This window comes from Hyperolius riggenbachi, chromosome 6 (genome assembly GCF_040937935.1).
Source record: "Hyperolius riggenbachi isolate aHypRig1 chromosome 6, aHypRig1.pri, whole genome shotgun sequence".
NCBI lineage: Eukaryota > Metazoa > Chordata > Amphibia > Anura > Hyperoliidae > Hyperolius > Hyperolius riggenbachi.
The window spans coordinates 270,132,368-270,246,640 of NC_090651.1; the positions used below are offsets into that span (position 1 = coordinate 270,132,368).

The 114,273-nt window shown below is 45.8% G+C and overlaps 1 protein-coding gene across 1 annotated transcript; it reads right to left on the reverse strand.

The window, feature by feature from the left end:
• Nucleotides 1-10,057: 10,057 nt before the first annotated feature.
• On the reverse strand, nucleotides 10,058-75,069 carry IL18 (interleukin 18). The gene is made up of 6 exons (XM_068240809.1): nucleotides 74,937-75,069; nucleotides 55,163-55,216; nucleotides 44,534-44,686; nucleotides 34,550-34,683; nucleotides 20,051-20,259; nucleotides 10,058-11,697 (listed from the first exon to the last, which is right to left on the reverse strand). The coding sequence occupies exons 1-6, from the start codon at nucleotides 74,962-74,964 to the stop codon at nucleotides 11,664-11,666; spliced, it is 612 nt and encodes a 203-aa protein (XP_068096910.1). The 5' UTR covers nucleotides 74,965-75,069; the 3' UTR covers nucleotides 10,058-11,663.
• Nucleotides 75,070-114,273: the final 39,204 nt, after the last annotated feature.

Below are 114,273 nucleotides of genomic sequence, written 5' to 3' on the forward strand. Positions count from 1 at the left end.
CCTAAAGACCAGGCCTTTTTCTCTTAAAAAGGGCCACTGTAGCTTTAAGGCCTTGCTGCAGGGCTGCACAACACAGCACACAAGTGATTTCCCACCAACAGAGATTTCTGTTGGTGGGGTCTGATCGCCTATGACAGCCAATCACTATACTGCCTCCCAGGGGGGCAGCCGTGTCACACGGCTGTCCCCAGTACAGCGCTGCCGTGGATCGCATTGCTGTACAAGCTAATTAGACGGAGATGCGCGCGCAATCTCCTGCAAAACAGGTCCCAAGGACCTTACGCCGGTGGGCGTTAGGCGGTCCTGGGGCTGCCGCGGCGGCCATGCTCATTGGTGTGATGCGGTCGGCTAGTGATTAAAAGGAAATACTGTAAATTTGGCAGTCTCCATATACCTCTCACTTCAGTTGTCCTTTAAGTAAAAAAAAAAAAAAAAAAATTGGGTCTAATTCATACATTACCTGCAGTGTTCCTTAAAGGGAACCTAAACCAATCTAAAGAAAATGAGTTTCACTTACCTGGGGCTTCTACCAGCCCCCTGCAGCTGTCCTGTGCCCTCGCAGTCACTCATGGATCCTCCAGTCCCCTGACACCAGTTAGTTTTGTTTTTGCTGACTCTGAGTTGGCGGGCTGCCACGCGTATCCTTGCAAGTGTTCCCGTCTGCAATAGTGTCCTGCGCAGGCGCGGATGGTACGCATGCTTGTTCAGGGTCTATGGCTAAAAGAAGTAGAGACAGAGGATCAGCAGGATAGCCATGTAACTGGTATTACTTAAAAGGAAATAAATATGGCTGCTTTCATATACCTCTAACTACAGGTGTCCTTTAAAGTGGGCCTATACTCATTCTAGTTGCTTGCCTCTTTTGGCAAGTAAGCAGGGCGTTTATATGCTAAACATATCCAGCCACGGAAAAAAACTCATACCTAGTAAGTGATTTTCCTCTATTGCTTCCCCCCCCCTGGATCTCCATGCTGTGAGTTAAAATGCTGCAAGAATCCATCAAAGCTGAACTGTTAAGGCTGGGAACCACGAGAAATCTCAAATCTCTCAAAAACGGTAACGTTTTTGAGAGCGATTTTGCCACTAAAAACTGCTATTTCAGGGAATGCGATTTTGGGCCCTGCATTCTCTGAATCTCCACACAACTGTGTTTTCTGCAAATTGCAGTCACGGTACTGGAATCACTAGCCTGCTTTTGTGAATCAATGAAAATTGTGTCCAAAAATGTTCCAGTGGGCCCGGGCTTTATGTTGTACAAGTGCTCTCACTGTGAGATGCGGAGAGACCTGTATATGTGTGAATGGAGGTCACTGGATATGTGTGAATGAAGGGAGGCAGCAGGGTGTGACAATAACTAGATGTGTGAATGGGGACAGGATCACATCTTATTATTTTCCTTAGTTTTTAATCACAGTTAATATGTGCAGCTATTGGGCTCAGTTTATAACAGTCAAGCTGAGCACACAGTAGCCGTGTATAAAGTGTGTCGCATACAACAGCAACACAAAAATAAGTTGTAGGCAAAGCTGTGGCTTATGACCCCATGGGTTATATATTGGACAAGCCAGCTGTATATACCTGTTCAGCATTTTAGATTTTCTTCCCTTGTTTTGTATGTTGTAATCTTTGTAAAAAAAAACTTTCTGTATATCATATGAATGACAGGATGTGGCTTTTTCGACCTGCATAGGGGTTGTGACGCAATTATGTTTTGTGAAATCAGCTGTGTTCAGAAATACCGCAGTCTTCCAAAGAACTGTTTTCCCTTTTCAGTCTTTATGAGTACATTTTGCTGCTTTTTGATGCTGCCGTTCATGTGTACATTCTTGCGTGGGTGAGCCACAAGACTAATATCACGAGTGGTGGGATTTTCCAGACAGAACGGTTTTGTAGTTGTTAGCACTCTCTTCTTGTAATGCTGGGTCCACAGTTCAAATGTCAGCCAGGGCACTATCTGCATGGAGTTAGTTTGTTCTCCCCATGTCTGTGTGGGTTTCCTCCTGGCAATCCAGTTTCCTCCTAAATCCCAAAAACATACAGATAAGTTAATTGGCTACCCCTAAATTGGCCCTACGATACATACATAGACATATGACTATAGTAGGGATTCTATTGTGAGCCCCTCTGAGGGACAGTTAAGTGACTAGACAGTAAAGCTGGCCATACACTAGGCCGATTACCTGCCGATGGACAGCAGATTCGATCACTGGGATCGAATCTGCTGTCACATCGTTCACGCTAAACGCTAAATTTCGATCTATTTCGTCCCGAAATAGATCGGTCCCGTCGATCGCTCCGTGCGGGAAATTACCGTCGATCGCCCGCGGGTAGGGAGCGCATCGCTAGCGGCGTATGATCGACGCAGATATACATACATTAAGCTGGCTCCCGGCATCTTCTCCGCATCACCTTCCGCATCCGGCATCCATGTATAACTTCCTGTTATGCTGCAGTGACAGCGGAAGTACAAATAGAGGGCGCTCTATTTGAACTTCCGCTGTCACTGGAGTGACAGAAAGTTATACATGGATGCCGTGATGCGGAGCAGATGCCCTGGACCAGGCTTTAGGTAATGTATGCGGGGGAGGGGGGGGCGGCAGGCAGCTCAGCAGATGGTGAATCGGTTTCAGGCTGAAATCGATTCACAATCTGTTTGCTGTAAAGACAGCCATACGATCCCTCTCTGATCAGATTCGATCAGAGAGGGATCTATCTGTTGGTCGAATCTGATGGCAAATCGACCAGTGTATGGCTACCTTAATACTCTTTGTACAGCGCTGCAGAAGATGTCAGCGCTATATAAATACTAAAAGTAATAATAATAAAACATTCACTGGAAAGAACACACAGCACAATCCGAAGACAAGTGCCTAGTTGCACACTTCATAGTACTTGCGCCTAGCATCAAAGCAAGTGGACCTGTACTGGCAATGCTTGCCAAAGATGAGCTTGTTATAATAAAAAAGAAAAAATTTAAATTACTTGATTGTCATAGAAAATTTCCACCTCTAATACATTGAGCCATTGACCCAGAATAGTTATGCGATATAAAGCTGGTGAAAGAAAGAAGATGCAAAGTACTACTTTCTTAGCACTAATCCCTTCTGTCCATCTCACACAATATAGAAGCCAGTGTCCTCAAACTATTGTAAGTTAATGTAGAGATTTCCCTGGCGTTCCAGGGCTTCACCTCCAATATAGATTCCTTGGAGGTCTAGAGTGGGGCAAACATTATGCAAAGTTGGGAACCCACTTGAGGACCAAATTTAATGGCTTCGAGGGACAGATTTGGCCTGCAGGCCGATGTTTGACATGTATGGGCTGGCTGAATAGGACAAGGGAAGCCTCATTAGAACCCAGAGGCTTCCCCTCCCAAGGTAAATACCCCCTGTAAGGCATTTTTTTCCCTACAGGGTTACTTTAAGTTAAGTTTGTACTTATTTGTTTTTAATTACTATATTTCATTTTTAATAGAGAGTTTTTGGTGTGGGTATAACAAAAGGTATAGCACAGTTTTAGGCCTATTTTTAATAGTAACTCTCAAGCAACCAGAAACTACATTAGCCAATCCCCTTTGGTGTCGGAAAACAGAGTTTGCGCTACGTGTAATTCTTAATTTATAAATAGTAGTTTTAAATGCAAAAAAACGTTACTCAAAATCTATAGTAAAACCCATTATATCCATATACAGTATAAAGGTAGCTCAATTCAAGAGCTGTAAATGTAAAAACTAAATCATACTGCACCTTTCATTCTTTAAAGGGGAACTGAAGTGAGAAGAACATGGAGGTTGCCATATTTATTTCCTTTTAAACAATACCGGTTGCCTGGCAGCCCTGCTGGTCTATTTGGCTGCAGTATGTCTGAGTAACACCAGTAACAATCTTGTCAGGTCTGACATTAATGTCAGAAACAACTCCTATGCTGCATGCTTGTTCAGGGGCTATGACTGAAGGTATTAGAGGCAGAGAATCTACAGGACAGCCAGGTAACTGGTATTTCTTTAAAGGAAACAAATATGGAGGCCTCCATATCCTTCTCACTTCAGTTGTCCTTTAAAGGAAACCTGAGATGAAAAAAAGGTATTGATACATACCTGGGGCTTCATAGTTAAATAATTATTTGGTTTGAAAAAAGACATATGTCCATCGAGTTCCTCCAGCCCCCTTCAGGCCGTTGGCTCCCTCGCTGGGCCGCCCCATTGTGGCAGCAATTAATACTCCATTCGAGGGTTTAAGCAAATTTATATATAAAAATCTGCCGAAGTACATGCAAGATCTATCCTTGTTCGTGAAAGACATCAGGACTGTGTTGAAGGTGCTTACAGACTTCCATGTCTCCCCCACTGATTTGTTCGTGGGGATGGATGTGGGCTCACTCTGTACATCTATTCCACATGTGACAGGACTGGCAGCAGTTGATTTCTTCGTGCCCCGTGATCACGGAGTAAGCTCTGAAAGAAGACAGTTCAGGGATCAGGGATGGCCTGGAATTGGTGCTCACGGAGATCTGCTTTATGTTTGAGTAGGGTTCTACCTCCTGACCTGGGACACTTTGATAGGGGCAACGTGTGCTCCGACCTATGCCTGCCTCCATTTAGGGTGCCTGGAGCACCAGGAGGTTTATAAGCAGACAGGCTGACTAAAGTACACAATAAGGGAATAATTGAAGCTTTGACTGATAAGCCACTTATACATGGAAGAAAATGACCATATATTATTTTTTATTGGATTTATATAGCACCAACATATTATAAGGTTACAGACATTGGCAATAGGGGTGACAGGCAACACAATACAGACAATAAGCAATAAGGTGCACAATGCCAAGTATCAAGTAGGATACACAAGGAGGGAGGTGCCCTGCCAAAGGCTTACAATCTAAACGGAGAAAGAAAATAAAGCAGAGGGACACCAAGAGCCCCAATAGTGTAATTCGTCTTGGGGACAACAAAATAAATGAGAAGTTAAAATTATACTTACAAACCAGGGTTACCAATAGGCAACCACTGTAGAGGCAGGTGGGGAGAACAATCCTGACCCCACTCAGGAATAAAAAGTCGCTCTCTGGAAAATAGGGTAACAACCCTCCACCCAGGGTGGACTCAATGTAGTGTACAAGATACAGAGGCGCCAAAAGAATAAAAGGTAATTAAGTGAACTTAAAAAACCAACTGGTTAAACAGAGGAGGCAGCGGTGGTCTTACCCCCTCCAAACAGACACAGGCAAGGACTGCGATTCAGACAGTCAACAATTTATTCGGAACTCCAAAAAACAAAGCAACGCGTTTCACGGGCCATACATCCCGCTTCCTCAGGCAAAATACAGTAGGAGTCACAGCATCTGTATTATATCAGCAAGCTCGGCGCCTCTGTTGACTGTCTGAATCGCAGTCCTTGCCTGTGTCTGTTTGGAGGGGGTAAGACCACCGCTGCCTCCTCTGTTTAACCAGTTGGTTTTTTAACCACTTGCCGACCGCCCCCAGCCGATGGGTGGCGGCAAAGACTGGGACCAAACGACCGCAATACGCCCATCGGCGGGGGCGGCTGCGGGAGTGGCTATGCGGCGATCGCGTCATTCGTGACGCGATCAGCCGCCGGGGACTGGCTCCGCCCACCGCTCGTAGTAACCCGCCGGCCGTTCGGAAGCGCCGGCGGGTTACTAGCACCCGGATCGCCGCATGTACATAGTATAATAGGCTTTGTAATGTATACAAAGCCTATTATACTGGCTGCCTCCTGCCCTGGTGGTCCCAGTGTCCGAGAGACCACCAGGGCAGGCTGCAGCCACCCTAGTCTGCACCAAAGCACACTGATTTCCCCGCCCCCTGCCCCCTGATCGCCCACAGCACCCCTCAGGCCCCCCCCTGCCCACCCCCCAGACCACTGTTTGCACCCAGTCACCCCCCCTAATCACCCATCAATCACTCCCTGTCACTATCTGTCAACGCTATTTTTTTTTTATCCCCCCCCTGCCCACTGCCCCCTCCTGATCACCCCCCCCCCCCTCAGATTCTCCTCAGACCCCCCCCCCCAGACCCCCCCTCCCCATGTACTGTATGCATCTATCCCCCTGATCACCTGTCAATCACCCATCAATTACCCCCTGTCACTGCCACCCATCAATCAGCCCCTAACCTGCCCCTTGCGGGCAATCTGATCACCCACCCACACCAATAGATCGCCCACAGATCCGACATCAGATCACCTCCCAAATCCATCGTTTACATCTATTCTCTCCTCTAAACACCCACTAATTACCCATCAATCACCCCCTATCACCACCTGTCACTGTTACCCATCAGATTAGACCCTAATCTGCCCCTTGCGGGCACCCAATAACCCGCCCACACGCTCAGATTGCCCTCAGACCCCCCTTTATCAATTCGCCAGTGCAATATTTACATCTGTTATTCCCTGTAATAACCCACTGATCACCTGTCAATCACCTATCAATCACCCCCTGTCACTGCCACCCATCAATCACCCCCTGTCACTGCCACCCATCAATCAGCCCCTAACCTGCCCCTTGCGGGCAATCTGATCACCCACCCACACCAATAGATCGCCCGCAGATCCGACATCAGATCACCTCCCAAGTGCAGTGTTTACATCTCTTCTCTCCTCTAAACACCCACTAATTACCCATCAATCACCCCCTATCACCACCTGTCACGGTTACCCATCAGATTAGACCCTAATCTGCCCCTTGCGGGCACCCAATCACCCGCCCACACCTCAGAACGTCCTCAGACCCCAGCCCTGATCACCTCGCTAGTGCATTGCTTGCATCTATTTCCCCCCTCTAATCACACCTTGAGACACCCATCAATCACCTCCTGTCACCCCCTAGCACACCTACCCATCAGATCAGGCCCTAATTTGCCCCGTGTGGGCTCCTGATCACTCGGCCAAACCCTCAGATCCCCCTCAGACCCCCTTCCGATCACCTCTCCAGTGCATTGATTGCATCTATTTTCCCCTCTAACCGCCCCCTGAGACACCCATCAATCACCTCCTGTCATCCCCCCTAGCACTCCTATCCATCAGATCAGGCCCAAAACATCCTGTCATCTAAGAGGCCACCCTGCTTATGACCGGTTCCACAAAATTTGCCCCCTCATAGACCACCTGTCATCAAAATTTGCAGATGCTTATACCCCTGATCAGTCATTTTGAGAAATTTGGTTTCCAGACTACTCACAGTTTTGGGCCCGTAAAATGCCAGGGCAGTATAGGAACCCCACAAGTGACCCCATTTTAGAAAGAAGACACCCCAAGGTATTCTGTTAGGTGTATGATGAGTTCATAGAAGATTTTATTTTTTGTCAAAAGTTAGCGGAAATTGGATTTTTATTGTTTTTTTCACAAAGTGTCATTTTTCACTAACTTGTGACAAAAAATAAAATCTTCTATGAACTCACCATCCTCCTAACGGAATACCTTGGGGTGTCTTCTTTCTAAAATGGGGTAATTTGTGGGGTTCCTATACTGTCCTGGCATTTTAGGGGCCCTAAAGCGTGAGGAGTAGTCTTGAAACGAAATTTCTCAAAATGACCTGTGAAATCCTAAAGGTACTCATTGAACTTTGGGCCCCTTAGCGCAGTTAGGGTGCAAAAAAGTGCCACACATGTGGTATCGCCGTACTCAGGAGAAGTAGTATAATGTGTTTTGGGGTGTATTTTTCCACATACCCATGCTGAGTGGGAGAAATATCTCTATTAATAGACAATTGTGTGTAAAAAAAATAAAACAATTGTCATTTACGGAGATATTTCTCCCACCCAGCATGGGTATGTGTAAAAATGCACCCCAAAACACATTATACTACTTCTCCTGAGTACGGCAATACCACATGTGTGGCACTTTTTTGCAGCCTAACTGCGCTAAGGGGCCAAAAGTCCAATGAGCATCTTTAGGCTTTACAGGGGTGCTTACAATTAGGCACCCTCCAAAATGCCAGGACAGTGAACACACCCCACAAATGACCCCATTTTGGAAAGTAGACACTTCAAGGTATTCAGAGAGGAGCATAGTGAGTCCGTGGCAGATTTCATTTTTTTTTGTCGCAAGTTAGAAGAAATGGAAACTTTTTTTTTTCTTTTTTTTGTCAGAAAGTGTCATTTTCCGCTAACTTGTGACAAAAAATAAAATCTTCTATGAACTCACCATGCCTCTCACTGAATACTTTGGGATGTCTTATTTCCAAAATGGGGTCATTTGGGGGGTATTTGTACTATCCTGGAATTTTAGCCCCTCATGAAACCTGACAGGTGCGCAGAAAAGTCAGAGATGCTTGAAAATGGGAAAATTCACTTTTGGCACCATAGTTTGTAAACGCTATAACTTTTACCCAATCCAATAAATATACACTGAATGGTTTTTTTTTTTATCAAAGACATGTAGCAGAATAACTTTCGCGCTCAAATGTATAGGAAATTTTACTTTATTTGAAAAATGTCAGCACAGCAAGTTAAAAAAGTCATTTTTTTTGCCAAAATTCATGTCTTTTTTGATGAATATAATAAAAACTAAAACTCGCAGCAGCAATCAAATAGCAGCAAAAGAAAGCTGTATTAGTGACAAGAAAAGGAGGTAAAATTCATTTAGGTGGTAGGTTGTATGACCGAGCAATAAACCGTGAAAGCTGCAGTGGTCTGAATGGAGAAAAAGGCTCTGGTCCTTAAAGAGAATCTGTATTGTTAAAATCGCACAAAAGTAAACATACCAGTGCGTTAGGGGACATCTCCTATTACCCTCTGTCACAATTTCGCCGCTCCTCGCCGGATTAAAAGTGGTTAAAAACAGTTTTTAAAAGTTTGTTTATAAACAAACAAAATGGCCACCAAAACAGGAAGTAGGTTGATGTACAGTATGTCTACACATAGAAAATACATTCATACACAAGCAGGCTGTATACATCCTTCCTTTTGAATCTCAAGAGATCATTTGTGAGTTCCTTCCCCCCTGCAGCTATCTTCCACTGAAGTGTCAGGCTGTTTCTTCCTGCAGAGTGCAGACAGCTCTGCCTGTATGTAATTCCTCAGTATGTGAAAGCCCAGCCAGCTCAGAGGAGGATTTATCCAGCTTGTAAAAGATAAGAGAGAAGAGAGAAGCTGCCCTACTCTAAATAATACACAGGCAGTGTGCAGAGAGGGCCTGGAGGGGGTAGATGCATCACAGAACCACAACACTGAAGAACTTGGCAGCCTTCCAGACACAGGCTGACAAGTCTGACAAGAGAAAGATACATTGATTTATTACAGAGATGGTGATAGTAGAACGTGCTGCAGTAAGCCAGAACACATTAGAATAGCTTTTGGAAGTTGTAGGATGATAAAAAACAGGATGCAATTTTTGTTACGGAGTCTCTTTAAGGGGCGAAAAGACTGTGGTCCTCAAGTGGTTAAGTTCATTTAATTACCTTTTATTCTTTTGGCGCCTCTGTATCTTGTACACTAATCTAAACGGAGAGACTGGTGACACAATAGGAGGGGGCTGAGAGGAAGTTACCTTGGCTTGATGTATAATTGTGGCACATTTCTAGTGCATTCTGGTAAATTTGATTGCTTGACCTTTAAACCGCTACCCTTTAAAGTGAATGGGAACTGCATTTAAAAAAAATGAGACAGATACTTACCCAAGGAGAGGGAAGCCTCTGGGTCCTATAGAGCCCTCCGGCTCCTCTCCTGGTCCCCTCCATCCAGTACTGGCTCGCCCGGTAGCAGTATTTGACTAAATTAGTCAAATACTGCTTTATCCGGCCGAAGGAGGCTTTAGAAGTCTTCAGGGAGCCCGAGTGCTCCTGAAGAAGGGCGGCTCTGTACTGCGCCTGCGCAAGCACGCTCTTTTGCACGCTCACGCCTGTGCAGTATGGAGCCGCACGTCTTCGGAAGGACACGGCTCCCGAAGACTTCCAAATACCCTTTCGGCGGGGGATTGAAACGGGGGGAGCCAGCACCGGATAGAGAGCACCGAGAGAGGAGACGGAAGGCTCTATTTGACCCAGAGCCTTCCCTCTCCTTAGGTAAGTATTTGCTTCATTTTTTTAAAAAATGTGGTTCCAATTCACTTTAAAGAGAACCAGAGATGTTGGGGGAAAAGCTTTTATACATACCTGGGGCTTCCTCCAGCCCCATAAGCCTGGATCTGGGTCCCGTACTTTCGGCCAGTCAACGTAAGCACGCAGCCAATTTTCCGCATCACAGGGGCTCCCTCCATATCCTTATGCGTGCGGCTCCATACTACGCAGGCGCATGCGTAAGGATATGGCGAGAGCTCCTGTACAAAATTGGTCACGTGCGCCGGAAGTGACGGGACCCGGTACCGGCGATAGAGGAAGCGGAGGATGGCGGCGTGGGAGCGATCCAGTCTTATGAGGCTGGAGGAAGCCCTAGGTATGTATAAAACCTTTTCCTATTTTTTATTTTCCTTCCTCTCTGGTTCCCTTTAAACACAACAGTCAGCCAAACTGACTAAAGGCCTTGCTTATATACAGAACCGAGCAAATGACAAGTAGAGGGGGGTCTGTGCAAGCCTCATGCATATCAATCAGGTTGTAAGGCTTATGCTAGGTACACGCAATTCAATTTCCAGTCCGTTTGACGGGAATTCGGACAATTATAAAGGGAATTATTTTGTAAAGCTATCATTGGAAAACTGATCCTTTTATCGATCAGGAGCATTTTGGACATGTGCACATGATACACCATCCCGTCAGATTACCTGTCGACCGGATGGGAAACTGAACCGTGTGTACCAAGACAGACTCTGTTAGAAGTTACAGATATTAATAATAATATTTTTATAGCACTTTTCTCCCTGGGGACTCAAAGCACTGTGACCCAGCGTTGTGCAGTCTCAAAGGCTCAGGAGAAGAGGCGTGTGACGCCGGGCGACGCCCAGTCGGCCAAAACGCAATTGCGGTCGGTTTGTGACACAAATCGTTAAACCGAGATGTGATGTGTAACCTCCCTCTGACTAGGAACAGCTGGGAGGTTTGGTCTTAACTGAGAGAATCCCTGTAGAAGGCCTGGGGGGAGGTGTTAATTAGCGTGGACAATGCTTGTGTCCAAGAAGAATGTTTACTTTTAATTACCTCAGGGAGATGTCCATAGTCACCATTTGGTGAGTCAGCAAAGGACACTTCCCTCACAGCAGGAGGTCTATTCAAAACCTGCTTTCCCACAGACTCCATGGCACCGATGGAGGGCAGATCTGAATGCATGTGTTGGATGATTTCTTGTCGGTATATGGAGACCGTGTATCGCACAGCTATGAAAATCATATAGTCTTATTCGTTAAAGTCTGCCCAACATGCTGATATAACATTCATGGCAATATCTCGTCCAGTTATTGCGGTATGAATCTTCTAAGGAACCTGACCCGCGGCCCTAGTCATGTCTGATATCATATTAATCTGTATTTTCCGACAAGTATGAATCTGCTATAAACCTAAATATGACATGTTACGGCATTTTATAAGTTTAAGCCTAAATCTCTCCCCAAGGACTTGAACTGTGGTTGGTTGGTAATTCAGAGGGGGCAGGCACGGCCACACCCCCGAGCCAGCTTCATCAAAAGCACATTACCAGCAGGTGGACCTCAGTCCCCCAAATTCCATCTGTATGAGAGCCTGTCTGCTGCTAGCCAGAGGACACGTGGTTAGCGGCCATCTTGTTTGGACTTTGCTCTGGAACTGAAACAAAAGAACTTTGTTACTAACTGAACTGAATTGAAACCAGGTACTTTATGATTTTCCCAGAAAGGACATCTGTAACGATCGGTGTCAGCACACAGAGAGAATCTGATTATTGGTGATCTGCAGTATCACCAAGAATACAGATATATACCTGATTATTGATGATCTGCAGAATCACGATAATACAGATATATTGCTAACCTCTGGACACCTGAAGCGTGTAAGTGTTTGGTGTAACGGTAGAAACTGGACCACCGAGGTAGCAGGTGGTCCAATAAGTAGAGAGAGACTCTACTGTGGTCAAGGACTCCAGGAGGGGGAGTCCCTGACTGTTTTGCAGCAGCGCCCCCTCTGAGGAGCAGGGGACCCCTGCAGGAGGACTGAGCACCCCAGGAGAGGGTGACAGCCAGACAGGTCGGGCAGGCCGGGTGGGCCACACACAAGCAGATAAAGTACAGAGAAAAGAGACTGATTTGGTAACCAGGGACAGGCAGGGTATATTCATAAACAGATAACCAATAATGCCTGTTCTAGGGTGTGAGATCTGAGGTCCCACACCCAGGAACTGGTCTAAGGAGTAACACAGATGATATACAGTATTCCTAGTCTGGGGTGTGAGGTCCGTGGTCTCTACACCCTGGAACTATGCTAAGGAATAACACAGATGATATACAGTATTCCTAGTCTGGGGTGTGAGGTCCGTGGTCTCTACACCCTGGAACTATGCTAGAGAATAACACAGATGATACACAGTATTCCTAGCCTGAGGTGTGAGGTCCGTGGTCTCTACACCCTGGAAATACGCTAGAGAATAACACAGGTGATCCAGGTATTCCTACCCTGAGGTGTGAGGTCCGTGGTCTCTACACCCTGGAAGTATGCTAGAGAATAACACAGATGATACACAGTATTCCTAGCCTGAGGTGTGAGGTCCGTGGTCTCTACACCCTGGAACTATGCTAGAGAATAACACAGATGATACACAGTAAACTGGCTAAGTGTGGATTCCCAGGTCCACCTGGTTCCATCACACTAAAGGATCTGACTAAGGTCTGAGTGCTAACACATAGGTATTCGCAACGCCAGACAACCAGCAACTGAACAGCAAGAGTTATATCTAGTAAAGCGCTCCACAGCACCGCCCAGCTCCCATCAACCAATCACCTGCTGAGCTGGGATCAGCTGACGGCCTCGATCAGCTGACCCTTCTCCTATTGGCATAAAGAGCCTGTCTTGCGGCGCGCGCGTAGCTCTCCATCTGTGTGCACTACTAGGTCCAGACGAGTCAGACGCATGTTGCTGCGGGGAAACCACCGCTCTGTGCGTGGATACTGCCGCCTCACTGTCAGAGCGCGCGGCGGCTTCTCCACAATCCATTACAGTAACCCCCCCGAGGAGTGGACTCCGGACACTCTCCACCAGGCTTCCCAGGATGTAAGTCATGGAACTCTTTAATTCTTCCGCATGCATGCGACAATCTGGCACCCAAGATCTCTGCTCTATGCCATATCCCTTCCAGTGGACCAGATACTGCACAGAATTCTGCACCAGGCGAGAATCCAGAATATTTTCAATCTCATACTCTGGTTGGTCATCCACCAACACGGGGAGGGGGGGGAGAGGAGTCCACCTGCACAGCTGGTTTTAACAGGGACACATGGAATGATCTCACACCTTTCATACTGGCTGGGAGATAAATAGCATACGTGACATTATTGATTTTCTTGGCCACTGGAAAAGGTTCTATAAACTTAGGACCTAGCTTGGGTGACAATTGCTTTAAGGCCAAGTGACGAGTGGACACCCACACCAAATCTCCTGGAGAGAATCTCCACTCTATGGACCGATGTTTATCTGCCTGCTTCTTCTGGGTTTGGAAAGCTTTCTGTAACGATGGGTGTCAACACGCAGAGAGAATCTGATTATTAGTGATCTGCAGAATCACCAGTAATGCAGATATACACCAGATTATGGATGATCTGCAGAATCACCAATAATCCAGGTATGTCTAACCTCTGGACACCTGAGATATGAGAGTGTAGAATAACTAAACACTTTGAGCGAGACCCACCAGAGGAACTGGAGGTCGGAAGATAAAGGGAGTTCACCCCAGACTGTGGGTGAATCCCTATAAGCCAAAGGCTCCCTAGGAGAGGGGCCTGGGCTAGGTTGCAGGAAGCCCTGCTGCTAATTGAACAAACTGGCCCTACTGGATGAGAGATCCTGGCTCTCTACACCCTAGTGGCGGGCTAAAGTAATACAAGTACACAGTGCTAGTCTTGGGTGTGAGGTAGGTAGTTACAACACCCCAGAACTAGCATAACATAACACTGACACAGTTCCCTAGTCTTGGGTGTGAGGTCCGTAGTCACAACACCCTGGAACTAGTCTAGAACATAACATAGGATGGAGACAGTTCCCTAGTCTTGGGTGTGAGGTCCGTAGTCACAACACCCTGGAACTAGTCTATAACAAAACATAGAATTGAGACAGTTCCCTAGTCTTGGGTGTGAGGTCCATAGTCACAACACCCTGGAACTAGTCTATAACATAACATAGAATTGAGACAGTTCCCTAGTCTTGGGTGTGAGGTCCGTAGTCACAACACCCTGGAACTAGTCTATAACAAAACATAGAATTGAGACAGTTCCCTAGTCTTGGGTGTGAGGTCCGTAGTCACAACACCCTGGAACTAATCTATAACATAACATAGAATTGAGACAGTTCCCTAGTCTTGGGTGTGAGGTCCGTAGTCACAACACCCTGGAACTAGTCTAAAGCATAACATAACAATACATGCGAGAATAATCTAGCTCAGTGTGAATTCCCAGGTCCATCCTGGTTCTAACACACTGTAGGATCTGACTGAGGTCTGTGTGCGAACACATTAAGCATTTGCAATGGCAGACAACCAGCAACTGACAAGCAACCTCAATATATAGCTGCTGGAGTCTGCCGCCCCGCCCAAGCCACTCAGCCAATCATGAGTCCAGCAGGAATCAGCTGATCCTCCTGATCAGCTGACACTTCCCCTGCTGGTATAAAGGTCCTGACATCTGGGCCGCGCGCGCGTAGCTCTCCATCCTCCTATGTGAACTAACAGACCCAGCCACACCAACCGCACGCCGCCGCGTACAAACCGCCGCGTTGGACGCGGAAACCGCCGCCTTGCTATCAATACCTGCGGCGGCTTTTCCGCGTTCTCTCGTGGTGCCAGGCGCACGTCTCCGCATGCCAGCTGCCGTGCCGGATGCGGCGGCGGCTAACACACGCGGCGGCTTTTCCGTGTTTCCTTACACTTTCCCTAGGTTCCTCTTAACCATTCCCCAAATCTCTTTCAGGGCCCTTTGCCAATCCTCCAGAGCTGGAAAAGGAGTAGATGCGACCGGCAAAGGAGCAAACTTAGGTGATCTCCCTGACACCACCTGGAATGGGGAGAACCCAGAAGAAGAGCTCTTCAGATTGTTGTGCACAAACTCCGCAAACGGCAAAAACTTTACCCAATCGGTTTGCGCATCAGCAACATACCACCTGAGAAATTGTTCCAGAGATTGATCAACTCTCTCGGTCTGACCGTTGGTCTGTGGGTGGTAGTCTGATGAGAATGCGAGCTCCATGTCTAATTGATGGCAAAAGGCCCTCCAAAACTTTGAAACAAATTGGACTCCCCGATCTGACACTATATTTTCCGGAATGCCATGCAGCCGGAAGATGTGCTGGATGAACAGATCAGCCAATTCCTGGGCCGAGGGGAGTCCTTTCAGAGGGACAAAGTGTGCCATCTTACTGAAACGATCCACTACCACCCAAATGACCGACTTGCCTTCAGACCGAGGAAGTTCACCCACAAAATCCATGGAAATATGAGTCCAGGGTTCAATGGGGACTGGCAAGGACTGCAAAGTGCCAACGGGAGCCTGACGAGAGGGCTTACTCCTCGCACATACCGCACACTCTCTTACAAATTCTTTACAATCTGTCGCCAAAGTAGGCCACCAGACACATCTAGCTAATAGATCCTGAGTTCTGGTGGCTCCAGGATGACCAGCATTCTTGTGAGAATGAAAGAATTGCAGGATTTGTAAGCGGAAAGGCAGTGGCACAAACATGTCCCAGTTGGACGGGACTCAAAGTGACTGTCCAATCTCTCCATGTCTCAGTGGCTGCCAAAACTTTGGGGGTAGGATGGTCTCAGGGGCTGCAGGCTGCACTGACTCGGGCTCAAAACACCTGGAAAGAGCATCGGCCTTGATATTCTTACTTCCGGGAGTATACGTGATTACAAATCTAAATCTTGCAAAAAACAGGGACCACCGGGCCTGGCGAGGGCTAAGTCTCTTAGCCCCCTCAATATACTCCAAATTCTTGTGATCTGTATAAACTGTGATAATGTGTTCTGCACCCTCTAACCAGTGTCGCCATTCCTCAAAAGCTAATTTGATGGCCAAGAGCTCTCGGTTGCCGATGTCATAGTTTTTCTCGGCGGGTGAAAATCTGCGAGAAAAGTAGGCACATGGGTGCAGCTTGCCCTGCAAGCCTGACCTCTGAGACAACACAGCTCCCACCCCCACCTCTGAGGCATCAACCTCCACGATGAAGGGAAAGGCGACGTCAACATGCCTCAGTATCGGGGCAGAACAAAACAGTTTCTTTAGGGTTGAAAAGGCCGCATGAGCCTCTGGTGACCAGTGATGAGTGTCAGCCCCTTTCCTAGTGAGACTGGTGAGAGGAGCGATGATGGTAGAGTACCCCTTAATGAACCTTCTGTAGTAATTGGCAAACCCCAGGAATCTCTGAAGTGCCTTCAGCCCCACAGGCTGAGGCCACTCCAGGACAGCAGAAACTTTCCCTGGGTCCATCGAGAGGCCAGAAGTGGAGATGATGTACCCCAAGAAGGCTACTGACTCTACCTCAAAGAGGCATTTCTCCAGTTTGGCATAAAGTTGATTCTGTCTTAACCTCTTTAACACCCATTTGACATGCTGGCGATGTTCAGAGAGACTGGACAAAAAGATTAGTATATCGTCCAAGTACACCAGAACAAATTTCCCCAACACTTCCCTGAACACCTCATTAATTAACTCCTGGAAGACGGCCGGTGCGTTACACAATCCGAAGGGCATCACCAGGTACTCGTAATGCCCGTCGGGCGTGTTGAAGGCCGTCTTCCATTCGTCACCATCCCTGATATGGACTAAGTTGTATGCACCCCTGAGATCTAGCTTGGAAAAAATCTTGGCGTTGGTCACCTGCGTGAACAAATCGTCAATCAATGGCAAAGGTTTTTCACTGTGATCTTATTCAGGCCTTGATAATCAATACAAGGACGGAGGGCTCCGTCTTTTTTCTTTACAAAAAAGAAACCTGCCCCTGCTGGTGAACGAGAGGGATGGATGAACCCTTTTGACAAGTTCTCCCTAATGTATTCTTGCATAGCTAGTTTCTCTGGCCCAGACAGGTTATAAAGATGACCCCTGGGTGGCATACAACCAGATCTCAGATCGATAGGACAATCGAAGGCCCGGTGGGGGGGAAGTTTGTCTGCGGATTTGGGACAGAAGACATCAGCAAATTCTGCGTATTGTTCCGGTACACCTTCAACCTGAATGTTGGTATTACCCATGGTTACTTTCGCTAAACAATGATGATAACAATGGGATGACCAGCTCGTTAGCTGACCTGAAACCCAGTCTATCTGAGGCAAGTGAATTTGTAACCAGGGCTTGCCAAGGATGATGGTAGAGGTTTCCATATGCAAAACCAGAAATTGCAGATTCTCCCCATGTAATACCCCCACCCTGAGTTGCAAACTGGGAGTATGGGATAAGGGGTGTCTACTCTGCAGAGGAGAGTCATCTACAGCCGTGACCAGGATCGGTTGATCCAAGGGGAACATGGGTATTCCCAATTTTTTAGCAAACTCGTAATCTATAAAATTAGCCGCTGAACCGGAATCAACGAAAGCTTCAGTGGAAACAGTCTGTCCTTCCCACGTGACAGAACAGGGAAGTAGCAGACGATTGTTATGTAGAGGTAAAGACTGCGCGCCTAGGGTATTACCTCTGACTACTCCTAGGCGGCAGCGTTTCCCGTCTTCCTGGGGCAATTCTGCACTCTATGACCCTCCTCTGCACAGTATAAACAGGGCTGTTCTGTCTTCCTGCGATTCCTCTCTGACCGCGTCAATTTGGACTGACCAATTTGCATTGGCTCAGGTGGCGGTGAGGCAGGAGTAGGGGTGGCATAGGAGACATATCTGATTCCGTCTTTACCACGGGTTTGTTTCTGATATCGTAACCGACGATCAACCCGTACTGCCAAAGAGATTGCTTCTTCAATGGTTTTCGGTTCAGGGTACCCCAACATCAATCCAGAGACTGCATCTGACAACCCTGATAGAAAACAATCTAGCAACGCAAAAGCCCCCACCTAGCCGAGACCGACCACTTCCTGAACTCAGCTGCATAAACCTCCACTGAATCCTTGCCTTGGCGCAAGGTCTTCAACTTCCGTTTAGCGGTAGAGGCAATGTCTGGATCATCATAAATTATGGCCATGGATTTAAAAAACTCCTCAACTGACCTGAGTGCTTCATGCCCTGATGCTAAATTATACGCCCAGGTCTGAGCATCCCCTGAGAGTAAGGTTTTAATAAAGACAATTCTCTGAGCCTCTGTTCCTGACAGGTTAGGCCTCAGTTCAAAATATGACATTACACGATTCTTAAAATTCTGAAAGTCAGATCTATGGCCAGAAAACTTTTCAGGTACAGACGTTCTTAAGTCTGTGACTGGAGGGGATCGCACTGAATTTACAGTCGTCTGAAGGACTTGTAGTGACCCAGATAAGGCAGAGATCTGGGCCTGCTGACCATCCATCACTCTGATGAGATTTTCCACCGAGGTGGTGAGTGTGTCAAGACGACTGTTAAGTGCGTCCATATTGTTTTGGTCTGGCGTTCTGTAACGATCGGTGTCAGCACGCAGAGAGAATCTGATTATTGGTGATCTGCAGTATCACCAAGAATACAGATATATAACTGATTATTGATGATCTGCAGAATCACCGATAATACAGATATATTGCTAACCTCTGGACACCTGAAGCGTGTAAGTGTTTGGTGTAACGGTAGAAACTGGACCACCGAGGTAGCAGGTGGTCCAATAAGTAGAGAGAGACTCTACTGTGGTCAAGGACTCCAGGAGGGGGAGTCCCTGACTGTTTTGCAGCAGCGCCCCCTCTGAGGAGCAGGGGACCCCTGCAGGAGGACTGAGCACCCCAGGAGAGGGTGACAGCCAGACAGGTCGGGCAGGCCGGGTGGGCCACACACAAGCAGATAAAGTACAGAGAAAAGAGACTGATTTGGTAACCAGGGACAGGCAGGGTATATTCATAAACAGATAACCAATAATGCCTGGTCTAGGGTGTGAGATCCGAGGTCCCACACCCAGGAACTGGTCTAAGGAGTAACACAGATGATATACAGTATTCCTAGTCTGGGGTGTGAGGTCCGTGGTCTCTACACCCTGGAACTATGCTAAGGAATAACACAGATGATATACAGTATTCCTAGTCTGGGGTGTGGGGTCCGTGGTCTCTACATCCTGGAACTATGCTAAGGAATAACACAGATGATATACAGTATTCCTAGTCTGGGGTGTGAGGTCCGTGGTCTCTACATCCTGGAACTATGCTAAGGAATAACACAGATGATATACAGTATTCCTAGTCTGGGGTGTGGGGTCCGTGGTCTCTACACCCTGGAACTATGCTAGAGAATAACACAGATGATACACAGTATTGACAAGGCGGATTTTTAGCCTTTTCCTAAAGCTGTCCAGAGAAGGAGCCTCTCGCACAGATTGTGGAAGTGAGTTCTGTAGAATAGGGCTGCATAGGAAAAGACCAGAGCACCAAATGTTTTTAAGTGAATCCTGGACCAAATGTATCTTGTTGGCAGAGCAGAGGGTGCGTGGGAGAGACATATACTGTAGTTCCAATAGATCCGCTATAGGTCCCATGTGGTGTAGAGCCTTGAATGTCAGATACGCTACTAGTAACAAGTGTGAAGCAAGTGAATATAAAAATTACAAATAGCAGTTAGTGTAAAACTCTATGCAACTGAGCAAATGATAAATATGGTTAGGGATGTTCATGTCAGATGGAAGGGGACATACACAGGCAATACATGACACATCAATCCATATCCTGCTGCAATTAAGCAATGATCTGTGATGCACAGGATTGCCGAGGAAAACTTGTGGAATTGTTCCTGTGTGTGGCATTGTAGAAGGGGAACACCATTTGTAACTTTCAGGCAAACTAATGTCAAAATTCAAAAAATGATTACTTCATATTAAACTTTGTCATTTCATCCACTTCATCAATAGGCTTCTTAAGGTACAATGTTCGTTTATTATTTTCTTCTTTGATAGCCAAAAAATAGTCCTTGAAGAGTGATGACTCAAACTTGTAAGCAGCATGTCCTGGACTGAATCTTTGTGTGAAAAAGACGATCTCACTCTTGCTTCCCGAAATTGACTCTGGACTACTTTCTTTCTAAAATGAAAGAGAAAATAAAGTATTGATCACCTGCCAAGCAAAAGTATTCTTTAGTAAGTACAGAAAGGTTCATTGTCAAGTAAAATATGATTTGCACTACTCGGGGCATACTAACGAGAGATCAAATAAGAAAACAACAACCTATATTCAGTTGAAAAATGCCAAAGAGCTGAAGTGGAGTACAAATCTCCAACCAATTTTTAGTAGGAGGGCTTTTGGCCCCAGATACTCTCCTAGTGGTTCTGGGTCACCATGAGCTATCTGGGTGAGCGCTTTGAGTCTGACAGGAGAAAAGCACTATACAAATGTTCGGATTATTATATTATTATTATTCTGTAGTACTGGTCTAAGCCCTATCCTATAGGACCATATCAATCCCTGCCATGCACTGTTGAGGGCCAACAGTCTGAAACAGGCTGTCTGCATGTCCGATTGGCGTGGCTCTGTAAAATGTATAAGCTATAGGCTCACCATACACCAGTAGTTCTGCATGTGTAGACAAAAAAGTGTTCCTTGCGCTTTCAACTCCAGGAAGCCTTGACCAATCACATCCAATAAGTCTCTAGTCCACACCAGGCAAACACAGTTTATGCTGCTCCAAGTTAGGGAGTGTGCAAAAAGTATCTAAAAAAGAAGGAGCGCTCTAAGTGCGTTACCCAGGATGAGACTTTTATTGCGCTTAAAAGTGGTTACTTACAGAAATGGAGATTAAAAACGCTTATCAGCGGTGGTGCGTGTGACGTCATGACGCGTTTCGGCGCGCTGCGCCTTCATCGGATCTGATGAAGGCGCAGCGCGCCGAAACGCGTCATGACGTCACACGCACCACGATTCTAGGCCCCGCCCACCGCCTCGCAAGACGAGCTTCCTGGTACATCGGACACGCTGCTGCTGGCCACAGCGCGTGCAGCCTTGCCGCTGAGGGGTGTAGCGGGCAGCCCACCCGCTGATAAGCGTTTTTAATCTCCATTTCTGTAAGTAACCACTTTTAAGCGCAATAAAAGTCTCATCCTGGGTAACGCACTTAGAGCGCTCCTTCTTTTTTAGATTCAGATTTAGATTTAGACAAGTTCTGCATGTGTGTCTGGCTTTTAGGGAGAGAGGATTTGCATATTCAGGAGGGTTCATGGGAGGCCACACTTGCTCACTTAAAAATATATATAACAGTGCTGGACTGATTAAAATGTTTGTACATAAAGAGATTATGAAGGCAGCGAGGAGAGGGCCAGCGCATACCACAAAGGCTGCATCTGAAATGACAACCAGCTCATGTGTGCAGCACCTCTAATAGGCTTTCTGCACACTTCGCATTCAATTCAGACGCAAATCATATGCAAAACTGCTACTACTTATCACCACTCACCGTGGCGCAAGTGTCTAGTACAGTATACTTTGCATGCAAACCATATTGGAAGCTAAAGTTCCTCCTAGTGTATTAAATGTTAGCACTTGTTTTGGATGCAGGGCATGCATTTTTCAGTCTAATAGAGGCAGTGTATGCCTATGCGATTAACCATTCAATTGCAGCATGTGTTTAGGGATGTGCAGCCTTCCCCCCACTTTTTCTTAACTCTGCAAGATTATGAAAGCAGCCATTGACAAACTAATTTTAGACACATAGTAAAGATCTGGCTGTTCTAGTACCGTATTTTTGGACTATAAGACTCACTATTTCTCCCCCAAAAGTGTGGAGAAAAAGTCAGTGGATCTTATAGTCCAACTAATACTCAGACTGGCACCTATGTGTGTTCTCCATCCCCCATCTTGCCCCATGTGCCCTCCCCCATGTACTCCAGTGTCCCCATCCTCTTTTCGCCTTCCTATGTCCTGGTACATACCGCTACTTGCTGCAGCAATGCATTCCGATGTCCTGGTACATACCGCTACTTGCTGCAGCCATGCATTCCGATGAATAGGAAGTGCCAGGGTCCATCTACCAATCACTGTAGATGCCTGGAGAGCGCGTATAACAGGTCAAACCAACCTGTAACTGAAACCGGTGCCTTGTCCCAGCCGGATTGCTCCCACGGCTTTAGGTAATACCCAGACAAACACAAGAGACGGCACACCACTGGCTGCAAACAATTTTGCTGTATTGGATCAAGTACACTACATGTTACGGATCTTTACACCTGAGGAAGGATGTAAAGATCCGTAACATGTAGTGTACTTGATCCAATACAGCAAAATTGTTTGCAGCCAGTGGTGTGCCGTCTCTTGTATCCATCTACCAATCATCTGCCGGGTCCTCCTACGCTGTCATCTTCCTTCCTTAACCAGAGCATGTGTCCTCTCCGGCGTACTCCAGTGTTCCCGTCGGTGTCCCTGTCCTCCTGCCGCCTTCCTATGTCCTGGTACATACCGATACTTGCTGCAGCCATGTGCTCTGATCAATATGAAGTGACAGGAGCCATCTACCAATGAGGCTGGGGGGCGCTGCCAATCACGGCTGCTTACTGGTAGCTGCTGCTTTTCTAATAGGAAGCGCTAGTCTTGAGGGCGGGACCAAGGTTCCCTCGTTGGGACCAATCACTGCACTCCGTGTACAGACCAACCACAGACTATTAGAAAGGCACCACCGGGGGGGGGGGGGGATATTCTCTGGTTAAGGAAGGAAAATGATGGCATAGGAGGACCTGGCAGCCTCCCCCCCCCCCCCCCCCGCCTGATTGGTAGATGGACCCTGGCACTTCCTATTCATCATAAAGCATGGCTGCAGCAAGTAGCGGTATGTACCAGGACATAAGAAGGCAGAAAAAGGACGGGGACACCGGAGTACATGGGCGAGGGCACATGGGCTCTAATTAAGCAGGGAAGTATGGAGAATGGAATACACTGAAGCTTTGGTCACCAAAGGGGAGGTGCTGCATGTTGTTAAAGCAAAAGGTTTTATCTACAGATCTGCACTATTGACTACTTCTCATAGTTCAGCGCTGCGTAATATGTTGGCGCTTTATAAATACAATAAATAAATAATAAATAAATAGTTGCTGTCTATTTCTGCCATCCTGCTCTTCCTCTTTTTACACTAGCTGCACTTGATGTTACACGCTGACAGCAGTTGTGGGTAGATGTTTCCTGATCATTCCTGAGTAGCTTTCTTTGGTAGATTGCAAGCGGTGTATAAGGCACACAGTGCTTCTGCTGCTACTTCCGATCAGCATACACAGCTACCAGCCACAGGTTACCAGTGAAGCTGGCTCTTACCTGGCTTTGGGAAGTGCTGAATATGCATAAATGGTTTGTGCATGATGCACTGCTCAGCCTGTCTAACTACAAGAGATTAAGACACGGGGACACCAGGAGGACAGAGGACGACACAAGAGACACAATAGGTACATAATAATTGTAAAGGGGGGGGGGGGGGGGTGGGACAAAAGATGCCCCCTGCACTATAGACACACCGGGTTTAGTATATATTTTTTTTCCCCTGGTTTTTGCCCTCTAAACCTAGGTGCGTCTTATAGTCTGGAGCTTCTTATAGTCTGAAAAATATGGTAATCTGCATGCCCCCATGAAGGCATCATGGCACCCAGCATAGCACCACAGCACCTAACATGACTCCATAAAGGCACCCAGCATACCCCCCATTGTTGCATCACAGCTCCCAGCATGCCCCCATATAGCTCCGGCCTGGGGGACATCTGGGACACCCCAGAACAGATCCGTGGCAAGTGCCACTGATATTTAGGGCTAGCAACGCCCCTGCAGGTAGTCTAATGTCTCCAGAATTGTACATCAATATGTACCATTGCCAGAAGGTTTCTTTGTCCCCTAGTTTAGTTTCAAGGGTATGGAGGAGATTCCAGTAGACCGGTAGTTACTCTACGAGAGCTGGAAAGTGCCAAAGGCAGGATAGATATCTGCCCTTTTGGGTAAGAAAGAACAAAATATCAGAGCCCTACAAAATTACCTCTAGAAGGCTGACGGTTTAAATTTACTGACCAACCAGAAACTGATTTCATGAGGGTGGTCTGAGGGCCCGACATCCTCTAGTGAGGCCTGTGCTCACTGCCTGGCACCATGGAGATTAATAGGCATTTGCCATAGAACACCAAAATTGGCAGGTCAACCACTGGCATCTTGTGCTTTTCACAAGGGGGTTCATCCTGAGCCTATATACAGGGCATCCAGAAAGTATTCACTGTGCATCACTTCTTTCCGTATTTTGTTATGTTACAGCCGTATTCCAAAATGGATTAAATTAATTTTTTCTTCAGAATTCTACACAAAACACACTATAATGACAACGTAAAAAAATTTACTTGAGATTTTTGCAAATTTATTAAAAATAAAAAAATTGAGAAAGCATGTGTACATTAGTATTCACAGCCTTTGCTATGAAGCACAAAATTGAGCTTGGGTGCATCCTATTTACCTTGATCATCCTTGAGATGTTCAAGCAGATTAATTGGAGTTCACCTGTGGTAAATTCAGTTGATTGGACATGATTTGAAAAGGCACACACTATATGTCTATATAAGATCCCACAGTTGACAGTTCATGTCAGAGCACAAACCATGCATGAAGTCAAAAGGAATTTTCTGTAGACCTCCGAGACAGGATTGTCTTGAGGCACAAATCTGGGGAAGGTTACAGAAAAAAATATTCTGGTTTAAAGGTTCCAATGAGCAGAGTGGAAGAAGTTTAAAACCACCAGGACTCTTCCTAAAGCTGGCACGTACTGTGCTCGTCCTGCATGCCACATGACTTCACAACCGAGCCGATCCGCTGCCCCTCTGCCTCCCAGCATAGCAACAGAATGTGTTGCATCCCTATTGTTTTAGCTCAGCGATGTCACTCGAGGAATTGGGTCAGTCTGTGTGTACAGGCCTTAAGTTATACATCATACTGCTACTGCGATATCTTACAGAATAGGAGGGAGTGGCTTGCCTTTACAAACATAATGCACATTAGTAGAAGGTGTGGTACCAATGGAGTCCAAGGACCTTTCAAAGGAGACAAAAAAAAAAAACAAGACAAGGACAGCAGGAGCCCCGTTGGTGTAGTATGTTGAGGGTATGTAACACTCAACAATGGTAAGTGCAGAATACTGACAAAGGTAGGTTGCAAGACCAGCTACCACAGTATAACAGCTGGTGAGGAAACCCCATCCTCACCCGGGTTCTTTGGTTATCAGCAATGTGGAAATGTTGCAAAAAAAAAAAAAAAACACAAACAAACAATGTGGGTCACACTTCAGGAAAAGTAAAAGGGTGTAAGGGTTCCAAGGAACCAACATACATGGTGGGCACCCTGTGCTGAGGGGGCTGGTATCTGGTATTACTGGGAGGGAGGAGGCGCCCCAAGATCTAATGTGTGTGTGTAAGTGGAAATGTTGACTAAGTAAAACAACAAAAAATGGCTTACCTCTAATAAGAAGGGGTTAGCCCAAACAAAATTATAAATTTAATAGAAACTAGACACTTGAATGAACATTTAAGTGTCCTGCACCTCCATGTTCCTGTCACTTACCACCTCCCTTGACCTCATACTTTGGCCCACCACTGCAATCCACGGTGGTGGCCACACATTCGACCTAATCTTCACCAGGCATGCTCAAATACTGAGTTCGGATGAAATCCGAATAGGTGTTATTCGGATTTCATCAACTTAATTAAAACACCTGTGCGAGTGGGCGAAGGGGGGGTTAATTTTACCCATGAGACGTCTTCTTTGTTCCGTCCCTCGACGCCTCCCACAATGCGTTCCAATCCGACATCACGTGACTATACACTTCCTCCTTCCACCCGGAACTGAAGGAGGAAGTGTTTGTAATCACGTGACGCCAGATTGGAACGCATCGTGGGAGGTGCCGAGGGACGGAACAAAGAAGACGTCTCATGGGTAAGATTAACCACCCCTGGCCCACGCGCACAGGTGTTTTAAAGTGAACCTCCAGACTAAAAATCTACTCAGCAGCACTGAAAAGGCTTGGTGTTTCTTTAACAGTTTCACAGCATCAGAACTTTGGTTTTCTTATCCAAAACTCATTTTTAGCTGCACAGAAGAAAACTGCCCAGGCATTTTTACCCTGATGCTGTGCATGCAAAGCATGATGGGATTTCTGATATTGTTGTTCTCGTTCTGCTGTTTTGGTGCAAATTTTTTTTTTTTTTTTAATTTGAGATTTGAAGCCTAGCGTGTGCAGCTGGGAGGGGTGATCAGGACACAGGACAGTTGGAACTGTGTCTCATGCTCCCTGTCACCTCCTTTCAACCAAAAAGATGGCTGCCCCCATGAACAAGATGGCTGCCCCCATGAAATCACAAACATTTGCCTGTTCTTTTAAAACCAGGTGGGTAAGAGATTATATTACCTATCTATTTTAATTAATGTAGCTAATGTAACTTAATGACAGTATGCTTGTTTAGGCTGAAGTTCCCCTTTAATTACCTGGATGAAATACGATTAACACCTATTTGGATTTCATCCGAACTCGGTATTTGAGCATCCCTAATCTTCACTAGATGCTGTTCCCTATCCAGCCTCATCAACTCTTCCCTCCCACTGTTGGATCATAACTTACTCAAATTCAACATCCTTCCATCCAGCCGTTGCACACCCCCATGACACACTTCTGTACACAAGTTCCGCAACATTCGCAATCTCAACCTTCAAACACTATCAACCTCTCTGCATCCTCTACTTACCCTATCCTTTTTTACTGACCCTGAGCTAGCAGCTTCTCATTATAACATCACCTTAACTTCAGTAGAGTAAGTACTGTGGCGCCCCACTTCAGCCCGAAGAATAAGATTGCAGCTGTGTTAGGATAAATCCTTATATCCAGGTAGTCAATATTCAAGTAGCAATTCACAGCGCAAGTATATTCTTCCTTAGATGTATAGCTTTCCACTCCACCACCTGTATGCACTCAGAGTGCAAACAAAGCAAACGGGCATGCTTTCAGTGGATAATATCAATCTTGTTTATTTCTGGATGAAATAGGGCTGTACAGGTAATACGAGGTAAACACTTAGTGACGCACAGCCTCCAGTGGAAGCCGGAAGTCCGGCGAAACCGGTCAAGGACGCATGTGCTGCGTCCCGGCCTCCACCCTCCTTCCACATACGGACTCAGCGCTAGTCTTTGGACTCTCTGGACAAACCAGTACTCCAGCCATCAGCCTCTTTCGGGACACGTAAGCCATTCCCTTCGGGACATGAACTGTGCTCAGCATGCCTGCCTGATGTTATCCTCTTATCTGCATCCCAGCTACACGGAGTGGGCCGCTTTGATACAGGTTGTATCCTGTGATACATGTGCTTTATCTTTTGGCTGGACTAACATCTCTGCATGATTAGCGGCTCTGGCCAAGCAACCCCGCTATATTTTGGCCTTGGCTTTGCATGGAACTGCGCTGCTGGTTGAATCGGGCTGGTGTCGGACAGATTGACTATATCATTACATGTTTGCCTGACCCGCTTGTTGTAAGCCTGTGTAGGGCTGGATGGATCACGCTTGCTCAACTGCTGATGCTATGTTTTTTCCACACTAACTCCACCTCACATGGAACTATAGGTGCATGGCTGCCAGTTAACCTGGTTCATTACCTTACAGACTGATTACACCGGATGTGCTGTTGATGTGCTTTTATAGTGTTTGCAAAGCAGCAGATTTGATCTGTCAGAGGATTGACATCCAGCGTTCCTTTACAACAATGGTTCTAGTCCTGTTTAAGGACCAATCTGAGTATTTAAAATGATGGGCATGTTATCTTGTTTCCTATTAAGTGGGATTGTGGGTGTTGAAACACTACCATATTGATCAGATTCTATGTTAGTATACACTAGTGAGCAGGGTCAGGTTAGCTAGCTGATCATCCAGGTGGGGAGGTTGTTGGGGGTGCGGGGCGGGCACATTTTTAAATGTTATGGTCTTTTTTATGATATCTATATATTTGTATGAATAAAGTTTTTCTGATATAGCATTTATTATCTGTGATTTGTGCTCAACCGGGTCATACCCACTTGCCCCCTCTATCTCACTGTTTTTTGAGGTAAACACTTACTTCTAGAGGGCCCTAATCCACTTAGGACCCTCACCAGGCATGTAGCGCTTCCCACCCAATGTGGTACTAAGAACCTCTGTAATCGACCCTGCTCCGTGCTGCCCGCTCTTGTCCTGACTAGTTTCGGCTATCTGCTGTCATCAGGGGATAAACCGTTTATCCCCTGATAATGGCAGATAGCCGAAACTAGTCGTCCAGCCCCCTCCTCCCACTCCCTGCATCGCAGCTAAGGACTTTGTCTTCTTCTTTAGTGATAAAATCTCCAACATCCAAAAAAGCTTTACCCATTAGCCTCCTCTTTCCTTACATACCCCAAACCTTACATCCTCCTTAACAACCTTCTCACCACTATCTGAACTCACTGTCTCCTCTCTCATATCTAAATTACGTCCCACTACATGCCCCCTTGACCCCATGCCCTCTCACCTCATTACTTACTTATCCCCTACCTTCTCAAATGCCTTAACCTCCCTCTTCAACCTTTCTCTCACCAAAGGCATCATTCCATCCTCCCTCAAACAAGCCCTTATAACACCTATACTCAAAAAACCTTCTCTTGACCCCTCTTCCCTACCCAACTACCAGGGGCGTAGCAATAGGGGTTGCAGAGGTAGCGACCGCATCGGGGCCCTTGGGCCAGAGGGGCCCCGAAGGGCCCTCCATCAACTACAGTATTAGCTCTCTATTGGTCCTGTGCTCATAATAATCACTTCTATAGATACTTTGAATAGTGGTAATTATTAAGAAACTATTCCCCATCCCCTTCTTGCACCTCAGACACTGTAGTTGCCATTGGCAGGTTTTGGTGCGCCGTATCAATTGCTATGTATGAAGTGCCTGGGGGGCCCCATTGTAAAACTTGCATCGGGGCCCACAACTCCTTAGCTACGCCACTGCCAACTACTGACCCATTTCTCTCCTCCCCTTCTCTTCTAAACTACTTGAGCGCCATGTCTATACTGACTTAGCCCGTTACCTCACTGCTAATTATCTGTTTGATAACCTCCAATCTGGATTCCACCCCAGCCACTCAATCGGAACTGCCCTACTTAAAGTAACCAATGACCTGGCAACTGCTAAATCGAAAGGCCTCTACTCTGTTCTTAACCTCCTAGACCTCTCTTCCGCTTTTGACACAGTGGACCACCCTCTACTTCTCCAAATCCTCTCATCCATGGGCATTCAGGGTCTTGCTCTCTCCTGTCTTGCTCTCAGATAGGACCTTCAGAGTCGCCCACTCCAGCACCACCACCTCTCTCCACATCCCCTCACTGTTGGTGTTCCCTGAGGCTCACTCCTCAGACCTCTCCTTTTCTCTATCTACACATATGGTCTTGGTCAGCTTATCAGCTTCCAATATCCAATATCACCTATACGCTGACAATACCCAGATCTACATTTCAGCACCTGACTTGGAAACCAGAGACTGGGAAAAAAAAAAGTTTTATACATACCTGGGACTTCGTTTAGCCTCATGTGCACAGATCGCTCTAACGCCGCCGTCCTCCGCTGCCTGCAGCTCCGGTACCGGATCCCGTAACTTCCTCCAGTCGCGGCTAGTCTACGCAAGAGGAAGACGGCAGCGTGGGAGCGATCCGTGTGCATGGGGCTGGAGGAAGCCCCAGGTATATATAAAACTTTTTTTTACCCCATCTCTGGTACATTTTAACAGCTCGTGTCCCTGACTATCTCAATGCAATTGCCTCCTTCATGTCCTCCCGTTTTCTAAAACTCAACATGGACAAGACTGAAATGGTAATTGTGACGAACATTACGGAAAGTCGTGCGCGTAAACGCCAACGATTTTCGCATGGTCGTGCACAGTTACTGTCAGCCCTGGGTAGAATAACAAATACCTTTCTTTTGCTCTCCTTCTGAGAGCATTGCAGAGAGTACAGTGACCTTCCCCCCACATCCTGTTCAGGTCAGGAAGGAATTTAACACGTGGCTAACTCCCCTGGGGAGCAGCCATTTGGTCGCTCATCTCCACCAAACCAGCTCAAACTGGTTGAGATTCAAAATTTCCCTCCAAGCTCATAGCTTCACACAATGGGAACATTTACTTTATTAATAATTCAAAATAGGTTTGGCACAGCAAGACCAAAATTACATTTCCTGATACCTAGGAAACAGGTCTATAATTCACATGAATTATCATTCTCTAGCTATCAGGAATCAATTGAGAAACCACTTTATCCGGCATGCGTAGAGCGAATTCGTTAGACTAGGCATGGATAGCCTCATTTAATACAGAGTCGCATGCTGCTTATGAATATGGGCTCGGATTTGCGATACACTAATCTTGGGCCGAGTCACACAAATTATTAATAAATTGGTACATTTCTTGCTCTAAGTCTGAGGGTGGCAACCTGGCTTCCAGGAGGGAACCCTGCCTTAAACACACCTACTTTCCAGGTAGTGACCGCCCCAAAACTGAGGTCAGTAAAAAGTGTTTGCGAGGAACTCCGCCTCAGTTCTTCATTTTCCATCTATCAGGGAAGGCAGACATGTGCTTAAGGAGAACCGGGCGCATGTTGTGTACAAAGGACTTTTAACCTGAATGCCTACTTTAAACTGGACTTCTTCAAATGGACTGCTCAGCTAACTAAGTAAGAACTTTCTGATTGTATTCCTTTTTATTTTTTAAGCTCTGTGTTTTATATGTTAATAGGTGTATATAACTGTATGTAATGCATTTGTGTTATTAAACGTTTAAAAATCGTTTAGCGGTTATGACCTGTTGCTGAACATACACAATCGTACCTATTCTCCTGAACTCGCTACCCTGTGTTTAATAGAAGTATACATTTATAACCCGTATGCGTGAATCCGGCTCAGATAGTCAGATCTGACCCAGGTTCCTGCATACTGCTAAGGGTTAATAGAGCGTTCTCCAAATCCTAGTATAATTACAGTAGCGGGCTGTGTAACTCGCTTGGTGGCAGATCTTTGAATTGTATATGTGTGTGGTGAATCCGCTAGTGGCAGAACGCTCCCTCCATTAGTCAGTTCATCAAATTGCGAACGCGGGTTACCCTTCGTGATGAACAAATGACAGTGTGAGAGGATTTCTGACGCCGATCGATTTACCCCATCCACAGACCGGCCTTGCGGTCTGTGACAGTAATTCCCCCACCTCACAATTCAGTGCCCCTGCCTGACATCACTATTTCTGTTGATGGCACTTATATAACACCTGTTCCCAGAAGCTCGCTGCCTAGGTGTAATATTAGACTCAAGTCTCGCATTCAAACCACACATTGACAAACTATCCTCCTCCTGTCGCCTCCACCTAAAAAACATCTCCAGCATCCGCCCTTATCTCACACAGGACACTACTAAACTTCTGGTGCATGCCCTGATTATTTCACGACTAGACTATTGCAATTCTCTACTCTGCGGCCTCCCTGCCAAACATTTAGCCCCGTTACAGTCCATCATGAACTCTGCTGCAGGACTCAGCCACCTCTACTCCCGCTTCTCCAGCCCAATCTCCCTCTGTCAGTCCTTTCACTGGCAGGCAGTTACACAAAGGATACATTTTAAAATCCTTACTCTCGCCTACAAAGCTCTCCACAACCATCTCCTTCCTATCTAAATCAACTTATTTCCAGATACCATTCTACACGCAATCTCAGCTCTACTAGCAATATCCTTCTGTCTTCCCTGGTCACCTCTTCTCACTCCCATTTACAAGACTTTTTACTATCCTCTCCACTCATCTGAAACTCTCCCTCAACACATCGACGTTCACCCACACTTACTCTTTTTAGGCTCAATCTGAAAATTCACCTCTTCAGACAAGCATACTCTCCTACCTAGGACACTTTGCCCACCAACCACCATTTCTACCACCCCATACACCGTTTCCCTTTACCTACTTTCCTATACCTTAAACCTTTAGATGGTAAGGCCTTTTGGCCAGGGTTCTCTTCCCCTCTTGTCTAACAATGCTGTGTAATGGGTGAACATACATCCCACCCCTTTGTAAAAATATGTAGTTAACGCGGTTCCGAGATGAAAAACTAACTATAACAAGTAACTTGTCTATATATCTTATCTAAAGTTTAGATAGTTCACACAGCAAATCTAGCTGCAAAGAGCTTCAACAGTTTAAGATTATTTATTCCTGTGATACAATGAGAGCGGCCATGTTCTGTTTGTCACATTACACACAGGTAAGCTGATCTGTATCTCCAGCCCTCAGCGTGTTAAAAACCTCCTCCCTCCTCCCCTCTGCCTCTGAAATCTCTGGCTAGTAACCGCCTCCTCCTCCTGCCCAGACTGAGCTCCTAAAAGCCCTTGCTACTAAGGCTTAAAGTGGCTCTCTGGAGAAGCTGTGGGCGAGGCTTGTTTAGTTTATAGGGAATTAGAGTATTACAACAAAACAAAAAAAGTATTTGGCTCGAGGAATGCCCTATAAATTATATGAAAGGAACACAATTATGCAATGAGTAAAAGTTTATCTTGGATCCACTTTAACCATTTCTGCCGCCCGGACGTTAGGCTGCTCTGCTGCGGTGCCGCGCTTCAGTGCACTCCCGCACGCGGCCCCGTTCCCCCGTGCTGTCCCCAGTAGCCCGGCCCCTGGGATCAGTGAACGGGAACATGGTTCCCGATCACCGATCCGTGTCCCCAGCAGAAAAACCGAAGTGCTCTTACAAGAGGCTTCAGTCTTTCTGCACGTAACATTTCCCGCTTCCTCCTTGTGCTTCCGGTTAGCGAGAAGCACAAGGAGAAAAAAATAAACTCAAGGTGGCCATCTTGTGGCCAAATAGTAAAACTACACCTACATATTTTTTTTGCATTACAATTTACACATATAATAACATTAAAAATTAACTGTTTATTTCCCACACCAAAATATTACCGAAATAAAATTTGTAATGGAAAAAAAAATTACAATTATATAAAAAAAAAAAAAGACATGAATAGTTACCTCAGGGTCTGAACTTTTTAAATATGCATTTGAAGGGGGTATACTACGAACATTTTTTAAATTATAAGCTTATAAATAGTGATGGACGCAAAACTGAAAAAATGCACCTTTATTTCTAAATAAAATATTGGCGCCATACATTGTGATAGGGACAAAATTTAAATGGTGTCATAACCGAGACAAACGGACAAATAAAATATATAGGTTTTAATTATGGTAGCATGGACTATTTTAAAGCTATAATGGACGAAAACTGAGAAATAATGATTTTTTTTCCATTTTTTCCTTATTAATCCTGTTAAAATGCATTTATAAAAAAAATAATTCTTAGCAAAATGTACCACCCAAAGAAAGCCTAACTAGTGGCGGAAAAAACAAGATATAGATCAATAAATTGTGTTAAGTAGTGATAAAGTTATTAGCCAATGAATGGGAGGTGAAAATTGCTCTGATGCATAAGGTGAAAAATCCCAGCGGGCTGAAATGGTTAATTTGTTCAATGCATCAGCGGTTATCCACTCGTCTTGTATTAACTTTTGTATTGTTTATTTTGTATTGTTATGCTGGCGCTATATAAATCAATAATAATAAAAATAATAATTCAAGTGTCAGTCGCCACACTGAGGGACTCTGAGGAGGAGTTATACTGAAAGGACCGCCAAAGTCGGTATAACACCAAGTGCATTTAAGACTTTATAGTCTCTTTAAAGGATACCAGATGTCAAATGATTAATGGAAACGGGGGGAGCAGGCATATACTCTTACCTGTCCTGATGCCTGTTGCTTCCCCCCGTTCTCCTCTCTGCCTCCGCATTATAGCTAAAAGCCCCCCAGGGCCCTCTTCCGGGTCACAAGAGTCGGGCTTTACTGCACAGGCACTGGCCAGGCTGCGCACGTCCTACAGCGCAAATTCATGCCCAGAAGCTCTCTGCGCATGCGTATGCACGGATCTGTGCTGTAGGACGAGCTCAGCCCAGCTAGTGCTTGCGCAGTAAAGCCTGACTCCACGACCTGGAAAAAGGATCCCGGGGGGCTTTTAGGCATAATGCTGGGGGCAAAGAGGCAAATGGGGGAAGCGACAGGCATCAGGAAAGGTAAGAGTATATGCCTGCCCCGCCCAACCACCAATCCACCCCCACCCCCCACCCCCATCCCGTTTCTGTTAATCATTTGACATCTGGTATACTTTAAAGAGAATTGTGAAAATATCACCAAGGAGAAAACCTAGGACTAGGAGAAGAAGTTAATTGAATAATGGCTCATGTGAGCTGTGAAACTGCAGCTTTATGTTAGGTTATGAACATGTTTAAATGATGATTATGGTTTAGTCTCACCTTAAAGGAAATCTCCATTTTCGAGGTTGCACACATACAGTACACGTCTTTGTTGAAAGAAATGGTGAATACCACAGAAAGCCCTTGCATTGGATCCGTACTTTTGTATTTTTCAAGTGCAAATCTTCTTTGAGCTGATAATAACATAAATTACATACATCAATTCATTCATTTAAAAAACATCCCTTTTCAGTTGTGATTATTTTTTGATAGAAGGACAAAAGTCTCCCCCTAAAAAGGTGATAATGGTTTTGTCAGTGACTTGCAATTGATGACAGATGAGAAAGCCCCTTGTCAGGCTTTTTTTTTTTCCTTTCTCCTAAAAAAAATCTCCCTCTTTTACCCTCCCAATAGTTATTTCAGATAAGAATATTTTTTTTATAAAGGACATAAAACAATAAGGGAGCCGCAGCTTGGCCAAGCCTCTCCTCCTAAAATCAGATGAACTGCCCTACAAGCCCACAAGAAACATGTTGTGTATCTCGTTATGTTGATATATAAGCCCCCCCAATGCCCTTTTCTGTTTCATGCGGCTGCTACAACTCTTTTCAGCTGAAATCCTACTCTGTAACAAAAACTAAATAAGATGGGGTTTATAACATTTGATTTAAGACACCCTCCACTGCCACAGACTCACCTGCCAGGCTACAGCACCACCAGGGCCGGGCCGAGGCATAGGCTGGAGAGGCTCCAGCCTCAGGGCGCAGTGTAGGAGGGGGCGCAGAATTCATTCAGCTGTCATTCTTAATTGTGTTTGAAGCAGAAAGAAATAAGAAAAGGGGATACATGGCAGTGACTGCAAGCCGTATAACTAGATATTAAGGTGTTGGGGAGGTTGTGGGCCCTGTGGCCCTCTCAGTCTAATAGCAATCAGTGTGTGACGGCTGGGGTGGGAGAGATGGATGAGCGCACTTTGGTGTCTCAGCCTTGGGTGCTGGAGGACCTTGTCCCGGCTCTGAGCACCACCAGTCTGTAACTATTTGGAACACATGTCCTAAACAGTATAGATACCCAGAACCCATACACCATCTAGACATCCACAGGAGTTCACTAGTTCAAGCCAAGTCACATGGTTTTCTTCCACATAATAACCTGCCCTTTAACCTCCCTGACAGTTTGAGTCCAGATTTTAGGGTCTAAAAGTGGAGCAATTTTTTAACATGCAATCGGCATTAGGCGGTCAGACGCTAAAATCAGGGGAAAAAAAAAATCACACCACAATGATATCTGCGGCAGCTCAGCATTTACTCACCTCCCTGGGATCCAGCACTGCGGTTCTCCCTCTGTCCTCCGGGTGGTGCTGTAACCCTGTTGTGAGATTACCATCTGTCATCCTGATGACAGACGGCGATCTCACCAGGGGGACGCAGAGCCTTTGAAGAAAGGAATGAGAATAGTTGCCGATCTGGATCCCGGGGAGGCGAGTTAAAATATGCACTGCACTCTGCATAGAGCTCCCGGTGGCTACAATGAGTCAGGCTCGGGGTTACCGCTCCTGGTTGCTTTTTTCCACCCCAAGCCTTACTTGGGATAACCACCAGGGAGGTTAAAGCTTTTTTTATTTTAAAACTTTATCTTTCTGCTTTAAAACAATGGAGTCCATTTATAAAAAAAAATTACAATTATCCTTCAGTAAACCAATTTATGTGTTTGGGAAAATTTATTTCCCACATGTAGAATTGTGGGTGCTCAAAACAGGAACTGAAAACAAGCTTTTTGCTAGCCTCCAGTCAAAGCTGCTATAGGCCTTTAGAGGCTGAAACCCCATGATCAACTATTGCGGCTTCTGGAAAGTTGAAAGGGAAAAATCCAGTCTATTTTTATGTATACATCAGAGGCCAGTTCCAGTTTATGCACCCACAATTAACATACTGTACATGGGTCCATATGCAATTATCTTTTCACCTGAGTTTTGTCCTAGAAGGTAATGTTTCATCTTCTATTTGGAAAAACTTTTCAGCACTTTGCAGTTAAAAATGTATCAAAATGTAGGTGGAAAAGTAATTTTGAAACTATTTTAAGTATTTTCTTGCTTGCTTGATTTAACCACTTCAGGACCACAGGCTTACACTCCCTAGTGACCTGGCCATTTTTCATAACATAGGGCTGTGTAGCTTTGTCAGCATGCTGCACAGCCCTACAACTCAGCACACAAATGAATTTAACCTCCTTTTCTTGTCCTTAATAGGAGGTATCTGATCGCTGCTGCGATCCTGTGTTGTTGTTTTTATAATTAAAAAAAGGGAGGCTTTTCCCTCCCTCCTTCTTCTCCCTCTCCACTGTGCCATCCTAAATCGCCATAGGATGGCGATTGGCACTCTTCCCCGCCTCTCACAGGCATCAGCCTATGGGAGGCCACGCATTATGACCCGCTCTGAGGGACAGCTGAGTGTCCCTCGTACAGTGCTGCAGGAGATCGCAGCGCTGTACAAATGTAAACAAAGGGGATTTCTTTTGGCTCTAAACAGTCTGCTAGCCGCGATCGCGGCTAGCAGGCTGATCACGGAACGGAGCTCCGTGAAACTGGCAGGGAACGATCGCGCATGCGCGCATGCGTTCCATGCTAAACTGCAGCTCCAGTACTTGACGCCAATCGGCATTAGGCGGTCAGGCATTAGGCGGTCCTGGGGCTGCCGTCGCGGTCACACCAGTCAGCGTGACGCAGTCGTTAGGTAGTTAAAGGGCATTTTATTGACAAGTTTGAAATGATCACTTAAAAAGAAACTCAGGGGAAAAAGTTAATTGCATATGGGCCATGAGCCCTTATTCAAATAAGTTTTCTTACAGGATATGTTTTCACACCTCCTCCCTAAAATAACCTTTGCGCCACCAGCAAGCAAGAAAACATTGCAGTTGTTATTTTTGTAGACTAGATGAAAAATTATCTCCTGAGAGAAAATTCTGGAGAAAAGTTAATCAAATAGTACACACTGGGGCTGATTCACAAAGCTTTTGTGTTAAATTATCTCACCTTACTCACTAACTCCAATTTATCTCTCCCTAACTGACTCAACCCATGGTTTTTCTCTCCTTTTTTACTTAAAGGGAACCAGAGAGGAACGTAGTAAAAAAAAAAAAAGAAGAAGCTTTTATACATACCTGGGGCTTCTTCCAGCCTCATAAGCCTGGATCGCTCCCACGCCGCCATCCTCCGCTTCCTGGATCGGCGGTACCGGGTCCCGTCACTTCCGGCGGACGCGGCCAATTGTCCGCATCACAGGGGCTCCCTCCATACCCGAACGCATGCGGCTGCGCAGTAGGCAGCCTCACGCATACGTACATGGAGGGAGCTCCGTGTGATGCGGACTATTGGCCGACTGGCGGCCGTGACGGGACCCGGTACCGGCGGATCCAGGCACCAGAGGACGGCGGCGTGGGAGCGATCCGTGCGTATGGGGCTGAAGGAAGCCCCAGGTATGTATAAAATCTTTTTTCTGGGGCCTCTGGTTCCCTTTAACTCGTTATGTATCTCTTCTTATACAATTACGTTTTCTTAATTAAAAACCACAGGAATTCTCACATCACACTCCTCCCAATAATTTACCAATAACCTTATCACTACTAATTACATTGAAGTGATCGATATATTATTTTTTTGCGGGACAAACTAGGCTTTCTTTGGGCAGTACTTTTTGCTAAGAATTATTTTATTTTGTAACAAAATAAAAAAAAAATGTCTCAGTTTTCATCCATAGTAGTTCAAAAATAAGATTTGCTATTATATAAAACCTACACATTTTATTTGACCATGTATCCCGTTTATAACAATATTTGAATTATGTCCCTATTACAATGTATGGCGATAATATTTTATTTGGAAATAAAGGTGTATTTTTTTTCGTTTAGTGGTTTTTTTTTTATACTATATTAATAATTACAAGCCTTTATTTACAAAAATAACAATAATATGCCCTCATGGCACACACATTAAAAAAGTCCCTAAGGTAGCTATTTATGTTTTTTTTTAAATGATTTAATTTTTTATTACAGGTGTTATATTTTGGGAACTATGGGGTAGGGGTGAAAGGGGTTAAAAAATAATAAAAATGTATTTATTGTTATATGTAATAGTATATGTGGGTGTATTTTTCTTTTTGGCGACAAGATGTCAGCACACTTAATTCTTGTGCACTGTGAACAGTACACAGGAAGTATTATGTGTATCTGTTTACTTTTACTTTTGTGAATGAATGCTGGTATCTCGCTGATGCTGGCTTTCATTCATCACAGGCACTACGATCAGCTTTGGAAACAGCTGTTTCCCATTCACCGTTCAAGGAATGGCGGGATTGCGACAAAGGTGAATAGGAGCGTGCCTGGGATCCCGAATGACAGCCGTAAGTAAACAAATACGCATTTTTATGCCCCTGTTCCGCAACTGAAGTTTACAAAGGTGTAGATATGCATAGCAGGGATCTGGAAGTAGTTAAAGGACCACTACCACGAAACATTACATTTTCAAACACCCCCACAGTAGTTACAGCAATCATACTAAATATTCACAGTGTCATTTATTTCAATTTATAGCATGGCCCTTTAAAGATCCGTATGACACTGTATACTGTATATGTCAGTTCCTGCATTCGCGCTGACGGGACTTCTGCATCTATAAACCCATCATAGGGGAAGCCTTATCAGTGGTTGTAAACAAACAAGTAACTGATTGTTTAATCCTTCCCGTGCCCCAGTCTTTATAACTGCCATAAATCCTCATGAAAACCAGGGGTCGAGTCCTGCGTGAACGCGCGTGGAACGACGTCCACCTGCTTTTTTCAGAGGGTGGACGAAGTCCACCCTAGCATGTGTGGAGGGAGAGAGTGCAGAGGAGAAGGGGCGATCATGGGCACAGCGGGGAAGGGGGGACGTCTCCCCCCCTCCCTCACCTTGGGGCTCTCCCTTCCTCACTCTCCCCCCCACCCCCCCCAAGAACTAAAATTTGTGGGCGGCTGGCAGCGGGCATGACTTACCTCCCTCTCGTTCCAAGCACTGGGTAAGTAGTGATGTCCGGTTCATTTGAGCCGGTTCTTTCCTGTAAGTTGAGTGATCCAACTCATCACACTGAACCGAATCAGTTCAGTGGATGAGAAAGGAACTGCAGCTGAACACAGTGTGCAGCTGCAGTTCCTGTCTCATCCACTGAACTGATTCGGTTCAGTGTGATGAGCTGGATCACTCAACTCACAGGAAAGAACCGGCTCAAATGAACCGGACATCACTACATACCCGGGCTTGGAACAAGGAAGAGGTAAGTCCCGTCAGCTGCCAGCCACCTGCAAATTTTAGTTCTGGAGGGGGAGAGGGAGGAAGGGGGAGGGAAGGGCCCCAAGGTCCCCCCTTCCCTGCCGCTTTGCCCACTGATCCCTCCTCTCTGCGCTGCCTTCCCTCCTTGTGGGGACATCTGGCTACCTATTCTGGGGGCACCTATAGACTTGGCTACATATACTGGGGTACTGGGGACACCAATACACCTAGCTACATATGCTGAGGACATCTATACACCTGGCCACCTTTTCTGGGGACATCTATACACCTGGCTACCTATTCTGGGGACATTATACACCTGGCTACCTATTCTAGGGACAACTATAGTCATGGCTACTTATACTGGGGACACCTATAGACCTGGCTACTTATGCTGGGGGTACCTATTTTGGGGGAACAGCTGTCAGATTATCTGTATTTTTGAGAAACCGCTGTTAACAGATTAAGTGTATTTTGGGGAACAGCTGCCAGATTACGTGTATGTTAAGGTAACGGCTGCTGCCAAATTACGCGTATTTTGGGGAACTGCAGCCAGATTGTGTATGTTTGGGGGACCACAGCTGCCAGATTACATGTATTTTGGGTGTTACGTGTATTTTGGGTGATCCGCTGCCAGGTTTTGCGTATTTTGGGGAACTGCTTCCAGATTGTGTGTATGTTGGGGGAGCTGCTGCTGTCAGATTGTCTATTTTGGCGCCATGTCTATTTTGGGGAACCACTGCCATATCATCTGTATTTTGGAGAAACTTCTGCCAGATTACGTGTCTTTTGGTGAAATGCTGTCAGATTACATCTATTTTTGGGGGATACACTACGGCAGAGCTCAAACTTCCCCGGCAGACCTTTTACACCACTGCTAAGGTCATGTATATTTGGACCCACCCATGACCACGCCCATGTTATGCTTGGCCACGCTCATTTTTTGCGTGCCGCAGGGGTTTTTCGGTTTAGTCCACTCACCTCTTTTCCCAGGACTAGACCCCTGATGAAAACCCTCGAGCTGACAAGGTCCCCGCAGCCCCCACTCTCTGCCTGACAAGCATTCAGTGAGACAGCTCTCACCACAGCACGGCACATGGTGGTGCAATAAGACACCTCGGAGCTGCTCTCCCCGACCAGTCTATTCAATCTACTCCTGCTCTGCCTGCTTGTAATGATGCGCAGACGCAGAGCTGCTAAATCTCTAAACCAGCTCTGCGTCTGCGCATCATTACAAGCAGGCAGAGCAGGAGTGATTGAGTAGGCTGGTCGGGGAGAGCAGCTCCGAGGTATCTTACTGCACAGCCATGTCCTGCACTGTGGTGAGAGCTGTCTCACTGAATGCTTGTCAGACAGAGAGTGGGGGCTGCGGGGACCTTGTCAGCTCGAGGGTTTTCATGAGGATTTATGGCAGTTAGAAAGACTGGGGCACTGGAAGGATTATACCATCAGTTACTTTTTTTTTACAACCACTGATAAGGCTTCCCCTGTGATGGGTTTATAGATGCAGAAATCCGTCAGCGCGAATGCAGTGACTGACGTATACAGTATACAGTGTCATGTGGATCTTTAAAGGGCCATGCTATACATTGAAATAAATGACACTGTGAATATTCAGTATGATTGCTGTAACTACTGTGGGGGTGTTTGAAAATGTAATGTTTCGTGGTAGTGGACCTTTAAGCCACCAGCAAACAAGAAAATACTTTTTCACCTACTTTTTGGTACTTTTTCAATTTGCAGAGCACTGAGAAGTTAATTAAAAAAACAGAAGATAAAATATTATCTCCTAGAAGAAACTTAGGAAAAAAAGTGAATTGGATGAGGCCCCTTATCTGTTTATCTGATGAATTATCTCTCCTTACTTGTTTATCTCATGCAACAACTCACCATAAAGTTAAAAGGAACATTAGAGGCAGAGGATCAGCAGGACAGTCAGGCAACTGGTGTTGCTTAAAGGGGTTCTGTGGCCCTTTTTCAAAATGCAATTTAAATGAAGAGATATGTTCCTTTCATAAGTACTAATCTTTTTTCCCTGTCTCATGTAGAAACAGCTGTGCTGTCTCTCTCCTGCTCCTTTCTAATTATTTGTCTAGTTAGAGGAATATTGTGCTGCAGGAAAAGACAATACAGCAGCTTTCCCCCCTGCTATCTGCCTCTTCCTCCCCCTGCTGCACGTCATCTGATGAGTCGTCCCTGACCTTTCTGCAAGGGGGAGAAGATCTGCCTTGTGTGGCTTCAGCTCAGCTCATCTCTCAGCTCACAGCAGTACAGGGAGACTGTACTGACCCGGGAGCACTTTACATTGCAGCCATTTTGCCCAAAGGCTTATTTTATTAATTAAGTTATTTATTGGTAGCAGGGAGGGGAGAAATGAAGAGGGGAAACAGTATTATGTTTATTTTAATGTGCTGTAAATTCACCACAGATCTTCTTTAAAGAACAAGCGACACCCATGCTAACCTAGAAATAAAAACACATATATAAGTAGATAAATACTACTTCTACTTACATAACAGATGTATTGTGCAGAAAAGCAGAAAATCCTAGTCTAGGCAGTGGCCATCTTGCCAAGCTAATGCTGACATCATATCCTTCCTGACTTCCCCCCCCCCTCCTTTCTCTTGCTCATTGTGTATTCATTAGCTGCCCTCCTCCCAGAGTCTTTTTGTATTTACACCTCCAATCACTGAGTCACCTCAGCCTTGCTTGTAAACACAAGTGATCAGCTAGGCAGGGAAATAAAAGGAAGAGGAGGAATATATTATAGATAAAAAGAACTCCCAGCATTCAAAAGAACTCCCAGCATTCAACTGTTTGGCACTGTTTGGCACTAGGGCCAGTGCTCCTAAAGTATGTGATAACTCCAAACCATAACAGCAAAAAAAGTTTTGAATGCAGTATTAGCATCTTTATCACTTAATACACTCAGACCAGTTGCTGTTGAAATTTGATTTTTATGGTGACAATACCGCTTTAACCATTTCAGCCTGCGGGTATTTTTCACCTTATGCATCCAAACAGTTTTCACCTCCCATTCATTCGCCAATAACTTTATAACTAATTATCACAAAGAATTGATCTATATCTTGTTTTTTCACCACCAATTAGGCTTTCTTTGGGTGGTACATTTTGCTAAGAATTATTTTTTTCTAAATGCATTTTAACTGGAATATTAAGAAAAAAAATGGAAAAAAATCATTATTTTTCAGTTTTCAGCCATTATAGCTTTAAAATAATATGTGCTACCATAATTAAAACCTATGTATTTTATTTGCTCATTTGTCTTGGTTTTAACACCATTTAAATTATGTCCCTATCACAATGTATGATGCCAATATTTTATTTGGAAATAAAGGTGCATTTTTTTCAGTTTTGTGTCCATCATTATTTACAAGCTTATAATTTAAAAAATGTTCGTAATATACCCTCTTCACATGCATATTAAAAAAAGTTCAGACCCTGAGGTAACTTTGTTTTTTTTTCTAATTGTAATTTTTTTTTTTATTATTAAAAATTTTATTTGTGCAATTTTGGGTGTGAGAGGTAAACAGTAAATTTTAAATGTAATAATGCGTGTTTATTTTATAATTAATGTATGTAGATGTAGTTTTACTATTTGGCCACAAGATTTTTTTTTTTTAGTCCTAAAAGTGAGCACACTCGCTTCCAGGAACTATAAGGAGGACCTGAAACTTTGTTTTATTCAGAAAGACTGTGGCTTCTGATAAGAAACCGACGGTCTTTCTACCGGGGACTTAGATCAATGAATGGGAACTATGTTCCCATTCATTGATCTCCGGGCAAACGGGGGGCAGCACGAGAGCGCGCGTACGCGCCCGCAGCAGCACAGCAGCAGCCTAATGGACGTGACAGGCACGTCCATTAGGTTAAAATGGTTAAAAGGAAATCAAAATGGCAGCGTCCATATCCCTCTCGCTTCAGGTGTCCTTCAATGTAAAAAATAAGTAAGCTTTGTAAATCAACCCCACTGTTGCTTGAATAAAAATCTCAACTAGCACTTTTGCAGAGCTATACTTCTATAGTAATAAACTGGGAAATTGCCTACAGATGCAAGCTCCTTACGGAAAACAAGTCAAGGTTTGCAGAGGCCACAATAACTTTAGCACAGTACTTTAATATAAGGGACCCCATATTTATTCTTGCCAATTTTACCCTAAACTGTTCTCACTACAAGTCTATGAAGCAAAACTGTAGGTCTTCTATTCTGTACAATAACTGTAAACAAGGTGATCTCTGATTTGGAGGAGCATGTTAGATTTCTGTATCAGGACCAGTTTAAGTGGCTCTGGGGCAAACTGAAGTGGGTCTTCCTGCCCAAAATCTTCCCCCTCCCCCCCCCCCTCCCACTGTTCCTTGGGGCCCTTGCATGTGAAGCAGCAGCCGTAATTACTCACCTGCCCCTGTGGGCGGTGGCTACACAATCAGGACACTCTAGCCACGCTGTCCTCCTCCTTCTCCATAACCCGGCGCGTGTTTACACAGAACACATGCCGGGTTATAGGAGGAGGAGGACAGCGTGACAAGAGTTCCCAGACTGTGCAGCCACCGCCCGGACATGTGAGTAATTACTGCTGCTTCTTTAAACGCATGGGCCCTGGGGAGAAGCGCTTGCGAGGGGAGCGCAGCATTTGGCAGGGTCGGCAGCGCGGGGACCCTGCAGAGGTCGGGGGCCCTGGGGCAATTGCCCCCTTTGCCTCTGAACAAAATAAAGCTTTTTACCTTGGGTTTCTGGTGGAAGGCTTCCTGCCCCCAGGCATACAGGGATAACATTATTAGGATCTTTCCGTTCACCTGCCAGATATTCATCAAAGCAATTCATAATAGTAGATTTAATGGGAATCTTTTCTTTTTTCCAGGCATCATGCTGAAGAACTGTGGAACAACCATACTATACATTAAGTGAATATACATGTGGCTGTGCAATGTGGTTTAAATAACCTGTTTTGTATGTAAACTAGACAACAACGAAAAAGGTAGCGCACCAAATGCTAGGAGCTAAGATTGAGGCCTGGAACCCACTGAAATCAGCAAACGCGAAACGCAACCGCTAGCGTTTTGTCTGAGCGGTTTGCAAGCGCATTCATGCGCGTTTTCGGTCGCGTTTTGCAACATTGTATTTTTTTCCTCAGCGGGTGCGTAGCGTTTTGCGTTTCGCGTTTTTATCCTGATTGGTCCTGTGAATTATTTTTCATTTTGTTACAGTGTGCTGAACCGCAAAACGCTAGCAAAACCGCTCAGTTTAGGTTTTGCTGAGCGTTTCCGCTAGCGTTTCAATACTTTACATTGAAGCGCTAACGCTCCCAAAATGCTGCAGATCCTGCGTTTGCGTTTCTGGGAAACGCAAACGCTCCTGTGGAAGTTGCCCCATCCATTAACATTAGCCCAGCGTTTTGGCAAAGCGCTAGCGTATCGCAGCGCTGCCAAAACGCTGCCAAAAGCGCTCCTGTGGGTTCCAGCCCTTAAGCAGGGCCAGTCCCAAATCCCCCAAAGAGAGTAATCAAACAGTTGTGTGGTTAAACCTGACGCTGTTATGTTACAAATAATAAAACAGTTCTGCTATCTTCATAGCTTACGTGTACATGAAAGCTTGAAAAGGAATCTGAAGTGAAAATAGACTTATGATATAATGATTTGTATGTGTAGTATAGCTAAGAAATAGAACATTAGGAGCAAAGATATGAGTCTCATATTGTTTCCATTACAGGAAATTAACCATTTTAGCCGCCCAGACGTGAAGCTCACTTCCGGGCGGTTGCTCAGCTGCGCTCTCCCGCTCCTGCGCGCGATCGTGGGCGCACCCCCGTGTCCCTGCAGTGTCCCCCGGTAGCCCTGGGATCAGTGAAAGGGAACTTGGTTCCCGATCACCGATCCCTGTCCCCCGCAGAAAAACCGAAGCGCTCACCCATGAGGCTTCGGCTCTTCTGCCCGGATAAATTTCCGCTTCCCCCTTGTACTTCCGTTTAGCGAGAAGTACAAGGAGGGAAAACAAAAATGAAGGTGGCCATCTTGTGGCCAATTTTAAAACTACATCTAAACATTTTTTACATTACAATTTACACATCTAACAACATTAAAAAATAACTGTTTATGTCCCACACCAAAATATTCCCCAGATAAAATTTTTAATAGGGAAAAAAAAAATTACAATAAAAAAAAAAAAAAAAAAGACAAATAGTTACTTGAGGGTCTGAACTTTTTAAATATGCATTTTAAGGGGGTATACTACAAACATTTTTTAAATTATAAGCTTGTAAATAGTGATGGGCGCAAAACGGAAACAATGCATCTTTATTTCCAAATAAAATATTGGCGCCATACATTGTGATAGGGACAAAATTGAAATGGTATAATAACCGAGACATACGGGCAAATAAAATACATAGGTTTTAATTATGGTAGCGTGGTATTTTAAAGCTATAATGGCCGAAAACTGAGTAATAATGATTTTTTTTCAATTTTTTTCTTATTAATCCTGTTAAAATGCATTTACAGTAAAGTGGCTCTTAGCAAAATGTACCACCCACAGAAAGCCCAATTAGTGGCGGAAAAAACAAGATATAGATCAATAAATTGTGATAAGTAGTGATAAAGTTATTAGCGAATGAATGGGAGGTGAAAATTGCTCTGATGGTTAAGAAACTTCAGTATGCAAAAGCGTTCTCACTGTTTCTTGTTTGTTTAAGGTTTTACTGTGGAGCTAATGATGCTTTGAACTTTCCTGCTCTCTTTCATAGTTTAAAATACAGAGCATAGTTTGTAAACTGCAAATATTAAAGAATGATTCAATGTTATAAAAAAGCTACATAACTGAAAATAAAAATATGAGACACTTTTCTTTGCTACTAATGTTCTATGAATAACCTGTACTACACATGCAATTCATTGCATCATGATATTTTTTTTTTTTTTGCTTCAGTGTCACTTTAAATAACAAGCAGCATCACTATGAGCTACCTGCCTGCAAAGATATGCTGGATGCAGAGAGGTGCTAATGACAGGCACTGGATGAAAAGTACCATCTGTCACTATGTCAGGTAATATGAGTGGCAATATGGAGATGGAAGTGCCTCAAAACCCCTAGTGAAGGGACCGGGCTGGTGACATCTGGCTCTAGCCGCGCTGGTGTCCCTTCTGTCGCTGCGCGATCCAACAAATATCCACAAGCTCCAGCTGAGCAGTACAGGAAGGGGACAACCCAATAGTGCAGACTGCACCTGATTTTGAAAACACTGCACTACAAATTGCACTTACTGGCAAAATCTTGTTTATTAGCATGTAAAAGGTATCTGTAGCAAAGGGAGTTGCTACAGATAGCTTTCCAGGCTAAAAACAAGACTTGATCAAACACCCTTTTGATTACCCTCATTGGGGGCTTTGAGACTGGCCCTGCTTAAACCTTCACTGCTAGCATATGGTGCAGCCCCACACATGCTCCAAACCTGCCAACCAGATGGGGTCAGTGATCTATTTCAGGCTGACTGTGGGATGCTGGAGAAGACCCCAGCTGTGGCAAGGGGCACAGACACTTCTAGGGGCTTGAAAAAGCCCCAGGTAAATAAAAAAAGCATATGATTAGTTCAATTCGGAACTCCTTTAAGAAGAAAATAAACTTTAGTTCCTTTTGTACTTTCTATTGATCAGTTGATCTTCTCCCTTCAGTGACCTTTTACACTGTGACGGTCCGGTGCGATAGGTTTACTGCACCACACTGCAGGGCAATGAAAGTCTATGGGGAATTTCATACCGACACGGTACATCACGGTGCGGCTGAAGTGACGTTTTTTGCTGCATCCCTGAGGCAAGGGCAAGCGTACATTACCATGCGGTTATGTGGCAACGTGCGAGAAACTGGAAGTCATGTAAGTCTATATCGACGCGTGTGTGTTAAAATGCCCACCGCAAGTTCTACGCGTCATGGGTGTGCAGAAGCGCATTTTAGCAATACACTTCTACGCATGTGATCGCTTCAGCCACAGAAAGTGAGCATTACTACCTGCTTGGCCAGCTGCCAGACAGGGATTACCGCATACTAATGCGGTAATCCCCGAAGGCCTGTTTTTGGTTATGCGGTGCTGCCGCCAATCCCTAGTGTGAAAGCGAAATCAATCTTATTTTCATAATTTATTTTGCCCCACACAATTGAGTTTGCTTTCAGTTTTACATTTTTAGTTAATTTGCCCGCAATCTTAGTTTTACTTATGCACATCGATATTTTTCACTGTATCAGCAGTAATTTTTGTTTATTAAGGGAGATGAGTGGCTCATTTAAAATAAAAGCAGTATTTCATTGTTTAGTTGATCAATCTTTACATCATGGAATACGTTGTTCCATTTAATAATGCTTTCCAACGCTGCAGTTTCCTTTTTTGCATCCAGCCAGTTGGGCGTTTTCCTTTTCTTCCACGTATATCTTAACTTGGCATCTATTCACAGCTAGAGTTGGGCCGAACCTCCGATTTTAGGTTCGCGAACCGGGTTCGCGAACTTCCGCGGAAGGTTCGGTTAGCGTTAAAGTTCGCGAACCGCAATAGACTTCAATGGGAATGCGAACTTTGAAAAAAAAAAAATTATGCTGGCCACAAAAGTGATGGAAAAGATGTTTCAAGGGGTCTAACACCTGGAGGGGGGCATGGCGGAGTGGGATACACGCCAAAAGTCCCCAGGAAAAATCTGGATTTGACGCAAAGCAGCGTTTTAAGGGCAGAAATCACATTGAATGCTAAATGACAGGCCTAAAGTGCTTTAAAACATCTTGCATGTGTATACATCAATCAGGTAGTGTAATTAAGGTACTGCTTCACACTGACACAACAAACTCACCGTGTAACGCACCGCAAACAGCTGTTTGTGTAGTGACGGCCGTGCTGGACTGGTGCGCACCATGGCAAGAGTGCATGTTTTGGTGGCTTTACAGCCCATATGGTCGCCTGGCTGATGTAGCTGAATGACAGAACAGTGACTGTCAAGCTGATCAAATTTGGTCTGACCACAATGAGGCAACGACCTTATTATCGTGGGTGTGCCCCCCGAGACACTCATCTATGCGCCGGTCATTGCTTCATTGTGATACGCAAGCCCCTTCACCACGGCAAGGTAATGATCACGAAGGGGAATGGGCGCATGTACATGCCTTTTCTTTTGTTGTTGCAGCTGCCCGCAGTGCAGCCAGAAAAATTAGGCAGTCATGTACACGCACCAGAAAAATTATTACAGCGGCCGCTGCTAGCAGCGGCCTAAAAAAATTCAGCAATCCGCCTGGAGTCCCGGACCCTGTTGGTGGTGGTGGAGAAGGTAGTCAAGCGGCCTGCAGGCAGACATGCTGTGTGGAGGGACTGGGAGCGACTTAGTTTTCTTGGGGCAGCCCGGGCAGCCAGTCACACGGCGTGCAGGCAGAGATGCTGTGTGTGCGGGGACTGACTTAGTCTTGGGGCGGGCAGCAGCCCTCCGGGATCCATGCCTCATTCATTTTGATAAAGGTGAGGTACTTAACACTTTTGTGACTTAGGCGACTTCTCTTCTCTGTGACAATGCCTCCAGCTGCGCTGAAGGTCCTTTCTGACAGGACGCTTGCGGCAGGGCAGGAGAGAAGTTGGATGGCAAATTGGGACAGCTCTGGCCACAGGTCAAGCCTGCGCACCCAGTAGTTCAAGGGTTCCTCATCGCTGTTCACAGCAGTGTCTACATCCACACTTAAGGCCAGGTAGTCGGCTACCTGCCGTTCCAGGCGTTGGTGGAGGGTGGATCCGGAAGGGCTACGGCGAGGCGTTGGACTAAAGAACGTCCGCATGTCCGACATCACCATGAGATCGCTGGAGCGTCCTGTCTTTGACTGCGTGGACACGGGAGGAGGATTAGTGGCAGTGGTACCTTGCTGGCGTTGTGCTGTCACATCACCCTTAAAGGCATTGTAAAGCATAGTTGACAGCTGGTTCTGCATGTGCTGCATCCTTTCCACCTTCCGGTGAGTTGGTAACAGGTCCGCCACTTTGTGCCTGTACCGAGGGTCTAGTAGTGTGGCCACCCAGTACAGCTCATTCCCCTTGAGGTTTTTTATACGGGGGTCCCTCAACAGGCAGGACAGCATAAAAGACGACATCTGCACAAAGTCGGATCCAGTACCCTCCATCTCCTCTTGCTCTTCCTCAGTGACGTCAGGTAAGTCAACCTCCTCCCCCACAGCCGCGAACAATACCACGGGAAGGTTGAGCAGCACAAGCCCCCTGCGACGCCTGCTGCGGTTGTTCTCCTACCGCTGTCCCCTCCTCCTCCTCCTCCCCCAAAGAAACACCTTGCTCATCATCCTCTGAGTCTGACTCGTCTTCTGCACACGACTTCTCTTCTTCCTCCTCCTCCCCCCTCTGTGCTGCCGCAGGTGTTGAGGAAACAGCTGGGTCTGATGAAAATTGGTCCCATGCCTGTTCCTGCCGTAACGGTTCCTGGTCACGCTCACTCACAGCTTCATCTGCCACTCTACGCACAGCACGCTCCAAGAAGTAAGCGTAGGGAATTAAGTCGCTGATGGTGCCCTCACTGCGGCTCACCAGGTTGGTCACCTCCTCAAACGGCCGCATGAGCCTGCATGCATTTTTCATCAGTGTCCAGTTGTCGGGCCAGAACATCCCCATCTTCCCAGACTGTTTCATTCTACTGTAGTTGTAGAGGTACTGGGTGACGGCTTTCTTCTGTTCTAGCAGGCGGGAGAACATGAGCAGGGTCGAGTTCCAGCGAGTCGGGCTATCGCAAATGAGGCGTCTCACCAGCATGTTGTTTTTGCGCTGAATTTCCGCAAAGCGTGCCATGGCTGTGTAAGACCGCCTCAAATGCCCACAGAACTTCCTGGCCTGCTTCAGGACATCCGCTAAGCCAGGGTACTTTGCCACAAATCTTTGAACCACTAGATTCATGACATGTGCCATGCAGGGTATGTGTGTCAGCTTCCCCATATGCAAAGCGGCAAGCAGATTGCTGCCGTTGTCGCACACCACGTTGCCTATCTCCAGGTGGTGTGGGGTCAGCCACTCATCCACCTGTTTCTTAAGAGCAGCCAGGAGAGCTGCTCCAGTGTGACTCTCCGCTTTGAGACAAGACATGTCTAAGATGGCGTGACACCGTCTTACCTGGCATGCAGCATAGGCCCTGCGGAGCTGGGGCTGTGTAGCTGGAGAGGAGAACTGCCACTCAGCCAAGGAGGAGGAGGACAGCAAAGAGCATGTAGCAGGAGGAGAGGAGGTGGCAGGAGGCCTGCCTGCAAGCCGTGGAGGTGTCACAATTTGGTCCGCTGCGCCCTGCTTGCCATCGTTCACCACCAGGTTCACCCAATGGGCTGTGTACGTAATGTAGCGGCCCTGCCCGTGCTTGGCAGACCAGGCATCCGTGGTGAGGTGTACCCTTGACCCAACGCTCTTCGCAAGAGATGACACCACTTGCGTCTCAACTTCACGGTGCAGTTGGGGTATGGCCTTTCTCGAAAAATAAGTGCGGCCTGGCATCTTCCACTGCGGTGTTCCGATGGCCACAAATTTACGGAAGGCCTCAGAGTCCACCAGCCGGTATGGTAACAGCTGCCGAGCTAACAGTTCCGCCACGCCAGCTGTCAGACGCCGGGCAAGGGGGTGACTGGCCGAAATTGGCTTCTTCCGCTCAAACATTTCCTTCACGGACACCTGACTGCTGCTGTGGGCAGAGGAGCAGGAACCGCTCAAGGGCAGAGGCGCAGTGGAGGAGGGTGCCTGTGAAGGTGGAAGGGAGAAAGCGGCAGAAGCAGATAATGCACCTGATGGAGGAGGAAGAGGAGAAGGTTTTGTGTGCTGCTGCTGCTTTTGCTCAGGTGGCCATCCCATTGCTGTTTGTGCCTTTTCTCCAGGTGCCTTCGTAAGCCACTTGTCCCTACATGAGTGTTGGCCTTTCCACGGCTCAATTTTTGTTGGCAGAGCGAACAGATGGCTTTGGTCCGATCTGAGGCACACACATTAAAAAATTTCAACACCGCTGAGCCACCCTGGGATGTGGGCACTATGGGGACCTCAGCAGCTGATGCTGAAGGGCAAGTTGGCTGGCTGTACATAGGTGGCGATACATGGTGCCGGACTCTGCCACCAGCTGTTTCTGACGAAGAGCTGCCCCAGCTTCTTTCAGCAACTTCTCTCCTCCTACTACTCTCTGACTCCCCCTCTGAACTGTCCCCCTCTTCATCTCCTCTATTGGGAACATACAGAGGATCCCTATCATCGTCATCATCGTAATCATCCTGCCCAGCTTCGCTTGACTCAGAAAAATCCAAACATGCACCATCAGTAGGTCCTTCATCCTCCTTACACGTTACATCCATAGTGTTGCCGCGTAACGCAGACATATGAGCTGGTGAAAATTCATCTGGCTGTAACAACAATGGCTGTGCATCAGTGATTTCACCACTAAATAATTCTTGCGAAGTGTCAAATGCAGCGGAAGTGGTGCTAGTAGTAGCGCTGGTGGCTGAGCAAGATGAGGTGTTCTGTGTCGCTAAATACTCAACCACGTCCTGACAATCTTGGGAGGTGATGGGACGTGCCTTCTTCCGAGCACTGTACTGTGGGCCAGGTCCACACGAAATTACATTTACACGACCTCGCGCAGACCTGCCGGGTGGCCTTCCTCTGGCTCTGGCACTACCTTTTCCTCTACCTGTTTTGTCCATATCGGGTATGCACGGAGTGGTATATCACACTGCGTAGGTAGGTGGGTTCACTTAACTGCACAGGTATGCGCACTGATGCGGTGGGTTCACTGAACAGAACAGGTATGCAGTGGCGGGTTCACTGAACACAACAGGTATGCAGTGGTGAGTTCACTGAACAGGTATGCAGTGGTGGGTTCACAGAACAGGTATGCAGTGGCGGGTTCACTAAACAGTACAGGTATACAGTGGCGGGTTCACTGAACAGGTATGCAGTGGCGGGTTCACTGAACAGTACAGGTATACAGTGGCGGGTTCACTGAACAGGTATGCAGTGGCGGGTTCACTGAACAGTACAGGTATACAGTGGCGGGTTCACTGAACAGGTATGCAGTGGCGGGTTCACTGAACAGTACAGGTATACAGTGGCGGGTTCACTGAACACAACAGGTATGCAGTGGCGGGTTCACTGAACAGGTATGCAGTGGCGGGTTCACTAAACAGGTATACAGTGGCGGGTCCACTGAACAGAACAGGTATGCAGTGGCGGGTTCACTGAACACAACAGGTATGCAGTGGTGGGTTCACTGAACAGGTATGCAGTGGTGGGTTCACAGAACAGGTATGCAGTGGCGGGTTCACTGAACAGTACAGGTATACAGTGGCAGGTTCACTGAACAGAACAGGTATGCAGTGGCGGGTTCACTGAACAGTACAGGTATACAGTGGCGGGTTCACTGAACAGGTATGCAGTGGCGGGTTCACTGAACAGTACAGGTATACAGTGGCGGGTTCACTGAACAGGTATGCAGTGGCGGGTTCACTGAACAGTACAGGTATACAGTGGCAGGTTCACTGAACAGAACAGGTATGCAGTGGCGGGTTCACTGAACAGTACAGGTATACAGTGGCGGGTTCACTGAACAGGTATGCAGTGGCGGGTTCACTGAACAGTACAGGTATACAGTGGCGGGTTCACTGAACACAACAGGTATGCAGTGGCGGGTTTACTGAACAGGTATGCAGTGGCGGGTTCACTAAACAGGTATACAGTGGCGGGTCCACTACAGAACAGGTATGCAGTGGCGGGTTCACTGAACACAACAGGTATGCAGTGGTGGGTTCACTGAACAGGTATGCAGTGGTGGGTTCACAGAACAGGTATGCAGTGGCGGGTTCACTGAACAGTACAGGTATACAGTGGCAGGTTCACTGAACAGAACAGGTATGCAGTGGCGAGTTCACTGAACAGTACAGGTATACAGTGGCGGGTTCACTGAACACAACAGGTATGCAGTGGCGGGTTCACTGAACAGGTATACAGTGGCGGGTTCACTGAACAGAACAGGTATACAGTGGCGGGTTCACAGAACAGGTATGCAGTGGCAGGTTCACTGAACACAACAGGTATGCAGTGGCGGGTTCACTAAACAGGTATACAGTGGCGGGTCCACTGAACAGAACAGGTATGCAGTGGCGGGTTCACTGAACAGGTATGCAGTGGTGGGTTCACAGAACAGGTGTGCAGTGGTGGGTTCACAGAACAGGTATGCAGTGGTGGGTTCACAGAACAGGTATGCAGTGGTGGGTTCACAGAACAGGTATGCAGTGGTGGGTTCACAGCACAGGTATGCAGTGGTGGGTTCACTGAACAGGTATGCAGTGGTGGGTTCACAGCATAGGTATGCAGTGGTGGGTTCACTGAACAGGTATGCAGTGGTGGGTTCACAGCACAGGTATGCAGTGGTGGGTTCACAGAACAGGTATGCAGTGGTGGGTTCACAGCACAGGTATGCAGTGGTGGGTTCACAGCACAGGTATGCAGTGGTGGGTTCACAGAACAGGTATGCAGCCAGACAGGAACAAGTTAAGCCTAACTAATCTTTCCCTGAGAGACAGTCTGCAGCAGCTCGCCCTACTCTCACTAACGCAGGCAGCACACGAGTGACCGTAATGGCCGCCGCTGCCTGCCTTATATAAGGGGGGGAGTGGCTCCAGGGGCTAGTGTAGCCTAATTGGCTACACTGGGCCTGCTGACTGTGATGTAGAGGGTCAAAGTTGACCCTCAAGGTGCATTATGGGGCGAACCGAACTTCCACAAAGGTTCGCCAGCGGGACGCGAACGCGAACCACCGAAGTTCGCGTGGAACCGTTCGCCGGCGAACCGTTCGGCCCATCTCTACTCACAGCATGCCAACAGTCCAACTTGGCCACTGGCTCCACAATTATCTTTCGATGATGAGATCTGATATCCTTTGTTTGCTTTTATACACTGTCTAATGCTATGTACACACCATACAATTTTCTGTTCGATTTTCCAATCGATTTTCTTATCTTTTCTTTTTGATTTCCATTCACTTCTATGAGAAAGAAACCATAAAAAAAAATCGAAAATAAGATCGAACATGGCGGAAAATTATCTAAACCATCTATCTAACAGAAAATTGTACTGTATGGTGTGTACCTAGCATTATGGTAAGGAGCTCCCTACACTTTGTATTAGAGGCATAACAAAAGGGGAAGTAACAATTATTTGCAATTATTTATTCTGCCAACATGAAGACTCTATACAGCAAGATTTACATTACACCATTCTTCACTTTATCGGGGTAGGCAGCATTTCTAATTCATATTGCGTTCTGAAAGCCACACGAGAGCAGCAATGCCCTTTTCTTGTAACGGCTGATACTTACATTTAAATTGAATGAAGTCATCTTCAATTTCACACATGTCAATGTCTAATAAATCTGTAATAAAAAAAGTTATTATCAGTGTGCTCTATACAAAGTCAAGTAAAGGCATTAATTCATATGTAACCATATTATAGCTAAGTATTCTGCTGTAAAAAAATATTTTTATCATATTATTCTTTTCTACCAACATTTAGTATTATTATTATTAACGCTGATAATGTACAAGAACCTGATATGACTGCCATAGCTGTTTTTGTAACCAGTTTTAGATCCCTCCACTCCTACCAGAAATGGCCTCTGTGCTCTTCCATTTATGGACAGGTACAAGTAAAGATATACACATGAGCTGTTCAGGCTTTAGGCTGCACAAAAGGGCCTGTGGGGAGGACTGGCAGTGGGGGCTGCCTCTTAAAGGTTACCAGAGCTGAAAGGTGAAGCTCTACTGGGTTGGGGGGCATAATCAAATACTTGCCAGCCCCCCCCTCCCCCAGCCACCGCTGTTCTCCTCCACTCATTCCTGTTCTCCTGGGCGACTCCAAACCCCACATACTGTGCTGCCCATGCGCAGTATGTCAGTTTTGCTCCTCTGTGGCTGTGCAGAGAGTTGTCACAGGACAGGAGCACGCTCATTCCCCCAGATCTCCAATCAGTGCTCACACTGTGATGCAGGAGCGAGCACGCTCCTGTCCTGTGACATCACTACACGGTGCAGTATGTCCGAGGTTTGGAATCCTACCCAGTACAGCTTCACTTTTTATTAGAGCCTTTCCGTTCTGGATCCTTTAAACAATCAGAGCCAGTAAAATCCTCTGCGCTGCAGCCGCAATGCTTAATTCTCAGACTCGATCCCGGCAGCCCATACCAGTGTCCTGCGTTGTGTAGTGCTCCACAGAGTGCAGGGCATTGTGGGACTTCCTGCACCTCCTGGCTCCTGCCATTCTCCCCTCTATCCCCTATGGGAAGGTAACAGTAAAAAAGGGCGCAGGAGGCTAGTGGACAAATCAGGCGCCGCCATTCACTCCTATAATAATTATCGTTTAATGGGCGCCGAACAGGAAAAAAGGGCGCCCGAGAATAATAACGTTTTCCAACGGCGCCCGAAGATTTTTCATGTTTTATAACTGCTTGTGATGATTTACGTTTCTTATTTCAATAAAACATTATTTTAAATGTTATCCCTTACTGTTTGTAAAACATTATTATTCACAAAACAAAGTGATCAGTACGTAATGTAAATTGTAATATATTTTATCCCTTACTGTTTTTAAAACATTATTCTACACACAATACAGTGAGCACTAAGGAGGGTCTTAGGTTTAGGCACCAACAGGGGGGTCTTAGGTTTAGGCACCAACAGGGGGGTCTTAGGTTTAGGCACCAACAGGGGGGGTCTTAGGTTTAGGCACCAACAGGGGGTCTTAGGTTTAGGCACCAACAGGGGGGTCTTAGGTTTAGGCACTAACAGGGGGTCTTAGGTTTAGGCACCAACAGGGGGGTCTTAGGTTTAGGCACCAACAGGGGGGTCTTAGGTTTAGGCACTAACAGGGGGGTCTTAGGTTTAGGCACCAACAGGGGGGTCTTAAGTTTAGGCACCAACAGGGGGTCTTAGGTTTAGGCACTAACAGGGGGGTCTAGGGGTTAGGGGTAGGTACAGGGAGGGTTACTTAGGCACCAACAGTAGGGGGTCTTAGGTTTAGGCATCAACAGGGGGGTCTAGGGGTTAGGGGTAGGTACAGGGAGGGTTACTTAGTAATTTTTTTTTAAACGTTATTATACGTTTCACTATTTAAACGGAAGATTAACGTTTTTACAATTGCCGATTTAATGCACATTATTTAATGATTTATAACTTTATAAAACATTAATTTTAAACGAAATACAGTACAATACATTTTTAAACGTTATCCATGCTTATCGTTTAAAACCCCGCGCCCTTTTTTCCCAGCGCCCCTTTTTAACGTACGCCTATGGGAAACCCCAGACTAGAATTTCAGTTGGCTGGCTGCCTGCCACTGTGGAGCATACTTAAAGAGAACCCGGGCCCGTTCAGACTACAAAGTGCGGACCGCAACGCATGCGGACCGCAACGCGTACGAACGCACGCCAACCGCGTTCGTATGCGTTGCGTGGCTGATCCCATCACTGAAAAGTGAATGGGACAGCCGCGCGTTTTTGTAAAATCTGCGTGCAGCATGCGTTCCCGGACCGCACAGGTCCGGAACGCATGCTGTGTGAACATCAGACATTGCACTCTATGCAATGTCTGATGTCCTGCGTGTCGGCCCCCCCGCACGCGTTTCCAAAACGCATATGGAAACGCGTGCAGTGTGAACGGGTTGGATTTTATTATGCTAGTGGGGCAAAGAGGCTGGTTGTGCACACTAACACCAGCCTCTGTTGCCCCATGGTGTGCCTCCAAGACCCCCCTGCGCGCCGCTATACCCTCGCAGTGCTGGCGACATGCAGCGTGTCGCCAGCACAATGTTTACCTAAGCGCTGTCTGTCAGCGCCGCTCCCCCGCCTCGTCCGTATCGGCGCTACCCGCCTGTGTCCCTTCCATTCTGCTGCTTGGAGGGAAGTGACGCGGGCGGGTAGCGCCGATACGGAGGAGGCGGGGAAGCTGCTCTGACAGACAGCGCTTCGGTAAACATTGTGTTGGCGACACGCTGCGTGTCGCCAGCACTGCGGGGGGTATAGCGGCGCGCAGGGGGGTCTTGGAGGCACACCATGGGGCAACAGAGGCTGGTGTTAGTGTGCACAACTAGCATAATAAAATCCCACCTCGGGTTCTCTTTAAAGAGGATCCGAGATTAATTTTTATTCACTGCATAATTACATATAGATTATAGGGCATTCCTCAAGCCAAATACTTTTTTTTGTTTTTTTTTTTTGTTTTAATACTCTAATTCCCTATAAACTAAACAAGCCTCGCCCACAGCTTCTCCAAAACGCCAAGACACTCAGACCCATGTAGCAAGGGCTTATGGGAGCTCAGTCTGGGCAGGAGGAGGAGGTTACTAGCCAGAGGTTTTAGAGGGGAGGGGGGAGTGAATTTTTCACAGGCTGAGGGGTGGAGATTCAGTTGCAGATTACCTGTGTAATGATGACAAACAGAACATGGCCGCTCTCCATGTATCACAGAAATAAATCATCTTAAACTATTGAAGCTGTATGCAGCCAGATCTGCTGTGTAAACTATCTAAATGTTAGTTAAAATATATAGACAAGTTACTTGTTATAGTTAGTATTTCATCTCGGATCCGCTTAAAGACTTCTTCTGGCTCCTGGCCTGGAGCCTTTCCATTGGAAACGTGGTGTTGCTGCAAACAGACAGCCGCTACTGCTACTAGGACAAGTTATGAAGGGGCTGGGAAGTTGTTTGCTCAGAATCAGGGTGCACCGTTTGAAATAATGTGTGGAATAAATCATAGCAATGTGCACAGCTGAACCAGAGAGGTTGATTTTTTTCAACAAGACTGGAATTTCCCTATATAGATTCATCTGTAAGCTTACATGTTGCATCTACACTTACAGATGCTTGCTAAAGCACTATGTTTTGGTACGTTTATATTCTGTGAATAGACATCTGAGCCTGGGAAGATGCTGTGTAATCTCCCGGAATAACTCACGTGTAATTCGGTCAGTCTGGACTACAAAGGACATGACACAATTGCATAATGTATTACTCAGAATAATAGCAGACATTTCCTTCATAAACCACAGAAAGCCTTTTCTTCACACTTTTTTTTTAATTCATTAAAAAAAAGACCTAACACACAAATAGACATAAAAGTTATGGACACCAAAGAAGACTAAAATAATTTGCTATGACCTTTACAGCATAACACTGACATCATACAATAAAAACAACACTACGAGAGATAAGACTGCTGAGCAATTTTACTACCATCATTTAAACAAACACTCAAAGGAAATGCATATATCTGTTTTGGCACTTAACCAGTTCACCCCCAAGGGTTTTTATCCTAACGGACCAGAGCAATTTTCAGTTGTCAGCGCTCCTCCCTTTTATTCCCTAATAACTTTATTACTACTTATCACAAGAAAATGATCTATACCTCGTTTTTTTCGCCACCAATTAGGCTTTCTGTGGATAGTACATTTTGCTAAGAATTTTTTTATTCTAAATGCATTTTAATGAGAAAAACAGAAAAAAAAAGAAAAAAATCATTATTTCTCAGTGTTCAGCCTTTATAGTTTTAAAATTAAACATTCTCCTGTGGATAAAACAAACACGTTGTATTTGCCCAGTGGTCCCGATAATTAAACCGTTTAGATTATGTCCCTACCACAATGTATGGCGACAGTATATTATTTTGAAATATAAGTGGTTATTTTTCTGTTTGTTCTGGCCATAATTACAAGCCCCTATGTAATAAATTAAAATTAATTTTCCCCCATAAAATATAGAATAAAAAAAGCTGAGTCCCTAAGGCAACTATTTATTTATTTTTTTTAAGCTGATTTTTTTTTTTACAAGTGTTTTTTTTGGGGGGGAGGGTTGGAAGTGTAATTTTATTAATGATGTGTATATACTTGAAAATGTATGTATTTTGTAAGTGTAATATACTTTTTGGCCACAAGATGGCGCTGGTGAACACTCATAGGACGTGTTCACTTTTTTTTTTTTTTTTTTTTACACACTTTATTAAACTGTTACATTTCCTGTTTATGTGAATGGACGTAGCCGCTGTTCGCGGTCACGTCCATTCACTCCAGGCACTGCGATTGGGTAGAGGACTGTTCAGTCCTCTTCCCCAATCGCCCAGCACGGGATCCCGACGGTAATGGCGGCGGTAGCGGCGGACACACGGCGGTAGCAGCGGCGGGAATGCGCGACGTATTAAAACGTCATGTTGCTGTTAATAGCGGTAAGCATGACGTTTTAATACGTTAGGATGGCGGTAAATGGTTAAAGAACAACTGTAAGGAGAGTGATATGGAAGCTGCCATATTTATTTCCTTTTAAGCAATACCAGTAGCCTGGCTATCCTGCTGATCCATTGCCTCTAATACTTTAAGCCATAGCCCCTAAACAAACATGCAGCAGATAAGATCATCTTTTTTGTTTAAGCTTTTACTACAGAGGAAAGTTGAAAATGTCAGCCTGCTCTGTGAAATAATTTAGAATGCTGAGTATAGTGTAAACTGCAAATATTAGAGAATGATGCAATGTTGTAAAAAAAAAAAAAACAAACAAACTATATAACTGAAAATAAAAATATGAGACTATTTTCTTTGCTACTACCTGTAATGCTCTATTAATTATCCATACTACACATACAATTCATGATATCATAAGTTTATTTTTGCTTCAGTGTCACTTTAACCTCCCTGGCGGTCTATTAAAACCGCCAGGGGGCAGCGCATGCACTTACATTTTTTTTTGTGCAGCGGCATCCCCCCAACCCCTCCGATTGCCTCCGCCAATCAGCGCAAACAGGAAATCACGTTCAGAACGGGATTTCCTGTTTGGCTTCCCCCATCTCCATGGTGACAATCGTCATCAACGTCGTGACGTCATCGGGAGTCCTGATCCACCCCTCAGCGCTGCCTGGCGCTGATAGGCCAGGCTGCGCAAGGGGTCCACCCCTCAGCGCTGCCTGGCGCTGATAGGCTAGCTGCGTGTACAAAAAAAAATTATGCAAATCGGCCCAGCAGGGCCTGAGAAATCCTCCTGCGCGGCATAGCCCGACCTGAGGTCGGGCTTACCGCCAGGGAGGTTAAAGAACAACTGAAGTGAGAAGAATATGGAGGCTGCCATATTTATTTCCTTTTAAACAATACCAGTTGCCTGGCTGTCCTGCAGATTTATTTGAGTGCAGCAGTGTCTGAATCACACCAGAAACATGTATAATACTGGAAGAAAAAACAAAGACAGACGGGGAGCCCAAATGGTGCAGTATGTCACGAGTAGTGGTGTATAGAAAAATATTTTCTGTAGAGGGGTACTCACAAAAGTTGCTCCAGGGGGCAACCGACCGCTTCAGGTGGGTGGAGTATTTTAAATCCGACTCCACTCAGGTTACCCAGGAACCCTGGACTCGGTCGCTCTCTTCGTAAAAAACCTGCACTCCTTAAACAGGTGTGCAAGGCCCCCCTCCAGGGAGGACGGGGGGAATAGGTATAGTAGAAGGAAAAGAGGTGCCCAATGTATATATAAAACACTTTAAAATCAATAAAATAAATAGGATTGAGGTGGCTTACCTCGTAGACGACAAATACACTTTTAGGTAGGGAAGTTTAATAGAATGTTTGCTCACTTCCTCAGGCCAAATAAAGTGCCACAGTAGTCTATAGACCGCACTTGGGGCGCCTCTCGCGCGGTCTATAGACTACTGTGGCACTTTATTTGGCCTGAGGAAGTGTTTTATATATACATTGGGCGCCTCTTTACCTTCTACCACACCAGAAACAAGCATGCAGCTAATCTGGTGTTTCTGTCATTGTCAGATCTGACAAGATCTGCTGCATGCTTGTTCGGGGTCTATGGCTAAAAATATTAGAGGCAGATGATCAGCAGAATAGCCAGGCAACTGGTATTGCTTAAAGGGAACCAGAGCTGAAGTAAAGAAAAGATTCTATACATACCCGGGGCTTCCTCCAGCCCCATACGCGCTGATCGATCCCACGCCGCCATCCGCCGCTGCCCGTATCTATGAGAACCGGCTCCTGTGACTGACGTCATCGGAGTCGGGCTACGCTGGAGAAGTGCGCCCTCTACTTATCTCTCCAGCAGCTGCTGCAGAGATACGCAAAGAGCGCACTTCTGCTACACTAGACTGGCTCCGACGGACGGAACAGCGGGGAGCCGGTCCTCTTAGATGCGGGCAGCGGTGAATGGCGGCGTAGGATCAATCAGCGCGTATGGGGCTGGAGGAAGCCCCAGGTATGTATAGAATCTTTTCTTTACTTTAGCTCTGGTTCTCTTTAAAAGGAAATAAATATGGCAGCCTACATTTCCCTCTCACTTTAGTTGGTCTTAAAAGAGTTTTCTAATAGGTTATGGGCCCAGCTGCAGCAAAAAAAAAAAAAAGTGCAAGATACAGCAACAGATACGAAAAACAGTAGATATGGTTACCAGCACCAAGTCTGCAAAGTTTTCAATAGCAAATCTGATCTGACAAACAAGAACTACTAGTCTTGGAAATTCAAAATGAGTATGCTGAAAGTAAATGTACAAACATATATCAATAAGAGAAGAAAAGAAGATATTTGGAAATATGTAAATGAAGCCAGATCTGCACAGTCCTCAGATAAGAGGAAAGAAAGAGACCAGAAAACTCAGACAACTATCTGCCTTTGCATAGATGGAAGTGGTAAAATTAGCCAATGATTGGAAAATCTAAATTGGATGTGTGTATGTGTGCAGAGACTGCTTTACAGATGCAAAACATAAATACAATCAGTGATATGCAGCTAGAGTTATGTCAATGATTTGTGAGCAGAGAACTAGGACACTTAAAAGCAGACTGCAGAATCTGGAAAGCTAACATACAAAAACCAGTTAATCCACAACAACCCACAAGTGTCAAAGAAAAATCAGAAGAGTAAGCATTTGAATCCATAAATGGCAGCTCATGTGTGGAGGTGTGTTGTTGTGCTCTAGGTGTTACAAGTCACATGACCCATTTCAAAAATGTCTTCACTCAACCTGCCTAAGGCAAAACAGAGTAAATGACCGCATGTAGCAGGCAGATGACATCAGAGAAAGTTTTCTTTACTGTCTGTCTCTCAGGATATCACCAGAAAGTTGCACATTGGAAATTGTGTGTATGTGCATGAACTTGAATACAACCAGTTGTTAGTGGAGAAATTTGCTAAGCAAGGCAGTGTTACTAAGTGACAGGTGCATAATTTCAAAAGAAGAACAAAAACTCGCTCATGCTTGCTACAAAGCCATAGCGGTTAAGGCACCTATTTTTTCACTGACCTGTGGAAGCAGGCAAGCACCCACGAAACATGTTGTCAATTTTATTTGCTCAAGTAAAAGGCCTTTTTTCAATAGACTTTTAAAGAGAGGTAAGATTACCTCTCTGTTTATAAAATCAACAGCTTTATTAGCCTAGCTATCATTTATGCATTGGGTACCTCCACCTCTGTTTTAAAGTACTGTGATGCTTATTATATGGTATAGCCCTAGATGTGAACACATGAACTCAGGACCGGCTTTACATCTCAGCAGCCTATAGGCACAGACGTTTCATTGTTCTAAATTCTGCCCTCCACCAAACCCCTGATCCTGCAAATCCCCAGAAGTATGTTAGCTACCCAGATTCCCTGGCCATTGCCTCTCCCTCCTCCACATATAATGCCTGCACTCCCATTCCTGGAGCTGCACTGATGTCACTGCCCCTGCAATATAGATATCTGGATGGGTGGGCTTGATGTCCCATCTATCCAACCGATCCAGCTCTCTCTACTCTGAAGGTGGTGACATTAGCGATCCAGGATGGAAACCGTGGGTTTGGGAACCCATGGTAGCCGCCTCTTAGCCCTTCGGTGCCTCTCGTTTATACATGTGTCCAGGGGTACTTGAGAGAACTCTGTAAAAACCATCAAGAACAAAGGAGTACATTCTGTATTAATATAGAGAAAAACTGTGTCTAAATGCATAGATGCTGAATGGAGGTATTTGTTAGTCCATGAAGATAACTTGATTATTGCTCTTGAAAGAATGATGAAATTGGAGAGATAGCAGCACTACTCAATCAACGCTTTGGGGCTAAAGACCTTGTTGATGTGACATACTACATATCAAATCACACATGGCAAGAGTAGGCAACATTCTGTTGAATCAGTGTACAAAATTTTTATTTTAGCAATTCAAATGTCTGGCTAAGATAGGCTACTTCAGATAGGAATACTCCACCTGTATAACCTAACCACAGTGCACATCTACTGTATTTACTAAGCCAGTTCTTAAAGGAAACTTGAAGTGAGAGAACTACAGAGCCTGCCATTACTAACTATGGCTATAATTCACTAAGCTTATCACTAGTCTTTAATAAAGATTCTGAGCTGTTTTACTGTTATCTACAACATCTCTAAAATCATGTAGTGTTCACTAATTTACCTCAAGCAAACTTTAAAATAAGGATTCTGTCCTTAAGTTAAAGAAAGATTCGAAAAGTTAATGACTGACTCCTTAAATTATTCCTAAGCTTAAAGACGTGATGTTAATTCACAAAGAGTTATAACAACTGTAAAGTGTGCGAGGAATCACTTGGCCTGAGCTGTCATTAAGAGGACTGTTACTAGAGACAGCAATGTAAAGTGCAGGATTCTGAGCTGTCTGCTTTATTTTTTTAGTATTTTATAAAGAAGGGGACTGTGTATAGAGAGAAATACACAGCAGGCATACAGGGAGACAAGAGCGAAACTGCACCGCGACGGGGGAACGGAGGATCGTTGAGAACTGGCGCAGGACAGGACAGCTGCAGGGGGCTGGTAGAAGCCCCAGGTAAATGAAACTCTTGTAATTTTTTACAGTTAAGGTTCCCTTTGAAGGCTGTCACAATGCTTTCCAGATTCTTCCTCTGAGGTAATGAAAGCTATGACTAATGTTTTATTTAGCATTAGAAACAAGAACATGCTTAGTTTGTCTGGACAGCATGCTGCCTACGTGTTTGACACTCTGGTTTGTAAGTTCCTAGTTTTCGTTCCTGGCAAGGAAACAACATGTATGAAGTTTCAATAGTTTCCCCCAGACGTTCCAGTTTCTGACTCAGAGAGGTAATTAGTTTTATGGTTCCTATAAATGTGTCAACAAATGTATAAATGTGGAAAATCATTTTTATTCTGTGATATTACTGGGGTAATAAAGACCTGTTATATTGAGGAGGGATTTACACTTTTTCTAGTATATGGGTAGCCAATCAAATGCTAAGTTGTGAAATTCCCTTATGTGAGGTGCGGCTATTAAATAATAAGACTCGTTACAAAAAATGTTATATTTATTATTTTAATTGTAAATCCTATTTACGAAACAGGTCGGCGCCTGCGAAGTTGTGGCCCGTCATGGCACTAGTGCTATGCTATGCTCCCTGCGCAAAAATTGTTCAGGGATCCGACGATTGCTAGACCCTAAATTACATCTCCCTCCGAGTTGCTATGACTCAGAGCGGGAATAGTATTCAACGCTGCTGGGGATTTGAGCAGTGGCCATCATTCGGCTCACCCTATGCACAGCTCACCGGTGACTGAAACATGCGTATGCCCTATTACCCTACCTCTATCTATACACCATTGCATACAAATGTTCCATTGTTAGAAGAAGTGTAGTCGTTCACAGTTATCTGCTTCAGTAGTGCTGCTGTTTTCTCCTTTGCCTCATCCACTGTCTGAAAATATGTGCCATGTGTCTTGTTGGAAAAGTCCAAGTGCTTTTCACAGACTGGGTCTCTTTTTCCTCATTCATTTTCTCAGCTTGGCCAGAACCTCAAGGTTGGTTAACTGTTAGACCCTCTGGTAACCATTCAACCATAACCACGCTCAGCGGCGGCTCCAGCTTCAGATTTTTGGGGGGCTCAAAAGGGCCAATAGCTGGCAGGTGGGGCTCACAGGGGTGGAGCTTCAAATTTGGAGGAGTTTGTTTGTTACAACCTATTTTTTCCATAATAGCACTAGAAGATTTTGCAAATGTAATGCAGATAACAAATGGAAACAAATATTAAATAGTTTAATACATTTGTTTAATCCAGTCCTAAGGAGTTCTTAAATTCTACATATAAGACAAGTTACATTTCCCATTGCCTCACACATTGCCTAGACGCAGCATGCATGTTACTCTTCCATCTGGCACGGAGCACTGGGGGTGAGAGAAAGGGGTCAGTGGCACAGAAGGACTAGGGAAAAGAAAGGAAATAGGACCTGGAAGAGAAGAGGCAGGCCAGGAAGGAGAGATAGCTAGATACACTGGCTGCTACAGACTCTGACAGTCTCATGCAGCTATCAGTAATCTATCCATGCCTGGATGAACACAACACACAGGCCAGTAATTCCATAAAACAGAGATCCCCCTTGGTCCACGCTGCTGATCGAATATCAGAATCGGCATTACTTTCATTTTCAACTTGCTCCTTCTTGCTTTTTCAGTTCTCGGTGATGTGGGAGTTTTTTAGCGCATCGATAATCATATCGGAAAAGCCATGTCAAACACTCAGTCGGTCATTCCTTCAAGGAATTTGAGATTAAATTGTGCCTCAAATTTAATGTTAGGGACATTTTCTAATACAAACCACAATCATGCTACTATGCAATCACATTTCTATTTTTCACAACTCTGCCACAATTCCACATGTGTACAGCACAATTGCAGAGCTTTTCCGATTTTTGATGGGAGGGAAAAAAAATACCGCAGGAACAATTTTAATTGCCAAATTGTGAGAAAATCGCGTAGCACACTTCTATACTTAGCAGCTAAAGTGCAGCAAAAATTCAGCAGAATGGCAACTGCGATCAGGAAAAAAATCACAAAGAGACAAAGTTCAACTGTTGACACCAAATGCTGGGTGATCAACAAATAAGGAGTCAAGTATGAAGCAATGGCTATCAGCACACCAATTTAAGATACAGAAAGGTTTATTCAATCCATAAACTCCAATGTTTCACAACGTCTATGCATCCCTTTATCAAGGAATACACCCGCACAAAAACAGAATCAGTACGGAGCAGTGGCGTACCTACTATAAGGCTGCAGGTGCTCACAGCACCGGGTGTAGCCATGGCTAGGAGTGCCACTGTGTTCTTCCACCTGGGATCTTTTTTCATAGTTCGGGCAACATTCAGGAAAAAAGCAGCAGGCAGTGCATGGGACTGTACTACTTCCTGCGTTAGATGTAGCACCCCTTCCCCTTCCTAGCCCTTGGGCATTGTGTCTCCTTGCTCTCTACACACAGCCTGCAGTGAGTGAATGTGCAGAGCAACAGGGTGAGTAGAGAGAATGATTGCTGTGCTGCAGCTGGAACATAATCAGGGAGAGGTGGCAGGATGTGTTTAGTGCTTCAAAAGACATTAGTTCCCATGTCATTAGTTGCCATGTGCACTGGCTGCTGTAATACTAGAGTGCCCTGGACTATTGATTATTTATCCTGATCAGAGTAATTGATCGATAATGCAGGGCAGTCTGCTGTTGGAGAAGCCAGTGATACAGGTGCTGACAGCCAAATTCTGTAGTGAGCAGAGAAGCAAGCTCTAGGCAATTTAGATTAGCTTGAATTTATCTCCTTTCACAGCTCCCCTCCCGCCCTTTTGTCTTCCCCCATAACCCTTTTCTCTTTTCAGATTTCAGTGGCTTCTTTTAACAGCATGTCCCTGCCAAACATCACTGGTGATGTCTGCAGTCCTGCTGAGAATCCTTCCTGCCATTTCTCCTCTCCCACCAGGCTCTCTGTGTTGTGCCTCTACCTCTTTATCCCCCACTTTCATATGCCTCCGTTTTCTGACTGTCCTCAGAGGAGCTCTCAATCAAATCATACCATAGTCATAGTCTAATGTCCCACCATATTATTATTGTGTATTTATTTAGCACTGATATCTTCTACACCACTGTATAGAGTACAGAGTTTCATAACAATTAGCTCCGTTCACATCCTGATGACTCCTTTTCCCCAGAAATGCCCCAACCCGTCAACTTTCCCATCAAGAAATATATATTTTTTTTTGGGGGGGGGGGGGGGGGGCTGGGGTGTTTGTAAATAATCAGCACTGGGTGTCAAATTCCCTAGGTACGCTGTGCTCGATGCAGAGTGTCTAGCGATACATTGCTAGACTCTCTGTAGCAAGCACATCACCTGCTGTGTGAAACACAAGCTGCAGCACTCATCAGGAAAATGCAAGAAAATGTTTATTTGCAGTGTTAAAGAGGCACTGCAATGACATATACAGTAGTAGAATGTAATACATTCGGGATACCCAGATTTACATTAATTATAATGTTTTCAGCATCAGAAACACTTCCTGTATGTGTATATTGCTGTATATTGGTATGTAACTCCACTCTCCCAGTAATATTTAGCCTAGGCTATATAGTTATGTATTCTTCTGCCAGAGAGCACTCTGGGAGACCAGCGTCTCTCAGAGTGTCTATAGGAAAAACTACTACTATGAGAAACACTACTTATGTTACCTGGGCATTGCACATTCCAGTGTAAACTTAGCATTAGAGATGTCGTGAACATCAAATTTTGGGTTCGCGCACACTGAACTCGAACTTCCATAAAAGTTCAAGTTCGCGTGAACCGCCACAGACTTAACACCTGGACTGTGGTATGCTAGAGGGGATCCATGCCAACAGTCCCACCAAAAATTACGGAGTTGAAGCAGAGTCGGGTTTTAATCCCTAAAGGGCAGAAATCACATTACATTCCTACATTTTAGGAATAAAGGGCTGCTTTAAAATGTCCAGAGTGATTCAGCAGAATTTGAATGTATGGTGGAGATGTAGGGGAGGAGTCTCTTGAAGTGGGGTTTGGTGTTTGTAGAATGGGAAGGTTTTTTGTGTGTGAAGGTGCCTTTTGTTAACTGTTAAGCTGGCCATACACTAGGCCGATTCCCTGCCGATCGACAGATTCGATCACTGGGATCGAATCTGCTGTCAAATCGTTAACGTTAAAGCTAAATTTCGATCTATTTCGTCCCGAAATAGAGCGATCCCGTCGATCACTCCGTGCGGGAAATTACCGTCGATCGCCCGCGGGTAGGGAGCATGTCGCTAGCGGCGTTCAAGTGCCCGACGCAATACAGCTGCAATACATTACCTGCTCCCCGGTGCAACTCCCCTGGTCTCCGCTGCTCCGTCTCCGCGCTGGGCTCCGGATCCAGCAGGCTTCACTTCTTCCTGTCCCGGCTGGAAGTTTAAACAGTAGAGGGCGCTCTACTGCTTAAACTTCCCCCAGACAGGAAGAAGTGAAGCCTGCCGGACCCGGAGACCAGACCAGAGCGGAGAAGAAGACAGCGGAGACCAGGGGAGTCGCGCCTTGCTAATGCAATCCCCCATAGCATTGCATTAGCAAGAACTTTTTCAAATCACTAGCGCTTATAAATCGCTCCTAGTGGGTTTCTGGCCTCAGAAGTAACACTGTGCACAGCTCTGGGTCGGTGCCAGTGGGCTGTGGAGTCGCACACAAAAAAAAACAAAACAGCAGAATGATGTAGTTGGCACTGGCAGCCCTCAAAAGGGCTATTTGGGGTGCTTTCACAGCAAGTCAGTCAGTGAGGAACAACAAAACAGGCCTAGCTAACTTTTCCTATGTCAGCAATGCGCTCTCTCCCTTCCCCTCACTATAGCAGCTGGAGATAGAATGAAACATGGCGGCGTAATGCCATGTGCTCGCCACCCACCGCGGCCATGAATAGCTGATATCCGCCGGGTACTGTCTGCTGGCGAACCGTTCGGCCCATGTCTTCTTAGCATCATCCAAGAAGGATGAAATTCATCTCACCTGTTTCCATGGTCAATTTCACATTTTGTGTGTCGTTTCACAATTTTTCAGAAATGCATTAAAAGTAATTTGGCTCCAATGAAAATGTGATTTTCATACCTAATGCGTTTTTCCATGCACAGAAAAAACATGGACCTGTTTGACTCCCTTTAAACGCCCCTCCACATTTATCAAAACACAAACGGAAAAATGTGTATGAACGTGAATAGTGTTGAAAACATACCTGAAAAGCACAAACGTAGTGTATATTGTGAAAGAGGCTCAAGACTGTTTGCACACACATTTTTCCATGTGTATTTTCTGACGCATGCCTGCAGGTTTGGACATGTTAAAAGTGCATAGCCACCCAGCAAAAATCTCAGCAACGGGTGAGCTGGATGTTATCGCATATGGTTTTGTCCCTGTGACATTTTACTATCACACAAACCAGTGCTGCACATGGTTTAGTATATTTCACTCATCCACCACAACAGAATCTGTTGCTGCACTTGGTTTAGTCCTGTCACTTTCCTGCCACCACAAAATGTTACAGCACACTGTTTAGTCTGTGCTATTTTTCAATCACTGCATAACCTTTTGCTGACTCTGTGCCTTCTATTCTTCCATTACCACAGAATCTGTTGCAACACCTTCTTTAGCCCTAGTCAATTCTATGCTACCACACAGGAGCGTAACAACAGACCCTGCAAGGGATGCAGCCGCGGGGGAGCCCAGACACCACAAGGGCCCCCGTACTCAGAGTGACAACTAAGGGCAATGAGAGAAAAAGCTTTCTGCTCTATGCACAATTGTTCTAATGACGGCTTCTGCTCAGCCACTGATAATGAATCATACAAAGTTTTGTAGACAAAGATTTGTAGACAGTCCCTATTCAGTGTGTAGGGGGAAAGTGCCCCATCCAAACTTTTGCAGGTTGGCCCAGTGATTTCTAGTTACGCCCCTGCTGGGCGTACCTGTTGCAGCACATTCCTCTCCACGGACATGTTGGTGCCCCGGCCAGGCACGGCACTTTTTGTCTTCCTCAATATTGTGAATAGGAAAATCATAACCTACATTAATACATTAACATGTACAGTGAAGCATACTTTTCATTGACTGTATGCTTCATTGTATGCAACGCAATGTGGCCGTAACATGCAGGACAACTTTTTCCTTCCTGTTATACAGGGAATGCAGCACAATGACCCACTGTGAGCATAGCCTTACCCATTTACCATAAATAGTTAAAAAAAACTTAAAGCGGACCCAAACCAAACATTTTTTTAATTCAAAATGTTTAGTTGCACCACTCTGACACATACAAAGATAAATAAACACTCCTTCAAGCCTATGAGCATTTCAGTGCATGCTTTTCACCCTTCTCTTTTCATAACTAGGATTACACAGGTTGCAGCCATTACTTCTGAGCTTAGTAGGAGGTTTTACATCATGGGTGTGTTTGTCATCAGCTACCCTCCCTCACAGGGGCGTCATCTATGTGAAATCTCACACAAGCTGAGATCACCTCCCCTGTGACATCAGTAGCAGCCTGTGTTTTGTTTTTGTTTTTTATCTCCTCCACCAGTCTGCTGGATTCTGTCCCGACAATATGAAAGGAAGGGAGGGGTTCCTCCAATAAATGTAACATATTTTATATTTGTCACCATGCAGTTGAAAAAGGCTGCTATTTATTATTATAATTTAGAAAATAGATTTGATTTCTGAAATCATGTATTTTTAATTTAGGTCCACTTTAAAAACTCTCAGGTCGAGTTCACACTTGGGGATAGCATTGTGGTGTGATGCGCCACCCCCTCGCATCACACCGCAACGCCAAAAAGGCGACTCATATGACCCTGCAGGAGAGTGTGCCGACAGGTTCATATGCATGCTGCTGCTCCGCCGTGGAGGTTGCACGGTAATGCACTGTCGGCTTTGTGGTAGGTCGGCGGGAAATCAAATACTTCAGGCACAGCGTGACACAGAAAGTGTACTGGGCCCCGTACACTTTCATTGCTGTTGCGTCGCCTTACGTGCAGAAAGGTTAACACAACGCAAAAAAAGGATATGGGTGTAAAGGGGGCCTCAAAAGGGAAAAAAATTATTATATAAATGCACCTGCTGTGAAACCTTTTATTAACCACTTAAAGGGATACTGTAGGGGGGGGGGGGGGGGTCAGGGGAAAATGAGTTGAAGTTACCCGGGGCTTCTAATGGTTCCCCGCAGGGATCCTGTGCCCGTGCAGCCACTCACCGATGCTCTGGCCCCGCCTCCGGTTCACTTCTGGAATTTCAGACTTTAAAGTCCACCATACTGGGCCTGCGCAGTACGCTCCTGGTGCCATCAGCGGGAGCAAGGACTCGGCAACGCAGGCGCAGTGGTTTTCAGACTTTAAAGTCTGAAATTCCAGAAGTGGACCAGAGACGGTGCCAGAGCATTGGGGAGTAGCTGAGCGTGCACAGGATGTCTGTGGGGGACCATTAGACGCCCCAGGTAACTTCAACTCATTTTCCCCTGACCCCCTCTACAGTGTCCCTTTAAGGACCACAGGCTTACACCCCCCTAGTGACCAGGCTATTTTTTTTTTACAATTCAGCACACTGCAGCTTTAACAGTGTGCTGCTTGGCCATACAACTTACCACCCAAATTAATCTGCCCTCCTTTTCTGCCCACCAACAGAGCTTTCTGTTGGTGGGCTCTCTGCAAGCTTTATTTTTTTTTTCTTATTCATTTTATTCTTATTTATTTTTCAATAAAACGTCTATTCCCCCCCCCCCCCCCCACTCCCGAGGTCTAATCAGGGCGATCCTCCCTCATAGGCATCAGCCTATGAGAGGGGATCGCGTGGTGAGCCACTCGAGGGGACAGCCAAGTGACAGGGCTGTCCCCAGTACAGCGCTGCAATAGATTACAGTACAATGAAAACAAATAGCGTTTTTTTTTACAGTCTGCCAGCAACGAAGCTCTGCTCCGTCATTCAGCGGGGATGCGCGATCCCCGCTGATCTCCTCCCCCAGGACTTGATGCTGATCGGCGTTAGGCGGTCCTGGGGGAGCCACCTTGCAACCGCCAGTCGGCGTTAGGCAGTCATAAGGTGGTTAATCTCCTATAAACCCCTTATTTATATCCAATAATATACATCTTCCCTTCTGTTTTTTTATCCTTAATTCCCCTGTCTTACTTTCACAGCGCCATCTCTTTCCTGATACACGCTGACTGAAACGTCTGTATTGGCACATTTCAATTTACTACGGAGATTTCTCATTGATCCAAAACAATGCTGATGATCAGCAGCAACAACAAATATGGGCTTGGCAGGGCCGGTTCTCTTATAAAGCAAGGTGAAACATGTGCATCAGCCGCAGAGGTTACAGGGGCAGCATGTTTGTACTGTGTTTACACTGCGGCTTTGTTCACATGTAAAATCGAAATTGCTGACGCCAGCAATTTTTGATTTTTTTGCGCTATTTTTTCTCCTCCCGACGCTTACCTGTGCGCTTCGATTTTGTGTACAGCACTTTTCAAAGCACTTTTGCAGAGGGATTTGGTTTTTTAACTCTTTGACCCGGAAATGAATAAATACAATGTATTTAGTCATCAAAGCACAAATTGATTTTGTGAGCGTTTTGCGCTTTTGCTATACCTTCCATTGTAGCAAAATCGCTCTAAAAATGGTACAGACAGCGCTTTGCTGAGGGGATCAGAAACAAACCACTCAGATGTGAACTCTCTCATAGGTAATCATTGCACAAGCGCTTTCAGGGCGATTCTGCAAATCATCAGCACTTAAAAAATAGCGAAAACACCCTAGGTGTGAACAAGCCCTAACAGCATGCAGTCAGAGTAGGAGGAGAGTGAGAGGAGATCTAGGTGAAGAGGTCATTATTTAGGAAACACAGTTTATTGTGCTGTGTGAGGAGTCTGACAGTGAGTGAGGAGGGGGAGCAGCAGTGTTTAATTTGATTTGCACAGCATATAAGAGGAGGTGGCATTGCTGTCCTGACTGGGGAGGAATGGAGGATGTCTGGCTGGCTGAGGGTGAGCAGTTTTGTTTGTCAAAGACTGGCAGCCAGCCAGTGTGCTATTGTGTTGAGCTGCAGCATGTCATGTGAGAACATTAAATGAAACAGAGCAAATTGACGGGTGCTGTGTGATCATTTTAAATCAGGGCGCATCCTCACAAGTTTGCCTCAGGCAGCAAAAAGTCTAGAACCAACCCTGGGGCCTGTGGTATATTCCAATATGCTGATGCCAGGAATACCACTCAGGAAAGAAATTGGAGAAATTCTGCAGCAAGATAGGATCATTACAGATGAAGAAGATATATTTATTTAAAAACCACACACAATTTTGGATTTTAAAACTAAGTGTGTTTATTTCCTTTGCATCGCCTACCCCCCTGCTCTGGCTGGAGAGCTGTCAGCAATATATTTGCTCTTTTCCAAGAGCTCCTTTTAATAAAGTATATTTTTTTAAGTGTATAAAACTGAGTTCAGTCAGGTGAACGGGGCAATTGTGGGTGTAAATCACAGTACTATAGAGAGCTTTTTCCTCTAGCCAATCATGGAAAAACAGGAAGTTTCTCTCAATGCAATATTCTGGGTATCACTGAAACTTTAACTATCACCCAAACAAGGAAAAAGCAATAAAAGACCTGACAGAGACTTTAAGGGCCCTTTTCCACCAGCGCAAAAACGCAAAAATTTTTACAATCGCTACGGTTTGCTTTTTAACATAGGAAACGCGGTAGGTCATTGCCAGGAACGCGAACGCGCGGCGGAGCGATATTTGCCGCGATTTTGCTATGCAGTGCATAGCATAGCAAAATCGCGGCCGCGAACGTCGGGGAATCGCCGGTAATTGCGATTCAGCAATCGCTAGCATTCAGCGTGAACGCTAGCGATTGCTAGTGGAAAAGGGCCCTAACTCTTCACTACTCTGCTCAAACCAATAACAAAAAATGGCTAGAGTACTACGTCTGTGTCCAGCTGAAAGTGAAATCTTGTGGAACGCTCTCAATTTCCTGTTTGCATCTGGGAAGTAATATGTAATACAATAAACCAGCTGAATGGTGTGTGCAGCGTCTGCACTTACATGTTCTTTATCAATGGGTTTGCTGAGTGTGTGTCAAACAGTCCCTTTGTGATAAGAGCACAGACTACTAGTAAAAACAATTCTACAGCATGGACACTATTACAATCGTGACTACCAAGCGTGGTATAAAGGAAACCTAGAACAACCAGATGGTTATTAACCGTAATAACTTCAGTCAACTGAGTCCGATATCATTACAAAGATAACCCATTTACAATAATATGATAAACTTACCAGACTCATCATAGCAGTTCCTAGACATGATCTCTGTCAGTAGCTTTGCTTTAGAGGAAGTAAAGAAATAGAAAAATGTCACTTCTGTAACAATATGTGGAAGTTGTAGCCAGGACACGTGCTGTACAGAAAGTATGCTGCATGTTCTTGTGTGTCCTGTAACTCTACACTTGTGTTGCACCTCCTTGTGGGTGTAGGTTAAATATTTAACACTGTACTAGCATACCGTACTCACATTCATAGTATCACAAATTCTTATTCAAGCAAATCTGAAGCCACTAAAAAAACTAAAAATTAGATACTAACCACAGTGTAAGGAAGTCTCTGGATCAGGCCTGGGCAAACTTTACACAACCCGGGCTGCAGGCTGTGGACCTTGGGTCGTGTTTCTCAAATACTTTCCCACTTCCCTCCTTCCTCCCTGCAGAGTCGCGAGCGGGTGATAAGGACTGTTGCTGCATTAGGTTAGCGCTGCTGGAATTTAAATTTATTTGTATCAAAACTGGATACCCAGAGGAGCATCCAGAACAACGCTGGGCAAACTGTGGTCCAGTGTGGGCTGTAAATCCGGCCCGCCACCAAGAAGTCGGATTTCTCTCCTCTCATCCTCCCTCCCTGCAGTGTTGCAATCGGGCGATAAGAGTCGGTTAAAACTCTCCAGATCGCCAATTCTAGTGTCGTGTCTCCATGGCAATGAGTAATACGCTGGCACAGCCTGATGGCGTGTCGGGTGACGCCCTGTTGCCATGGAGATCCGGCGCTGGAATCGGCGATCAGGTGAGTTTTAACCCACTCTTATTTCCTGATTGCGACATTGAATGGAAGGAGGGGGAGAGGAAAGAAAAACGGCTGCCTGGTGGCGGGCTGGATTTACAGCCCACACGGTTCACGGGCCATAGTTTGCCCAGCGCTGTTCTGGATGCTCCTCTGGGTATCCAGTTTTGATACAATTAAATTCAAATTCCAGCAGCGCTAACCTCATGCAGCAACAGTCCACCACAGGCTTTCAGATGCAAATTAACAATTAGATATAGTTTACTGTTCCAATGTGGGCACGCTGTAGTTCAAAACAAGATAACAAAGATTAACCCATAAGTCCTCCACTGCACAAAAGATGGTGAATATTCCTGCAACTCCTGAAGTGCTGCAGTATTCAAGTTTATGCTCCTGCAAAAACAGGCTAACAATGATGCATTACTTTAGCAATAACATACCACCACCATTCCACAGTGTTATAACCAGGGGCGTTGCTAGCATCCCAAGAGATCCGGGGCACTTTTGGGCTCTCCAGCCGGAAAATGGGTGTGGCCAAGCACCAGAATGTGGGTGTGGTCAGGGATGGAGCTAAAGTAACATGAACTTAACAGTGGTCTAAGTAAGCCTGCCCAGCAAAATGTTGGCTGAAGACCCCTCTCTCCATGAATACAACAAAAAAATGCAGCATCCTCTATAATAATCCCTAAGTGTCTCTGCGTCCCATGTCCCTGTGTGTGTCCGTTTGCGCTCTGCGCATGTGCAGGGACGCAGAGACACTGAGGGGGAGAGACGCGCGGCTCGCAAGGCATGATGGGCCAAGGGCCAGGCTTGCGCATGCGCAGTGACAGAACTAGCCCGTTTTTAAATGGGCTAAGGTCACTAGTATCACATAAATAGGCAGTGTCACATAAACTATAACCCATTCAGGCATCACAACTCCCAGTATGCCTCTACAGAAGAACCACAGCTCCTTGCATCCTCACACAGAGGCACCACAGCACCCAGAATACCTCCAATTAATGCACCACAGCTCTCAGCATGCCTGTCGTTGTGTCAACACAGCTGGCTTTGCCTGGGGGACATCCGGGGCACCACAGAAGAGATCCAGGGCACGTGCCACTGATCTTTGGGGCTAGCAACGCCCCTGGTTATAACCTGGTAATACATTTCAGTGTCTTGGTGATGGTGATCACTCAAGTATTTCTGGTTAATTAAGAACATTAAAGGACTTTTCTCGTTGTTGCATTTTTATTTCATTTAACCCTTTATGGAAACGGGTAAGGGGTACTTTGCACCCCTATACTCATTTCTCCTGGGAGGGGGGCAGGCATCTGGGTTCCCCTTCTTAAAGGGGACTCCCATATGCCACCATGAACCCCCCCAGGGAGTCGTCGTCCCCACCTCCTCCTGGGCCACCGGAGGTGAGGAAAAGCCCCTTGTCCATGGATTGGACAAGGGCTCCGGGGGGGGGAGGGGAAGGCTTGGCCGCCCCTCCCCCCCAGAGCCCCCCCATACCATGGACCATGTGGGCTGGTATAGCTCAGGGTGCGAAGCCCCAGTCGGCCGGGGCTCCGCATTCTGGCTATCCCAGCCTGCATGGGAGACAAAGGGTTACAGAGGCTTGGGAGGGGGGACCACATGTCATTTTTTTCAAAATATTTCCCACACTCAGAACATAACACAAAAATGTAAATTAAAAAAATAAATAAATAAAAATTTTTAATTTTTTTAAAAAAAATATTGTTTCCCAGTATCTTTTTAACATATCCTGCAAATTTGGTGTTGCTAGGATTTAAGGGGACTTTGCTATTAACTGCTAAAGTCAGCGGGAATTGTTTCCGGCAGAAATGTCATTATGCGATTTAAATAGATACTTTTTCTCTTTGAACATTTAAACTCGATTTTCTCAAAAACTATAACGTCTTTTTGAAAAAAAAAATTTTTCTTCTTGTTCCCACGGTTCTTCTTAACATTCCCTACACATTTGGTGTTTCTGGCATTTAAAGGGGCTTTGCTATTAACCGCTAAAGTCAGCGGGCGTTTAATTTTCCCACGGTCAGAAGGAGAATATTTAAAATTGATTTTCCCAAAAACTAAAAGGTCTTTTTGAAAAAAAAAAATGTTCCTCTTGTTCACAATTTTTTTCTTAACATTCCCTGCAAATTTGGTGTTTTTAGCTTTTACAGAGACACTGAAGCGAAAAAAAAATATGATATAATGAATTGGTTGTGTACTATGAATAATTACTAGAAGATTAGCAGCAAAGAAAATATTCTTATACTTTTATTTTCAGGTATATAGTGTTTTTTCTAACATTGCATTATTCTATAATATGTGCAGATTACACAACACTCAGCATTCAAAATGATTCTTTCAGAGCAGTCTGTGAAGTAATGACATCTCCTCTGGCAGAGAAAAAGTAAATAGTCCAGGAACAGTTGAGATAATAAAAGTCAGATAACAGCCCTCTCCAGGGCCGTGCAGAGGGTCCTTAAGTGGGGGGTGCTCAAATTTAAAAAAGGGGCCTGGAAATGCCTTCACCCGCATGCCCCCCCCTCCTCATTTCTGGCTAGGGGGGTATTGATTGTCATGCTGCTGAATGCAGATGATGGGTGCCATGTGGGTTCTGGGTGTGAGTACAGAGTGCCACGTGGGTTCTGGGTGTGAGTACAGAGTGCCATGTGGGTTCTGGGTGTGAGTACAGAGTGCCATGTGGGTTCTGGGTGTGAGTACAGAGTGTCATGTGGGTTCTGGCTATGGTTGGGTTTCGAGTGTCATGCGGGTGTTGATTGCAAGAACTTAGTGCCATGTAAGATCTGGGTGCATGTACTGGATGTCATGTGGGTGCTGGGTGCAGGTACTGAATGTGACAGGGTGCAAATACTTGGTGCCATGCCTGTACTGGGTGCTGGCTATGGGTGGGCTTTGGGCATCACATGGGTTTTGAATGCAGGTAATTTGGGTGCGGGTACGGGTTAAGTGGGTGCTTGGAGCAGATAGTGGGTGCCATGTGGAAGCTGTGTGCAGGTGTGAGTACTGGGTGCAATTTTAGGCCTGGGTGCAGATACTTGGTGTCATGTGAATGTGAGTACTGGGTGCCAGCTATGAGGGGAAGGGGTGGCTGATGGGAAAAGTAGAGGTCAGTGTGGGTGCTGCAGGAAGGGGCAGGGCCATGCAGAGGATCGTCAAGGATGAGGTGCTCAAATTTGAAATTGATAAATTGTGCTAAATTGTGTATGTAATACCCCCTCTTCGTAAAGCATAAGGCAGTCTTAACCCCCCCCCATACACACACACACACACACACACACACACACACACACACACACACACACACCTTTATAGGTAGACTGTGTGTCTCCTTCCAACTCTTTTGGTGCTACCACCCTCAAATCAGCAGTGATAGGTGGAGCCCACTGTGGAGACACAGACTCACCTTTCATTACTGGGACCTCTGTCCTTCTTGATCAGCACCCAACCCAGTATTGGGTGCTGAATGAGTAGCAGATGGTGATAAACAATAGTGGGTGCCATGTGAGTGCTAATTGGTACAGGGAGCCATGTGAGTGTTGGACAAGAGTGAGTAGGGAGCGCCATGCGTGGTCTGGATGTGTGCCATGGGAGATTACCGAGTCTCATATGGGTTCGGACCAAGGATGGGTACTGGGTGCTATTTGGGTGCTGGCCATGGACGGGTACTAGGTGCATATAATGGCTTTGGAACTTGGTGACGTGTGAGTACTGTGCCATGTGGGTGTTGTGGGTCTTAGGTGCAAATACTGAGTGTCAAGTGGGTACTGGGAGTGAGTGCATGGTGACATATGGGTGATGGGTGCTGGCTAGTGGGATATTTGTTGTCATGTTGGTGCTAAAGGCAGATGCTGGGTGCCATGTGGGTTCTGGGTGCTGGCACAGGGTGTCATGTGGATTCTGGCTGTATGGGTGTGTATCAACCATCATGTAGGTGTTGATTGCAGGTACTCAGTCCCTTTTGAGTTCTGGGTGCAAGTACTGGATGTCATATGTGAGTGCTTGGTGTGGGTGCTGGGCACCAAGTGGAGGCTTAGTGCAACTGGAACTACTGCAGATGAAACATGTGGGTGTTGGGTGCAGGTACTGGGTATCATATAGGTGCAAATACTTGGTGCCATGCCTGAACTGGGTGCTAGCTCTGGGTGGGTGTTGTGTGTCACGTGGGTTCTGAGTGCAGGTACATCGGGTGCTAGTACTGGTTATGTGAGTGGGTGCCATGTGGAGGCTGTGTGCAGGTATGAGTAGTGAGTGACATGTCAGAGCTGGGTGCAAGTACTGTGCCATGTAGGTGTGAGTACTGGGTGCCAGCTATAGGGTGAAGGGGTGCAGGTATTGGGTGTCATGTGGCTGTTTGATGCAAGTACTACGTGCCATATTGAGGCCGGATGTGAGTATTGGGTGCAGGGTGCTTGGTGCAAGTACTGGGTGCTTGCTATAGTGGGGATTACTGGTTGAGTGTAATGTGGGTGCTGAATATTGGTGGGATTGCTGTGGGTGCAGGGGGTGGGAGGTCACTGTGGGTACTGCTATGAATGGCATAGTTGCTGCTAGGGGAGGTCGAGGTCAGTGTGGTTGATGGGGGAAGGGTAGGTCACTGTGGGTGCTGGGGGGAGAAGTAACTGTGGGTGCTGTGGAAAGTAGAGGTCAGTATGGGTGCTGGAGGAAAGGGAGGTCACTGTTGGTCCTTTGGGGGAGATCACTGTGGGTCTCTGGAGGCAGAGGTCATTGTGGGTGCAGGGTGTGGGAGGTCACTATGGCTGCTGCTATGAATGGCATAGTTGCTGCTAAGGGAGGTAGAGGTCAGTGTGGGTGCTGGGGGAAGGGTAGACCACTGTGGGTGCTGGGAGAAGTCAGTGTGGTTACTGGAGGAGGGAGTGGATGCTGGGTGTTGGGAGAAGCCACTGTGGGCGCTGGCAATGGGAGAGGTCACTGTAGGTGCTGCTTTTGGGATGGGAGGTCCCTGTGGGTGCTGCAGGGGACAGGAGGGCAGCCACTGGGGGAGGGAAAAATCACTGTGGGTGCTGGGGGAGTGATAGGTCAGTGTGGGTGCTAGGGTAGGCAGGATCACTGCTAGAGCTTGGGAGGGAGAGGTCACTGTGGGTGCTAGGTGGAGGGAGAGGTCACTGTGGGTGCTGGGGGAGGGAGAGGTCACTGTGGGTGCTAGGTGGAGGGAGAGGTCACTGCGGGTGCTGGGGGAGGGAGAGGTCACTATGAGTCCTAGGTGGAGGGAGAGATCACTGTGAGTGCTAGGTGGAGGGAGAGGTCACTGTGCGGGCTGGGGAGGGAGAGGTCACTGTGGGTGCTAGGTGGAGGGAGAGGTCACTGTGGGTGCTAGATGGAGGGAGAGGTCACTGTGGGTGCTGGGGGAGGGAGAGGTCACTATGGGTCCTAGGTGGAGGGAGAGGTCACTGTGGGTGCTAGATGGAGGGAGAGGTCACTATGGGTCCCAGGTGGAGGGAGAGGTCACTGTGGGTGCTAGGTGGAGGGAGAGGTCACTGTGGGTGCTAGGTGGAGGGAGAGGTCACTGTGGGTGCTGGGTAAGATAGAGGTCACTGTGGGTGCTGGGTAAGATAGAGGTCACTGTGGGTCCTAGGTGGAGGGAGAGGTCTCTATGGGTGCTAGATGGAGGGAGAGGTCCCTGTGGGTGCTGGGGAGGGAGAGGTCAGTATGGGTCCTAGGTGGAGGGAGAGGTCACTGTGAGTGCTAGGGAAGGGAGTGGTCACTGGGTCCTAGGTGGAGGGAGAGGTCAGTATGCCACACTAGGATTCCTGTCTGGGCCTCTTCACTTGAAAGTGTCCCAGGCAGGGGCGGAGCTTCCCGCGAGTGGGCGGGGCTTATCGCGGTCATGGGCGGAGCTTATTTTGCGCGGCGAGAGGGGCCTTTTTTTGAAGATTTTAAAAAGGGGGGTGCCTGGGCACCCAGAGCACCCCCCTGTGCACGTGCCTGGCCCTCTCCACAACTAACTTAGTCGGAGAGCTTAATGGCTTGTTTGCATAGAGATAACAACTGGAGTTTCTCAACTCTTCCTGTACTGGAAACAATTAGACTGATGTATCTGATCTTAATGTTTTATTTCTGAGCTGTACTACACATACAAATCATAATATCATAAAAATTTTTTCGCTTCAGTGTCTCTTTAAGTGGGCTTTGCTATTAAACATTAAAGTCGGCGGGCAGACATTTTCCAAACGGCAGCAAAGCAGGGTTTAAAACGATAAATATCGTTCAGGCAGGACAAAAAAAAAAAAAGTTTTAAAACGATAAATTTCGTTCAAAAGGTCTGCAGTATTTTAACCTTTAAAACGATAAATATCGTTTTTAAACAAATATCAGGCAGAAGGGGGCGCCATTATTTCACCGGCGCCATTTTTCACTGGACGCTCAGAAAAAGCTCCTCTTTCCATACATACTCCAAACAATCTTCTCACCACTATCTGAACTCACCGTCTCCTCTGTCATCTCTAAATCATATCCCACCAAATGCCCCCTCGACTCCATGCCCTCTCACCTCATTACTCACTTATCCTCTACCATCTCATCCGCCTTAACCTCCCTCTTCAACCTTTCTCTCACCAAAGGCATTGTTCCATCCACACTGAAATAAACCCTCATAATGTCTATACTCAAAAAAAATCTCTTTACCCCTCTTCCCTGCCCAACTAGCGACCTATTTCTCTCATCCCCTTCTCTTCCAAAGTACTTGAATGCCACGTCTACACTAACTTAGTCTGTCACCTCACCACTAATTCTCTGTTTGATGACCTCCAATCTGGATTCCAAAACTGCCCTACTCAAAGTAACCAATAATCTGGCCACTGCTAAATCTAAAGGCCTCTAATCTTCTCATCCTCCTAGGCATCTCTTCCACTTTTGACACAGTGGACCACCCTCTTCTTCTCCAAATCCTCTCATCCATGGGCATTGAGGGTCTTGCTCTCTCCTGGCTTTCCTCCTATCTCACAGATAGGACCTTCAGAGTCGCCCACTCCTGCAACACCTCCTCTCCATGTCTCTCACTGTTGGAACTCCTACATAAGAGTTCCCAAATCTCAGTCCTCAGACCTCTCCTTTTCCCTATCAACACTTATGGTCTTGGTCAGCCCATCATTTCTTTTGACTTTCAATATCACCTATACGCTGACGATACCCAGATCTACATTTCAGCATCTAACTTGGATACTTTAACAGCTCATGTCCCTGACTTGTCAGAATTCTAGCGGTTTTATTTATGCAGTAAAAGATGTCATATGTATGTGTTAAGTTTTAATGTTCTAAGCAAAATTTCATTGTAAACTGAAAAGTTAGAGTACTTTATATTGCTCTGTGACATAGCATATTCCAGGCTGTAAAGCTTATAAGATTATTTTAACTTTCAAGCTGGTGATGATTTGAGACAGTAAAACATTCTTGTGGGATTGTTTTGGTTCTAGACAATTGTTTACATGTTTTTTTGCTTGGAGGCCAAGGCCAGAAAGAAAAGATAAAAATTTCCCAGACAGAGAAAGTCAAAATATGAAAGAGAGATAAAACAATAAGGGGTTTTCCCAATTAGTTAAAGATGATTCAATTATGCCACCTGGTGGTTTCATAGTCTTAAAATTATTATTAATAGATTGTTATTTATGATGAGATAGCGACATCTGCCGGTTAGACATATAATATTTATTTTATAAGAAAGACAAATATATACAACCTGATTTTATATTATTAAGATTGAATATGCAATTGTATCTTATATGATTAATTGTTTTAAGAAGAAGTATATAATAAGCCTCATATTTAAATAAGTATATTAGAAGCCCTGTATGTTTCAATAAGCCCTAAATTGCTGAAGGCGCTTACAGGTCTATGTACAGTGTTATAGTGTCAAGTTGACCTGGGAAAGTACAGACACATTCCAAAAACTAATTAGAAGAGAACACTTTATCAGAAATGCGTCATGAATGACATTGTTTAATGTTTTTTTGGAGGCCATGTCTGGGTCAAAAAAGTCAGCCAGCAGACAAGATGGCTGGTGACGTCCATTTTTAATTAAGTGCGTCAGAAATGACCTAAACAAAATGTCAGATGACATTAATTCCCACAAGATAAGGTAATTAAGAATTTATAAACAATAATATTGTGATTTAGGTATTCAAAGCATAGTGTGAGAAAATGCGGAAAAGCCGCCGCGTGTACTCAGAACAAGGTGGCTGATTCCGCATCTAACGCGGCGGTTTGCACGCGTAGGCCTACATCTGCCAGTATGGCTAAACGCGGAGAAACCGCCGCATGCCCTGATAGCGGTGCGGCTGGTTCCGCGTCCAGTGCGGCGGGTGGTACACAACACATGTCTGGTGTGGCTGGGACTGATAGTCCACACAGGTTCAGAAGGACGTGCGCACGCGCTAAGAGGCAGAACTTTTATGACAGCCAAAAGGGAGTCAGCTGACCAAGCCGGTCAGCTGACGATTCAACCAGTTCCCATTGGTCCAGCACTTAGGGGAGGCGCTGGTGAGCGCTGTGCTATATATACCGGGTGCTGGTCATTCACTGGTTGTCTGCCATTGCGATCACTACGTGGAAGCACTCAGACCTTTTTGTTAGAATCTGTGTTACCATTCTGTTATACTTCAGACTAGTTCCAGGGTGTTGATGATCACGGACCTCACACCCAAGACTAGGGACTTGTGTTATCATTCTGTTATACTTCAGACTAGTTCCAGGGTGTTGATGATCACGGACCTCACACCCAAGACTAGGGACTTGTGTTATCATTCTGTTATATGTCAGACTAGTTCCAGGGTGTTGATGATCACGGAGCTCACACCCAAGACTAGGCATTGTTTATTATCTGTTATGACTTACTGCTTTCCTGACCACTCTTCTGTTCACTGATTCGGTACTTCGCTATATCTGATACTCTGTTGCCAAACCCTGCGTGCCTTAGGATTACCGAATCAGCCTCCTGTCTTTGTACTTTGTATGTCCGTGTGTTGCCGACCTGGCTTGCCCGACCTTGAGAACTATCTCCCCAGTTAAGAGATAGTTCACAGATCAGTCAGTGACATCCTCCTTTTGGTGTCGCTCACGCTCTGGTCCTTCCTTCTCCCAGCCTGACTCCTCCCTGCGGGAGATTCTCAGGCTGCTGAAAGGTACTCGTTCTCTAGTGCAGTATTCCTTACTGCCTTTGTACCTGTCCTCCAGATATTGTCCTCAAAGTATTACTGTTGCACCAAACACTCATATCACTCAGGTGTCCAGAGGTTAGTAATATATCTGATTATTGGTGATACTGCAGATCATCAATAATCAGGTATATATCTGCAGTTTTGGTGATACTGCAGATCACCAATAATCAGACCCTCTCTGTGTTACACCGATCGTTACACATAGATAGCGTTTGACGCACGGAAGCTTTAGCCAATCAGAGTCTGGGATTCAGGGAAAGTCCAGATTAGGCAGCCATATTGCCTCCAACCCCTATAAAAGTAGGGCCTGAAAGCTCATAGTTTGCAGAAGCCCAACAATCTCCTGAGAAGACACATGAGGCAGAAGCTACCTTCCCACAAGTGGTTCTAGATGCTGAAGAGATGACAGAGAAGGGGTAATATGCTTAAAGAGAATCTGTATTGTTAAAATCGCACAAAAGTAAACAGCTATTATATACACAGCTATTGATACAGATGAGACTATTTTTGATCTTATTCTACATAACACAACTGTTATATTCTTTTTTGAATGTACTTAGAAGATTGATGATCGCTTGGCTATAAAGCCTCGATGAGATGGAATACTGTTAGAAGGAAACAATACTTGGAACTGTTCATATTTTGTATATATGCTGTATGATAAGCAAATACAATTTTTTATATAAAATCACATACTGAGTGCTCTGATTCATTTCAAGGTATACCGTCAATCTATAATTACTGTTATAGAGGGTCCAGACCCCACTATGCCGGATTTATATGATTGCAACGCTTTAAGGGCTGATCCTTTACTAAGTTAGCAATCATGAAAAAGGCAAGAACCGCTCAGGTTTTTGACAGACTCTTTCAATGCAATCACTTCTTTCATGTTCTTATGTTTTCTAAAACTCAATATAGACAAGACTGAAATGGTAATCTTTCCACCTCACAATTCAATGCCTGACATCACTATTTCTGTTGATGGCACATCAATAACACCTGTCCCTCAGGCTCACTGCCTAGGTGTAATGCTAGACTCAAGTCTCTCATCTATGCTTTACTAACAATATTCTCCTGTCTTCTTCTCTGGTCACCTCTTCTCACTCCTGCTTACAAGACTTCTCTCGATCCTCTCCCCTCCTCTGGAACACTCTACCTCAACACATTCGCCACTCACCCACACTTACTCGTTTTAAGTGCAATCTGAAAACTCACTTTTTCAGGCAAGCATACTCTCCTACATAAGAGTGTGCCATTTCTACCGTCTCATTCAGAGCTTCCCTCTATCTACTGTCCTATCCCTTAAACCTTTAGACTGCAAGGCCTTTTGGCCAGGGCTCTCTTCCCCTTTTGTCTTACAATGATGTGTCATGTGTGTGCATACTTCCCACCCCTGTGTAAAAATATGCAATTGATGTGTTCACTGCATCAGCTGTAATCCACCCTTATCTTGCATTAATAGTTGTATTGTTTATGTTTTATTATTATACCCTGTATGCTGTTGTACAGCACCACAGAAGATGCTGGCGCTATATACAGTAAATCAATAACAATAATAATAGCCCCACCCAACTAGTTTTGTTATCAATCAGACCCATCAGGGGCTCAAAATATCCAGTTTTGGTTAGTAAATGAATCAAGAACAGGAAATCAGGGCCCATATGCAATTCACTTTTTCTCCTCAGTTTTCTCCTAGTAGATAATTTTTCATCTTCTATTTAAAAAAACTCTTGAGGACTTGTAGTTGAAAAAGTACCAAAAAGTTTTAGAAAATGGTGCTATCAAAATTATTCTGAGTATTTTCTGCTTGCTGGTGGTTTAAAATGAATTTTATTCACAAATTTGAAAATATCACCTAGTAGAAAACTCAGGAGAAAAAGATAATAGCATATGGGCCAAGGCGTCAAAATCCTTTAGTCTTGGCCAGTCATGTCTGGTGGTCCAATAAAACATCCTAGTGGCTGAAACCCAAGCAGGAAATAAAAGGTTATCGAATAAAGGGGTAAGAGAACTAAAGCTGGGTACACATGGTATAATTTTCTGTCAGATTGATGGATCTGGAATTTCAGATTGATGGATTGTCAGATTGATGGATTGATGGAATTTCCGACCGGTCCGATCATAACGCAATCGACAAAGCAATCCATTTTTGGCAGTTATCAATGGAAAATCGATCGCAATATCGATCAGGAACAGTTTGGATGGCTACACACAATGCAACTTCTTATCAGATTACCAATCAATCTGATGCAAAATTGTATTGTGTGTACTAGGCTTAATGTTTGGAGCCAATTTTAACCATGATCGAAGCCTATTTCAACATTTCAAAGCGTGAACAGCTAAGAAAGGGTGTTCAATCTTCGAAGGTCTGTTTACAGATGGGATCCATGGCATTGTTTTCAAACTGATTGGGGATATAGACTCCTCCAGAAAGGACTTCCTAATCTCCCTGGTAGAAAAATTCCATTCCACTATGAATAACAAAGCTGCCTTGTGGTAAAGAGAAAAGTCTGGTAGACTCAATACACCTGTTTGCTTATGTCGGATTAATGAATAGAGCAGCAAAGAAGTGGGTGGGTATGCCTATAGGGTTTGCCTGAACCATATACATTAGTTTAGGTAAAATAGACATTTTCAGAGAATGTATCCAAGCTGAAAGCAACAAGGGAAGGCAGGACCGTGTCTTATAATATCCTTGGATAATTTTCATTAAAGACGAAAAATTAAGCTGATATCTACCAATATTGGAAGAGATCTGAGCACCTAAATAAGTTATAGCCAAGGATTGACACTTAAAACCAAAGGAGGAACCTATAGAGGACCAGACGTGACTGGGAAGAGAGACACGGAGAACCTCAGTCTTACATTAGATAGATTAACCTTGAAGATACTCAGCTTACCTTATAACTCAAATTCTTCTACGTGTTTAGTAGGGATGATCAGAGACATGCAAATTATTCTGAGTTGATGCAAATTTATGCAAATATATGCAGCTTGAAAATGGACCTATCAATTTAAATTGATAGGTCAATTTTCAAGCTGCATACATTTGCACACAATTTTGCATAATTTCAGAAGAAGTTTCATCTCATTGATCATCAATCATTGATCAATTAGGAGGTAATTCCTCACATCCACACCATATATAGCATCATTCTGTCTCAATGCAATATATAGGTGTTCCATAACCAGAACATAAAGAAACGGGGGCAACCTTGTTGTGTTCCTTTCCTGATCTGAAAGGTCTCAGAAAGAACACGGTTTTTACTCTAAGAAGGGTCAGTGGAAAAGGCCATTATTTTATTGATAACATTTTCGCCTAAGCTCACCTGTGACAGGTTGAACCTGAGAAACCCCCAATTCACAGTGTCAAAGGCCTTCTCCACATCAACCCAAACAGGCAGGTTGGGATAGAGTGAGATTTGGCATAAGCTATAACATAAAGTTTGAGTTATGTCAGTGCTGGGCTGAAATTACACATGAGCGTAATTACGCATCGTAATTCAATATAAATCCCGCGCAAGCGCTATGCGTAAATTACGGTCTTACGCGTAATTATTTACGCGTAAGCAGTAAAGTGGTATCGTAATTACACTGTCTACCGTAATTGCTAGGTATGCGTAATTTTACGAACACTTACACGTAATTTTACACGTAATTACTAACGTACTAACATCCTAAGCAACCAATAGTATCTTCTCCCGCCCTTCAGTATAAGCGTACGTTTTGACGCATACGAATGATATGTACGCAATAACTGTCACATTGACTGCTATTGCGTACATATCGTCCGTATGCGTAAAAAAATACGCATTAATGGGTATTACGGCACTACGCGTAACATCATAGTGTAAGCGCCTACATTACGGTATCCTTATGCGTAACTGCGTAAGTTTACACGTAATTACAGTGATGTACCGTAGATAATTTCCTACGCCGTAACCGTAATTGCGTAATGCGTAATAGCGTAAAATTACGCGTAATGATCCGTAAGCGTAGATTTTTCCATTACGACCAGCACTGAGTTATGTTCATTCTGGCCTATCTCCCAGGAATGGAGCCACATGTCCGTGAGCATCTCCATCACACATTACAGGCGGCTGACATCTTATGCGCTCTGAGCGTCACGTGACTGGCTGGCTGGCACTATCACCTGACAGGTGTTTTCATCTGTTCCTAGAGGACCTTGCAGATATGCTGAGGTAACTATTGTGTGGGTACCCACTGAGCAACATGGACTCGTGAGACCATTGCCTAACCTATATAGGTGGAATGAGTGTACCGAGTAGCGGTGAAATCTCCCAGTGTGTGTTATCATACTTATTGCTGTGAAGGTAGACCCGCTGCCCACTATGGGATGCAAACTTACTCCGTTCATTATGCTTTAAGTCACATCCAGAACTGCCTTGCATGCTGCTGAGTATACAGTATGTGTAGGCATCTTGTCTGTGTGCTTATGTGTATATAGCTTAGCTTTTTTGCTTAAGCATGAACTCACAGGACATGTATGGACTCTGTTGGTTTTTTTATAAACACCGTGCTGATTTTTGCTTGCAGTTAAGCCACGTGTGTTATTGTTATGCTGTATATGCTGTATCTCTAAATTGTTGACCTATCTGTCTCAGTGCTGGTCGTAATGGAAAAATCTACGCTTACGGATCATTACGCGTAATTTTACGCTATTACGCATTACGCAATTACGGTTACGGCGTAGGAAATTATCTACGGTACATCACTGTAATTACGCGTAAACTTACGCAGTTACGCGTAAGGATACCGTAATGTAGGCGCTTACACTATGATGTTACGCGTAGTGCCGTAATACCCATTAATGCGTATTTTTTTTATGCATACGGACGATATGTACGCAATAGCAGTCAATGTGACAGTTATTGCGTACATATCATTCGTATGCGTCAAAACGTACGCTTATACTGAAGGGCGGGAGAAGATACTATTGGTTGCTTAGGATGTTAGTACGTTAGTAATTACGTGTAAAATTACGCGTAAGTGTTCGTAAAATTACGCATACCTAGCAATTACGGTAGACAGTGTAATTACGATACCACTTTACTGCTTACGCGTAAATAATTACGCGTAAGACCGTAATTTACGCATAGCGCTTACGCGTAAATTTATATTGAATTACGATGCGTAATTACGCTCATGCGTAATTTCGGCCCAGCACTGATCTGTCTTACACACTGTAAACCCATGCCTCCATTATCAGGTGAGTCGAGCATGTGGTATACTGTGACATGGCTATTGTTATAGCTGGGCTTGTTTAATATTTTCAGATTGTACCAGCACAGGAACGGAGGGGTATAAGAAGATTGAGGAAGCCTCTGGGTTATCCAGACGCTTCCCCTTACTGAGTTATTCAGTACTGTATTTTTATTTTTCACTTCAGCCACACTTTAACGTGTACATATTATACTTAGGTTTAAAAACAGTGCTTTTTTTTTTAAGAGGGTTTCCAAAAGCAAAATAAATACTTCTCATTTATTTAAATGGTATTATTCTAATATGGGGAGACTGATCTACTGCTAACTGCCTGCTTTAATTGTTAAAAGGAAATTTCAGATATGAAACAGGCTATTTTGTTCAGCACTGCACATTACAAGGATTGGTAACATTGATTTCTGCTTTTTGCTTTTATCTGCATATAAACAGATATACAAAACAATCTTGGAAAACACAGTTGCAGCATACAGCCAATCACTTGGTGAGTTTAAAGAAAACCTGAAACAAAAACCTCCCCTACGGGGTACTCACCTCGGTTGGGGGAAGCCTCCGGATCCTATTGAGGCTTCCTCCATCCTCCTCGGTCCCACGGCAGTGGCCATAAAGCTCTCCGAACAACGGGGACGTAAATATTTACCTTCCCGGCTCCAGCGCAGGCGCAGTATCCGCTCTCCGCTCGGAGATAGACGGAAATAGCGACCGCTGTTGACCTGCTCTACTGCACAGGCACAAGTCTCCTGCACCTGCACAGTAGAGCGGACCCGACAGAAATCGGCTATTTCCACCTATCTCCGCGTGGAGAGCCGCAAAAGCACCCCCGCTGGAGCCAGGAAAGAGAAATGAATCAGCGCTTGTCAGGCTTGTCGAGGGAGGATTGCCGGACACTTCGGGGGAGCCAGCGCTGGATTGCCTGCAGCTACAGGGGAGGGGGAAGCCTCATTGGGACCCTGAGGCTTCCCCCTCCCGAGGTGAGTACCCCCCAGAGGAACTTTTTTTTGTTACAGGTTTTCTTTAAAATCAAAATCAGAATAATTTGTCCAAGTGCGGCAGTTGCTACTCCCGGAATTATTTGTGCTACACACTGGAATTGGACATAGTGAAAATTTACATACAGTGAAAAAACAGTCATACAATAAAATCATACATAAAGATATTGAGGCCTAGGTAACAGTAATAGGATTATCATGCTAGGAGGTTTTGCGGTCTAAGGGGCTTGCGTTCAGAAAGCACTGCTTGGTAGAAAAAAGGAATTCCTGTTCCTGGAGGTTTTGGTGGGAATAGTTCTGTAGCTGAAGGCAGGCGGTTGAAGAATTATATTTTCTTTTTTTTTTAACAAATCATTTTATTGATTTTAATACAACAAAACATTGCCATGAGGCCACAACAGGACAGAATTAAGCTTATATACAATCAGAGGTCAACAATATCATAAATCATAGTACAGGATACTCTAGTACATAGTGGCTCCTTCCTAGAGTTTCTTTTAAGAATTGTCCATAGCGCCCAGGGAGCCCAAATTGTTTCAGGAGCATTAAATACGTCGTCCTAACTTAATTATAGTACATCAAATTATACCTCTGTATTAATGCAGGGTATATAGCTTAAAAAGAGAGAGAAGAGAAAAAGAAAATAAACAGAGGAAGGGAAGAACAGGTTAGTTAGGTCGCCTCCACCCCCGCCCCCCAGCACCACACCATCAGGTACTATACCCAGATCAAAGTTATTACTATTAAAGATTATACCTTTAGCTTAGGAAAAGAATTATATTTTCTGCAGCGTTGATTACCCTTTGCAGTCTGTACTTGTCGCTTGTGGTAGCTCCCACATACAGTGATAGAGGAGCCAAGGATAAACTTGATGGTAGCAGTGTAGAAGCTTGTCATCAGCTCCTGCAGTATACCAAATTTACTCAGTTGTCTCAGGAAGAAGAACCGTTACTGGGCTTTCTTGTGGCATTTGGTCATGTTGTCTCTCCAGCTCAAGTCATTGGTGATGGTTGTACCCAAGAACCGAATGCTTGGTACTCTGCTGACTTCAGTGCCTTCGATGAAGACCAGTTTGAGATGGGGAGGGCGCTTTCTAAAGTACACTAACAACTCAACCACCTTTGCAATGTTTAGGACGAGCTTGTTGTTTTTATACCAATTGCAGATTTGCTCAATTTCTCTGCGGTAGGAACGCTCATCCTCCCCACTGATGAGGTCAAGGATGGTGGTGTCATCTGCAAATTTAATGCCTTTAACACATTCGGCAATAGAGATGCAGCTGTATGTATACAGGGAAAACAAGAGTGGGGACAGTATACACCCTTTGGGGGCAACAGTATTAGTGGTCCTCTCATGGGAGAAACAGCCGCCGAGCTTAACTAGTTGCATCCTGTTAATGAGATAGTCTTTGATCCACGTGCAGAGAGATTGATCAATCCTAACTTGCAATAGGTTGTCATACAGGATGTTCGAGCAGATTGTATTGAAGGCAGAGATGAAGTCCAGGAATCCTGGTATGGGTGTCAGGTTTGTCTAGATGCTCCATGATGAACGCCACACTAATGTTAATAGCATCCTCTATGGACCTGTTGGCTCTGTTGGCTCTGTATTCAAATTGATGTGGATCTAGGACAGTGTCTGTGGACCCGTTCAGATGGGTGAGAACCAGGTTTTCAAAGATCTTCATGACGGTCACGGTTGGGGTTAGGGCAACAGTCCTGTAGTTAAGGTCCGTGACGCCTGTTTTTTTGGGGGGGCGGGGGACTGGTATGATGGTAGACCTTTTGAGGCAGGAGGGAACTTTGCACTCAGTCAGGGATCTCTGAAATATGGAGGTGGATGCGTGCTATAATTATGTTGAGAAACACTGTTTTATATGACACTCATCTTCGATTACTAAGGACCCTTCCCACGAACCCCACTAAAAAGGGCAGCCTGTGATGTAACAATAGCCAAATACATAGCCGGCATGTGTCACACAGCAGCACAAACATTCCACACACCCATGCAAAACGTGATCTAATGCCTTACTGGTGTGATCTAATTTTGCAGCTTTGTGCATGTCATAAGAGCATATTGTATGCAGGACGCTTTGCTGTTAGAGCTTGATCCCAGCAAGGTTCATCGAAGAGCTTACTACTGGACTACACTGCCCAGCATACCATTGTTTGTCCGTTGAAACATGATGATAATTTTCATTACTCCCAGGAGTTAAAATGGACGTTTTGCATGGGTGTGTGGAATGTTTGTGCTGCTGTGTGACACATGCCGGCTATGTATTTGGCTATTGTTACATCACAGGCTGCCTTTTTAGTGGGGTTCGTGGGAATTTGTATGCAGTAATTTAATAAAGTGATTGCTATTTTGCAGACTTCAGTGGATCAATTGGTTGTTTGTTGTTAAAATTTCACCACTGTGAGGCTCCCCTTTCCAGGGTCAGGGCAATCCTTAATACATAATTGCCTAGAGCATGGTATTATTCATTTGGACTGTCCAGAGATGGGAACAGCATCCTTAATTACCTCACAGGTGACAAGTGCAAAGAGAGAAACACTGGCTCCTGCTCTGTATAGCTAAATATGCATGCAGCATAAGGCTACATTCACAATGGTGCATTGTGGTGTGGCATAACGGCCACTTTGTAACACGGCTTACCGCACTGCAGTAATACATACAATGTGCACACTGAACCGCCACCGGGTGTGGCACAATGGAGTGTGGCATTGCAAAATGGCCGCATTAACAGTAACAGTGAAGCATACTTTTTGGAGTGCAGGTCGGACAGGCCTAGGCCTTCTATGTAGTACAGCAGGTCTATCCCTTTACCTCTCCTAGTCTTACTGCTGCTGCCCATGTGTGCACAACTTGGACGTCCCCCCCCCCGTGTGCACATTTCATTTGTATTGTTTGCTTTGATGAAGAGGCACACAGTTGCCTCACTACAGTGGGAATTCTTACCATTCAGCATTAAAACGCATTTGATTTACTTATCAGGAGGTACTTGAATTTGTCACATCTATAACTGTGAATTTGGGAATAAACAAGCGATCAAATAAAAATGTGTCCAGGGTTAGATGAGATGATATTATTCACAAAAGGGGTACTCAGCGAACACCATCCTTCATAAAGAAAAAAGTGTGCTTGTTGTAATAAGGTTGAGAAACACTGCTTTATATGACACTCAGCTTTGATGTCTACGACCCATCTTTAAGCAAAAGTGCCACCTACTGTCCAGATATGGGAAGCGCAGCCTTAATTACCTCACAGGTGGCTAATTAAAATGATCTCCGCAGTATTTTTAAAATAAATTGTCAAACAAGCATCCCTTTAGGGCTCTTTCACACTAGGAGCTGATCCGTCTGTTTTGACGGATCGGTCCTAGGATGCGGTAAGCAGGGTAATATGAAAGTCTATTGAATTTCATGTTACCTTTCACATTAGACAAAGCATTCCAGGACATTGCGTTGTAACGCTTCTGGGAGCTTTTAATCATCCGCCGCAATCGTTTTATCGTCGGGTGAATTAGAATTAGCGTTGCACCGCAGCTTCCAGGCGTCACACAATAGGTCAAAACACGTGCACAAAAGGGGGTTTGTACATGCGTTGCCTAGTGTGAAAGAGCCCTAAGTGAGCCTTGTAAACTGTGTGCGCTGTGAGGGATAAAGCAGGTATGTACTTACCTGGGGGGGTGGGTTCCTGTCACAGGAGCCCTAGTGGTCAGACCGCAAATGGCCTTCCAAACGGCGCCAGCGCACGGATCGTGCAAACTCTGGTCGCAGTCAATGCGCAGGAACCGTTGGGAATTGGCCACAGACCAACCAGAAGGGAGCCTGTGAGGTACGGTAATTACAACTTACACACTAGTTCAGGGTATAACTGCCACCACCTCTGTTACCATGGGACAGAGGAGCCTGCTGACTGTCTGTGCCTAGATCTACAAATAAAAACAGTTAAAACACGCTGTATTCTGTCTAGCCAACAACAAACAATAGTAGCGTCTCTTCAGAGACCTGGGATCGGTTCTGTGTATGCTGAATAATAGGGTAGCTAGAACAACAACTGACTATAGCGTCGGTTTATTGAAAGCAATATAAATAATTAATATATACAGACAATTATTAAAATCAACAATTATTGAGACATTAATAGCCGGTATGAAAAATAAAAGAAAGGAGGAAAAAATACTTAGTTCCTGGAAAGATGTCCTTTTGTGGGAAGAATCATAAAGTCCTTGGTAAAATCATTTGTTTCAGCTCAAAGTTCAGAGTTCAGACCAGGTGGATGCCAGCATATCCTCAATCTGGCACAGATGAGATCAAGATGGAGTTTCAGGGTGGAGGACACTGAGTTTGGGTCCTCTGCCATTCTTATGCCCCTGATCCAGTAGGAGGGAGTGAGGGCGGGAGCCACACACCCCCTTAGAAGATGAGATGAGCCCTCCCCTTGTCCTGAAGACCAGAAATCATATCTAACCATATATGAGCTCTATCTCACAGAACCGTACAGGTCAGGGCAGATTTATTAACATTTTCAGGTCTGTCTCGATTTACCCAGCGCCCTGATACCAGACATGAGGGGTGGGACCCCTGTGGTATCATCAGGGCACTTTCAAACTGCCTAACTGGCAGTCTTTACCTCCGAATGTTCTGAAACTTCCTCAGAACCAGCACCGGGACTCATGCTACACTTTCCCCACGTTTGGCGAAGCTGCCATCTCAGGAACCCCAGAAATATGACAGATCTGGGAAGTTATGGATTATGCTATGAGCCTCGGGTTATTCAGGATGTGGGCTAGCAGCTGGCTTCCCTTTGATCCTTACCAGGGAGCAAGATGTCAAGACCTCCCGGGGATTCGTAGCCTGCCTGGCTGAACCTAGGCCTCCTTATCATCCTTTGGTTAATTAACATCTACATGAGATCAGCTAGGTGTCACCTGGTTCCCAGAACAGAAAAGGGAATGAATGCCTCCATGTTATTCTGCCTTCCACAGGGAATATGTCTAAGCTAATTAACAACTCAAAAGACATCCTGCACCTAAATTAGGGGCAGAGGAGAAAACTTGTATTTTAAAAAACCAGGAATGTCAGTTCTGATTCCTGTAATGGCTGCACAAATTTAGCCAGACAGCGATCAGAAATTGGACTGCGCGGCTCCTCCCAATTCGCCGCGTTTCTCACGGCTGTTACGTGACAGCCCCCCTGGGGAGAAGGCAGATAGACATGCATCAGCAAGATGTGTGTCGTTGTCGCTAACCTGCGATATCTGGTCTAGTTCCCCGTTGCAACGGGATAGCCCATCGGCGTTCTGGTGTCGGCTGCCGCTTCGTGTCGGCCAACCTGGCTGACGGGTCTCGAGCTGCCGGCACGGCGGGAAAACCCATTGGCGCCTGCGGCTCGGTTCCACCGGACAGGTCGCGGTCTGCTACCCTCAGGTTTGACTCGACATGGACCGTTCTGGACAGGGCGTTTGCGCCACTGCGGTCGGATGTGGTGTCTGCCGGGACTGCTGACAACGGGCAGTGGTTTGGGTAGGTCAACAGCCAGCCCACGCAGGGGTTCCCTGCAAAGTGGCTGTGGACCTAAGGGAACCCCGCGGGAATCCCTGGACCTTCCCAGCTCCTGCAAGACGACACATGCTTTGCAGTAGTTTGCTACATCCCTGTTCATCCTGGGCCAATAAAACTGTCTCCGAATACAGGCAAGTGTCTTGCGGACACCAGAGTGTCCTGTCAGGGAATTATCATGTGCGGATTTCAGCACATGTCCCCTGAATGCACTCGGGACCACAAGCCATTTGGTAGTCGCCTGCGGCTTACCTATAGGGGGCTGTACAGACTCGCTGTACAGTCTCCCACCTTCCCAGTACACCTTGAAAGTGAACCCGTCTGCGAGGGACTCAGAGGCTTGCTGCCTGAGCACCTCCAGGCTTGGGTCCCTTTGTAGTGCTGCTGTGAGTACGCTGGCAGTTTTAGCCAACTTGCTCATGTCACACGAGGCCAGCGGCTGAGAGGTCTCATCCCTGCGGTCAGAGGAGGGGGAGGAGGCCGGAACCCCCTCCACCTGTTCTGAGCTCGGGTTCTGAGCAGTACAGCTGCGCGGTACTGCTAGCACAGGTATACCTTCAGAATGGCACAGACTGGCATTACTTAAATCATCGTTGCATGCACTAATGACAGTGACAGGCATAGACACATTTTCATTACAGACCGTTTGTACATTAAACACAGGTACAGTTACATCTTCAACACAACAGGCAGTTTGTACATCAAACTCAGGTGCCTTTGAAGCAGGCACTATTGAACCTGGTACCCTTGAACCGGGCACATTCAACCCACCTCCCCCTGGTGCTCCCCCAAGTGTATAAAGTACCTGGTGGTGGGTGGAGAGTCCGTCTCCTTCCGTGAGCGACAAGGCGGTCGTGGCAGGTTCATAGTAGGACACAAGCTTGCCCAAATCCGTCCCCAGCAACACAGACTGGGAGATCCTTCATAACCCCAACAACCCTTTCTTGGACTCCCACCCCCCAGTCGATCTTCACTCTTGCGTGGGCTATGTAAAATAGGGTGCCCTCTACTCCAGTAAGGGCAGGGGATCGGCTGGAGCTGAGGCTCTCCTTTGGCATAAGGTGTGAGTGAACTAACGTGATGTCAGCTCTGGTGTCTCGGAATCCGGTGACAACTTTGCCGTTCACTCTAACAAGTTGCTGCTGGTCGGTTCGGTCGTGGATTTTCTTTCCGCGGGCAAACAGAACAAAACCTGATGATCCAGGCTGTGGTTCGCTGGCGGGTTGCCTCTGCTGTGGGTGAGGTACAGGGGATACAGGTGCTGCAGGTGCAGGTAGTGTCCGTCTCCGCTCCGGACAGTCGAATTTCATGTGTTCGGGCTGGCGGCAGTAGTGACAGGTGACCTCTCCAGGGGCTGCAGGCCTGGGTGCAGCAGCTGCGCTGGGTGGCCTCTGTGGCTGACGGCTCACAGGGGCAGGAGAGTCTGCCGGGGTATTGGACTGACCTCCTCTCCAGCTGGATGGGACAGTTCTGCGTGTATCAGACACCCGGGTAGTTGCAAAGGTTTCAGCGAGGTCTGCAGCGACAGTTGCTGACGCAGGCTTGCGCTCAAGCACAAACTGTCGTACATCAGCAGGGCAAATGTTCAGAAATTGTTCGAGGACTATCAAGTCCTCCAGGATAGGCTGGAACTATCCTGCTTCCTCGACCCTTAACGCCCTGGGCTTTCCTTCCTCCACTCCCAGAATAAGTGATGGACAGGGGGTGTCCTCCCTCTTCCCTGCTCTTCTGGCGTTTGGGAAACCGCCCCCCGCCCCCCCCCCCCCCCCCTTTGTCTCTTTTTATCTCCTCCCCTTTCTTTGTTTCTCCCACGAGAACATCCTAGCCGCTTTTTAGTCCACCTTGTTACTGATATGAGGAGGATCCTCCGGCCCCCCGTCTCCCTGTAAACACAAGCCTCGTCCCCGCTTCCTCCCCTTTACTGACAGACGCCCCAGGTTTTGGGAATAATGCAGCATAATTTATGGGCATTCATCAAATGGGGACATGACCTGTGGGGATGTGTTGAGGGACAGGTGCAATTGAATCATGGATGAAAATGTGACAAATGTGGTCATTGAAACGGTGGTGGCTACGCCACCATTTTTTGCCCTGGGGGATGAGTGGACACCACAGAGGGATGATGCAAATGCCCCGGCGGTCGTTCCCCCCCAGGATCAAACCATCCCACACATGCACTGTCTCTTTATCAACTACACCCCCACACTCCAGGGAGGCTTTGGCCCTGGGGATGTCTAACAGGCCCCCCCCTCCCTGTCCTCGACCCCTGGTTTACACCTGTTTTTTTTCCCCCACTTAGATCATTGAGTAATGATTTCCCTATGTCCCTTCTGGTGGGCATTAGTGGGAGCATCCCCCCTCTTCCCTCATCCTCTATCCCAGTACCCTAAATGAAAAGGTGAAAAAGGACTGGTGGTGACAGCCCAGTCCGAACATGAAAGATGGGGAAGATGAAAGGGGTGGATGTAATAAGGCTCCATCCTAGATAGTAATCTAGAGGCTCTAGTCTCTAACCTCACTTCTTCTCCTTCCAACCTCACAGTGATTTTAGGCAGGGGAATGAGGATTTTTTAGACAATGTTTAAATAAAGCTAGCTTTTTATAAAATAGCAGGCGGAAACTGGAATATAGTAATGATAACTAGTTAGATTCAGAGTGATGCGGGTCCTTTAAATAGGCACTATGCACGCACGAGTTTTAAAGTTTCACAGTATAAATGAATGTGTTTAATTTTTTGGAATGGCAAAATGTTCACGAGCACATGACACAAGGTAATTGTCTATAAATGCACAATGTTTGAATTCGCCGCGTTATGGCGATCTTTCCCCTTGTACACAAGTGCTATACAGGCATAGCATCCCCTGTCACCAACGCAACGTCATGAGGCCAGTCTCCTCCCCCTCAGCTCCAATCACAATCACTCCCCTAGCACTAAGGGCCAATGGCGAACGTGGTGGGCGGGGCTTCGTGGTAACATCTCGGAAGCCCGAACACGCTGCCATTTGCCCAAGGACATCCGCACGTGAACAAGCACCACACTGGCGCAAAACGGCTGTTGCGCTGTCCTCTCACCCTGTGGTCACACTCCCGCACCCGTCCGTGGCACAGGTCAGATCGTTTCATTTCATTAATGGTGACAAGCTGCATACTGCATATGTGCCTATCTGTCTGCTGATGAAAATCAATGGGAAAATAAATGTGTTTTAAGGAAGCGGTGCACGGGCTGCCTTATATGCACTGTAAACTGTCACAGGAGCCCTAGTGGTCAGACTGCAAATGGCCTTTCAAACAGCGCCAGCGCACGGATCGTGCGAACTCTGGTCGCAGTCAATGCGCAGGAACCGTTGGGAATTGGCCGCAGACCAACCAGAAGGGAGCCTGTGAGGTACGGTAATTACAACTTACACACTAGTTCAGGGTATAACTGCCACCACCTCTGTTACCAAACGGTTAAAACACGCTGTATTCTGTCTAGCCAACAACAAACAATAGTAGCGTCTCTTCAGAGACCTGGGATCGGTTTCTGTGTATGCTGAATAATAGGGTAGCTAGAACAACAACTGACTATAGCGTCGGTTTATTGAAAGCAATATAAATAATTAATATATACAGACAATTATTAAAATCAACAATTATTGAGACATTAATAGCCGGTATGAAAAATAAAAGAAAGGGGGAAAAAATACTTAGTTCCTGGAAAGATGTCCTTTTGTGGGAAGAATCATAAAGTCCTTGGTAAAATCATTTGTTTCAGCTCAAAGTTCAGAGTTCAGACCAGGTGGATGCCAGCATATCCTCAAGCTGGCACAGATGAGATCAAGATGGAGTTTCAGGGTGGAGGACACTGAGTTTGGGTCCTCTGCCATTCTTATGCCCTTGATCCAGTAGGAGGGAGTGAGGGCGGGAGCCACACACCCCCTTAGAAGATGAGATGAGCTCTCCCCTTGTCCTGGGGACCAGAAATCATATCTAACCATATATGGGCTCTATCTCACAGAACCGTACAGGTCAGGGCAGATTTATTAACATTTTCAGGTCTGTCTCGATTTACCCAGCGCCCTGATAACAGACATGAGGGGTGGGACCACTGTGGTATCATCAGGGCACTTTCAAACTGCCTAACTGGCAGTCTTTACCTCCGAATGTTCTGAAACTTCCTCAGAACCAGCACAGGGACTCATGCTACACTTTCCCCATGTTTGGCGAAGCTGCCATCTCAGGAACCCCAGAAATATGACAGATCTGGGAAGTTATGGATTATGTTATGAGACTCAGGTTATTCAGGATGTGGGCTAGCAGCTGGCTTCCCTTTGATCCTTACCAGGGAGCAAGATGCAGGCGCGGAGCTAGGGGGGGTCGGGGTGGGACAAGTGCCCTAGGGCGCCTGGTCCCCAAGGGCGCCCAGCTGAGCTCCGGGGTTTTTATTTTATTTTTATTTTTTTTGCGGGGGGAGCAGGAGCAGCGCAGAGAAGAGGGAGAGCTGTGCGGACGGTGGGGAAGGTGGGCCATCTCCCCCCTCCTTCCCTCACCTTAGGTGCTCTCCCTCCCTCGCTGTCCCCTCCAATGTCCGGGTGGCTGGCAGCGGCGGGCGGAACTCACCTCCGTCTCGCTCCAGCGCCGGCCGGAAGTTCGGGTGCGCAGCCGCTGCTCTGGTCTGGACCAGACCAGAGTGGTGGCAGATCCATCCGGCGCTGCGACGAGACGCAGGTAAGTTCCGCCCGCCGCTGCCAGCCACCCACACATTGGAGGGGAGAGCGAGGGAGGGAGAGCAGCTCTTCCTCTTCTCTGCACTGCTCCCCTCCTTCTGGGGAGGGGGACACCTGACCGACCTGGCTACCTACTCTGGGCACATATACCACTGGCTACCTACTCTGGGCACATATACCCCTGCCTACATATATTGGGCACATATACCCCTAACTACATATACTGGGCATATACCCCTGGCTACCTACTCTGGGCACATATACCCCTGGCTACCTACTCTGGGCACATATACCCCTGGCTACCTACTCTGGGCACATATACCCCTGCCTACTTATATTGGGCACATATACCCCTAACTATATATACTGGGCATATACCCCTGGCTACCTAATCTGGGCACATATACCCCTGGCTACCTACTCTGGGCACATATACCCCTGGCTACCTACTCTGGGCACATATACCCCTGCCTACATATATTGGGCACATATACCCCTAACTACATATACTGGGCATATAGCCCTGGCTACCTACTCTGGGCACATATACCCCTGGCTACCTACTCTGGGCACATATACCCCTGGCTACCTACTCTGGGCACATATACCCCTGCCCTGCCTACATATATTAGGCACATATACCCCTAACTACATATACTGGGCATATACCCCTAGCTACCTACTCTGGGCACATATACCCCTGGCTACCTACTCTGTTCACATATACCCCTGGCTACCTACTCTGGGCACATATACCCCTGGCTATCTACTCTGGGCACATATACCCCTGGCTACCTACTCTGGGCACATATACCCCTGGCTACCTACTCTGGGCACGTATACCCCTGGCTACCTACTCTGGGCACATATACCCCTGGCTACCTACTCTGGGAACATATACCCCTGGCTACCTACTCTGGGCACATATACCCCTTCCTACATATATTGGGCACATATACCCCTAACTACATATACTGGGCATATACCCCTGGCTACCTACTCTGGGCACATATACCCCTGGCTACCTACTCTGGGCACATATACCCCTGGCTACCTATACCCCTGGCTACCTACTCTGGGCACATATACCCCTGGCTACCTACTCTGGGCACATATACCCCTGCCTACATATATTGGGCACATATACCCCTAACTACATATATTGGGCACATATACCCCTAACTACATATATTGGGCATATACCCCTGGCTACCTACTCTGGGCACATATACCCCTGGCTACCTACTCTGGGCACATATACCCCTGCCTACATATATTGGGCACATATACCCCTAACTACATATACTGGGCATATACCCCTGGCTACCTACTCTGGGCACATATACACCTGGCTACCTACTCTGGGCACATATACCCCTGCCTACATATATTGGGCACATATACCCCTAACTACATATACTGGGCATATACTCCTGGCTACCTACTCTGGGCACATATATCCCTGGCTACCTACTCTGGGCACATATACCCCTGCCTACATATACTGGGCACATATACCCCTAACTACATATACTGGGTACATATACCCCTGGCTACATATACTGAGCATATATACCCCTGGCTACATATACTGGGCACATATACCCCTGGCTACATATACTGGGCATATATACCCCTGGCTACATATACTGGGCACATATTATACCCCTGGCTACATATACTGGGCACATATAACCCTGACTACATATACTGGGCACATATAGCCCTGGCTACATATACTGGGCACATATACCCCTGCCTATATATACTGGGCACTTATACCCCTGACTATATATACTGGGCACATATACCCCTGGCTACATATACTGGGCACATATACCTCTGGCTACATATACTGGGGACACATACCCCTGCCTACATATACTGGGCACATATACCCCTGGATACCTGTTCTGTGGACATCTCTACCCCTAGCTACCTGTTCTGGGGACATCTATACTGCTGGCCACCTATTCTGGGGACACCTATAGACCTGGGGCTACCTATTTTTGGGGAAGCACTGCTGTCAGATTGAGTGTATTTTGGGGAACTGCTGCCAGGTGAGAGGTGTCTACCATATTAAGGGGGCATTCTGCCTATTTATGTGAAATGCTGTCTATTTATGTGCCTCATGACTGCTGAATTTGTCTTGTTGGGGGCTTCATGGTTACTGAATTTGTCTTGTTGGGGGCCTCATGATTTGTTGGGGGCCTCAAGATCGCTAAATTTGTCTTGTTAGGGGCCTCATGATTGCTGAATTTGTCTTGTTGGGGGCCTCAGGATTGCTAAATTTGTCTTGTTGGGGGCCTCATGATTGCTGAGTTGGTCATATTGGGGGGCCTCATGTTTGCTCATGATTGTGGAATTTGTCTTGATGGGGGGGCTCATGATTGCTGAATTTGTCTTGGAACATGCTGGAAGGTACATACTGAGGGAGGGTGGGTGAGCATGAGCCTGCTAACCTCCATGTACATTTGAAGGGGCGTGACCAAATGTGGAGCACCCATAACCACGCCCACATTTGGTCACGACCCTTCACCTTAGGGGGCGCATTAATAGTCTTTGTCCCCGGGCGCTGAAAACCCTAGCTACGCCTCTGGCAAGATGTCAAGACCTCCCGGGGATTCGCAGCCTGCCTAGGCCTCCTTATCACCCTTTGGTTAATTAACATCTACATGAGATCAGCTAGGTGTCACCTGGTTCCAAGAACAGAAAAGGGAATGAATGCCTCCATGTTATTCTGCCTTCCACAGGGAATATGTCTAAGCTAATTAACAACTCAAAAGACATCCTGCACCTAAGTTAGGGGCAGAGGAGAAAACTTGTATTTTAAAAAACCAGGAATGTCTGTTCTGATTCCTGTAATGGCTGCACAAATTTAGCCAGACAGCGATCAGAAATTGGACTGCGCGGCTCCTCCCAATTCGCCCGCATTTCTCATGGCTGTTCCGTGACAGTTCCCACTGGTTATTTATATGTCCCCAGCCACACAATGCATGCCGGGGACACGCAATGCATGCCTCAAACAGGGACATACAAATAACCAGTGGGAACCCATTGTTCTGTTGCATGGGCAAGAGAAGATGGAGGAGTCCAAATAGACAAGAGGGGCTACAGAGCAGCCCCCCAGGTAAGTAAACACTACTTCATTCACACAGCCACAACAGATTATGAACCTCCCTTAAAGAGAATCTGTATTGTTAAAATCGCACAAAAGTAAACATACCAGTGCGTTAGGGGACATCTCCTATTACCCTCTGTCACAATTTCGCCGCTCCTCGCCGCATTAAAAGTGGTTAAAAACAGTTTTAAAAAGTTTGTTTATAAACAAACAAAATGGCCACCAAAACAGGAAGTAGACTGATGTACAGTATGTCCACACATAGAAAATACATTCATACACATACACATCATTTGTGTGTTTCTTTCCCCCTGCAGCTATCTTCCACTGAAGTGTCAGGCTGTTTCTTCCTGCAGAGTGCAGACAGCTCTGCCTGTATGTAATTCCTCAGTATGTGAAAGCCCAGCCAGCTCAGAGGAGGATTTATCCAGCTTGTAAAAGATAAGAGAGAAGAGAGAAGCTGGCCTAATCTAAATAATACACAGGCAGTGTGCAGAGAGGGGCCTGGAGGGAGGAGATGCATCACAGAACCACAACACTGAAGAACTTGGCAGCCTTCCAGACACAGGCCTGACAAGTCTGACAAGAGAGAGATAAATTGATTTATTACAGAGATCACAGTGTTTAAGCCTCATTTGCAACACAAGCATTTCATGTCAGAGATTAGAGTGATCTGAGCAGTATTTAAAAAAAAAAAGTCAAACAAGCATCCCCTTAACCCTCCTGGCGGTTTGCAAAAAAATCGCCAGGGGGCAGCAAATCTTTTTTTTTAAATTTTTTTTTTTTTTTTTCATGTAGCGAGACAAAGTCTCGCTACATGATAGCCGCTGCTCAGCGGCATCCCCCCAGCCCCTCCGATCGCCGCCGGCGATCGGAGATCCGGAGATCCCGTTCAAAGAACGGGATCTCCTGGAGGGCTTCCCCCGTCGCCATGGCGACGGGCGGGATGACGTCACCGACGTCATCGACGTCGTGACGTCAGAGGGGACTCCGATCTGCCCCATAGCGCTGCCTGGCACTGATTGGCCAGGCAGCGCACGGGGTCTGGGGGGGGGGGCGGCCGCGGCGAGAGGAATTGCGGCGGATCGGCGGGTAGCGGCGGCGATCGGGCACTGCACGCAGCTAGCAAAGTGCTAGCTGCGTGCAGCAAAAAAAAAATTATGCAAATCGGCCCAGCGGGGCCTGAGCGGTGCCTTCCGGCGGCATAGCCCGAACTCAGTTCGGGCTTACCGCCAGGAAGGTTAAAGAGACTCCGTAACAAAAATTATGATGGTGATAGTAGAACGTGCTGCAGTAAGCCAGAACACATTAGAATAGCTTTTGGAACTTGTAGGATGATAAAAAACAGGATGCAATTTTTGTTACGGAGTCTCTTTAAGGGGATGCTTGTTTGACTTTTTTTTTTTTAAATACTGCTCAGATCACTCTAATCTCTGACATGAAATGCTTGTGTTGCAAATGAGGCTTAAACACTGTGACCAGTGGCCAGGGCCTCTTACTCTAATAGCAATCAGTGTGAGATGGTTGGAGTGGGAGGGATGGGGGGACACTTTGGTGTCTCATCCTTAGGTGCTGGAGGGCCTTGTCCCGGCTCTGCCAGTGGTGTAATGATAACCCCCCACAACTGTTGGCGGCTAAGGGGTCCTAACTCTCTCTTACTATCAGAAAATGAAGAAAAGCTTAGTAACTCAGACTCCCTACGTACATACCTTCATACTCCATGTAAACACACTAAGCTGTAGAGCACTTCCCCACTTGAGCGCATCAGGAAACTTAAATGTCGAAGCAAAGCATGGCACTTCCTTTCTGATTAAGTTTTTTTTTAAGCTATGCAATTGCAATTCTAATTCCATTCATTGTAATGAATGGAAATCACAATGCGTTTGTGATAATATGTCGGCAACCATGCGTTGAGATCCCGCAGTGACTTGCAATGGATGGATGGGGATATCAGACAGTGCGGATCACATCGCATTGCCAAAAATAAACATGCATCAAAAGATACACCAAAGAAAACAAAATATAAACATGTTTTAAAAAAATTTTATTCACACTTTCTTTTGGTTATAAAAATCTAAAACCACTGGCATGAAAATATACAATACAAATTGTTAAATAACTGCATGTCCATAACCCAATTAAACAGATCAGTAATAAAAAGTTGTCAGTTAATCAAAATGTAATAATAAAAAAATTAATAATAATTTGTTTATAACAAGCAAGTTCTCTAAAATTCTCATATTGTTTGAACAATTTTACCCATGATTTAAGTTAATTATGACACATGAAATAGAATAGTAATACATTAAATATGTATTTAAAATAATTAGAATGATATAACAACAAAAAAAGTATTATCTAAAATACATTGTTTCAACAATTTATCCCTAAATGTCATGCAAATTACGACATACTGAATAGTAATAAAAAAAATATTATTTATTAAGATCTTATAAATGCAATACCTAAACTGCTTATTAATCAAAATATTAATTAAATATATGCATATTGTATTCATAGTTATATAATATATACTTTAGTTTAAATATTGTATTGATTATCATCATTTAGTTATTGGAAATGTAGTTACCGTCTTTAAAATATGCTATTGTAGGCTAATAAATCAGCAGGATGCCTGTCAACTGGTATTGTTTAACCTTTAGCCGTCCGCATCACGCCGATGGGTGTGGCCGCTGCGGTCCTGGGGCTCTGTTTTGCAGGAGATCGCGCACAGGCTGCGCGCGCATCTCTTGCTTGGTGGGCGGAGCTCCACCTTCAGTCTCCGAGCGACGGCGAAAGTTGCCGTCTAATCACTGGTACAACACTGCGATCAGCAGCAGCGCTGTACTGGGGACAGCCTTGTGACATGGCTGTCCCATCCAGAGGCACAGGCGTCATTGGCTGTCATAGGCTGAAGCCTATGACAGCTGATCATGGGGATTGGCTGGCGGTGGGATTGGAGGGGAGAATACATTAGTAAAAAAAAAAAACCACAAAATAAACAAAAAACAAATAAACAAACATCTGGGAGGCGATCAGACCCCACCAACAGAGAGCTCTGTTGGTGGGGAGAAAAGGGGGGGGGGGGTAATAAGTAATAACTAGTGTGCTGTGTCGTGTGGCCCTGCAGCTTGGCCTTAAAGCTGCAGTGGCCATCTTCTCAAAAAATGGCCTGGTCTTTAGGGGGGTTCAATACTGCAGTCCTCAAGTGGTTAACCATTTAATGACATTGTAGCGTATTAAAACATCCTGTTTGAGCCTGCTAACGGCAGCAGCACATTTAAATACCTCACTTGCTCCTGCCGCTGCTCCGCACGAGTGTGCGCCCCCCCCACCGCCGTTTACCATTGAAACCCCATGTTCAGTGATTGGGGAAGAGGACCGAGCAGTCCTCTACCCAATCGCAATGCCTGAAATGAATGGACGTGACTGCGAACAGCGGCCACATCTATTCATAAAACAGGAAACAGTAACAGCGTAGTAAAATGTAAAAAAAAAAAAGTGATCACTTCCTATAAAATGGGAGAGTGTTCACTAGCGTCATCTAGTGGACAAAAAGTAAAATTACACGTACAGGCAAATACATACACTTATGAAAATATCAATTAAATTTAATAACTCACACTTCCAAAGCACCCCCCCCCCCCCAAAAAAAAAATCAGTTTAAAAAAAATTACATAATAGTTGCCTTAGGGACTCAGCTTTTTTAATCTATATTTTATGAGGTAAAATTACATTTACTTTACTACATAGGGGCTTGTAATTATGGACTGGACAAAAACAAAACAAAACAGAAAAATAACACCTATATTTCCAAATAATATATTGTCGTCATACATTGTGATAGGGACATAATTGAAATGGTTCAGTAGACGGGACAACTGGGCGAATAAAATGTATCGGTTTTATCCACAGGAGAACGTTTTATTTTAACCACTTGATGACCCACCCTTTACCCCCCCTCAAGGACCAGCGCTGTTTTTAGTGATCTGTGCTGGGTGGGCTCTGCAGCCCCCAGCACAGATCAGGTAGCAGGCAGAGAGATCAGATTGCCCCCCTTTTTTCCCCCCTATGGGGATGATGTGCTGGGGGGGTCTGATCTCTTCTGCCTGCCTGGGTGTTGCGGGGGGGGGGCACCTCAAAGCCCCCCTCCGCGGCGAAATTCCCCCCTCCCTCTCCTACCTGCTCCCCCCCGGAGATCGGGGCTGCACAGGACGCTATCCGTCCTGTGCAGCCAGTGACAGGTTGTCCCCTGTCACATGGCGGCGATCCCCGGCCACTGATTGGCCGGGGATCGCCGATCTGCCTTACGGCGCCGCTGCGCAGCAGCGCCGTACAATGTAAACAAAGCGGATTATTTCCGCTTGTGTTTACATTTAGCCTGCGAGCCGCGATCGGCGGCCCGCAGGCTATTCACGGAGCCCCCCGCCGTGAATTGACAGGAAGCAGCCGCTCGCGCCAGCGGCTGCTTCCTGATTAATTAGCCTGCAGCCGGCGACGCGATCCTGCAGCTGCCACTTTGCCGACGCGCGGTATGAGTGCGCGTTCGGCAAGTGGTTAAAACTATAATAGCCGAAAACTGAGAAATAATGAATTTTTCAATGTTTTCTTATTTTTCCCATTAAAATGCATTTAGAATAAAAATATTCTTATCAAAATGTACAACCCAAAGAAATTGGTGGCGAAAAAAACAAGGTATAGATAATTTTGTTGTGATAAGTAGTAATAAAGTTATTTGCGAATAAAAGGGAGGAGCGCTGACAGGTGAAAATTGCTATGGTCCGTTAGGGTAAAAAAAACCTTGGGGGTGAACTGGTTAAAAGGAAATTATATATATATATATATATATATATATATATATATATATATATATATATATCAGCCACCATATTCCTCTTAGTCTTCAGATGTACTTTAAAGCAAGTTCAAAGAGAAAAAGTCAAAATAAACATACACAGGTCATACGTACCTCCCTTGTACTCCTCAATCTCTTTCTCCTCTCTTCGTCCTGTTTGTCCGTTGTGATCAATGGAATTCTCTGTCCTCCATTATAAAAATAGCAATGACCCTGTAATAGCTTCCTGGTCAGCACACTGTTAAACTGTAATATCTCCCACTTGAGCCATAGGGAAACATGGACATTACCTTGCACATCAGTTGTCCTTTCAGTTATAACTTACAGCAACTGATATATTTCAGTTCTGACACAAGGGGCTTGATTCACAAAGCAGTGCTAACTGTTAGCACGCCTGTGAAAACCCCCTTAGCACGTCTAAACAAGCTTTCCGCGCATAAAACTTTACGCGCGCAAAACTTTATGCGCGTAAAACTTTACGCGCGTACTGCACAGAGCGCAGGGCGCACCGCGCGAAGTGCCCATTAAAGCCTATGGGACTTAGCGCGCGTAAAACTTTACGCGCGCAAAGTTAGAGCGCGATCTGATTGAGAAATCCGTTGCTAACCTACTTAGCACCCTGGTTAGCGCGTCTAAAAACTTTAGGCGTGCTAAGTAGGTTAGCACCGCTTTGTGAATCAAGCCCAATATTGTCAGAACTGGAAGGAATCCTAGTCCTGCAACTGATGATTTTTTGGGGGTTCTGCAACTGATGATTTTTTATTTCTTTTTTTATTTAACCACTTGAGGACCGCCCCCAGCCGATGGGCGGTGGCAAAGACTGGGCCTAAACGACTGCAATACGCCCATCGGCAGGGGAGGCGGGCGTGGTTATGCGGCGATCGCGTCATTCGTGACGCGATCAGTTGCCAGTGACTGGCTCCGCCCCCTCGCGCTGTAACCCGCCGGCCGTTCGGAAGCGCCGGCGGGTTACTAGCACCCGGATTGCCGCATGACACGCGTATAATAGGCTTTGCAATGTATACAAAGCCTATTATACAGGCTGCCTCCTGCCTTGGTGGTCCCAGTGTCCGAGGGACCATCAGGGCAGGCTGCAGCCACCCTAGTCTACACCCAAGCAGACTGATTTCCCCCCCCCTGCCCCCTGATCGCCCACAGCACCCCTCAGACCACTGTTTGCACCCAGTCACCCCCCTAATCACCCATCAATCACTCCCTGTCACTATCTGTCAACGCTATTTTTTTAACCCTAAACTGCCCCCTGCTCACTCCTGATCACCTCCCACCCCTCAGATTCTCCCCAGACCCCCCCCCCCTGTGTACTGTATGCCTCTATCCCCCCTGTAATAACCCACTGATCACCTGTCAATCACCTGTCAATCACTCATCAATCACCCCCTGTCACTACCACCCATCAATCAGCCCCTAACCTGCCCCTTGCAGGCAATCTGATCACCCACCCACACCAATAGATCGCCCACAGATCCGACATCAGATCACCTCCCAAGTGCAGTGTTTACATCTGTTCTCTCCTCTAAACACCCACTAATTACCCATCAATCACCCCCTATCACCACCTGTCACTGTTACCCATCAGATTAGACCCTAATCTGCCCCTTGCGGGCACCCAATCACCCGCCCACATGCTCAGATTGCCCTCAGACCCCCCCTTATCAATTCACCAGTGCATTATTTACATCTGTTCTTCCCTGTAATAACCCACTGATCACCTGTCAATCACCTATCAATCACCCATCAATCACCCCCTGTCACTGCCACCCATCAATCACCCCCTGTCACTGCCACCCATCAATCAGCCCCTAACCTGCCCCTTGCGGGCAATCTGATCACCCACCCACACCAATAGATCGCCCGCAGGTCCGACATCAGATCACCTCCCAAGTGCAGTGTTTACATCTGTTCTCTCCTCTAAACACCCACTAATTACCCATCAATCACCCATCAATCACCCCCTATCACCACCTGTCACTGTTACCCATCAGATTAGACCCTAATCTGCCCCTTGCGGGCGCCCAATCACCCACCCACACGCTCAGATTTCCCTCAGACCCTCCCTTATCAATTCGCCAGTGCATTATTTACATCTGTTCTTCCCTGTAATAACACACTGATCACCTGTCAATCACCCATCAATCACCCCCTGTCACTGCCACCCATCAATCAGCCCCTAACCTGCCCCTTGCGGGCAATCTGATCACCCACCCACACCAATAGATCGCCCGCAGGTCCGACATCAGATCACCTCCCAAGTGCAGTGTTTACATCTGTTCTCTCCTCTAAACACCCACTAATTACCCATCAATCACCCCCTATCACCACCTGTCACTGTTACCCATCAGATTAGACCCTAATCTGCCCCTTGCGGGCACCCAATCACCCGCCCACACGCTCAGGTTGCCCTCAGACCCACCTTATCAATTCGCCAGTGCATTATTTACATCTGTTTTTCTCTGTAATAATCCACTGATCACCTGTCAATCACCTGTCAATCACCCCCTGTCACTGCCACCCATCAACCACCCCCTGTCACTGCCACCCATCAATCAGCCCCTAACCTGCCCCTTGCGGGCAATCTGATCACCCACCCACACCATCAGATTGCCCCAGACCTACCCTCAGATCACCTCCAAAGTGCATTGTTTACATCTGTTCTGCCATCTAATCACCCACTGATCACCCATCAATCATCCATCAATTAGCCCCTGTCACTGCTACCCATCAGATTAGACCCCTATCTGCCCCTAGGGCACCCAATCACCCGCCCACACCCTCAGAGCGCCCTCAGACCCCAGCCCTGATCACCTCGCCAGTGCATTGCTTGCATCTATTTCCCCCCTCTAATCACACCTTGAGACACCCATCAATCACCTCCTGTCACCACCTGTCACCCCCTAGCACACCTACCCATCAGATCAGGCCCTAATTTGCCCTGTGTGGGCTCCTGATCACTCGGCCAAACCCTCAGATCCCCCTCAGACCCCCTTCCGATCACCTCCCCAGTGCATTGATTGCATCTATTTTCCCCTCTAACCACCCCCTGAGACACCCATCAATCACCTCCTGTCACCCCCCTAGCACTCCTATCCATCAGATCAGGCCCAATACAACCTGTCATCTAAGAGGCCACCCTGCTTATGACCGGTTCCACAAAATTTGCCCCCTCATAGACCACCTGTCATCAAAATTTGCAGATGCTTATACCCCTGAACAGTCATTTTGAGAAATTTGGTTTCCAGACTACTCACGGTTTTGGGCCCATAAAATGCCAGGGCAGTATAGGAACCCTACAAGTGACCCCATTTTAGAAGTATTCTGTTAGGTGTATGACGAGTTCATAGAAGATTTTATTTTTTGTCAAAAGTTAGCGGAAATTGATTTTTATAGTTTTTTTCACAAAGTGTCATTTTTCACTAACTTGTGACAAAAATATAATCTTTTATGAACTCACCATACACCTAACGGAATACCTTCAGGTGTCTTCTTTCTAAAATGGGGTCACTTGTGGGGTTCCTATACTGCCCTGGCATTTTAGGGGCCCTAAACCGTGAGGAGTAGTCTAGAAACCAAATGCCTCAAAATGACCTGTGAAATTCTAAAGGTACTCATAGAACGTTGGGCCTCTTAGCGCACCTAGATTGCAAAAAAGTGTCACACATGTGGTATCGCCGTACTCAGGAGAAGTAGTAAAATGTGTTTTGTGGTGTATTTTTACACATACCCATGCTGGGTGGGAGAAATCTATCTGTAAATGGACAATTGTGTGTAAAAAAAAAAATCAAAAAATTGTCATGTACAGAGCTATTTCTCCCACCCAGCATGGTTATATGTAAAAATATGCCCCAAAACACATTATACTACTTCTCCTGAGTATGGCGATACCACATGTGTGACACTTTTTTGCAGCCTAACTGTGCTAAGGGGCCCAAAGTCCAATGAGTACCTTTAGGATTTCACAAGTCATTTTAAGACATTTGGGTTCAAAACTACTCCTCACGGTTTAGGGCCCCTAAAATGCCAGGGCAGTATAGGAACCCCACAAGTGACCCCATTTTAGAAAGAAGACACCCCAAGGTATTCTGTTAGGTGTATGATGAGTTTGTAGAAGATTTGATTTTTTGTCACAAGTTAGCGGAAATTGATTTGTATTGTTTTTTTTTCCACAAAGTGTCATTTTCCGCTAACTTGTGACAAAAAAAATCTTCTATGAACTCACCATACTCCTAACAGAATACCTTGGTGTGTCTTCTTTCTAAAATGGGGTCACTTGTGGGGTTGTGGGGTTCCTATACTGCCCTGGCATTTTAGGGGCCCTAAACCGTGAGGAGTAGTCTAGAAAACAAATGCCTCAAAATGACCTGTGAATAGGACGTTAGGCCCCTTAGCGCACCTAGGTTGCAAAAAAGTGTCACACATGTGGTATCACCGTACTCAGAAGAAGTATTATAATGTGTTTTGGGGTGTATTTTTATACATACCCATGCTGGGTGGGAGAAATATCTCTGTAAATGGACAATTGTGTGTAAAAAAAAATCAAACAATTTCATTTACAGAGATATTTCTCCCACCCAGCATCTGTATGTGTAAAAATACACCACAAAACACATTATACCACTTCTCCTGAGTATGGCGGTACCACATGTGTGGAACTTTTTTGCACCCTAAGTGCGCTAAGGGGCCCAAAGTCCAATGAGTACCTTTAGGATTTCACAGGTCATTTTGCAACATTTGGTTTCAAGACTACTCCTCACGGTTTAGGGCCCCTAAAATGCCAGAGCAGTATAGGAACCCCACAAATGACCTCATTTTAGAAAGAAGACACCCAAAGGTATTCCGTTAGGAGTATGGAGAATTCATAGAAGATTTTATTTTTTTGTCACAAGTT

What these genes read in the sequence shown, in the direction of transcription:
- IL18 (XM_068240809.1), bottom strand. Translation starts at nt 74,964, where the DNA reads ATGTCTAGGAACTGCTATGATGAGTCTG. An exon ending in CCTTCCACCAGAAACCCAAG is followed by an intron (nt 34,684 to 44,533) that starts GTAAAAAGCTTT and finishes TGTTATTATCAG; the next exon opens with CTCAAAGAAGATTTGCACTT. An exon ending in ATGACAAAGTTTAATATGAA is followed by an intron (nt 11,698 to 20,050) that starts GTAATCATTTTT and finishes CTTTTGTTTCAG; the next exon opens with TTCCAGAGCAAAGTCCAAAC.